We start from the raw sequence: 144,179 nt of genomic DNA on the forward strand, positions 1-144,179 counted from the left end.
ACCGCAGCCTCCGGTCGGCTTTGTTTTCGGCCGTATGCGGTTTCCCGACCGCAGGCAAAAACGTAGTCGACCGGAGGCTGCGGTTCACTCCGGTCGGCTCATAGACATGCATTAAATATGGTTCCCCTATACGGCTGAGTGCGGGCGCCGCGATTAAGCCCCGCCCCCCTCCCAGCCGTATACGGGAACCGTAGTTAACAAAACGTGGTGTGAACCCAGCCTTACTTAGGGTTTCCCAGTCCTCAACACTCCTGAAAATGGTGAGAACATTGCTGTGTTCTTCTTATAGACAGGCAGGTAACTTCCCAGACTGACTTCATGTTGCATTGCTTTTGGTGAAACAGGTTGGGGGAGCATCAGGATAAATAATTTAACAAACTTTACATAAATCAATAGTACAAGAGATGATACCTATTTCCCTCCTCATCAGACATCATCCATTGTGCAGGTATATGCAAGAATATATTTTTCCCACTTCATAGGATGGTGTGGTATGTTTTCCTATACAGGGGTCACTACAAAACAACATCTACTGTACAGCATACTTTTTTTTAAATATACTGTATGCTAAAGCAGTGGATCATGGGCTCAAGTCCTGCCAAACATGTGGGAAATGAGTTCCTGCACTTTTTCCACAGCAAGAACACTGTTTCCATTAGTAGGGCCAGCCCTTGAGAGGAAGTATTGGGTGAATCACCAAACTTTTTTTTTCCCCAGGACTTGACCCTTGAGTAGACCCCAACCCGGTCCTCAAGGCCCACTAACATTCCATTATTATTTATTTTTTTTGTTTTGTTACGCCATTGGAATAAAACTGGGAATAAATCCAATTCTGGACTGTTGGTGGCCTTTAGGATTGGGTTGGGGACCACTGTGCTAAAGTATTCCACTTTATGATATATACTTATATATATATAGAACTACAGAGCTAAATTTTATATTAAAATAAAAAAAAGGATTCTGTATACAGTCTGACGGACTAAAAAGAGCATAAAAACTTACCTACAGTCTGCAAGGCAAACCCAACAATGACCGTGAGGACCAAGGACTTCATGTCGGAATTGTCCTTTCCCAACAAGATAAATAACCCATATGAGAAGACAATATAAACACCTTATTTTATATCAGGGAGGTCACCCATACGATTTGCATAGAGTCATATAATGTATAGATTATCTTTGTTATTATGGTAATTTATGTCATATCTGTAGAGTGTCATGCTGTGTCTATGATTCAAGGTCTAAGGGAAATAAAAGAAAGTTCCTCAATAAAGCATTAGACACAGTAGAGTTACCGGACAAAGTCCCGGGATGCAACCTCTTACTTTACGTCATTTCTTAGGGTCCAGTTGTTTATTGGCAGTTTTTACTCCTAGTTTGGGTGTGATTCTTCTAAATAATGTACAGTAAAGTACCTTGGTTTTCATGATATCATATCTTCTAGCGCATCAGTTTTATTGACCCGTTTAAGACACTGAACTCATGTTAATCTTGTGGAAGCAATGTTCTTTTCTTTTTTTTATTCATTTTTTTTGCAGTTTTTTTTATCATATTTTTATCAGATTACTTTGTGTCATGCTGGTGTCAGTATCACATACTGCAGCTCTCAATAATTTTATATATATATATATATATATATATATATATATATATATATATATATATAGCTAGCAACAGAAGAATGCAGCAGCACACTGCCAGCACAAGGATATAGGTGAAACATGAACATGCAGATAAAACATGGAGAGCTATACAGCTATGGTATAATAGATGCAAATGTGAAACTATGAAATAGTGAGGCACTTAGCTCACAAATTTGTCTCCCCGCCGGCGGTCAAATAGCTTGGACCGTCCCACCGCGATAAGGTGGCCTCATTGGGACGGACCCTACACTGTGAATATGCCACTGTGTGAACAGTTCAGTAAGCATGGCAGGGTCTGGAACATCCAAGACACCTTATATACACACCTGATAGTGGTGGGTGAGGTGCAAGGCCAACATGGAGGTAGCCACTCCACTGTATGTGTAATACAGACAAAGAATCCATATAATATATATAGATAGATAGATATATATATATATATATATATATATATATATATATATATATATATATTGGAAAAGTCTTTAGACCCTTTCACTTTTTCACATTTTGTTATTTTGCTCCTAGTGCTAAAATAAAAAAAATCTATTCTTTCCCCATCCTATTGCACTCAATACCCTATAATAAGAATGGGAAAATAGAAGTTAGCAAAAACTCAAATTTTGCATGTCTCTGGCTCTTCGCATTCCGCTTGATCATCTGAGATATTTCTGCACCTTGGTTGGAGTCACCTGTAGTCAATTTGTTAAATTGGACAGGATTTGGGAAGACACAGCCCTCTCTGGTCTATTCACACGGCGGAGTTCAGCCTCAAATTAAAGCCCATAGACTTCTGTGGTGTCCCGGTACCATATTACATACCGTACCTAGTGTAGAGGTCCCCAAAGTCAGAGTAACTACATTCAGTTAGGGTTCCTCAGGTGGGACAGCCCCTAGTCACTTCTCCTCAGGTCTATCTCTAATGTTAATATGTGTAAATATTTAATAATAATATATATTTTATAATAATGTATAGTACTTACCTTGTTTAGTGTCGCAGGACCTTATGTCATGTGACCATATTAATAACCTCTATGGTATGTTGGAGGACCTTTTGGAGGTCCCTGAGTCACATGTTACCCACAAATCTCTGTAATGGTGATTGATATCAGTATGAACCAATTAGCACTTGTCCATCCCCTGCCCATATAAGGGAGCTGTAGCCAATTATCGCTCTCTTGGGTTGCTGCTCTCATGGATGCCGGACTAGCAGGACGGATCTGCACAACTTTCAAAGACATGCTAGGCCTGAAAACCTACCGGCCTCAGCTGAACCAAAACCGTGAGTTCTAATCTAAACCCTGCTAATGTTAGCGTGACTACTGGACCACAACTAAATCCCCTAAATCCAGTGGAACAGCGCACAATACTTAAAGACTCTAAATGCTAAAGTCCCAACCTTTGTCAATCTCCAAGGAAAGCCGTTGTTATGCATAGAGACTGTACTGTTATTGAAGCTTGCAGAAAATCTTCAGTAAAAGTTAATCCTGTTTCAGAAAACTCGGTTGTGGACAATCTATTATTATCTACCTCCCTATCACTCTTGGGAAGGGCGGCGGTAGGACAAGAATTACTAAGGAGCCCTCACCCTGGCATCACGAATAACAAGGGTTAATAAGCACCCTTTAATTACTGCACAGCTATGCTCCCCACACCCTACATCCCCCAGGCTATCACACTTCTATGGGATTCTGCACTCAAATTCAACCTTCAAGGGGAATTTCAGAAGGTTGAATGGGAGTGTGGAATCCCATAGAAGTCTATGGGCTTTAATTTGAGGTTGAATTCCGCAAGCAGAAATTCCGCCATGTGAATAGACCCTAAGGTTTCACAGCTGACAATGTACACCCTGTTCCAAATTATTATGAAAATGATATTTAACCTCTTAACGACGCAGGACGTATATTTACGTCCTGCGCCGACTCCCGCGATATGAAGCATCACATCGTGTCGGTCCCGGCGCTCATCAACGGCCGGGACCCGTGGCTAATACCACACATCGACGATCGCGGCGATGTGCGGTATTAACCCTTTAGAAGCGGCGGTTAAAACTGACCGCCGCTTCTAAAGTGAAAGTGAAACTACCCCGGCTAGTCAGTCGGGCTGTTTGGGACCGCCGCGGTTAAATCGCGGCGTCCCGAACAGCTTACAGGACACCGGGAGGACCATTACCTGCCTCCTCGGTGTCCGATCGACGAATGACTGCTCCGTGCCTGAGATCCAGGCAGGAGCAGTCAAGCGCCGATAACACTGATCACAGGCGTGTTAATACACGCCAGTGATCAGGATGAGAGATCAGTGTATGCAGTGTTATAGGTCCCTATGGGATAACAATGATCAGTATAAGAGATCAGTGTGTGCAGTGATATAGGTCCCTATGGGTCCTATAACACTGCAAAAAAAAAGTTTAAAAAAAGTGTTAATAAAGGTCATTTAACCCCTTCCCTAATAAAAGTTTGAATCACCCCCCTTTTCCCATAAAAAAAAAATAAAACAGTGTAAATAAAAATAAATAAACATATGTGATATCGCCGCGTGCGTAAATGTCCGAACTATAAAAATATATCATTAATTAAACCGCACGGTCAATGGCGTACGCGCAAAAATATTCCAAAGTCGCAAAAAGCGTATTTTTGGTCACTTTTTCTACCATTAAAAATGAATAAAAAGTGATCAAAAAGTCTGATCAAAACAAAAATCATACCGATAAAAACTTCATATCACGTCGCAAAAAATGAGTCCTAATACCGCCCTGTACGTGGAAAAAAAAAGTTATAGGGGTCAGAAGATGACATTTTTAAACGTATAAATCTTCCTGCATGTAGTTATGACAAAATCAAACCTATATAAGTAGGGGATCATTTTAACCGTATGGACCTACAGAATAATGATAAGGTGTCATTTTTACCGAAATATGCACTGCGTAGAAACGATAGTCCACAAAAGTTACAAAATGGCGTTTTTTCTTCGATTTTGTCGCACAATGATTTTTTTTTACATGCGCAGTGAATTTTTGGGTAAAATTACTAATGTCACTGCAAATTAGAATTGGTGACGCAAAAAATAAGCCATAATATGGATTTTTAGGTGGAAAATTGAAAGGGTTATGATTTTTAAAAGGTAAGGAGGAAAAAACGAAAGTGCAAAAACTGAAAAACCCTGAGTCCTTATGGGGTTAAGTGTCACAAAGATTTAAAGGGGTACTCCGCTGCCTAGTATTTGGAACAAACTGTTCCAAACGCTGGAGCCGGCACCTGGAGCTTGTGACGTCATATCTCTGCCCCCTCATGATGTCACACCCCGCCCCCTCAATGCAAGTTTATGGGAGGGGGCGTGAAGAAGTGCTAATTAGCACGAAACAACCGGTCGTTGCCTCTGAGCCCCCGTCTACCATCCCCTTCTTTTCCAAGAGCCTCGTCTGATGCAGCGATGGACGCGGTGAGTGCAGGATTCATCTCTATCATTTAACACTAAGAAATTATTTTTGCTTATGCTGGAGATTAGGAGCTCTGTTTCAGAAAAACTAAGGAAAAACCGACATAAACTTATAAACAATCGAACCAATAAAGTTAATAAAGCTAAAGGGTCCAATTGATCTTTAATCTGGGAGAAGGAAGAGGTTACAGTAAATTACTGTAGATTTTCTTATGGTAGCATCATGATGATTTCTTGTTATCTGTAAGACATCTATATTATAATCTCCATTTTTCCTGCTCTATGTTGCCTCATACATTCCCATGACCCTTTCCCTTCTTCCTGCAGACTCCATATACTAGAGCAGCACAGAAGGTTCCTGAACACGACCAAACGCATGCAAGGCAGCAGAGCTGGGATCAGAGGTAAAGTCCTTTCCTTTTTAAAGGGGGTATTCCTCCCCTAGACATCTTATCCACTATACAAAGGATAGGAGATAAGATGTCTGATTGTGGGGGTCCGGCCACTAGGATCCCCGCGATCTCTGCTGCAGCACCCCCAGTCATCCAGTGCACGGAGCTGGATGACTAGCGATGCAGCGCCGGAGGCTCGTGACGTCATGGCCACAAACCCCTCATGATGTCAACCCCTTTCTCTCAGTGCAAGTCTAAGGGAGGGGGCATGATGGCCACCACACCCCTCCCATGACGCCCCCTGAGGAAGCTCAAAGGAGCGAAACATATGTAGGGGTTGTGCATATCCCTAAGTAAGACCTGTCATGTCATATGGTATATGGTATTGCTGTGTTAGTCAGATCTATGCCTCCGGTGTACTCTTTATCTTACTTTACTCTATTACCTGTGGCACTCTAGCCCTCTGAAGGACATCTTGTATCTGGACCACTTACCCATATTCTGTTACGGCTTACCTTTAGTATATGCTATCCATGGTGTTACCTTGTTGTGCCATTTCTTTTATGTACTTTTATGTATGTTTAATTTGATTAATAAAGATTTTGTACGCTTCCTATTACTTGTTGTGGATATCTAGTAATCTCTTTTGGTGTATATACCCCTCCCATAGACTTGCATTAAGGGGGCGTGGTGTGACGTCATGAGGGGCCGAGGCCATGACGTCACAAGCCTAGTTCTAGAAGAACGCCGGGTTCTGCAGACAAGATGTCTAGGTGTGGAGGACCACTTTAATTATTACAATAATATCTGTGTCTAAATTGATACATAGGTAGAGAGTGCAGTTTGGACAGATCTGCCATCCTCAGCTTTCTATACACAGTTTACTCCTATTGAGGCTAAAATACATTGAGTGGTGCCGGTTCATGACGTCAGACACCTGGCACCGTTACGTCAACGTCATGGTAAGCAAAATTAGCAGTAGATGGCATCGGGGATAAGGCAGCTAGGAGAGAGAAAGGTGATAAGCCGGGGCATGACAATGATATCCTTAATAAACCGGCAGACAAAGAGAGCTCCATATGGTTATGGACACCCTAGCCTAAAATAAAGACATTTCCCGCCAGCTATCTGATACCGACACCTACATAATCCTCCCTAACAAACCAGTACCTAAAATCAGGACCAAAATATGTGCACTTGTGATGCACCACATCTCCATAGGCACGATAGATAACAAACCAGGTAACTATTTACATCTGTAATTTAAAGGGGTACTCCCGTGGAAAAGTTTTTATATTTTTTATTTTTTTATTTTTTATCAAATGGCGCCAGAAAGTTAAACAGATTTGTAAATTACTTCTATAAAAAAAATCTTAATCCTTCCAGTACTTTTTAGGGGCTGTATACTACAAAAGAAATGCTTTTTCTTTTTAATTTCTCTGATGTCACGACCACAGTGCTCTCTGCTGACATCTCTGTCCATTTTTGGAACTGTCCAGAGCAGGAGAAAATCCCCATAGCAAACATATAGCTGCTCTGGACAGTTCCTAAAATGGACAGCAGAGGTTAGCAGAGAGCACTGTGGTCATGACATCAGAGAAATCCAAAAAGAAAAGCATTTCCTCTGTAGTATACAGATCATAAAATGTATTGGAAGGATTAAGATTTTTTAATAGAAGTCATTTCCAAATCTGTTTAACTTTCCGGCACCAGTTGATTTAAAAAAAAAAAAAAAACGTTTTCCACAGCAGTACCCCTTTAAGTGCTCCCCAAAGTTCACAAGACTTTGAGCAACCCCCCAGGACAACCCATAGTCTCCTCAGTTGACTCAATCGTCAGTCCGCTATCCGTCACACCAGAGAAGGCCCTGCCTCCTCTTATTAGAAAATAGACCTCCTACCTCTTGGACACTACTGGCTTCCTTAGGCAATAGGTGATACGACAGACAAGACGAGTGACAACTGGTTTCCTGCAGAAGCGCAGCTTGGCCATGAGCGCAAATGAGGCATTCTTTGAAGAAAACTTTGTCTATGGACATAGCAGTTTTCAAACGCAGGTAAAATTCTGGCAAATATTCAATGATTAAATAAGCACTGTCATTAAACATGATTTTTAATATTTGTAATTATGCAACCAGAAAAAGGAAAAGTACAGAGATGTATAGTGAGCAATTGACACTGGAAAATACCAAACAAAGTAAATACACTAATGGGTGAAGAGGTGGTATCAAATATTCGGTGCATCACGTGTGAAACCAATTGCAAATCATAATATAGAGGAGAGAGAAAGAATGGAGCACTCACCCAATCACTGTTCTTTGGATTGAGATGATAAAGTAGAGGTCTCGATTCCGTTGACTTCTGCAGGGAGGTGATGGTGGAATTGGGGGAGCTCAGACGCCAGCCACGGTCCGTATAGTGCCAATGGGCGCTTTGTCAGGCTGTACCTTATGTCGTGCGGTAATAACGCAAGTATGAATTATGGTCATTAAAAAATATTAATTATGAAAAATTAAAAATTTCGAAAATTATTAAAAATATCAAAATTATGACCTGGTGAATTGTAGACAAAGCTAATCAATACAATTCACATCTGAGTCCGACTATTTCCTCAGATATTAACAAATTCTTTTTATGAAGGGATGACATTAACGCTTAAGGATGTAGTTTTGTAATATACAATAATACACAGGTATTATAAAAGTATGCAGATTTATTGGTTATCTATATATATAAAACTCAACGTGTGTGTATGTATGTATGTGTGTATATATATGTGTGTGTGTATGTATGTATGTGTGTGTATGTATGTATGTGTGTATGTATATATATATGTGTGTGTATGTATGTGTGTGTATGTATGTATGTATGTATGTGTGTGTGTGTGTACGTATATATATGTGTGTGTGTATGTATGTGTGTGTATGTATGTATGTATGTATGTGTGTGTGTGTGTATGTATGTATATATATGTGTGTATGTATGTATGTATGTATGTGTGTGTGTGTGTGTGCGTATATATATGTGTGTGTGTATGTATGTGTGTGTATGTATGTATGTATGTATGTGTGTGTGTGTATGTATGTATGTGTATATATGTGTGTATTTTCCAGCATCACGTCTAAACGGCTAAAGATATTAACATGAAACTTGGCCACATGTTACTTATATGTCAACAACAAACATAGGATAGGTGATTTAACCCTTACTCACCCCCATTTGCCAGGGGCGGGGTTTATGTTTAAAGTCCCATACAAGTCAATGGGAAATATATGTTACTGCATAACTTCCAAACGGCTGGAGATATTTCGATAATACTTGGTCACATGTTACTTATATATCCACTTAAAATATAGGATAGTTATTTTAACCCTTAACTACCCCCATTTGCGAGGGTCGGGGTTTTTGTCCCATGCAAATCAATGGGAAATGTATGTTCCCACATAACTTCCGTACAGCTGGAGATATTTCAATACCTGGTACACATATTACGGGTCCGGATAGGAGGACGGGATTGGAGGACGAGATAGGAGGTCGAGATAGGAAGTCGGGATAGGAGTACGGGATGGGAGGTCGGGATAGGAGGTCGGGATAGGAGGACGGGATAGGAGGACGGGATAAGAGGTCAGGATAGGAGGTCGGGATAGGAGGTCGAGATAGGAGGTCGAGATAGGAGGATGGGATAGGAGGACAGGATAGGAGGACAGGATAGGAGGACGGGATAGAAGGATGGGATAGATGGACTGGATAGGAGGATGGGATAGGAGGACGGGATAGGAGGATGGGAAAGGAGGTTGAGATAGGAGGACGGGAAAGGAGGTCAAGATAGGAGGACGGGATAGATGGACGGGATAGGAGGACGGGAAAGGAGGTCGAGATAGGAGGACGGGAAAGGAGGTCGAGATAGGAGGACAGGAAAGGAGGACGGGAAAGGAGGACAGAAAAGGAGGACGGGATAGGAGGACGGGATAGGAGGACGGGATAGGAGGTCGGGATAGGAGGTCGGGATATGACAACAATATATGAGGACGGGATATGAAGTCAAAAGCTTCCTCCTTTGTTTATTTTCCTCCCCAACAAGGATTAGGAAGGAAAAACCGGTCAACGACGGGTACTCAGCTAGTAAGATTATAATTCATTTGATATATGCAAATGAATATCAATTAGATATTAGTAAACAGTATAAGATTGCTAGTTGACTACATAAAAGTAGAACAATACATGTGGGTTGTAAGTAACTTGTTAAAATAAACAAAAGCTACCAGGTTAGAATATCATATAAGAAAAAGGTTACATATCACTCTATTCAGAGGAACCTCATGATATTAAGGTGGGCAATATCTAATCATTAGACATCAATATGGAATTTTAAATTCACTCCCCGCCCCCTTCTAACCACTACAAATCACATGACTCCATGGATGGGGAAATCCATCTAAGAATATATACATGGAAGAACTATGATATACTTCCCCCCCATTCTGGACTATTTTCTATACATTATTTTTGGTAAGACATTAAGACAATTAGCAGAGATATATGATCTTGCTCTATATTTTATGAGGAAGAACTTGAAACAAGTTTCCTGTGTGGGAAATATATTTATAACACTTAGCTTGGCGAGTAGGAATTCTATCAATATATCAGCAATTATTTAATGCTTTGATAGATTATGAGTCTTGATTCTTCTGCAGGTAGAATGAAATCTCACAATTTCCTAAAACTATAATCTCAATATCAAGATAATTAATTATTTTATTTTATTAATTTATTCGCCAATCTAAATGATATAATTCCATCCACATTACCCCAATAAGTCTTAATTAAATGGAATTCCATTTTTTTGTCTCTTACCAAAACTTTGTAAGAACCTTACTTCTGCTCTGAGGAACACTGAACGGTCCATCTCATCGTCAGGGACATCCATTGTGTCGGTACCGTGTGATCAGTCCGGCATCTGGAATCTCACACGGCTTTCATGCCTTCCATCTTGTGGATCTCTTTCCTTTGTCTTTGTGTTCTCTACAGCTTTCAGTTAGAGCAGTTCAGACTTCAGTTAGAGCAGTTCAGCCTTCACCATTAGTATCAGCTCCCCCTATCATCTGGTTTGCCAGACTTTTTAATTAGTTAGACACACCCTCCTAAATTGGAATTCCCCAATGAATGTAGGTTGGGCATGTACATATGGTAATGATTATGACATCACTATACTACTCAGAATGCATTGAGCATATCACCCATAATGCCTTTCCTGTGGTGTATTGTCACCTACTCATCCACTAGGGGGTTGCTATTGCATAAGCAATTGGCATCATTACCATTAAGGGTTAACTTGTCAATAATTGGTCTTAAACCAACATTCCACACTTTGAAATATGGAGCACTAGATTATCAAACAGGTCTTACTTTTGACATCTATAAGTAATCAAACCCAGGATTCTCATAGACATAGAGTCTCCAATTAGACATTTTAAATTTATTAGAGAGATAAAGAGTCCCATGTAGGTCTCTTTCACACATGTGAATCTCCCTGTTTGTCCAGTCTTGGTAATTAATTGTTCGTTACAATGCCCTTCACTGGCCCTATACAAAGACTCATTCTTAAAGTCTATCTAAACATTGAGCAATGCTCCTATGAGAATTATATATAAGATAATAGATATATACTGATATCCTTTACAATACTAACAGTGTATGACAATATCATATATCATACAGATTACCTTATATATAGAAAGAACTAATGTTCATTCGGATGAGACATAGTTCTTTCACAGTTTATCTCACCCCCCTTTACTTGGGTGAATTTTAGTAGTGTCGTATAGAGAGTGTAGTAGGGTCCTGAGACCTCCCCCCCCCCCACCATATCGGCGATTGACGCAAATCGCTTATCAATTCAGATCGGCGATTCGCAGCGATTCCGGGCTGATCAAGTCTCTGATGACCCGATAGCCCGGAAAATAGGGATGATCGGAGCTGTCAGAGACAGCACCGATCATCCTAAAGGATAGGAGTGCCACCTCCTCCTATCCCCTGCGAATTATCGATCAAGACTGGATGGCAAATTGCAGGGCAGGGGCGGGGTGAATGTTCATTTCCCCTGCTCTGCCCGCCCCTGGATGTCGGGGCAGAGCAGGGGAAGATGGTGGCGATGTGCAAGGGGCCTGTGGATGCGGCGGGGACCGCCGGCGCCGGTTACCTGGGTTCTGGCGGACCGAGGACCTGGGACAGGAGGCGAACGCTGACAGGAGGCGCAGGCAAGTGGCGGCAGTGGCGGTTTCCCAGATACAGCAGTGAAGATTGCCATAAAGTGGTCTCCAAACTATGGCCCTCCAGATGTTTCAAAACTACAACTCCCAGCATGCCCAGACTGTCCAGCCATGCTGGGAGTTGTAGTTCGGCAGCATCTGTCCCTTCAGATGTTGCCGAACTACAACTCCCAGCATGCCTGGGCAGTCTGGGCATGCTTGGAGTTGAAGTATTGCAACATCTGGAGGACTACAGTTTGGGGACCACTACACAGTGGTCTCCAAACTGTTCTCCTCCAGTTGTTGCATAACTACAACTCCCAACAAGCCCTTCGGCTGTCAGTGAATGCTGGGAGTGATAGTCTTGCAACAACTGGAGGTGCACTGGTTGGGAAACAATGTTTTGTTTCCTAACTCAGTGTTTCCCAACCCGTGCGTCTCCTGCTGTTGCAAAACTATAACTCCCAGCATTCACTGACAGACTATGCATGCTGGCAGTCGTAGTTTTGCAACAGCTGGAGGCACATGAGTTGGGAAACACTGAATTAGGAACAGACAGTGGTGCGGAAACACTGTGGTAGTCTATTACCTAACTCAGTGTTTTCCAATCCGAACCTGTGTGCCTCCAGATGTTGCAAAACTACAACTCCCAGCATGCATGGTCTGTCAGGGCACGCTGGGAGTTGTAGTTTTGCCCCCCCCATGTGAATGTACAGCAAGTTTACTGCTTCAAGTTTGAGATGCGGCAAATTTTCTGCTGCAGCGGGAAACTCCCTGTAAACTCTCTGCCCATGCAAATGAACCCTAAAAACACTACACTAACCCTAAATAAAGAGTAAAACACTAAATATACACTACACCATTACACTGTCGCCGCCCCTCCCCCCCCCAATTAAAATTAAAAACATCTTTACTCTAACATGCTGGTGTTGCCCCATTCTGTTCATTTTCATAAGAGGTAAAAGGAAATAAAGACCCCAAAATTTGTAACACAAATTCTCCCAAGTACAGAAATACCCCGTATGTGGGCGTAAAATGCTCTGCGGGCGCACAACAAGGCTCAGGAGTGAGAGCGCACCATGTACATTTGTGGCCTAAATTGGTGATTTGCACAGGGGTGGCTAATTTTACAGCGGTTCTGACATAAACGCAAAAAAAAAAAATAAATACCCCATTTTGGAAACTACACCTCTCACGGAACGTAACAAGGGGTATAGTGAGCCTTAGCACCCCACAGGTGAATGGACAGCCCATTGTTACAAAGAGCTGTCAAACGCCAGTGGGGTGTTAAGGCTCACTGTACCCCTTGTTACGTTCTTGAGGGGTGTAGTTTCCTAAATAGTATACAATGTGGGGTGTTTTTTGCTGTTCTGGCACCATAGGCGCTTCATTACTGTGACATGCTCCCCAAAAACCATTTCCGCAAAATTCGCTCTCTAAAAAAACCATTGTCGCTCCTTCTCTTCTGAGCCCTCTAGTGCACCCAAAGAGAAATTGGGTTACATATTTTGGGGGCTTTTTCTCCTTTTCCCCTTTGTAAAAATAAACATTATGGGTCTACAAGAACATGTTAGTTTAAAAAAGATTTGCTGCTATTCCTGTGACACGCCTAAAGGGTTAAAAAACTTTCTGAATGTTATTTTGAATATGTTGAGAGGTGCAGTTTTCATAACAAGGTCCATTATGGGGTATTTCTAACATAAAGACCCTAAAATTCACTTCAAAACTGAAAAATTCTAATTTTGAAATTTACTTGGAAAATTGCTGCTAAACTTTGAAGCCCTCTGATGTCTTCCAAAAGTGAAAACCTGTCAACTTTATGATGCAAACATAAAGTAGACATATTGTATATGTGAATCAATATATAATTTATTTGGTATGTCTATTTTCATTACAAGCAGAGAGTTTCAAAGTTACAAAAATGCAACATTTTCAAATTTTTCATGAAATTTGGGAATTTTTCACCAAGAAATGATGCAAGTATCGACGAAAATTTACCACTAACATAAAGTAGAATATGTCATGAAAAAACATTCTCAGAATCAAATTTATAAGTAAAAGCATCTCAGAGTTATTAATGCTTAAAGTGACAGGCGTCAGATTTGCAAAAAATGCTCCCGTCCTTAATGGGCTCCGTCCCCAAGGGGTTAAAGGGGTACTCTGCCCCTGACATCTTATCCCCCATCAAAAGGATAGGGGATAAGAGGTTAGATCGCGGAGGTCCCGCCGCTGGGGACCCCCGGGATCTTGGCTGCAGCACCCACCTGTTGCGGCTTCCGGCAGCGCTGGAGGCTCTCATTCTAACGGCTCCCGACCACGGTTGCCGGAAGCCTCAACAGGTGGGTTCTGCAGCCGAGATCCCGGGGGTCCCCAGCGGCGGGACCCCTGCGATCTGACATCTTATCCCCTATCCTTTCGATAGGGGATAAGATGTCTAGGGGCGGAGTACCCCTTTAAGGGTATATATTTTTGTATCAAATCCTATCTTTTTTTTCTCGCCAGTATATTCTTATTTGCTGTATTTGTATTTATGTTCCCTGATTTTGTATACATATATATTTATGTCCCCTGATTTTGTGTGTATATATATATATATGTGTGTGTGTGTGTGTGTGTGTGTGTGTGTGTGTGAGTGTTTTAGCTGGCAAATCTATGTTTGATAAAAAAAATGGATGAAAATGGATGATGTAATAGAGCAGCAGGAAACGCTAGCAGAATGCTTGGATGTATAGGGAGAGGTATAAGCAGTAGAAAGAGAGAAGTGCTCATGGATGTATAGTGAGAGGTATAAGCAGTAGAGAGAGAAGTGCTCATGGATGTATAAGGAGAGGTATAAGCAGTAGAAAGAGAGAAGTGCTCATGGATGTATAGGGAGAGGTATAAGCAGTAGAGAGAGAAGTGCTCATGGATGTATAAGGAGAGGTATAAGCAGTAGAAAGAGAGAAGTGTTCATGGATGTATAGGGAGAGGTATAAGCAGTAGAAAGAGAGAAGTGCTCATGGATGTATAGGGAGAGGTATAAGCAGTAGAAAGAGAGAAGTGCTCATGCCGCTGTACAGAACACTGATGAGACCTCACTTGTAGTGTTGTGCGCAGTACTGGAGGCCGTATCTCCAGAAGGATATAGATACTCTAGAGCCTGGGTTCTCAACCCGTGGTACACGTACCCCTAGGGGTATGCCAAGGGTTGAGCGGGGGTATGCAAAAGCGCTGTCAAATACCGGCCATACGTTGGCCAGTATTTGACAGCGCATAACCGCGGCAGCTCGCCGTACAGTAGCGCGGCCCGAGCTGCAGCCGCGGCTACTGTAAGTGAGCTGCCTGGTTGCCGGGAGATGTGTGACCTCCCCTGACGTTGTGCGGAGTTGCCGCACAGCTCAGGAGAACGTCACACGTCAGTGCGGCCCCGCCAAATGTGACGCGCTGCATCAAGCAGCAGCAAACAGGGTCCCGCCGGAGGCCAGGTAAAAAGAATAAAAATAACTGTGTGGGCCAGAGGGGGTTGTATTGAACGGAGGGGGGATGTATTGAACAGAGGGGGGGTGTATTGGACGGAGCACAAGGCATTAAGATAGAGGGGGAGAGGGATGGGGAGTAATAAAGCACAAGGCATTAAAATCTAATGCCTTGTGCTTTATTACTCCCCATCCCCCCTTATCCCCCCCTCCTCCATTATCCCTCTCCCCCTCCCTCTTAATGCCTTTTGCTTTATTACTCCTCATCCCCCCTCTGCCATTGTCCCTCTCCCCCCTCCATTTCATGATTAAATGGAGGGGGAGAGGGATAATGGCAGAGGGGGGGGGATGAGGAGTAATAAAGCACAAGGCATTAAGATGGATGGGGAGAGGGATAATGGCGGAGGGGGGGATGAGGAGTAATAAAGCACAAGGCATTAAGATGGATGGGGAGAGGGATAATGGCGGAGGGGGGGATGAGGGGGGATGAGGAGTAATAAAGCACAAGGCATTAAGATGGAGGGGGAAATGGATAACGGCGGAGGGGGGATGTGGAGTGATAAAGCACAAGGCATTAAAATGTAATGCCTTGTGCTTTATTACTCCCCATTTCCCCTCATCCCCCCCCTCCGCCATTATCCTTCTCCCCCTCCATCTTAATGCCTTTTGCTTTATTTGCCCCTCATCCCCCCTCCACCATTATCCCTCTCCCCCTCCATCTTAATACTCTTGCACCATTCCCCCTTCCTCTGATCCCCTTTTGCCATATCGGATAATAATGGCACAAGGGGATTAAGATGGAGGGGGGAAAAATGGCAAAAGGGGATTAATATGGAGAGAGGGGGTTGATTATCCCCTCTCCATCTTAATCCCCTTGTGTTATTATCCCCTCTCCATCTTAATCCCCTTTTGCCATTTTTCCCCCCTCCAATTTAATCCCCTTTTGCTATTATTCCTCCTCCATCTTAATCCCCTTGTGCCATTATTCCCCCTCCATCTTAATCCCCTTTTGCCATTTTCCCCCCTCCATCTTAATCCCCATTTGCCCTCCCCCCCTCCATATTAATCCCCTTGTGCCATTATTATCCGATATGGCAAAAGGGGATCAGAGGAAGGGGGAATGGTCCAAGAGGATCAGAGGGAGTGAGGAATAATGGCACAAGAGATTAAGATGGGGGGGTTGATTCCCCCCCCCCATCTTAATCCCCTTGTGTTATTGTTCCTCATCCATCTTAATCCCCTTGTGTCATTATTCCCCCTCCATCTTTATCCCCTTGTGCTATCATTCCCCCCTCCATCTTAATCCCCCTGTGCCATTATTCCCCCCTCCCTCTGTTCCCCTTTTGCCATGTTGGATAATAATGGCACAATAGGATTAATATGGAGGGGGGGGGTAGTTATCCCCCCTCCATCTTAATTCCCTTGTGTTATTATTCCTCCTCCATCTTAATCCCCTTGTGTTATTATTCCTCCTCCATCTTAATCCCCTTGTGTTATTTTTCCCCCTCCTTCTTAATCCCCTTGTGTTATTATTCCCCCTCCATCTTAATCCCCCTTTGCCATTTCCCCCCTCCATCTTAATTCCCCTTTGCCATTTCCCCCCTCCATCTTAATCCCCCTTTGCCATTTTCCCCCTCCATCTTAATCCCCTTGTGCCATTACTATCCGATATGGCAAAAGGGGATCAGAGGGAGGGGGGAATAATGGTACAAGAGATTAAGATGGAGGGGGGGGGGTTGATTACCCCCCCCCTCAATCTTAATCCCCTTGTGTTATTATTCCTCCTCCATCTTTATCCCCTTGTGCTATTATTCCTCCTCCATCTTAATCCCCCTGTGCCATTATTCCCCCCTCTCTCTGATCCCCTTTTGCCATATTGGATAATAATGGCACAGGGGGATTAAGATGGAGGGGGGAATAATAGCACAGGGGGATTATGAGGGGTGAATAGTGACACAAGGGGATTAAGATGGAGGGGGGATAATAGCACAAGAGGATTAAGATGGAGAGAGGGGGATAGTGGCACAAGGGGATTTAGATGGAGAGGGGGGGTAGTGGCACAAGGGGATTAAAATGGAGGGGGGGGATAATAGCACAAGGGGATTAAGATGGAGGGGGAATGCATTAGTATAAAGGTAAGAACAAGCCTTTTATCCGCGGGTACCCCTCGCTCGCAAGTTCCGTGTGATGGGGTACCCGCGGACATACTACAAAAAAGTTGAGAACCACTGCTCTAGAGAGAGTTCAGAGAAGATACTAAATTAGTACATGGATTGCAGGATGAAACTTACCAGGAAAGGTTAAAGGACCTTAACATGTATAGAAGAAAGAAGAGACAGAGGGGATATGATAGAGACTTTTATATATATATAGACATAGATTTATATTAGAGGGGAAATGTTTCTGCAGTAATATCAGGAAATATTACTTTACTGAGAGAGTAGTGGATGCATGGAATAGCCTTCCTGCAGAAGTGGTCGCTGCAAATTAGACATGTGCAATTCGTTTCGAACGAATACTAAACTTAACGAATTTTCCCATTTTCAGGTGTTCTTTACAGTCCGAATGCACGAAAAAAAAAATCTAATATTTCAGAAAAAGAATACGAATACGAATATACAGTTAACGAATGCATTTGTTAAATAACGTATAACGAATAATGCATGTTAACGAATAACGAATGCATTCGTTATCAGTAAACCGAATGTAAGGAATTAATTTTTTTCATTGGGTTTACCTGAGGAAAACTTGCCTTCCTACACAGAGAAAACGGCAAAAAAAGGTGAAAACAACCAGAATCCTAAGGTAACACCTGCTATTTATTACAAAGGAGGATCAGCAAGTGAAACTAATGTGCATTTCGTTTAGTAACGAATGTTAAATTTAACGAATTTTACAGATATAACGAAAGATCCGAATTAACGAATGCATTCGATGTTATTAACGAATGCATCCGAAAACGAAAACATTTTGAACTTCTATATACATTATTGGGGGTATTTATCAAAGGATTTATGTGTTTTTTCCTGTAACTGTGGCATAATACTTTGGCGCAGTGTCTTTTTGCGCCAAAGTTTGGCGCATTCTCTCCACTGTCATTTTTTAAACTTTCTCAAATTCACACGGTCCTGTGTGTGATTTTACGTTGTTTTTTTTTGGCGCAATTCTCCGCCAAGAAATTTTGTACATGGAAAACACACATAGCAATGTCAGAAAATGTAAAGGCATCAAAATACATTTAAAAAAAAATGTTTTTGTGAAAGCAGCGACGCCTCCAGGGCTGCGCAATATTATCCTGCGACATAGTTGTCTCTGAGGAACCTTCACCCTCCGTTGAGCCAGCATTGGACATGACCGCATAGGGTCAGGAAAGGTAAGCACTAAAGTAACCCAAAAAAAATCTACTCAAGTAAAAAATAAAATCCATTTCACATGGTGGCCATAAACCCCACAAAAGAAAATAACTCCTGTCGCTTGCTGATATACTGCAGGAGGGACTCCGGAATGGCTGCTCTACAGGGTAAAATATGCGTCCTCTGTGGTGGTAAGTTCTGTGTAAAAGGCGCTTTGAACAGCTGATTTCAACATTTTTGCCAAAATTACTAACAATGATAAATTTGGTGCATGTCCACAAAAACCAAAGTGGAAAAAAAAAGGGTAAAAAGAAACTGTCAACAGGCAAAATTGATAAATACCCCCCTATATGTAGATATTATATGTACATATGTGTTGCTGATAATCTACCTTTGATGACCGCTGAGGATATCCTACCTGACGATCTCGCGTCTCTACAGTGACATCTACTGGTCACTGTGAGTTGGTGCGCCGTCATGACTACGGATATGCTTGCGATTCTTTGGCAATACGTACTCTCTGATGGATTTGCGCCCTTTATTTGTCAGGCATGCTGTGCTGTTATGCTCCCTTTGATCTCCTGCTATGTTTACCTTGTTACAATAATGTTGACGCACGATGCACCGGCCAGCCAACAGGGCATGGTGTATGACGTCATCATCTGGCTCCTCCATATGTATTTTAGCTATGAGCTGAGGAAGGCAGATATGCCGAAACGCGTCCCATTCCTATGTCTGTACCTGTATGCATAAACGCTGACAGATTTTTAGAACAGTGGTCAGTGAAAATAAAAAAGGTTATTTTTAATTTGCACAGCCCACTGTTCCAAAAATCTGTCAAACACCAGTGGGTGTAAATGCCCACTGCACCCCTTATTAAATTCTGTGAGGGGTGTAGTTTCCAAAATGGGTTTCCAACATGTGGTGGGGGGGGGTCCACTGTTCTGGCACCATGGGGGGCTTTGTAAACGCACATGGCCCCGACTTCCATTCCCAACAAATTCTCTCTCCAAAAGCCCAATGGCGCTCCTTCTCTTCTGAGCATTGTAGTTCGCCCGCAGAGCACTTTACATCCACACATGGGGTATTTCCATACTCAGAAGAAATGGGGTTGCAAGTTTTGGGAGGCTTTTTTCCTATTACCCCTTGTGAAAATGAAAAATGTGGGGTAACACCAGTACGTCCAACTTAAGCGGAAATTTGTCAAACAGCTGTGGTGTGTAAAGGCTCACTGTACCCCTTGTCACGTTCCTAGAGGGGTGTTGTTTCACAGATAGTGTGCCTGTGGGGCTTCTTTTTGCTGTTCTGGCACCATAGGGGCTTTCTGAATGTGACATGCCCCCAAAAACTATTTCAGAAAAATTCACTCTCCAAAATCCGATTGTCGCTCCATCCCTTCTGAGCCCTCTAGTGCACCCACAGAGCACATGACATACACATATGAGGTATTTCCTTACTCGAGAGAAATTGGGTTACAAATTTTAGGGTGATTTCTTTCCTTTTACCCCTTGTAAAAATTCGAACTTCGAACTTTGAAGCCCTCTGATGTCTTCCAAAAGTAAAAACATGTCAACTTTATGATGCCAACATATAGTAGACATATTGTATTTGCGAATCAATATATAATTTATTTGGAATATCAATTTTCCTTACAAGCAGAGAGCTTCAAAGTAAAAAAAAAATGCTACATTTTAAAAATTTTCAGGAAATTTGGCATTTTTTTTACCAAGAAATTATGCAAGTATCAACATAAATTTACCACTAACATAAAGTAGAATATGTCACGAAAAAACTATCTTGGAATCAGAATGAAAGGTAAAAGAATCCCAGAGTTATTAATGCTTAAAGTGACAGTGGTCAGATGTGCAAAAAATGCTCCTGTACTTCAAGATGAAAATGGGCATGGTACTTGAAGTGGAACTCAGATGGAAACAAGTAGAAAACAAGTAGAAAACAAATGTTTTTAAATCAACAGGAGCCGGAAAGTTAAACAGATTTGTAAATGACTTCTGTTAAAAAATCTTAATCCTTCCACCACTTATCAGCTGCTGTATACTACAGACAAATTTGTGAATTTCTTTTCTGTCTGACCACAGTGCTCTCTGCTGACACCTTTGTCCATGTCAGGAACTGTCCAGATTAGAAACATATCCCCTAGAAAACCTATTCTGCTCTGGACAGTTCCTGACACAGACAGAGGTGTCAGCAGAGAGCACTGTTGTCAGGCTGGAAAAAACTTCACAAATTTCTTTGTAGTATATCGGTAGCATACAGCAGCTGATAAGTACTAGAAGGGTTAAGATTTTTAAATAGAAGTAATTTACAAATCTGTTTAACTTTCTTGCACCAGATGATTTGAAAAAAAAATGTATATATATATATATATATATATATATATATATATATATATATATATACCGTATTTATCGGCGTATAACACGCACTTTTTAGGCTAAAATTTTTAGCCTAAAGTCTATGTGCGTGTTATACGCCGATAACTCCCCAGGAAAGGCAGGGGGAGAGAGGCCGTCGCTGCTCGCTTCTCTCCCCCTGCCTTCCCTGGGGTCTAGAGCCCTACTGCCGGCCCTTCTCACCCCCTGGCTATCGGCGCCGCTGCCCGTTCTGTCCCCCTGACTATCGGTACCGGCGCCGATAGCCAGGGGGAGAGAAGGGGCAGCGGCACCCATTGCCGGCGCCGCTGCCCCGTTGCCTCCCCCCATCCCCGGTGGCATAATTACCTGAGTCGGGTCCGCGCTGCTGCAGGCCTCCGGCGTGCGTCCCCAGCGTCGTTGCTATGCGCTGAACGGCGCGGCGCATGACGTCAGTGCGCCGCGCCGTGCATAGCAACGACGCAGGGGACGCACGTCGGAGGCCTGCAGCAGCGCGGACCCGACTCAGGTAATTATGCCAACGGGGATGGGGGGAGGCAACGGGGCAGCGGCGCCGGCAATGGGTGCCGCTGCCCCTTCTCTCCCCCTGGCTGTCGGCGCCGCTTCTCTCCCCCTGGCTATCGGCGCCGGCACCGATAGTCATGGGGACAGAACGGGCAGCGGTGCCAATAGCCAGGGGGTGAGAAGGGCCGACAGCAGCGCTCTAGACCCCAGGAAAGGCAGGGGGAGAGAAGCGGGCAGCGACGGCCTCTCTCCCCCTGCCTTTCCTGGGGGTATATCGGGGTATACACGCGCGCACACGCACCCTCATTTTACCATGGATATTTGGGTAAAAAACTTTTTTTACCCAAATATCCTTGGTAAAATGAGGGTGCGTGTTATAGGCCGGTGCGTGGTATACCCCGATAAATACGGTGTATATATATATATATATATATATATATATACACACACACACTTCTTTTTAGACAAGTTCCCCTTTAAGGACCAGGCCAATTTTATTTTTGTGTTTTTGTTTTATTCTCTTTTATATTTCCATCTACAGACCCATATAACGGATTGTTTTTTGCGTGAACAATTGTACTTTGTAATGACATCTCTCATTTTACCATTAAATGTACAGCGAACCTAAAAAAAATTTTTTTTAGTGAGGAGATTTAAATGAAAAACACAATTTAGCAAATTTTGGAGGGATTCGTTTTTTTACACTGTACACTTTACGGTAAAAATGACTTGTTTTCTTTATTCTGTGGGTCAATAGAATTAAAATGATACCCATTTTTACATACGTTTCTATTATTGTACTGCTTTTAAAAAATATCAAGCTTTTTGTACAAAATCAGTATGTTTAAAATTGCCCTATTTTGACTACCTGTACTGTTTATCGATACCACATTTGCTTGTATGAAACTTTTAAATTACTTTTTATAAATTTTTTGGGGAATAAAATATGACCAAAAAAGCAGCAATTTGGGCCTTATTTATTTATTTTTTTTTACATTTACGCCATTCATCGTACAGGATCATTAACATTATATTATGTTATTTTGGTCATTTACGCATGCGGCGATACCAACTTTTTGGGAGTAAGATGGGAAAAAGGGACAATTTACAGTTTTTTAACACTTTTTATGTCCCCATAGGAAACTATCTATAGCAATCATTTGATTGGTAATACTGTTGCATAGGCAAATTTATGGAGACATGATTGGAACATTCAGAAGCTTTCAACTGTGCCTGTAATGTAACGTCAATGTTATGTTTTACAACAATGAAGTTGTGAAGATATGGAGACAGCTCTTTGCTTTTACCCATCATGAGATGTGTCTTGTGTGACACTGTTAGGAAAATTAACCCAAAATTGTCCTGTGCTGTAAGCCCAAACAAAAAGTTTTTATCGACCTGGAGAGACAACGATTTTACACAATAAACCAATTCCCTGCTTTATTATTGGAAGTCTTGAGTTTTTATGTGGTCAGATTACATGTAGAGATGTATTTTTTTTAAGTATTTAATTATAATTTTCTTTCAATTTTAAAACAAAAACAGAAATACAAACAGGTCCAGGAGGCCACCACAGTGTGGACCACACCAGAGTAACAGAACGAGCAATTAAGGCAATAGGAAGGGAATTTCCCAATAGCAGCTACGGTATATACAAGGACGACCCCCAACAGACAATGGTATAGAGGAGATTGATGTAATGGTCTTCCCATCCTTATAAAGCTCATTCCAGTTAAAGGGGTACTCCACCCCTAGACATCTTATCCCCTATCCAAAGGATTACATGACTCCACCCCCGTGTGACATCACACCCTGTCCCCTCTATGCAAGTCTATGGGAGGGGGCGTGATGGCCGTCACGCCCCCTCCCATAGACTTGCATTGAGGGGACGGGGCATGACGTCACACGGGGGCGGAGTCATGACATCACGGACTTCTGTTCCCGTGGTCGCGACCCAGACCCTCCAGTGCTTCCGGACAAGAAACAGGTGGGTGCCGCATGCTATACTGCGGGGGTCCCCAGCGGCGGGGATAGCGGATAAGATATCTAGGGGTGGAATACCCCTTTAATGGTGTCTGTCTAAACAAGATTATGTAGTTTAAAGAAGATGTCCAGCAAAAAAGGGGATGGGGATAAGTGTCTGCTCACAGGCGGCGGGGGAGGGGGCACTGCTGGGAACCCCCACAATCTCCCGGACAGGACCCCAACTCAGCCCTGGCTTTGCTGCTGTGATGACATTTTGCACCTAGCACATGAGCTCGTCAAAACACCCCCCCCCCCCCTCCATCATTCAATTCTATGGGAGAGGCGGAGAGGAGTGGAGCCAACACATAAAAAGGTGCAAATCTTTCCGTTACCTTTTTGTCAGTTCCACTCCTGGTTTTGGCTATAAATATTAATCATATACTATGTGAGTAGATAGTGTATGCTTTAGGAATCTATACACTCTTCACTATTAAAACATTTTTGTTGTCTCTTTTTAACCCCTTCAGCAAAAGGAGCGTCCTTGCATCCTGGAATTTAAGGACCAAGGGCGTACACCCCATAGGTCTCACAATTTTTTGGAACAGTGTTTTGAGAAAATGAAAAAATTTATTTTTTAAATGCACAGCCCACTGTCAAAAAACTGTCAAACGCCAGTGGGGTGTAAATGCTCACTGCATCCCTTGTTAGATTCCTGGAGGGGTAAAGTTTCCAAAATATTGCACCTTGTAGGTTTTTTCTTAATTTTTTTTTTTTGCTGTTCTGGCACCAAAGGGGGCTTCCTAAATGTGACATGCCCCCCAAAAAATCATTTCAGCAAAATTTGCTCTTCAATGTCACTCCTTCCCTTCCGAGCCCCCTAGTGCACCCACAGAGAATTTTACATCCACATATGAGGTATTTCCTTACGCAAGAGAAATTGGGTTATAAATTTTGGGAGAATTTTTCACCTTTTACTCATTGTAAAAATGACAAAAATGGGGCTACAAGACATGTTAGTGTAAAAAATTTAGATTTTGAGTTTTCTCCTCCACTTTGCTGCTATTCCTGTGAAACACCTAAAGGGATAAAGGGGTACTCCAGGGAAGTTAAGAAAAATAAAAATGCCCCAAAGCCACCACAATACCTGTTCTGTGTCCCCTGTAGTTATTCATGTGGTTTTTGCAGCTCCTTTGGTCCCTGTTGTCTCCTATATACTTTTTTTCCCCTTGTTTGCAGCACAGACTACAACTCCCAAAAGTCAGTGCAGCTCTGTGTAATGGCTGCCAGCCAATGGCTTTCACTATCTGTGTGCATGTTCACACTGCAGCTCACACACTGTACAGGTCTTTTAATCCTTCCTCCAGCAATAAATCATGTTATGCCTTGAATGGCAGCAGTTAGTGATACATTCTACAGCAATCTTCACTCAGCTTCTCTCGCGGCATAGAGAGAAGAGGGGAGGAGGAGGGGAGCTGTGGCTGTGGTGCTTGTCTATGTGTAAACCCCTCACTGACCTAGCCACCACCCTCCTGTCAAGACACAGTAGTTGGCTGGATGATGTTTTCCTCACACTTCCTGCGTGTAAGTGACAGCTGAAAGAGGAAAACTGCTGTATATAGCTAATGAATGATGTTTAGGCAAATACATAGGTTGGCGAGAGGGAAATGATGGGCTATGGGTTTAGTTCCCTGGAGTACCCCTTAAACAAACTTTTTTGAATGTCATTTTGAATACTTTGAGGGGTTCAGTTTTCAGTGGTTCAGGCCATTATAAGGGATTTCTAACACAAAGACCCTCAACTTCACTTCAAAACTGAACTGGCATCTAGACATGTGCAATTTGTTTCGGACGTAATTTGTTTTTGTCCGAATTGTTCATAATTCGTACGTTCGGATTGATCTGAATGTATGAAATATTTACATCTGAATGAATCCAAATTCGTAACAAAATGAATTGTACATGCCTACGAAATTGTGAAAAACTAATTATATTTTTGTTAAAACAAAATTCATTTTAATTTAGAAGCAATGGACCATTTAATAAAGTGTGTGTGTTTCACTTCTATTTTCAAAATGTTTTGCATTTTTTTAGGTAGTACTACTCCCAGCATGGAACAGACTGTCCCATGATGGGAGTAGTAGTACCTGTACTAATAGACATATCGCCCCGGGTATCAGTCCTGACACCCGATGCGATCGTCCATAATATAGCAGAGATGCGAGCGGCTCTATACAGTGCTCACATCTCTGCTCTGTACTCTGAGTGATGTGAGTAGAACATCACTCATTCATATTTTCCACCCAGAGTGGTGATTGGCCAGATGGTTGCAGCCAATCAGAGCTCTAAAGGAATAAAAGAATGAGTGAGTGGTCAGAGTATAGAGCAAAGATCCAAGCGCAGGGGAAAGCCGTTCTGCATCTCTGCTATAGACAGGATGATCGCAGCGGGTGTCAGTAGTGACATCCGCTGTGATTTGTCCTTAACTGCAAGTACGACTACGCCCAACATGAAGCACACTCTGCTCAATGCTGGGAGCTGTAGTACCTGCATTAATAGACATCGCAGCGAGTGTAACTTCTGACACTCACTGCGATCTGTCTATTAATGCAGGTACCCCAGCTCCCAGCATTGAGCAGAGTGTGCTCCATGTGGGAGTAGTAGTACCTTCTGTTAAGGAAAGATCACAGCGGGTATCACTCCTGACGCCTGCTGTTATCCTCCTGTATAATGTATTGATGCAGCGGCGGCTCTTCTATGGTCCCCTGCACTGACATATATATATATATATATATATATATATATATATACATATTCATATTTCCCACAGAGAACTGTGATTGGCTGGAACCATCTGGCCAATCACAGCTCTCTGCGGGAAATATGAATAGGTGTATATATACATCAGTGCAGGGGACCATAGAAGAGCGGCCGGCCGCATCTATGAATTATACAAGAGGATGGCAACGGGCGACCTGTCAATTAGTACAGGTACTACTACTCCCATCATGGAACAGTGTGTCCATGTTGGGAGTAGTAGTACTACCTAAAAAAAAAAGTAAAATATGAAGAAAAAAAAGTGAAAAACACACACACACACTACATTTTTATTATTGTCGGCTACATCTTTAGGTCCCTACCGCCAACCCCCCCCCCCCCCCCGCATAAATTGATCCCTATTAAAAAATGTACAAAACATTTGTTATAACAAAGATAAATTTCGTTAGATACTATTTTTCCTTCGCTACTGAATCTTTTTTATTTTTGTTTTTTAATGGTACCCTACGAAATTTTATTAAAAAGGGAATCTCCATCTCCAATAACCATAAAACGAATAACGAAAACTAAAATAAAACTAACCACATGCATAACGAATAGATCCAAAATAACAAATTAATCCGAAAGCCGAACAGTTTTCGAATAGAACCGAAAAAAAAAATATATGAATGTATCGGAAAACAGAATAAAACGAATTACTGTATCCCGAAGGTTTAACAGAACCGATAAAATTTTCATCTGAAAAAAAACTAAACTAAACTGAACATAATTTTTGGTTGTGCACAAGTCTACTGGCGTCTGAAAAATTCAGATTTTGAAATTTTCATGAAAAATTGGAAAATTGCTGCTAAACTTTGAAACCCTCTGTTGTCTTCAAAAAGTTAAAACATGTCAACTTTATGATTCAAAGATAAAGTAGACAGATACTTTTTTTTTAAAGTACTCACCGATACCAATCACCGTGACAGGGTTCTCTTTTCAAAATGGAAATTTATTTTTATATATTTTTTTTTGTTTTTATTAGAAGAAGGGCATATATATATATATATATATATATATATATATATATATATATATATATATGTATATATAAATGCAAAATTTTCTAATTTTTCATACATTTTGGAATTTTTCACCAAGAAATGATGCAAGTATCGACAAAAATTTACCACTAACAAAGTAGCATATGTCACAAAAAAAATATCTCTAAATCAAGTTAATAAGTGAAAACATCCCAGAGTTAGTAATGCATGAAGTGACAGAAGTCAGATTTGCAACCAAATGCTCTGGTCCTTATGGTCAAAATGGGCTTCCTCCTTAAGGAGGAATGTTTGCAGCTCATATCAAAATGAAAGGTAACAAATTCCCTTTAACAGCTTAACGACCATGGACGTGTATACACGTCCAGGGCGGATGTACATTCCCCCACCAGGACGTGTACACTCGTCCATGGTTCTCGGTGATGCCAAGTGCACCCACGAGATCGCAGCAGGGTCTCGGCTGTAACACACAGCCGGGACCCTGCTGCACTTCCGGGACTGAAGTAAACTTCAGTCCTGGCAGTTTTAATCCTTATAGCCGCGGTTGGAAGTGACCGCGGCTGTAAGTGTTATGGCAGAGGGAGGGGGCTCCCTCTGTCTTCCCTGCAGCACCCCGCATCGCGATCGCGGGGTGCTGTGTATAATACGCGGTTGGCCGGGGCCTGTCGTGCTGCCGGGAGTGAAGTTCACTTCACTCCCAGCAGTTTAACCCTTACAGCCGCGGTCGGAAGTGACCGCGAGCTGTAAGGAGTTTGACAGAGGGAGGGGGCTCCCTCTGTCTCTCCTGCAGTGCCCCGAAATGATCGCGGGGTGCTGCTTCATACCTGGGCAGCCGGGGCTCCTACAAAGACCCCCAGCTCTGCCCTGGCTATTGCCTGTCAGGACGTGCCAGAGGCTGTTATGCTGCCTGCTGGTGAAAACTAGCAGGCAGCATATAACTTCAATGCTTTGGAATACTAAGTATTCCAAAGCATTAAAAAAAAAGTGTAAAAATAAATTAATGAATTAATAAAAAGTGTTAAAAAAAATAGGTAAATAAAATAAATAAATAAAAAATGTAAAAAAAAGTGTAAAAAATTTAAATAAAAAACATGTTTATTAAATAAATATAATAAAAAAATGCGTAATGTGTGGGATCACAGAGCGGACATCCGCAGCATGTAATATGCTGCGGTTGTCCATTGTATGATCCTACATATTATGCATTTTTGTGTATGATCACAACAATGAGCTCCCTGCTGCGGCTAGGTAGCTTTGCGTATCCACTCATTGCGGCGGATTTCCCGCCAGCAGTCACAAGCGGACATACTGAGCTACCCAGCTGCAGCAGTGATCTCGCATCCGCGGTGTGAAATACTCTGCGGATGCGCTCTGTCTGACCCTTTTTGTCTATAGGAATACTATAGGGGGTGTAGTTTCCAAAATGGGGTCACTTGTGGGGGTTCTGTATGGTTCTGGCAGCTAAAACCCTTTGCAGGCATGAAGTGCAGCCTATAATCCATTCGGCCAAAATTATGCCCTGAAAGCCAAATGGCGCTCCTCTCCTTCTGGGTCCCACCACGCAGCCAAGGAACCAAATATGTCCTAAGCGGGGTATTTCCGAACACGGGAGGAGCAGCTTAATAAAATGTAGGGTGCTTTTTTTTCAATATCAGAAGCGATGTACAAAACATATGTCCCACAAATGATGCATTTGTGGAAAAAAGCAAATTTCGAATTTTTAACACTGACTTTGTAATAATTCCTGCCAAAAAACTATGGCATTAAAATACTCACTGTACCCATTAGTGAATACCTTGAGGGGTCTAGTTTTTAAAATGGGGTCATTTAGAGGGGGGGGGGGGGTTCCTATGGTCTACCACCTTTTAAATTTCTGCAAACCTTGCATAGCACATAAAAAAAGATGTTCTTTTCAAATTTTGAAAATACTGAAAATTTCAAGTGCAATTGTTAGGTTTCTATTTAATTTACAATGTTAATTAAAAAAAAAACTTTAAAAAAAAATCTGAAAGTATAAGTTTCATAAACTATTTGGTCAGAAAGTATAAATATATGCAACCTATAAGTGTTAAAATGGCAAAAAATCTTTTTTTTAAATTTAATTTCATGATTTTTTGCATTGTAAATTACTTCTATTAAAAAATCTTAATCCTTCCTGTACTTATTAGCTGCTGAATACTGCAGAGGAAATTATTTTCTTTTTGGAATGCTCTCTGATGACATCACGAGCACAGTTCTCTCTGCTGATATTATAATAATAATAACGCTTTATTTATTGTTGTCCTTAGTGGGATTTGAACCCAAGTCCCCAGCATTGCAAGGCAGCAGTGCTAACCACTGAGCCACCATGCTGCCCTTAGCATACATCTGCTATGCATGGTTGCTAAAATGGGCAGAGATGTCAGCAGAGAGCACTGTGCTCGTGATGTCATCAGTGTTCCAAAAAGAAAGGAATTTCCTCTGTAGCATCCAGCAGCTAATAAGTACTGGAAGGATTAAGATTTTTTTATAGAAGTAATTTACAAATATGTTTAACTTTCTGCCACCAGTTGATTTAAAAGAAAAAAGGTTTTCACCGGAGTACCCCTTTAAGGGGTTAAAAATATATCCAACCATAACATGAAAAGTGTGCACCATCTGACCTATTGCACACCAGATCACAACACCATTCACTCCTTAAGAAGCTTGTAAGCATTGCTGAACTTGTCAGTGTTTGGGGATCCCCTAGATAGTGCATGAAGCATTAGCCCAGTAGACATGCCATGTCTCCATCCACTCAGGGCACATGTCTCCTGATCAACCACATGGGACTGCTTATATGGAATAGATGCCCTTGGATTACTACTTGTATTGAGATACATCACAGTCATTCTCAGCCCATAAAATTTACGTAGGTCATTTTCTCGATTCGCTACTTTCTACCATTTTAAGCATTTTATACCGTCACATAATATTTTTTGACTGTTTCTACTGAATACAATGCCTTCCATTACGATTCTTCTTATATAACTTGACTTTACTCCATATCAATGGCATGAAGAGTTTCCTTCACCCTTTTTAACTCAATGTCAATTTAATAGCCAAAGGATTTTTTGTGCTTTTTATTAAAAAATAATAATTTAATAGTTTGCATTCATATTTAGAACATTTATATACAATTTTGCTTTAAAATAATTCGGCCCAAAAAGTTTGGTAAAAATAATTATAGATAAGGTGACAGTGACACGATGAACACAAAGCCGACGAATAGTTTTGGCTTTGTCTTAAGCCATATGGTCTGTGCCGTACTCTGTATGGTCCACCACAGTGACAGAGACTAGCCAGAATTTAGAAAATCAGGAAGAAAGATACAGATGGAATTCATCATAAACCGTAGGCCCAAATCATGATATCATGATAGTATGATATCCTAAATAATTAAGCGCAGAATTTGGCGCATATTTGACTTTCTGTCTGCCAATTAGGGACTGAAGTAAATTTCAGCTGTAAGCTCCACCCACTTTTTTTCAAAAAAAGTGGTGAAAAAGTGGCAAATAAAGAGGTTTCACAATTGATATTAAACATTATTGGTTTATTTGTGGCTTCTACATGGCATAAATCACAGAACAAGTTATGCCAATGTATTTCAAACACTTCTGGACATTATTCATCATGACTAAAGGCCAGAAGTAACAGAAACATGTTGGAGTAACCTGTTCTGTGTTTTATGTTGTTCAGTTTCCAGTTTATGTGTGTCTTCTGGATGGCATAAATCACAGGACAAATTATGTCAACATATTTCAAACACTTCCGGATGTCTTGTCATGAATAAAGGCCAGAAGTGAACAAAATGCGTTGCAAAAACCTGTTCTGTGTTTTTTATGCTGTTCAGTCTATTTGTGTCTTCTGGATGTCATAAATGACAGAACAGATTATGCCAACATATCTCAAACACTTCTAGACCTCAGTCATCATGACTTCATGCCAGAAGTGACCGAAACACTTTGGGGTAACCTGTTCTGCGTTTTATGTTGTTCCATTTACAGTTTATTTGAGGTTTCTGGATGGCATAAATCACAAGACAAAATAAGCCAACATATTTCAAACACTTCCAGACCTTAGTAATGTTTAAAGACCAGAAGTGACCGAAACATGTTAGAGTATCCTGCTCTGTGTTTTATGTTCTTTTAGAAAACAAAACTAAACTAAATACATTTTAAAACCTATTGTCATGCACTCCCTACTTGGTGCTGTATCATGGCTGGAGTTGATTCTACATGGTATCAAAAAAGTGACAAATGTCCTAATTGTTTGCACAATTAGAATTAACATTTTAGATTTTTAAACATATTACTATAGGGTTTAAAACACATTCTACATAGTTTTTTTTTTTCAGATGTAGGTAGATCTGGTTGGATTGTCCATCCTCTAATTGTCCAAGAAGTAGAGGAGACAATTATACTGGAAATAAGACCCCAGTGGTGAGGATTCACCAACTTCTAAAGCATCTGATACCATGAACTGCTATTCTTTTCTAGGTCCTTCAGTTCATTGTGATGCGTCTTTGTGTTTTCTTGCTTTATTGAATATTTCTTCCCAAATGGTCCTCGGTAATTTCTTGTTAGTTGTGTTGATATTTTATGCAATAGAGACTTCAGGCCTCTGGATCTCAACCTATGTCAATCAAAAAGAAATATAACATTTATTATTATATTAGAGGAGAAAAAAAACAAGAATGGTAGATAACATGCTACTGCTTTGATGCAAAATATCATTAACCCCTTAAGGACCAGGCCATTTTACACCTTAAGGACCAGAGCATTTTTTGAACATCTGACCACTGTCAGTATAAACATTAATAACTCTGGAATGCTTTTACTTATCATTCTGATTCCGAGATTGTTTTTTCATGACATATTCTACTTTAACATAGTGGTAACATTTTATGGTAACTTGCATCCTTTCTTGGTGAAAAATCCCAAAATTTGATGTAAAAATTTAACATTTTGCATTTTTCTAACTTTGAAGCTCTCTGCTTGTAAGGAAAATGGATATTCAAAATAATTTTTTTTTATTCACAAATACAATATGTCTACTTTATGTTTGCATCATAAAATTGACGTGTTTTTACTTTTGGAAGACATCAGAGGGCTTCAAAGTTCAGCAGCAATTTTCCAAATTTTCACAAAATTTTCAAACTCAATATTTTTCAGGGACCAGTTCAGATTTGAAGTGGATTTGAAGGGTCTTCATATTAGAAATACCCCATAAAAGACCCCATTATAAAAACTACACCCCCCAAAGTATTCAAAATGACATTCAGTAAGTGTGTTAACCCTTTAGGTGTTTCACAGGAATAGCAGCAAAGTGAAGGAGAAAATTCAAAATCTTCAATTTTTACACTCGCATGTTCTTGTAGACCCAATTTTTGAATTTTTGCAAGGGGTAAAAGGAGAAAATTTTTATTTGTGTTTGTAGCCCAATTTCTCTCAAAGTAAGCACATACCTCATATGTCTATGTAAAGTGTTCGGCGGGCGCAGTAGAGGGCTCAGAAGCGAAGGAGTGGCAAGGGGATTTTTTGAACGCACAGGTGTTTCCTAAATTTATTTTCCAGGAATGGATGAAGTGTACTATGGGGGGAAGAAAATTGCAATTTTAGTACTGATATGCCAATTATTTTCCCAGAATGATGACCCAGAGTACAGCCAAAAGTTAAAATGATGCCCGCCCCAAACCCTATACTCTGAATCATCATTCTAGGAAGGGGATGTGTGGGGCCGTCCCTATTCTGTTACCTCAAATGCGCAACCCGCTCAGGTGGGGAGAGAGAGCGCTGCGCATTTGAGGCAGCTGCAAACCTCCAATGCTCTTGACTCTGTATCCCATGACCCATTTTTTAGGGGGAAGAAAAAAAAAAAAGATATTGGGGTATTGGGAAAAAGGTTTTGTTTTTTGGGGGGAGGGGTTTGGTTTAAAATTTGGAAGTCAATGTACCCTGAACTGGTACATTGGAGCCGAATTCTGGGGAATGAAAATTAGGGCAAAGGATGGAAAATGTAGTACTCCATGGAAGTGTGATACTCCCTGAAGCAGCCTATGCAGAGGCCCGGATGATCGGGGCAAGTGTCACATTGGTACGTGGTGTCCTTCCGTCTCCCCTTCTTGTGAGACACTCTGCATTTCTTCTGGGTTCGTCCCATCCTTCCAGTGTTGGGGATCACATCTGGAAAGTGTTGGCCGGGGACGATCCGAGGACCTAAAGTTCCAGAGGTGCTCTGACCCGTTCTTTGGCGGTCACCATAGATGAGGGCCTTTAGAACTACCTCTTGGAACTACAGGTATGTCCCTGTGTTGCCAGCAGTATAAAAGAGTTGTACATGGCAACCTGTACCATGTAGACCGCAACCTTTTTATACCATACACGTGTTTTCCGCATGGCATTATATGGCTTGAGGACTTGATCTGAAAGATCAACTCCCCCCATATACCGATTGTAGTCCAGAATACAATCGGGCTTGAGGACTGGTCCCGCGGTACCTCGCACAGGGACAGGGGTGCTGCCATTCCCATGAATTGTGGTGAGCATAAGGACATCCCTCTTGCTCTTATACCGGACCAACAACAGGTTCTCATGGGAAAAGGCACGGGACTCACCCCGGGGGATAGGAGCATGTAGGGAATGATGGGGCAGAAGGCCTCTTTGATTCTTCCGAACTGTCCCACAAGCGACCGTGGATCTGGCGGCGAGGGATGTGAAGAGAGGGATACTAGTGTAAAAGTTGTCCACGTAAAGGTGGTAACCTTTATCTAGCAATGGGTGCAAAAGGCCCCAAACGATTTTCCCGCTAACACTCAGAGTGGGGGAACAATCTGAGGTTTCAATGCGGGAATCTCATCCCTCATACACCATAAACTTGCAAGTGTACCCGGAGGTACTCTGGCAAAGTTTATACATCTTCACGCCAAACCGCGCCCGCTTGGTAGGGATGTATTGCCGGAAGCTGAGTCTCCCCTTGAAGCTGATGAGAGACTCATCAATAGCGACCTCCCGCCCCGGGACATAGGCCTCCCAAAATCTGGCCCCGAAGTGATTGATGACCGGCCTGATTTTATACAGGCGGTCATACGCAGGATCAGTTTGGGGGGGACATGCCGCATTATCAGCATAATGCAAACATCTCGGAATGGCCTCGAACCGGGAACGTGCCATGGCCATATTGTAGAGCGGGGTCTGGTAAAAGACGTCCCCACTCCAATATTGCCTGACACTGGGTTTTTTAACTATACTCATATGCAGCACGAGGCCCCAAAAGGTCCTCATTTCGGCTGCATCGACTGGAGTCCAGCCGCCGGGTCTAGCTAAAAGTGAGCCCGGGTTAGCGGCGACGAACTGTTGGGCATACAGATTCGTCTGTGTAACCATCAAATTAACAAAGTCGTCACTGAAAAAATGACTGAAAAAGTCCTTTTCAGTGAACCCGGCGATGTTGATTTTGATTCCTGAGTCGCCAACAAACTCAGGAATCACGGGCTCGTGGTCCGCTGGCTGAGTCCAGACAAGTTCTCCGGTACGATGTACCAGTGACCTTGGCAGGGGGGCTTCACTAGTATGAGCGCCAGGGGGACTCATACTAGCATGGGACACAGGGCCAAGGACAGAGGAGGTTTGCGGCGCCGCACGGCGGCGTCTCCGTCGCCTTGGTGGCTCATCATCAGAACTAGATGATAAGGAGGACGATGAAATAAGGAAGGTGGGGTCTTCATCGTCCTCTGAGCCGCTCTCGGTGTCGGAGGCAATTATGTCATATGCCTCCTCCGCCGAAAACACTCTGCGGGCCATTTCCCTACTCTAATGGGGATGGGTGTGTGGGTGTGTGTGTGTGTGTGTGGGGGGGGGGAAACTTTATTGATGTGTGTGGTGTGTTGCGAGACTACCTCCCTAACCCGCCCTAACCCTCCCTAACCTAACCTAACTAAACTAACCCGCCCTAACAGAAAAAAATATAAAATAAAAAGGGGACTTCTAGCGCAAAAAAGCTCTGCTCCAAAAGAAAGCGTTTATCTAATCAGTGGTGTGCGCACTGATTAGCACTTGTGGCGGCAGGGAGCGCAGAAGTCAGTGGGGGGTCCAGCCACTCAGCCCAGAACAGTGGCTGGTGGCTTGTACACAGATCCCCACAAAAAAAAAAAAAAAAAACGCTTTACCCCTGAAAAAAATGCACCCACCTGAACCCCCCAGAAAACGCTAATCAGTGATAAATCACTGACAGCGGTGGGACAGGCTGCACACACAGGTACGGTCCGTCCACACAGTACACGCCTGCTACTGGTGGCACGGACCGCCTATGGGTGCAAAAAAAAAACGCCTTAACCGAAAAGGTGCCTTTACCACAAAAAAAAACGCTGATCAGTGATAAATCACTGACAGCGGTGAGGCACGCCGCACACACAAAGGTAAGGTCCGGCCACACAGTACACGCCTGCTACTGGTGACACGGACCGCCTATGGGTGCAGAAAAACGCTAGAAAACACGAAAAAAAGCACCGGCACCACAAAAAAAAAACGCTGATCAGTACTACGGGACTGATCAGCGGCAGGTGGGCTTTAACAAACGGTGGCGGACCGCTCTTTTATAACTAAGAGGGTCTGCACACACGCTTAGGTGAAAAAAAAAAAAGATCTGCGCCCAAAAAAAACGCTGGAGGCAGACCGCAGCGACCCAGCAGGGCCGGGGTCACGCAGCTAAAGGTGCTACGGACCCACGGACACCCACTGAGGTACGCTGGGGAAAAAAAAAAAATTTTTTTTTAAACCCTAACCTGTCCCTACCTAATCTAAAGCTATCCCTGGGGATTTCTGTGCCAAGGGGCCACAGAAAGGGGGCAAGGGGCACTTTTTTTTTTACTGAGGGGATGGTGGGCAGCACAGGGCTCCGTCCTGCTCGCCAGATCTCTGTGGAATGGCGGGCAGAACGAAGCAACATGCTCCTAGCCCCCACCATCCCCTCCCATTACACTGTGATTGGTGTGGCCACTTGGCCACCCAATCACAACTGTACTGAGGGGGGTGGCCACAATGCCAGTCCCCAGTACAGCACGGATGGTGATTGGTGGTGTATACTACACCACCAGTCACCATCTATATCCGGGTCACAGGGTCACACGTGACCCTGATGACCAGGAACCGCTGCAGAACGCCGGTAAGTAGTTACCGGCGTCCTGCAGCGATCGCAGGTATAGGAGGTCCTCCAGACCTCCTCCTGCACACTGCCAGGATGTCTACTGATTGAAATCAGCAGACATCCGGCTCCGATCCCCGCCCAACGAGCGGCGGGGAACGGAATCGCAGCACATCGCTCGTCTGAATTTACGAGCGATACGCTGCGATCGCCGACATGGGGGGTCATCATGACCCCCCTGGGCGATATGCCGCGATGCCTGCTGAACGATTTCAGCAGGCATCGGGCACCGTTTCCCCTACGGCTAGCGGCGGGGGGCCGGGAATGGACAGGACGTACTCCTACGTCCTCGGTCCTTAAGGACTCGGAAACGGGGGCGTCGGAGTACGTCCGTTGTCCTTAAGGGGTTAATGTTAACATTCAGAAAGGCACACATGAGAAAAACAAAGATTCACATCCACCCAAACAATAACATCTTCACTCTTAAAGGGGTACTACCGTGGAAAACTTTTTTTTTTAATCAACTGTTGCCAGAAAGTTAAACAGATTTGTAAATCACTTCTATTAAAAAATCTTAATCCTTCCAGTACTTTTTAGGGGCTGTATGCTTAAGAGAAATCCAAAAAGAAATGCATTTCCTGTGATGTCCTGACCACAGTGCTCTCTGCTGACTTCTGCTGTCCATTTTAGGAACTGTCCAGAAAAGCATATGTTTGCTATGGGGATTTTCTCCAGTTCCTAAAATGGACAGCAGAGGTCAGCAGAGAGCACTGTGGTCAGGACATCACAGGAAATGCATTTCTTTTTTGGATTTCTCTTTAGTATACAGCCACTAAAAAGTACTAGAAGGATTAAGATTTTTTAATAGAAGTGATTTACAAATCTGTTTAAAGGGGTATTCCGCCCCTAGACATTTTATCCCCTATCCAAAGGATAGGGGATAAGATGTCAGATCGCCGCGCTGCTGGGTACCCCCGCGATCCCCGCTCCGGCACCGCACTATCATTACAGCACAGAGCTAGTTCGCTCTGTGCGTAATGACGGGCGATACAGGGGACGGAGCCGCGTGACGTCATGGCGCCGCCCCTCGTGACATCACGGCCCGTCCCCTTAATGCAAGTCTATGGGAGGGGGCGTGACGACCTCCACGCCCCCTCCCATAGACTTGTATTGAAAGGGGCGGGCCGTGACATCACGAGGGGCAGATCCGTGACGTAACAATGCTCCGGCCCCTGTACCGCCCATCATTACGTGCAGAGAGAACTCGCTCTGTGCTGTAATGATAGCGCGGTGCTGCAGCGGGGATCCCAGAGGTCCCCAGCAGCGGGACCGCGCCGATCTGACATCTTATCCCCTATCCTTTGGATAGGGGATAAAATGTCTAGGGGCGGAATACCCCTTTAACTTTCTGGCACCAGTTGATTTAAAAAAAAAAAGTTTTCCACGGTAGTACCCCTTTAATCCTGAGTTATATCCTGTATTATACTCCAGAGCTGTACTCACTATTCTGCTGGTGAGGTCACTGTGTACATACATTACATTACTTATCCTGTACTGATCCTGAGTTATATCTTGTATTTTACTCCAGAGCTGTACTCACTATTCTGCTGGTGAGGTCACTGTGTACATACATTACATTACTTATCCTGTACTGATCCTGAGTTATATCCTGTATTATACTCCAGAGCTGTACTCACTATTCTGCTGGTGAGGTCACTGTGTACATACATTACATTACTTATCCTGTACTGATCCTGAGTTATATCCTGTATTATACTCCAGAGCTGTACTCACTATTCTGCTGGTGAGGTCACTGAGCACATACATTACATTACTTATCCTGTACTGATCCTGAGTTATATCCTGTATTATCCTCTAGAGCTGTACTCACTATTCTGCTGGGGGGGTCACTGTGTACATACATTACATTACTTATCTTGTACTGATCCTGAGTTATATCCTGTATTATACTCCAGAGCTGTATTCACTATTCTGCTGGTGGGGTCCCTGTGTACATAGGGACCCCCTCCCAGCAGCTATACTACAGAAAAACAGATCAGAAGTACTCATCGTTAATGGTTACTATTTGGTTAGCTCTTTGCCCTTATCAAATGGGTGGGATCCCATTTCCAAAGGTGGGGGCATGAGCACTCAAGGGATGGTAAGTACCCGGGCCCCATACAGGAGATTGCTCTATGGAAGAGCCACTCTGCAATCTTCGCCTCTCCCATAGAGCTATATAAAGGGCGGGGGGGGGTTCTGACCGAGAAGCAAATCAAAGGTCATTTGTAAGCCCAGGCACAGTTAATTCCAAAAACTCACCTTTCAATGCAAATTTTCACAAACCTTGTCCTATCATACCTATCATATAGTTGTCAGGACAATGCTAAGTTTAACAGGACCTTTGGCAAGTATGTAATAGAAGTTGATCCCATAGTAGTGCCCTAGACTAAGCACATAATGTAGTCTAGTCCCCATAGCAGTGTTCCTGATTGAACCTGCAGTATGGCACCCTTTATATTTCAATGCATTTTTGTGTCATGGCGTCATATAATACACACCGTCCTCATCAAATTCTCATTGCGGGGTTGTTTCTTCCATTGTCACGGTTAAACTCGTGTTCTATATACTCGTACTGGTTAACATTGTCCTTTTCAGTGTCCCTAAAAATGGAAAACATAAGGGGTTAACCAAGTAATGAATAATCGTAAAATCATTGTATCATTTTCTGCTATTTTCTCTTTTGTATGTATTAGTTCTTACCTGTTATTTCATATGTGTATTATTATAACCTGCCTCACAGAATAATGATACTCTTACTATATTATTACTACATCTAGTATTACTTAAGTATCATGTTTCCTCTTATGTATGTATTAGTTATTACTTTTAGTATTATATTTGTATTATTGTTGTTCTTTTTATAGTGGTATAATTTTAACTCCTTAAATTGTCAGATCCCAAAACTTTTATATGTTGTTACTGATGAAAATTAAAGACCTTTTGTAATATGGTTGTTTAAAAAAATAGGAATATTAAATACAAAAAACTCTCCTGAAAATCTTACCAATGGGGGTCTCCATACCGACTGGGACACTAACCAGTCCTGCAGCAGCATCAGGCTTGTCCATGAGTCGTGGACAAAAGATGGGTCATGGACAAGGCTGCAGGAGCAGACACACCAATCACCTCACACCACCACCCTCCCACCACACACCAATCCCCTCCCACCACCACAAGGAAATGATGCCCCCCCTCCCACCACACACCAATCACCTCCCACCACCACAAGGGAGGGACACTATTCCTTCCCTGAGAGGATTTCTAACATTGTGAGCTAATGAAAAGAGTGATTGTTATAATAAATATAGGGGATAGAGGCATAAAAATTAGATGTACATGGTCAGGATTAGGTACTGAGTAACATATTAATTCTTTTTTTTGTTTATTTTTTTTGTGGGATCTGACAGGTACAATTTAAAAGGGTACTCCGGCGCTAAGACATCTTATCCCCTATCGATAGGATAGGGCATAAGATTCCTGATCGCGGGGGTCCTGCCGCTGGGGACCCCCATGATCTAGCACGCGGCACCCATTACCATCAGTCCCCGGAGCATGTTCGCTCCGGGTCTGATGACTGGCGATCACGGGGCCGGAGCGTTGTGACGTCACGGCTCCGCCCCCGTGTGACGTCATGCTCAGCCTCCTCAATGCAAGCCCATGGAAACGGGTGTGACAGCTGTCACGCCCCCTCCCGTAGGCTTGCATTGAGGGGGTGGAGCCATGACATCACAATGCTCCGGCCCCGTGATCGCCAGTCATCATACCCGGAGCGAACATGCTCCGGAGACTGATGTTAACGCGGTGCTGCGTGCAAGATCACGGGGATCCCCAGTGGTGGGATCCCCGCAATCAGGCATCTTATCCCCTATCCTTTGGAAAGGGGATAAGATGTCTTAGCGCTGGAGTACCGCTTTAAGGACATGGGGCATAAACGTATGTCCTAGTCCTGCTTCCTTTGTATAAAGCACGTTCCGGAGCTGAGTGTGCTTCATTTCCAGTAGGTCCCGAGTATAAGTAATCAGAACCCACTGCTAATGTCTTTCTAATCACAGAGGGGTCCAATCACTTGTACCCCCACAACCTCCTGCCCGGCCCCTCCCCGTCCCTCCCCATGCACAGAGCAGCCACCTCTCCATGCACAAGGCTGTGTAGACCACCCTACTATCCTGTGGATGGGGCATAAGTTGCAACCTTTAGATGCCCCGATGAATGTTTATTGCAGCATCTAAAACGTGAATAAACGAATGCTGGCTAGCTCAGATTGCTGATCGGAACTACCGCAACAAAGTCTCAGGCTCTCGATCAGCTGAGTACGGGCTGAGGTTCCTTACATTCCTCCGGCTCATCTGATCGACGTTCCTTTATTGCAGGAAGCTTCAGCAGCCGCTAAGAATAATTATTAATAATATGTTACAGCATTGTTCAGTGTATGCAACCGAAAGACTACATATAATATTCTCCTACAGGGACTAAAAAATTGTGAATGTAAAAAAAAGTCAATAATGTAAAAAAAAGTGAATAAATGTGAATAAGCCCCTTCCCTAATTAATGTTTAAATCACCCCCTTTTCCCATTAAAAAAAAAATAATAATAATGTAAACAACAACAAAAAAAACATTAAACATATTTGATCTTTACCACGTTGTATATGTTTTATTTTGTCCAAAGTCTCCTATAGGCATCTATATAGGTCAGTGTTTCCTAACTTGGGTGCCTCCAGTTGTCACAAAACTACAACTCCCAGCATGCCTGGACAGGTCACAGCAGCTACAAGCTGTCGTATATTTCTGTCCTGGTCACAGTGGGATTCTCCCTTAACCCCTTAAGGACCAGGGGTTTTTCCGTTTTTGCATTTTCGTTTTTTGCTCCTTGCCTTTAAAAAATCAAAACTCTTTCAATTTTGCACCTAAAAATCCATATGAGGGCTTATTTTTTGCGCCACCAATTGTACTTTGTAATGACGTCAGTCATTTTGCCCGAAAATCTACGGTGAAACGGAAAAAAAAATCATTGTGCGTCAAAATTGAAAAAAAAAAACGCAGTTTTGTAACTTTTGGGGGCTTCCGTTTCTACGTATTACATTCTTCGGTAAAAATGACATCTTATCTTTATTCTGTAGGTCCATACGATTAAAATGATCCCCTACTTATATAGGTTTGATTTTGTCGGACTTCTGGAAAAAATCATAAATACATGCAGGAAAATTAATACGTTTAAAATTGTCATCTTCTGACCCCTATAACTTTTTTTTTTTTTTTTCCGTGTATGGGGCGGTATGGGGGCTCATTTTTTGCGCCGTCATCTGAAGTTTTTAACGGTACCATTTTTGTATTGATAGGACTTATTGATCGCTTTTTATTCATTTTTAAATGATATAAAAAGTGACCAAAAATGCACTATTTTGGACTTTTGAATTTTTTTGCGCGTACGCCATTGACTGTGCGGTTTAATTAATGATATATTTTTATAATTTGGACATTCCGCACGCGGTGATATCATATATGTTTATTTTTATTTTTATTTACACTGTTTTTTTTAATGGGAAAAGGGGGGTGATTCAAACTTTTAATAGGGGAGGGGTTAAATGATCTTTATTCACTTTTTTTTTCCACTTTTTTTTTGCAGTGTTATAGGTCCCATAGGGACCTATAACACTGCACACACTGATCATTGTTATCCCATAGGGACCTATAACACTGCACACACTGATCTCTTATACTGATCATTATTATCCCATAGGGACCTATAACACTGCACACACTGATCTCTTATACTGATCACTGGTTTCTCATAGGAAACCAGTGATCGATGATTCTGCCGCATGACTGCTCATTCCTGGATCTAAGGCACTGAGCAGTCATTCGGCGATCGGACAGCGAGGAGGCAGGTAGGGGCCCTCCCGCTTTCCTGTAAGCCGTTTGGGATGCGGCGATTTTGCCGCAGCTATCCCGAACAGCCCACTGAGTTAACCGGCAGCTTTTACTTTCACTTTTAGCCGCGCGGCTCAGCTCTGAGCGCGCGGCTGAAGGGTTAATAGCGCGCGGCGCCGCGATCGGCGCTGCGTGCTATTAGCGGCGGGTCCCAGCTTCACTATGACGCCGGGCCCGCCGTGATATGATGCGGGGTTACCGTGTAACCCCGCGTTATATCACGGGAGCAGGACCAAGGACGTACTGGTACGTCCTTGGTCCTTAAGGAGTTAAAGAAGTTGTTAGGGAGAATAACTCTGTATTGTGATGCCATATGGAGGCACCATTAAAGGATAAGTATCATGAAGAAAAACTTATACCCTATCCGAAGAATAGGGGATAAGTTTTAGATCACGGAGGGTTCGAGCACTGCCAACCCCCCACGCCACGCCCTTTATATAGCTCTATGGGAGAGCCAAAGATTGCTGACTGCTTCCTATAGGGTATAAGTTTTTTTTTCATGATACTTATCCTTTAAGAAACATGTTAAGTACCTTAGTAGAATGGATAGTCAGGGACTCCTTCTATCTCTATACAGACTACTATAAACACCGGGGAAGGTTTTAACCCTTTGTCATTCACATCTGAAGCTATTTCTATGTGATTTAATAGTTCTGTAACCTAAAGGTGTTTTCGGGGGTTGGTAGAATAGACTAGACAGTTTACCAAGGATGTGAGACAATAGCTGAGACGTTTCTATGATCATGGTTTCTGCTCCCTTGACCTCCCATCAGTGATGGACTGACAGGTCGGGGACACAGGCACTGCCCGAGGGCCCGGCCTGAGGGGGGCCCGCCACTTCCTGCAACCCAATCGGTGATGTCAGCCAATATCTATGGGTCCCAGCTGCTCATACAAACAGGGACCCACTGTGTATGAAGCACACTGAGCTTCTGAGCGTGCTTCATATAACACTCCTCATTGGTTAAGGATGCTGAGCTATCTGGCGCCAATGTGCATGGGGGGCCCATGATTCTCTATTGCCCGGGGGCCCCACGAGTTGTCAGTCTACCCCTACCTCCCGTTTCTTAGATAAGTAAGGTATTCCTTAGCAGATCTCACCGATTTGTCGTCTTCTTTTTTCTACATAAGAGGAATCCCACAGTGGCAACAATAATTACGAGGACACCAATGGCCGCTCCGATGCCTCCATAAAGTCCTGATTTTAGTATTTTTCCCATGCACCTAGAGCCTGTGTACATGTAGAGATCTGTCCTTGGACAACTGTATGGAGACAAATAGGACATTTAAGCAATTGTATCTTGAACATGATTGGAAAAAAAATTGCCAGTTCTTGAGTTCCAGTCTGGTCAGTAAAGTTGTATGATCTTCCTCTAGGCTTTGTCTCTAGGTACAACCTTGTATAATCTGTGTTCACAACTTTTGATGCCCTCCCGCCAGCTAAGTGAGGTTCTCAAAATTTTGCAATTCAATAAAAGTTGAAGAGCCTACCATGAATTTTTCCTCACTTAGGGTATTTTCTGCCTTTGGATGTTGTTTTTATATCTTCTTAAGGCCTATTGCAGTGGCGGGCAGGGGGATTGTATGATGGGGGGGGGGGGGGCTCTCTCTGGTAAGGCTTCCACCATCATTATTGGAAAAATAAAGTGGTTTTCTCATCTAAATGGAGCCACCATGTTGATCAGCTCATTCTTGGGAAAACCCCAAACCATACAGGCCTTTCCCCTGCAGTGGCCATTATAGAGTAACTTTTGAGGTCATTGTCAAAGAAGCCCCTAGATTTTAAACATTTTACCCTCTCCTAAGAGGATCTGTTTTTCACTACTAATTCCTACCAGGTTGCTAGCGCTGAGAGTGGTCCTGGCAGAGGCGGTGGCTGGCCCAGCCAACCAAGACACAACATTGCAAATCCTCAAGCAGTCAGGCAGAATCCAGTCTGGGCGGAGGTCTAGGTTTGGGGGTTGATGAATTGAGTTGCTATAAACATGGTCAGATAGTGTAAGGATATGTTCACGAAGTGCCTGTTTGACATATGTGCCAAACATATGCACAGGGTCCCATTTATACTACCTTTGTTGGGCTGGTATACGTCAGTATATATATTATTTAATTTTTTTATACTGTCTTTTATTTTAACAAATGGTGAGGGTCTCAGTACATCATGGACCTTCATCAATTGCAATAACTAATATGTCTTGATGACATAATAGTAATCAAGCAGAATCTGTGGCAGGTCTTGCAACCCCCAGAAAACAAATGATTTTGCTGGGGCAAACCTTATCTGGACAGACATTTCCCCTACAGCAGCTGCCTCAGGAGAAATGTAGGCATTACAGTGAAATCTCCCTTAGTGGACACCTCCCAATAGGGGACAACCAGGCTTATGTGCCGGCCCTACCTTGTACACAGGGCTGCCGTCAGGGGGTACAGCCAATACCCCAATAAAGGGCCCAAGCCCACGCTGCACCCCCTGCAGAAGCCCCAGCACAGAAGCAGAAGACTGATGTTTAAACATTGGTCTAATACTTCTGTATGTCCCATGGCCACATCATCCCCCTCCTTCCCTGATCCCTCCCTGCCACTTTATTCCCCTGGGCCAAACAACACCCCCCCCCCTTTATTACCCCCTGTGCCACATTATTTGCTCTTGATTCCCCCCCCCCCTCCCGTGATATTTAATTCCCCCTTTATTGCCCTCTTTGCAAATTCATCACCCCCTCTTTACCACCCCCTGTGCCATTTCTTTCCCCTCTATCCCCCTGTGCCACTTCATAAAGAGGAGGGTGATGAATTTACACAGAGGGGAAATGATGCGGCACAGGGGGTAAGTGGGGGGAATAATTTGGCACAGGGCACAGGGGGAATAAGGTGGCACAGGGCATAAAAGGGGGAATTAAATGATACGGGGAGGGATAAGGGGAGATTAAACAACACTGGGAGATTGTACTGTAATATGTCTTTTTATCATGTTTTATAGGTAATTACACTCTGGAGTGAGTACAGGACGGTATTCAGACATTTAGGAAGAATTTTGAGCCTATTTCCCAATAAGGAACATCTCTCAATAGCGGACACTTTTTTATTCCCAGTGATTGTCCGCCATTGGTAGATTCTACTGTACTAGGTAGCCACTGAGATGAGAAGCTCCTATAGACTTCCCCTACAACGTTCATAACCTAGTAGACTATATGGACTGTATGCTATATGGCCTATAAGCACTGGCCTTATCTAAGATTCAGGTGAGTAACTTGACTAAATACTGACAAAGACCTTTTTAGGAGATCTCACAAATCTACAATGTCTCCTACACACTTACAAGCACTGTGGACCTGTTGTCTGTATCACACATTGACCACCGTTACAGTCTACGTATTTTGTAGATAATGTATCACAATGCGAAATGCAGGCCAGACCTTCAGGTGTAACTATTTGAGTGTAAAAATCTTTAATATCATCACCAAGTTTTCGGTCACAAAAATCTGTTGAGACAAATAACAATTAAAATGTTTAGATCACATCACAAAAGAGCCAGAAAAAGTCCAAAGTCACAGGCGTTGTACCCTTACCAGTATTTGGTATTTCCACTTCTGTAACATTTCCATACTGTGAATCAAAACAAAAACTACTACCTGTGGGAACAAACACAAAAAGAGATGAATTAGTAAGCGGTGGGGTTCTATTTCCAGAACAAATAGCTGACGTCAGATGCCAGTGACTCTGGTCTTCATAGTTGGAGCTGATATTTTCTGACATCTGTATCCACCATTCGGAGTCACTCATTGAAAATGGATTTACACATAAAAATAAATTCTACATGTAAACTTTCTGTCGTTTTTGCTTTATTATTTGAAAAAGTTTCAAAATTGAATCTATTAGAATCTAAATATGTACAACTTTTTGCACAAATTGACAGCAAAGAGGTGCTCCACCAACATTTCAGATTTAAAACTCTTAACCACTTAAGGACTCAGCCCATTTGGGTCTTTACAGTGAGGCTTTCATTAACTAAACTATCCCTAATCCCCCTCCCCATCTGTCCCTGACACCAACCACCTCTATCCCTTTATTAATATGTAAGGAAATCCCCGTTAAAATACCTTGTTTATTCCGTCTTCGGTAGCTCAGTGTTGAGCTCTCTTCGCAGGGCAGGAAGGGGGCGTGGCCCGGCAGGCGCAACGTCATCTGAAGCCTGGCCGGGGCTCGTTTCCGCCCATCTTCCAGTATGCTGCACTCCCTCTCGGGAGCGTGCATAGAGGCATAGATCAGGGCAGGGATGGCAGCCTCTCAGTCCCCTCCTCTCTGTTTCGCTATACACGTGCCATACAGAGAGGAGGAACGTCGGAGGACTGTCGTCTCCCTCTTTGTCTCCAGCATGACAGATAGACTGCAGCACGCATGCTGCAGTGAGAAGAGGCATATGAAGGGTGGAGGGGATATTCAAATTTCGCCGCTGTGCTCGCTCTCTGCCTGTTTCATATACAGGCAGAGAACGAGCTGTGAACGAGCATTTCGGACCACGCTGGACCACGCTGCCCAGCCAGCAGTGGTCCGAACGTGCCCAACGTAAGGGAGGGGGGGGGGGGGGAAGGATTCCTGAGCCATATAGGGTGACACCTAGTGGCCATGTTTTCTAATGTGAAAAAAACAATAAAAATTATATTTGTATTTTAATTAACATATATTAGAAATATATTTATTTTTGCATAATCTTTTTAATAAAAAAAACATTAACTTTAAGGCGAGTACCCATTTATGGACTAAGACAATTTTTATTTTTACGTTTTCGTTTTTCCCTCCTCGCCTTCTAAAAATCATAACTCTTTTATTTTTCACCACAGACTTGTAAGAGGGCTTGCTTTTTGCGCGACCAGTTGTCCTTTGTAATGACATCATTCACTTTACCATAAAATGTACGGCGCAACAAAAAAAAATACTATTTGTGTGGGAAAATTGCTAAGAAAACCGCAATTTTGCTAATTTTGGAAGATTTCGTTTTCATGCTGTATAATTTACGGTAAAATAGACCAGTTTTAGTTATTCTGCGGGTCAATACAATTAAAATGATACCCATGATTACATACTTTTCTATTATTATACGCTTGAAATAAATCTCAAACTTTTTAATCAAATTAGTGCGTTTAAAATCCTTCTATTTTGCTGATTTATAACTTTTTCATTTTTCCGTATAAGCGGCAGTATGAGGGCTAATTTTTTGCGCTGTGATCTGTAATTTTTTTTGATACTACATTTGCATATATAAAACTTGTAATACATTTTTTATCAATTTTATTTGGAATAAAATGTTTTTAAAAAAAGCAGCAATTTTGGACTTTTTTCTTTTTAAGTTCACGACGTTCACCATACGGGATAATTAACATTATATTTTAATAATTTGGATATTTACACACAAGGCGATACCAAATATGTTTATAAAAAATAAATTCTACACTTTTTGGGGATAAAATGGTGAAAAACGAACAATTTACATTTTTATTGGGGGAGGGAATTTTCAAAAAAAATTTTACTTACATTTTTTACTTTTTTTACTTTTATTTTTACACTTTAATAGTCCCCATAGGGGACTATTTATAGCAATCATTTGATTGTTAATACTGTTTAGTGCCATGCATAGGGCAAAGCACTGATCAGTGTTATCCGTCATCTTCTCTGGTCTGCTCGATCTCAGACCAGAGCAGAAGACCTGTGGAAGGCAGCGGAGGCAGGTGAGGGGACCTCGTCTGCCCTTCTGGATGATTGGATTGCCGCTGCAGCACTGCGGGCGATCTGATCATCAATTTTAGTGACTGCACAGCCGCAGATGGCGGGATCTGTATTGATCACAGCATCTGAGGGGTTAATGGCAGACATCCGCGGGTCTCTGGCTGCACGCATGACCCGAGCATCGCTCCGATGCTTGCTGTTGTGTATAAGATGTAAATGTATGTCCTGGTGCGTTAAGTACCACCTAACCAGTACGTACATTTATGTCCTGCATCGTTAAGGGGTTAAAGGGGTACTCCACTGGAAAACAATTTTGTTAAATCAACTGGTGCCAGAAAGTTATACAGATTTGTAAATAAAAAAAATCTAGATCCTTCCAGTACTAATCAGCTGCTGTATACCACAGAGGAAGTTCTTTTCTGTTTTAATTCCTTTCTGTCTGACCACAGTGCTCTCTGCTGCCACCTCTGTCCATTTTAGGAACTGTCCAGAGTAGGAGCAAATGCCCATAGAAAACCTCTCCTGCTTTGGACAGTTCCTGACATGGACAGAGGTGTCAGTAGAGAGCACTGTGGTCAGACAGAAAGGAAATTTAAAAAGAAAAGAACTTCCTGTGGATCATAGAGTAGCTGATATGTACTGGAAGAGTTAAGATTTTTTAATAGAAGTAATTTACAAATCTGTTTAACTTTCTGGCACCAGTTGATTTAAAAAAAAAAATTCCAGCGGAGTACCCCTTTAACCCCTTAAGGACTCAGCCCATTTTGGCCTTAAGGACTTTTACGTTTTCATTTTTTCCTCCTCGCCTTCTAAAAATCATAACTCTTTTATATTTTCATCCACAGACTAGTATGAGGGCTTGTTTTTTGCGCGACTAGTTGTCCTTTGTAATGACATCACTCATTATATCATTAAATGTATGGCGCAACCAAAAAACACTATTTTTGTGGGGAAATTAAAACGAAAAACGCAATTTTGCTAATTTTGGAAGGTTTCGTTTTCACGCCGTACAATTTATGGTAAAAATGACGTGTGTTCTTTATTTTGAGGGTCAATACGATTAAAATGATACCCATTATTACATACTTTTAATATTATTGTTGCGCTTAAAAAAAATCACTAACTTTTTAACCAAATTAGTACGTTTATAATCCCTTTATTTTGATGACCTCTAACTTTTTTATTTTTCCGTATAAGCGGCGGTATGGGGGCTCATTTTTTGAGCCATGATCTGTACTTTTTTTTTATACCACATTTGCATATAAAAAACTTTTAATACATTTTTTATAATTTTTTTTTTATAAAATGTATTAAAAAAGTAGGAATTTTGGACTTTTTTTTTCGTTCACGCCGTTCACCGTGCGGGATATTTAACATTTTATTTTAATAGTTCGGACATTTACGCACGCGGCGATACCAAATATGTCTATAAAAAATGTTTTTTACGCTTTTTGGGGGTAAAATAGGAAAAAACTGACGTTTTACTTTTTTATTGGGGGAGGGGATTTTTCACTTTTTTTTTACTTTTACTTTTACATTTTTTTACATTTTTTTTTACATTTGAATAGTCCCCATAGGGGACTATTCATAGCAATACCATGATTGCTAATACTGATCTGTTCTATGTATAGGACATAGAACAGATCAGTATTATCGGTCATCTCCTGCTCTGGTCTGCTCGATCACAGACCAGAGCAGGAGACGCCGGGAGCCGCACGGAGGAAGGAGAGGGGACCTCCGTGCGGCATTATGAATGATCGGATCCCCGCAGCAGCGCTGCGAGCGATCCGATCATTCATTCAAATCGCGCACTGCCGCAGATGCCGGGATCTGTATTGATCCAGGCACCTGAGGGGTTAATGGCGGACGCCCGCGAGATCGCGGGCGTCGGCCATTGCCGGCGGGTCCCTGGCTGCGATCAGCAGCCGGGATCAGCCGCGCATGACACGGGCATCGCTCCGATGCCCGCGGTTATGCACAGGACGTAAATGTACGTCCTGGTGCGTTAAGTACCACCTCACCAGGACGTACATTTACGTCCTGCATCCTTAAGGGGTTAAGGACCACAGTTTTTTTTATGTTTTTGCACTTTAGTTTTTTCCTCATCACCTTCTAAAAATCATAACGCTTTCAATTTTGCACCTACAGACTCATATGAGGGGTTATTTTTTGCGCTACCAATTGTACTTTGTATTGACATCAATCTTTTTACCCCAAAATTTACCACAAACCCATTAAAAAAATATTTGTGGGGCAAAATATGAAAAAAACACCATTTTGTAACTTTTGGGGGCTTCTGATTCTAGGCAGTGGACTTTTTGGGTAAAAATGATACCAAATATTTATTCTATAGATCCATACAGTTACAGTGATACCCAATTGATATAGGTTTTTCTTTATTTTACTAATTAAAATTACTATTTTAATTAGTAAAATAATTATAATCCTTTGATTACATACACTAAACAATGCTATGCCATAGCATAGCATCTGTGCTCGATTGCTCCAGCCTGTATCTCAGCAACGACGATCGTACAGAGTGAAGCGAGGTAAGGCGCCTCCCGCTGTCCTCTCAGCTGTTCGGGACACCACGATTTCACCGCGGCGGTCCAGAGCAGCTCCACTGAGCTAACCGGCATTGATTTCTCCCGTTTTAGATGCTGCAATCAACTTTAATTACGTCATCTAAAGGGTTAATACCGGACATCAGCTCGATCTGCGATGTCCTGTATTAGCCACGGGTCCTGGTTGCCGATAGGAACCAGGACCCAGAAGATACAAAGCGCGCTCAGCTTCTGAATGCGCTTAACAATACGGGAACCGGCCATGGACTTAAATATACGTCCGTGGGTGTTAAGGGGTTAAGCTAGGATTCCACACAGGTTTTTTTTTGTTTTTTTGGAGCCAAAGCCAGAAGTGTATTCAACTGGGATTGGAAATATAAAGAAAGGACTCCTTCGTACTGGATCCACTTCTGACTCTGGCTCTAAAACTGCAGTGGCAGTATTCCAAAAATTGCCAGAAAAACTGTGTTAAAACCTAGCATTAGACCCTTCTAAGCACTTTGCCACTTTTCTTTTCTCACTTGCAGTGTGCGACATTTGAGGATTTTATTAATCTGAGACAGATTAGAACATGATAATGGGGGGGGGGAGGGGTGTGTGAACCTCTTTAGTAGAGATCAGAGAATTATTTAAAAAGTTTAGGTCGGCTGGTTCACCGAATTTTGGCAAAAATGCTCACCCCTGGCAGGCGTTTGAATATTCATCTCAAGGGTGGGCCGGCGGAAAATATTGATGATGCAGGGGAGCTCAGCTATCCGGCTCCCTGCCTTCTTTGTGCCGAGCAAAGCTATAGGAACGTGTATATAAATAGCCAGAACTCTGCAAGTACTTCACAGATAAATGTGAGAAACTCCTCTTTTTAAAGCTGTTCACTCGTGCTATGACCCAATAAATTAGGTTTAGTGCGGGTGAACAAGCTGTCAGTTTTTTTAGGCATAGTTATAGGGATAATCCAGGAATTTTTTTATTTAACTATTCTACAGGGGCTGTAAAGTTAGTGTAGTTCATAATATAGTGTCTGTACCTGTGTGTGATGGTTTTCTCACAATTCTTCTGTGATTTTCACCCCACTATTTATTTTTACCAGCATACAAAATGACTGTTGTCTCAGATTTTTCCCAGGTTGCAATGCGGCCGAGACCTAACATCACTAGTCAGCTGATGACAGGGAGCCTGTCTGCTTCAATGGGTGGAGGGATCGCTTGGTGGGAGAGAGAGCAATCTGCAAGTAATACAACAGCTGTAGGCACCCTGAGTGAAAACCACAGGTCTTTTGAATGGATGCAGCTCATTTATGTTTCAATGGGTGGGGTGGCTGATGTGTGGGAGGGAGGAAAATGGAATTGTGGGATTTGTAGTAAAAAAAAGAAAACTCAAACAGGAAGTACCAGTTCACAAAAAGCTAGCCACAGTATTATGGTAATCTCACAACATAGTCATTTATCCCAAAGACAAGCGCAGATCCTTCCTAAGCATGTCCATTACTGTCTGCCAGGTACGTACTAAAATCACCTTATGGTGGAGAACCCCTTTAATGTCAAAGTTAGGGCCAAAAAACAGGCTTCGGCAATGGTGACACAAAACCCTCTATGCTCTGCTCTTCCTCAACAATTGGTGGGCTACAAATTAATAAAGAAACTGCTATACTTGAATTTGAGATTCAACAGACTGTGCTCAAATGTGACGCAAAACCCTCTATGCACTGCTTTCTCACAATAATGTGTGCACCAGAGTTTTGCGCATAACCAAACTTTTAGTAGCGTTCAACACGTACGAACCGCTCATCACTACTCTTGAGAAGTTCAAAGGGGTACTACCGTGGAAAACTTTTTTTTTTTTTTTTTTTTAAATCAACTGGTGTCAGAAAGTTAAACAGATTTGTAAATTACTTCTATTTAAAAATCTTAATCCTTCCAGTACTTATTAGCCGCTGAATACTACAGAGGAAATTGTTTTCTTTTTGGAACACAGAGCTCTCTGCTGATATCATGACCACAGAGCTCTCTGCTGACATCACGAGCACAGTGCTCTTTGCCGACATCTTTGTCCATTTTAAGAACTGTAGGAGTAGGAGAAAATCCCCATAGAAAACCTATGCTGCTCTGGACAGTTCCTAAAATGGACAGAGGTGTCAGCAGAGAGCACTGTGACATGATGTCAGCAGAGAGCTCTGTGTTCCAAAAAGAAAACCATTTCCTCTGTAGTATTCAGCAGCTAATAAGTACTGGAAGGATTAAGATTTTTTTTAATAGTAGTAATTTACAAATCTGTTTAACTTTTTGGCACCAGTTGATTTAAAAAAAAAAAAAAGTTTTCCACGGTAGTACCCCTTTAACCCAAATATATCATTGATTTTAACCACAGTGATGAAGACTTTGTTGCTCACCGACATCTGTGCAGTTCTGGAAAGATTCCTTCACCGTATTCACTGTTACAGTGACTTGCTGTAAGATGTTTTTGTATTCTTCCTCCATGGTCATGTCTTCTTTGTATTCAACCTCCACAATCACAAGATGGTCCACAATGATGCTCCCGGCCCTGACATATAAAAAGGATTCAACATTCACAAAGTCGGCTGACCAGTAGCTGACCAATAAAATATAATAGCACAATGGCAATAATAACTGAGAGGATAGCAATGGAGGCTTAACACCTCCATCCATTTCTACATGTATTGGCTCTAGGATCTCCTACCTGATGACAGCTGTAGGTTCTAGGCCCAATGAGACCACAAATGTAAAAACAACAATATTAAAGGGGTTATCCAGGAAAAAACTTTTTTTTATATATATATATATATCAACTGGCTCCAGAAAGTTAAACAGATTTGTAAATTACTTCTATTAAAAAATCTTAATCCTTTCAGTACTTATGAGCTTCTGAAGTTAAGGTAGTTCTTTTCCATCTAAGTAATCTCTGATGACACCTGTCTCGGGAAACGCCCAGTTTAGAAGTAAATCCCCATAGCAAACCTCTTCTAAACTGGGTGGTTCCTGAGACACGTGTCATCAGAGATTACTTAGTGAGAAAAGAACAACCTAAACTTCAGAAGCTCATAAGTACTGAAAGGATTAAGATTTTTTAATAGAAGTAATTTACAAATCTGTTTAACTTTCTGGAGCCAGTTGATATATATATATATAAAAAAAAAAGTTTTTTCCTGGATAACCCCTTTTTTAACCCCTTAACGACGCAGGACGTATATTTACGTCCTGCGCCGGCTCCCGCGATATGAAGCGGGATCGCGCCGCGATCCTGCATCATATCGCGTCGGTCCCGGCGCTCATCAACGGCCGGGACTCGCGGCTAATACCACACATCGCCGATCGCGGGGATGTGCGGTATTAACCCTTTAGAAGCGGCGGTCAAAGCTGACCGCCGCTTCTAAAGTGAAACTGAAAGTATCCCGGCTGCTCAGTCGGGCTGTTCGGGACCGCCGCGGTGAAATCGCGGCGTCCCGAACAGCTGATCGGACACCGGGAGGGCCCTTACCTGCCTCCTCGGTGTCCGATCGATGAATGACTGCTCCGTGCCTAAGATCCAGGCAGGAGCAGTCAAGCGCCGATAATGCTGATCACAGGGTCACGCCAGTGATCAGCATAGGAGATCAGTGTGTGCAGTGTTATAGGTCCCTATGGGATAACAATGATCAGTGCAAGAGATCAGTGTGTGCAGTGTTATAGGTCCCTATGGGATAACAATGATCAGGGTGTGCAGTGTTATAGGTCCCTATGGGATAACAATGATCAGTGTGTGCAGTGTTATAGGTCCCTATGGGATAACAATGATGAGTATAAGAGATCAGTGTGTGCAGTGTTATAGGTCCCTATGGGATAACAATGATGAGTATAAGAGATCAGTGTGTGCAGTGTTATAGGTCCCTATGGGATCTATAACACTGCAAAAAAATGTAAAAGAAAAGTGTTAATAAAGGTCATTTAACCTCTTCCCTAATAAAAGTTTGAATCACCCCCCTTTTCCCATAAAAAAATAAAACAGTGTAAAAAAAATAAAAATAAACATATGTGGTATCGCCGCGTGCGTAAATGTCCGAACTATAAAAATATATCATTACTTAAACCGCACGGTCAATGGCGTACGCGCAAAAAAATTCCAAAGTCCAAAAAAGCGTATTTTGGTCACTTTTTATACCATTAAAAAAATGAATAAAAAGTGATCAAAAAGTCCGATCAAAACAAAAATCATACCGATAAAAACTTCAGATCACGGCGCAAAAAATGAGTCCTCATACCGCCCTGTATGTGGAAAAATAAAAAAGTTATAGGGGTCAGAATATGACATTTTTAAACGTATAAATTTTCCTGCATGTAGTTATGATTTTTTCCAGAAGTGCGACAAAATCAAACCTATATTAGTAGGGGATCATTTTAACCGTATGGACCTACAGAATAATGATAAGGTGTCATTTTTACCGAAATATGCACTGCGTAGAAACGGAAGCTCCCAAAAGTTACAAAATGCGGGTTTTTTTTCGATTTTGTCGCACAATGTTTTTTTTTCCGTTTGGCCGTGCATTTTTGGGTAAAATGACTAATGTCACTGCAAATTAGAATTGACGACACAAAAAATAAGCCATAATATGGATTTTTAGGTGGAAAATTGAAAGGGTTATGATTTTTAAAAGGTAAGGAGGAAAAAACGAAAGTGCAAAAACGGAAAAACCCTGAGTCCTTAAGGGGTTAAACCTTGCCGTCAGACTCTGTGCCCCCGATACTTTGTTCTAGATCTAGAGTATGGTAGAGTATAATTTTGGTCTCATTTGCATGTGCCAAGGTACTTTGAAGGGGTACTCCACTGCCCGAAGCGTTCTGAACGTTTTGTTCCAAACACTGGGTGCGGGCTGCGGGGGTAGTGACATCACGGCCAGGCCCTTCGTGAGTGATGTCACATCACGCCCCCTCAAGGCAAGTCTATGGGAGGGGGCGTGGCAGCTGCCACGCCCCCTCCCATAGACTTGCCTTGAGGGGGCGTGGCGTGACATCACGTAGGGCCTGGCCGTGACGTTACGACCCCCGCAGCCAGCATTCGGAACAAAAAATTCAAAATGCTGGGGCAGTGGAGTACCCCTTTGAAGCGTAGCTTCAGTTTTTTGTTACTTTTCAATATAAGCTGTCTGTGTATACACATGAGGAGGAGCACTATTTCTGGCCATTATATACCTTTTATATGGCTTTTTTTTATTGATTGGAACCTGATGTCTGTGACGTCTCCAATTCCCAAATAGAAGCGGAGAGGATCCTGCAGGACCTCTCTCACAGCAAGGTATTAGGAGTTCTAAGAAAGGAGAAGTAGTGGGGGCTCTGTGTACTCTAGGGGAGACACAGCCTACAATGGGCTTTGTGGGGTGCAGACTAGAGCCCTGCATTGGGATCCCGCGGGACCCAACCCAATACGTGCGGGTGGTCAGGTGCTATTCCTGGGGGCCCCGCAAATCCTGCAAAATCCCGCAGCAGCCTCATTAAAATAAGTTCTCAGAGTCCGGACTCTCAGTTACTCCCAGTCTCCTCAAACCCCCTGCCACACCACCATTTTAGGGAGCCCGTGCCTGCCCTGGAAGATTGTCATTGTCAATACCAAACCACCCTCCGGCTCCATCTTCACCTGCCCGGTAGGTCAGCTGCAGCTGTATAACGTGGCCAGGGTCCGGGCCCGGGGCGGGCTCGTGCTTAAATCCGATTCCACACTACCACCAATGTTGATGCAAGACAAGTAACTGTTCACTCCCAGACCCAAGGCTTCGGCAGTCAGGAGTGCACTGCTATTCACATGGGGTTAAAGGGGTATTCCAGGAAAAAAACTTTTTTTTTATATATATATCAACTGTCTCCAGAAAGTTAAACAGATTTGTAAATTACTTCTATTAAAAAATCTTAATCCTTTCAGTACTTATGAGCTTCTGAAGTTTAGGTTGTTCTTTTCTGTCTAAGTGCTCTCTGATGACACCTGTCTCGGGAACCGCCCAGTTTAGAAGAGGTTTGCTGTGGGGATTTGCTTCTAAACTGGGCGTTTCCCGAGACAGGTGTCATCAGAGATTACTTAGACAGAAAAGAACAACCTTAACTTCAGAAGCTCATAAGTACAGGAAGGATTAAGATTTTTTAATAGAAGTAATTTACAAATCTGTTTAACTTTCTGGAACCAGTTGATATATAAAAAAAAGTTTTTTCCTGGAATACCCCTTTAAGTGCACTGCAGAGCATTGCACCCTAGTGTCTTCTACAGACACTGGGGTGCAATGCTCTGCACATACTCCTATGTGTATAGCAGGACTCTGAGTGCGCACACACTGCTATACACATGGGGGTATGTCCAGAGCATTGCACCCTAGTGTCTGTACTACAGACACTAGGGTGCAATGCTCTGCAGTCTGCAGTGGACATACCCCCTTGTGTATAACAGTGTACAGACTTGGGTGCAATGCTCTGCACAAACCCCCACCTGTATAGGAATGTGTACACTACACACACTGTTATACACATAGGGGGTATGTGCAGAGCATTGCACCTTAGTGTCTTCTACAGACACTAGGGTGCAATGCTCTTTACATACCCCCATGTGTATAGCAGTGTGTACACATTGACACATTGCTATATACATGGTGGTATTTGCAGAGCATTGCACCCCCCCCCCCCCCGACACCTCATAATGGAATGTATAGACATTAGAGTGCAATGCTCTGCACCCCAATGTATAGTACATTCCTATATGAGGGTGCAGAGCATTGTTAGTGTCTATACATTCCTATGTTAGCGGGAGCGGGCAGGATTGGCTCAAACACCCTGCAGGAGCGGCCGGGATTGGTCAAAAAAATCATCGGGAGCGGGATTGAAAAAACAGTCCCATGTAGGGCTCTAGCGCAGACTAGGTGAAAAGTTCCTAAATAAAGACACTTACTTTAATTCCACAATTTCTACATCTTTATAACCGACCAAATCTGAATAGACGTCTTTCATCTGTATAAACAAAGAACAAAAATTATAACTTATGTTACATGAACAAGAAATTGTATGTTAGGCTTAGTCTTTCTGGCTTCTTACCAAATCTTTAAACTCCTTCTCAAATTCTTTGTATTCGTCTGATTGATTGTTCATCAGATTCTCATCAAATTGCCTATTATTGATCTTTAGCTCCACCTTCACACTGGTGTCAACAGTCTTCACTGCAGGAGAAAATATGAGAGCGATGTGGAGGGGATTTAAGTCAATAAAAGTCTTCAAAGTAGTTACACCAGTTGTCTTAAAGGGGTACTCCGGTGAAAACCTTTTTTCTTTTAAATCAACTGGTGGCAGAAAGTTAAACAGATTTGTAAATTACTTCTATTAAAAAATCTTAATCCTTCCTGTACTTATTAGCTGCTGAATACTACAGAGGAAATTCTTTCCTTTTTGGAATTCTCTCTGGTGACATCACGAGCACAGTTCTCTCTGCTGACGTTATTATAATAATAACAACACTTTATTTATTGTTGTTCTTAGTGGGATTTGAACCCAAGTCCCCAGCACTGCAAAGCAGCAGTGCTAACCCCTGAGCCACCATGCTGCCCTTAGCATACATCTGCTATGCATGGTTGCTAAAATGGACAGAGATGTCAGCAGAGAGCACTGTGCTCGTGATGTCATCAGTGTTCCAAAAAGAAAGGAATTTCCTCTGTAGCATTCAGCAGCTAATAAGTACTGGAAGGATTACGATTTTTTAATAGAAGTAATTTACAAATATGTTTAACTTTCTGCCACCAGTTGATTTAAAAGAAAAAAGGTTTTCACCGGAGTACCCCTTTAAAGGGGTACTCCACTGGCCAGCGTTCAGAAGTAAATGTTCCGAACGCTGTTTTTGAGCCGTGGTGGTCGTTCATGCCCCTTGTGACGTCATGGTCACACACCCTCAATGCAAGTCAATGGGAGGGGGCGTGGCATAAGTCACGCCCCCTCCCATAGACTTACATTGAGGGGCGTGGCCATGACATCACAAGGGACGTGGCCGACCCCCACGGCGCAAAAACAGCATTCACTTCCGAACGCTTGCCAGTGGAGTACCCCTTTAAAGACAAGTGACATCTTTATAAAGTGACATCTAAATACATTTTGTAATTCTTGCCTTGTACCTCTAAGGTTATGTTTACAAGGGAAAATGTCCTCGTAGAAAATGTCTGCAGACACTGTAATAAATTTGTACACCGGAAAAATCTGGCCCGGAAATTCTGACAAGTGAACAGTGCAGAATCCAATTGTTATCAATAGGACTCTGCTGCTGCGGAATCTCCATACGGAATTCTGATGCGAAATTCCGCACAGAAATTCCATCATGTGTACATACCCTAATGGTACCAAAACACTTTCTCCATTGGTCTTTATTAGAAATGTATGGATAATTTTTTTTTTCTACAGTGTCTTGTTATCAGTGAGGGCCATTGGACAAGCAATTCTCTGACAGATTTGTTATCAGCCCTTCTCTCCCCTACTGGAGGAACTTCTTAGCTGATTTTTGTTGGCAGCAAAGTTGACATTTGATCTAGTCATCATAAATCAGCTGACTAGTTGGCTCAAGAGATGTGGCAGACTTCTCAAACTAGCAGAACACTGTACAATAGAAACTACACCATTTATTTTAATAAAGACCTATGGAGACATTTTTCACACCATAATAAAATTTGGACCTTTTTTCTTCCCACTACTAATAAAGCAACTTAAAGAGCAAATAAAGCTTTCATAATTCTATTACCGTTCTCTTCAAGGGCTTCTCAGAGTTCTACTGGATTAAAGGAAACTTTTTATGAACATGTTTTAATTAATTCCAACACAACAACTCCAAATCCATAATTTTTATACATGATATTGCAGTTTTTAAGTAACCAAAATCTAATTTTATAAGTAAATATTTCAACTATTTTCCAACCATGATTTTCTTGAAGGAACTTTCCAGCCTTAGACACCATTAATGAATAACTATCAAGGCCGAGGAAGATAAATATTTTTGGCCAGAATACGGTAAGATGGACAGGTCTGTACACTAACTCAACAGAATTATTGTCTTACAACATTGCCACAGCAGATACTAGACTTATGTGGATAGAACGTTGATCCTGGGAATTATTCTGATTGGGGGGGGGAGGGGCTTCCTCTGGATCAACACAGTAGGGTTTTAGGATGAACCTGATGGACTCTTTTTTTTCAACCTTACAAACTATGTTATACTGTCCCACCACTAGACCATCACAAGCTCTTCATAAATACATAGATAACATTGGTCAGATAAATCAAATATAGTCAGGTAGATATGCACTTACCAGGAGGAAGTCTATCTACGATAGTTTCACAAATTGGACCATAGTAAATATCTGGACAAATGCATTTAATTCCATCATATATTCCCCCGTTTAGACATCTATCTGTCAAAAAAAAAAAAAAAAAGAATAGTAAACTGGGAGAATTTAATTATTTGGATAAATGCATAACTGAATTTTTGTTCTAACTTGGGTTACAAAAGCCTATTGGTTGGTGACACACAAGGTTTTCACTACTGCATCAGTCACTTGTTAGCTTTGCTATATAGACTAAGAGCATATGGATGAGCATATGGGGAATTTAGCAACTTTTTGCCACTGCCAATGGGGTGGTGCTTAGTTTGAAGGGGTGGAGCTTTAGATAAGGGAGGTATGACATTGTCATTAGTCGAATTTATATAAAGTTTAGCTGAACTCCAAGCTCCAAACTCTCATAGATTTCTATGCCTGTCGTATGGACACCCTCATATGCGCCAAATTTTATTCAGAGATTTGTGAAAGAGAAAAAACAGAATAGACCAATGCGCATCTAAGCGCAGTTATCCTTTTCCGAAAAAATGCTACGTAAATAGAAATGAAGGTTTGTTCACCTGTAGGTGTTGTACTATGAGCACAACACCATGAATGGCTTGGTTCCACAGTAAGTGGTAAGTCAGAGGAGTACTCCCACACTGGTCCCGTATCCAGCTGGTGGAGGACGGTCTGTTCAATGTGGAGAAGGGAAGGAAAAAATCCTCCCGAGAATGTAGTGCTGCCAGCGGCGCTCTCCTTTGGGTGCTTGGGGGCTATTTAGCAAATAACCGGCAAGAGGCAGACTTAGTATCAAAAATAACAAAACGTTTATTTTCTGAAAGCACACAGCTGAACGACACGTTTCGAGGGTTGGGACCCACTCTTCACCAGGTTTTCACTGACGAATAGGAGGTCCTGCCCCTCAAACGCGTCGTTCACCTGCGTGCTTTCAGAAAATAAATGTTTTGTTATTTTTCTACTAAGTCTGCCTCTTGCCGGCTATTTGCTAAATAGTCCCCAAGCACCCGGAGGAGAGTGCCGCTGACAGCACTTCATTCTCGGGAGGATTTTTTCCTTCCCTTCTCCGAATTTTATTTAGAGGCCACTAGGCCTGTTCGCCTCTTTATCAATCCAGGGCAGCTGATATGGACAAGCTTTTACGTAAGTCTAGCCTATACAAAGGCCGTTCTTAGTAAGGCCCCACCATAATGTCCTCCTGACACTATAATACCAGGAGCTAAAGAAGAGCTGGGTCTGCCGAGAAGAAGTCAGCATTATCTTCTCAATACAGCAATTTTCATTTATTTCTTTATGTAGGTGGTAGTAGTAGCAGCTGCTTCAGCTGTCCCAAGTTATCACTGCCTGCCAGAGGTTGTGCGGTTTCACAGGATTATACAGCTATCCTAGAAAGGGTGAGTCTTGGTTCTTCTCAGGGGGAGAATGAAGAGACAGACAATATGACAGTGAGTGGATTGCTCCTCGACTACCGTCACATAGCATGGTGGAAATGTCTGTCCTAGATGCTCTGTTTCCTCATCTCTGTCTTTTCATTCCCCCCTACAGCTACGCAGAAGGATAGCACTAGCCACGAGGAGGAGTTATGTCAAGGTCAGCCTTTGGAGAGTGTTGCTGAGGTGGTGGAGACGAATGCAGTGGCCGAGCATAGCACTAGTAGAACTGGTGGTGGGGATACTGTAAGGCATCATGTGGATGTGCTGAGGAGGAACAAGGAAGAGAGGAGTGGTGGGGATGATGTTTAACCCCTTAAGGACCCAGCATTTTACACCTTAGGACCCGGCCATTTTTTGCACATCTGACCACTGTCACTTTAAACATTAATAACTCTGGAATGCTTTTAGTTATCATTCTGATTCCGAGATTGTTTTTTCGTGACATATTCTACTTTAACATAGTGGTAAAATTTTGTCCATACTTGCATCCTTTCTTGGTGAAAAATCCCAAAATTTTATGAAAATTTTGAAAGCTCTCTGCTTGTAAGGAAAATGGATATTCCAAAAAAAAATACAAAATGTTATTCACATATACAATATGTCCACTTTATGTTTGCATCATAAAATTGGAAAGTTTTTACTTTTGGAAGACACCAGAGGGCTTCAAAGTTCAGCAGCAATTTTCCAATGTTTCACAAAATTTCCAAACTCAAAATTTTTCAGGGACCAGTTCAGGTTTGAAGTGGATTTGAAGAGTCTTCATCTTAGAAATACCCCACAAATGACCCCATTATAAAAACTACACCCCCAAAGTATTCAAAATGACATTCAGTCAGCTTTTAACCCTTTAGGTGTTTCACAGGAATAGCAGCAAAGTGAAGGAGAAAATTCACAATCTTCATTTTTTACACTCGCATGTTCTTGTAGACCCAATTTTTGAATTTTTACAAGGGGTAAAAGGAGAAAATTTATATTTATATTTGTAGCCCAATTTCTCTCGAGTAAGCACATACCTCATATGTCTATATAAAGTGTTCGGCGGGCACAGTAGAGGGCTCAGAAGCGAAGGAGCGACAAGGGGATTTTGGAGAGTACGTTTTTCTGAAATGGTTTTTGGGGAGCATGTTGCATTTAGGAAGCCCCTATGGTGCCAGAACAGCAAAAACACCCCACAAGGCATACCATTTTGGAAACTAGACCCCTTGAAGAACGTAACAAGGTATAAAGTGAGCCTTAATACCCCACAGGTGTTTCACGACTTTTGCATATGTAAAAAATGTTTAAAAAATATTTCACTAAAATGTGTGTTTCCCCCCCTAATTTCACATTTTTGCAAGGGTTAATAGCAGAAAATACCCCCCAAAATTTGTAACCCCATCTCTTCTGAGTATGGAGGTACCCCATAAGTTGACCTGAAGTGCACTACGGGCAAACTACAATGCTCAGAAGAGAAGGAGTCATATTTGGCTTTTTGAGAGCAAATTTTGCTCGGGGGGCATGTCGCATTTAGGAAGCCCCTATGGTGCCAGGACAGCAAAATAACCCCAACATGGCACACCATTTTGAAATCTAGACCCCTTGAGGAACGTAACAAGGGGTACAGTAAGCATTTATTCCACCACTGGTGTCTATCAGATCTTTGGAACAGTGGGCTGTACAAATTTTTTAATTTGCACAGCCCACTGTTCCAAAGATCTGTCAGACACCAGGGGGGGGTAAATTCTCACTGCACCCCTCATTACATTTCGTGAGGGGTGTAGTTTCCGAAATGGGGTCATATGTGTTTTTTTTTTGCATTTGTCAAAACCGCTGTAACAATCAGCCACCCCTGTGCAAATCACCTCAAATGTCCATGGTGCACTCTCCCTTCTGGGCCTTGTTGTGCGCCCCAGAGCACTTTGCACCCACATATGGGGTATCTCCGTAGTCGGGAGAAATTGCATTACAAATTTTACCTCTTGTCAAAATGAAAAGTATAGGGCAACACCAGCATGTTAGTGTAAATTTTTTTTTTTACCCTAACATGCTGGTGTAGACCCCAGCTTCACCTTTTCATAAGGGGTTAAAGGAGAAAAAGCCCCCTAAAATCTGTTAGGCAATTTCTCCCGAGTACGGCGATACACCATATGTGGCCCTAAACTGTTGCCTTGAAATACGACAGGGCTCCGAAGTGAGAGAGCGCCATGCGCATTTGAGGCCTGATTTAGGGATTTGCATAGGGGTGGACACAGGGGTATTCTACGCCAGCGATTCCCAAACAGGGTGCCTCCAGCTGTTGCTAAACTCCCATCATGTGTACTCAAGTAGAAAACAGACATGGTGAACATCTACAATCTTGCACAATCATCCAATTGCTTCTCAGCATAATTTCAAAAACTATCAGGTTGTTAGTATATACTTTTTGATCAAAAAGTACAAAGCCCACTCGCCACGTCAAGGCCACCTATTCAGAGTAGGTCCCTAACGTCCCTAGCATAAAATGGCGTAGCACTGGGCGGCGACCACCACCGCCGCGACACCAGTGCCCACAGGGGAAACGACCCACTGGCAGAGCGGCCCCAACGCCACTCAAACCAGTCCATTGGTCGCACCCCCCCGCAGACACGGCGCCACGGCAGCAACGGACGCCGCACAGCACCACACCAGTGTGAACAGGATGTTATAGCACACTTACCATGCTCTCCCAGTCAGACTGGGAGGCTGCCAGGAAAGAAAAGGCCCATGTGTAGCTAACTACTACTTATATAGGGTTGGGCTGAGGGGGTGGGGAAGAGTGCAGACAACATGTTCAAACGTTCCCCCTGTGGGCACTGGTGTCGCGGCAGTGGTGGTCGCCGGCCAGTGCTACGCCATTTTATGCTAGGGACGTTAGGGACCCACTCTAAATAGGTGGCCTTGACGTGGCGAGTGGGCTTTGTACTTTTTGATCAGTACGTATATACTAACAACCTGATAGTTTTTGAAATTATGCTGAGAAGCAATTGGATCATTGTGCAAGATTGTAGATGTGCACCATGTCTGTTTTCTACTTGAGTACAAAACTCCCATCATGCTTGGACAGTTAACGGCTGTCCGGCAATACTGGGAGTTGTTGTTTTGCACCAGCTGGAGGCTCCATTTTGGAAACAGTGGCGTACCAGACGTTTTCATTTTTATTGGGGATGGGAGGGGGGCTGTGTAGGGGTATGTGTATATGTAGTGTTTTTTACTATTTATTTTATTTTGTGTTAGTGTAGTGTAGTGTTTTTAGGGTACAGTCACATGGGCGGGGGATTACAGCGAGTTTCCCGCTGTGAGTTTGAGCTGCCGCGCAATATTTGCTGCATCGCAAACTTGCAGCCTGATATCACTGCACATTCACGGGGGGGGGGGGGGGGGGGGGCTCCTGCAGTTGCAAAACTACAACTCCCAGCATGCACAGTCTATCAGTGCATGCTGGTAGTTATAGTTTTGCAACAGCTGGAGGCACACGGGTTGGGAAACACTGAGTTAGGAAACAGACAATGTTTCCCAACCAGTGTGCCTCCAGTTGTTGCAAAACCACAACTCCCAAACCATCTCAGGCATGCTGGAAGTAGTAGTTCGGCAACATCTTTAGAGCCAGATGTTGCCGAACTACAACTCCCAGCATGCTTGGAGTTGTAGTTTTGCAACATCTGGAGGACTACAGTTTGCAGACCACTAATACTGTATAAAATTATATATGTACAGCTGGTATAAGTTATATATCTCCTGTATATAGTGATATGGACCATGCTGGTATAACCTGGGTATATACTGTATATAATGATATATGTACAGCTGGTATAAGTAATATATCTCCTGTATATAGTGATATGGACCATGCTGGTATAACCTAGGTATATACAGTATATAATATATATGTACAGCTGGTATAAGTTATATATCTCCTGTATATAGTGACATGGACCATGCTGGTATAACCTGGGTATATACTGTATGTAACTATATATGTACAGCTGGTATAAGTTATATATCTTCTGTATATAGTGATATGGACCATGCTGGTATAACCTGGGTATATACTGTATATAATTATATATGTACAGCTGGTATAAGTTATATATCTCCTGTATATAGTGATATGGACCATGCTGGTATAACCTGGGTATATACTGTATATAATTATATATGTACAGCAGATATAAGTTATATATCTCCTGTATATAGTGATATGGACCATGCTGGTATAACCTGGGTATATACTGTATATAATATATATGTACAGCTGGTATAAGTTATATATCTCCTGTATATAGTGATATGGACCATGCTGGTATAACCTGGGTATATACTGTATATAATATATATATGTACAGCTGGTATAAGTTATATATCTCCTGTATATAGTGATATGGACCATGCTGGTATAACCTGGGTATATACTGTATATAATTATATATGTACAGCTGGTATAAGTTATGTATCTCCTGTATATAGTGATATGGACCATGCTGGTATAACCTGGGTATATACTGTATATAATTATATATGTACAACTGGTATGTTATATATCTCCTGTATATAGTGATATTGACCATGCTGGTATAACCTGGTATATACTGTATATAATTATATATGTACAGCTGGTATAAATTATATATCTCCTGTATATAGTGATATGGACCATGCTGGTATAACCTGGGTATATACTGTATATAATATATATTTACAGCTGGTATAAGTTATATATCTCCTGTATATAGTGATATGGACTGTGCTGGTATAACCTGGGTATATACAGTATATAATATATATGTACAGCTGGTATAAGTTATATATCTCCTGTATATAGTGATATGGACCATGCTGGTATAACCTGGGTATATACTGTATATTTCCCTCCTGGTAGTATTATAGTGAGGGTAAATGGCTTTTATGCTCCCCATCTTAATGCTTTCCATATAGAATGTCACTTCCGGTCACCTCTGCTCTTGTGTGTGGCTCATCAGTGACTTTCCTAATGTAACTTAAAGGGGTTATCCATGAATTGAAAAACAGACCTCCCTTCTCTCAAAGTTGTGGTTGTGTGATATTACAACTTTGCTCCATTCACTTCAGAGAAACTGAGCTGCAGAACCACACCCAACATAGAGACAGAGAGGGAGCGGTCTTTGAAAGAAATTAGCTCTGTTTTTCTATTCCTGGATAAACCCTTTAAAGGGGTACTCTGGTGGGAAAAAAATATTTTTTAAACGAACTAGTGTCAGAAAGTTGAACAGATTTGTAAATTACTTCTATTTAAAAAAAAATTAACCCTTCCAGTACTTATCATCTGCTGTATACTCCATAGGAAGTTATGTAGTTCTATCCAGTCTGACAACAGTGCTCTTTGCCACCTCTGTCAGTGTCAGGAACTGTCCAGAGCAGGAGAGGTTTGCTATGGGGATATGTCCTGCTTCTGGACAGTTCCTGACATGGACAGAGGTGTCAGCAGAGAGCACTGTGGTCAGACTGGAAAAAAATACACAACTTTCTCTGGAGCATACAGCCGCTTTAGGCTTAAGATTTTAGAATAGAAGTAAATAACAAACTTGCATACCCATTTAATGAGAATCACTGAACACCTTCTGGAGTTACATTGGGAAAGTAAGCACCTTAACCATAATTATGCTTGGAAGGGAAAATGTCACTTTAGGCTTTTTTTTTTTTTAAATCAACTGGTGCCAGAAAGTTAAAAAGATTATTAAATGACTTCTATTAAAAAATCTTAATCCTTCCAGTACTTATTAGCTGCTAAATACTACAGAGGAAATTATTTTCTTTTTGGAACACAGAGCTCTCTGCTGACATCTCTGTCCATTTTAAGAACTGTCCAGAGTAGGAGAAAATCCCCATAGCAAACATATGCTGCTCTGGACAGTTCCTAAAATGGACAGAGATATCATCAGAGAGCACTGTGGTCATGATGTCAGCAGAGAGCTCTGTGTTCCAAAAAGAAAACCATTTCCTCTGTAGTATATAGACCCTAAAAAGTACTGGAAGGATTAAGAATTTTTAATAGAAGTAATTTACAAATCTGTTTAACTTTTTGGCACCAGTTGATTTAAAAAAAAAAAAGTTTTCCACGGCATTATCCCTTTAACAATTTAGATGCATTAAAAAATGTAAAAATAAATCAATTTGGGTAATAAAAACTCTTATTTTCATACTGACTTGTTATTTGATCAGTAGTCAGACCTCTTTCTTTCTTTATTGGCCGTTCATTTGTGGTCACCCCTGAAAAGATGCATAAATTATTGTTAATTCCTTCAGTAGAGATGTCAGCATTTTCTAATGATATTACCAACTATGAAATGTTCTTTTAAAGGGGTACGCTGGTGAAAAACCTTTTTTTTTTTTTTTTAAATCTTGGTGCCAGAAAGTTAAACAGATTTGTAAATTATATCTATTAAAGAATCTTAATCCTTCCTGTACTTATTAGCTGCTTCATCCCCTGGTTGGACTTGATGGACGTATGTCTTTTTTCAACCATACTAACTATGTAACTATGTAACTATGTAACTATGTACTACAGCGGAAATTCTTTTCTTTTTGAAACACAGAACTGTCTGCTGACATCACGAGCACAGTGCTCTCTGCTGACATCTCTGTCCATTTTAGGAACTGTCCAGAACAGCATATATTTGCTATGGGGATTTCCTTTTACCCTGGACAGTTCCTAAAAATGGACAGAGATGTCAGCAGAGAGCACTGTGTTTCAAACGGAAAATAATTTCCACTGTAGTATTCAGCAGCTAATAAGTACACGAAGGATTAAGCTTTTTAATAGAAATAATTTACAAATCTGTTTAACTTTCTGGCACCTGTTGATTTAAAAAAAAAAAAAAAAAGTTTTTCACCGGAGTACCCCTTTAAAGCAGAATTGTTGATACTAATTCCTTATATGAGTTCTTTTTTTTTTCCATTGGTTTTTTAATGGGGATTTTCATTCTATATTGGATTAATACAAGAGTATAGCATTTATTTATGTAAAATAATATAATAATATAACTACTCATATGTACAAGAATATAACTACTGTAATAATGCTCCTATATACAAGAATATAACTACTATAATACTGCCTCCTATATACAAGAATATAACTACTATAATACTGCTCCTATATACAAGAATAGAACTACTATAATACTGCTCCCTATATACAAGAATATAACTACTATAATACTGCTCCTATATACAAGAATAGAACTACTATAATACTGCTCCTATATACAAGAATAGAACTACTATAATACTGCTCTTATATACAAGAATATAACTACTATAATACTGCCTCCTATATACAAGAATATAACTACTATAATACTGCTCCTATATACAAGAATAAAACTACTATAATACTGCTCCTATATACAAGAATATAACTACTATAATACTGCTCCTATATACAAGAATATAACTACTATAATACTGCTCCTATATACAAGAATATAACTACTATAATACTGCTCCTATATACAAGAATATAACTATTATAATACTGCTCCTATATACAAGAATATAACTACTATAATACTGCCCCTATATACAAGAATAGAACTACTATAATACTGCTCCTATATACAAGAATAGAACTACTATAATACTGCTCCTATATACAAGAATATATCTACTATAATACTGCTCCTATATACAAGAATAGAACTACTATAATACTGCTCCTATATACAAGAATAGAACTACTATAATACTGCTCCTATATACAAGAATAGAACTACTATAATACTGCTCCTATATACAAGAATAGAACTACTATAATACTGCTCCTATATACAAGAATAGAACTACTATAATACTGCTCCTATATACAAGAATATAACTACTATAATACTGCTCCTATATAAAAGAATATACCTACTATAATACTGCTCCTATATACAAGAATATAACTACTATAATACTGCTCCCTATGTACAAGAATATAACTACTATAATACTGCTCCTATATACAAGAATATATCTACTATAATACAGCTCCTATATACCAGAATATAACTACTATAATACTGCTTCTATATACAAGAATATAACTACTATAATACTGCCTCCTATATACAAGAATAAAACTACTATAATACTGCTCCTATATACAAGAATATAACTACTATAATACTGCCTCCTATGTATAAGAATATAACTACTATAATACTGCTCCTATATACAAGAATATAACTACTATAATACTGCTCCTATGTACAAGACTATAACTACTATAATACTGCCTCCTATATACAAGAATATAACTACTATAATACTGCTCCTATATACAAGAATATAACTACTATAATACTGCTTGTCACGATGCCGGCTGGCAGGAGGTGGATCCTCTGTGCCAGAGAGGGATTGGCGTGGACCGTGCTAGTGGACCGGTTCTAAGGTACTACTGGTGTTCACCAGAGCCCGCCGCAAAGCGGGATGGTCTTGCTGCGGCGGTAGTAACCAGGTCGTATCCACTAGCAACGGCTCAACCTCTCTGACTGCTGAAGATAGGCGCGGTACAAGGGAGTAGACAAAAGCAAGGTCGGACGTAGCAGAAGGTCGGGGCAGGCAGCAAGGATCGTAGTCAGGGGCAACGGCAGGAGGTCTGGAACACAGGCTAGGAACACACAAGGGAACGCTTTCACTAGGCACAAGGGCAACAAGATCCGGCGAGGGAGTGCAGGGGAAGTGAGGTATACATAGGGAGTGCACAGGTGAAGACACTAATTGGAACCACTGCGCCAATCAGTGGCGCAGTGGCCCTTTAAATCGCAGAGACCCGGCGCGCGCGCGCCCTAGGGAGCGGGGCCGCGCGCGCCGGGACAGGACCGAGGGAGAGCGAGTCAGGTACGGAAGCCGGGGTGCGCATCGCGAGCGGGCGCCACCCGCATCGCGAATCGCATCCCGGCTGGAGGCGGTATCGCAGCGCACCCGGTCAGTGGATCTGACCGGGGCGCTGCCGTAGCGAGGATGTTGCGAGCGCTCCGGGGAGGAGCGGGGACCCGGAGCGCTCGGCGTAACAGTACCCCCCCCCTTGGGTCTCCCCCTCTTCTTAGAGCCTGAGAACATGAGGACCAGACTTTTATCTAGGATATTGTCCTCAGGTTCCCAGGATCTCTCTTCAGGACCACAGCCCTCCCAGTCAACTAAAAAAAAAGTTTTTCCTCTGACCTTTTTGGAGGCCAGTATCTCCTTTACGGAGAAGATGTCCGAAGAACCGGAGACAGGAGTAGGAGAAATAAGTTTGGGAGAGAAACGGTTGATGATGAGTGGTTTAAGAAGAGAGACGTGAAAGGCATTAGGAATACGAAGAGAAGGAGGAAGAAGAAGTTTGTAAGAGACAGGATTAATCTGGGACAAAATTTTGAAAGGACCAAGATAGCGTGGTCCCAATTTGTAACTGGGGACACGGAAGCGGACATATTTAGCGGAGAGCCATACCTTGTCTCCGGGAGAAAAAATGGGGGGAGCTCTTCTTTTCTTATCGGCAAATTTTTTCATGCGAGATGAAGCCTGTAAGAGAGAATTTTGGGTCTCTTTCCATATGGTGGAAAGATCACAAGTTATTTCATCCACAGCGGGCAAACCAGAGGGCAAGGGAGTAGGAAGGGGGGGAAGAGGGTGACGGCCGTACACCACGAAAAATGGGGATTTGGAAGAGGATTCAGAGACTCTGAAGTTGTACGAGAATTCGGCCCATGGTAGAAGATCTGCCCAGTCATCCTGGCGGGAGGAAACAAAATGCCGTAAATAGTCACCCAGGACCTGGTTAATTCTTTCTACTTGCCCATTGGATTGAGGATGATAAGCAGAAGAGAAGTTTAATTTAATCTTGAGTTGTTTACAGAGAGCCCTCCAGAATTTTGACACGAATTGGACGCCTCTATCCGAGACGATCTGCGTGGGCAAACCGTGAAGACGAAAAATGTGTACAAAAAATTGTTTTGCCAACTGAGGCGCTGAAGGAAGACCAGGAAGGGGAATAAAATGTGCCATCTTGGAAAATCGATCAACGACCACCCAAACATTGGTGTTGCCACGGGATGGGGGTAAGTCAGTAATAAAGTCCATACCAATCAGAGACCAAGGCTGTTCGGGGACAGGCAGAGGATGAAGTAGACCAGCAGGCTTCTGGCGAGGAGTCTTATCCCGGGCACAGACAGTACAGGCCCGCACAAAATCAACAACATCCGTCTCCAGAGTCGGCCACCAATAGAAACGAGAGATGAGTTGCAAGGATTTTTTGATGCCCGCATGGCCTGCGAGGTGGGAGGAGTGACCCCATTTGAGGATTCCGAGGCGTTGGCGTGGAGAAACGAAGGTCTTCCCAGGAGGAGTTTGCCTGATGGAGGCTGGAGAAGTGGAGATCAGGCAGTCAGGAGGAATGATGTGTTGCGGAGAGAGCTCTACTTCCGAGGCATCCGAGGAACAAGAGAGAGCATCGGCCCTAATGTTCTTGTCGGCAGGGCGAAAGTGAATTTCAAAATTAAAACGGGCAAAGAACAGAGACCACCTGGCCTGGCGAGGATTCAGCCGTTGGGCAGACTGGAGATAGGAGACATTCTTGTGATCGGTGTAAATGATAACTGGAAATTTTGATCCCTCCAGCAGATGCCTCCATTCCTCAAGTGCTAATTTAATGGCCAGTAGCTCTCGATCCCTGATGGAGTAGTTCCTCTCCGCCGGAGAGAAGGTCCTAGAAAAAAAACCACAAGTAACAGCATGCCCGGAAGAGTTTTTTTGTAGAAGGACCGCTCCAGCTCCCACTGAGGAGGCATCAACCTCCAATAGGAAGGGTTTAGATGGGTCAGGTCTGGAGAGCACGGGAGCAGAAGAAAAGGCAGACTTGAGCCGTTTAAAAGCGTCTTCCGCTTGAGGAGGCCAGGACTTAGGATTGGCATTCTTCTTGGTTAAAGCCACGATAGGAGCCACAATGGTGGAAAAATGTGGAATAAATTGTCTGTAATAATTGGCGAACCCCAAAAAACGTTGGATAGCACGGAGTCCGGAGGGGCGTGGCCAATCTAAGACGGCAGAGAGTTTATCTGGATCCATTTGTAGTCCCTGGCCAGAGACCAAGTATCCTAGGAAAGGAAGAGATTGACATTCAAACAGACATTTCTCCATTTTGGCATAAAGTTGATTGTCTCGAAGTCTCTGAAGAACCATGCGGACATGCTGGCGGTGTTCTTCTAAGTTGGCAGAAAAAATCAGAATATCGTCCAGATACACAACAACACAGGAATATGAGAGATCACGAAAAATTTCATTAACAAAGTCTTGGAAGACGGCAGGGGCGTTGCACAGGCCAAAGGGCATGACCAGATACTCAAAGTGTCCATCTCTAGTGTTAAATGCAGTTTTCCATTCGTCCCCCTCCCTGATGCGGATGAGATTATAAGCACCTCTTAAGTCCAGTTTGGTAAAGATGTGGGCACCTTGGAGGCGATCAAAGAGTTCAGAGATAAGAGGTAGGGGGTAGCGGTTCTTTACCGTGATTTTATTAAGTCCGCGGTAGTCAATGCAAGGACGTAGGGAGCCATCTTTCTTGGACACAAAGAAAAATCCAGCTCCGGCAGGAGAGGAGGATTTGCGAATAAACCCCTTTTTTAAATTTTCCTGGATGTATTCAGACATAGCAAGAGTCTCTGGGGCGGACAGAGGATAAATTCTGCCCCGGGGTGGAGTAGTGCCCGGAAGGAGGTCAATAGGACAGTCATAAGGCCTGTGAGGAGGTAAAGTCTCAGCTTGTTTTTTGCAAAATACGTCAGCATAGTCCATATAGGCCTTAGGGAGACCGGTTACAGGGGGAACCACAGGGTCACGGCAGGGAGTACTGGGAACCGGTTTAAGGCAGTCTTTGAAACAAGAGGTACCCCAGCTCTTGATCTCCCCTGTGGACCAATCAAGGGTAGGGGAATGGCGTTGAAGCCATGGTAGTCCAAGGAGAATTTCGGAAGTGCAATTGGGGAGGACCAAAAACTCAATTTTTTCGTGATGAGGTCCGATGCACATTAGGAGGGGTTCCGTGCGGTAACGCACGGCACAGTCCAATCTTTCATTGTTAACGCAATTGATGTAGAGGGGTCTGGCGAGACTGGTCACTGGGATGTTGAACCTGTTGATGAGAGAGGCCAAAATAAAGTTTCCTGCAGATCCGGAATCCAAGAAGGCCTTAGTGGAGAAGAAGAAGGTAGAGGCAGATATCCGCACAGGCACAGTAAGGTGTGGAGAAGCAGAGTTGACATCAAGGACTGTTTCACCTTTGTGCGGAGTCAGCGTACGTCTTTCCAGGCGGGGAGGGCGGATAGGACAATCCTTCAGGAAGTGTTCGGTACCGGCACAGTACAGGCAGAGATTCTCCATGCGGCGTCGTGTCCTCTCTTGAGGTGTCAGGCGAGACCGGTCAACTTGCATAGCCTCCACGGCGGGAGGCACAGGAACGGATTGCAGAGGACCAGAGGAGAGAGGAGCCGGGGAGAAAAAACGCCTCGTGCGAACAAAGTCCATATCCTGGCAGAGCTCCTGACGCCTTTCGGAAAAACGCATGTCAATGCGAGTGGCTAGATGAATGAGTTCATGTAGGTTAGCAGGAATTTCTCGTGCGGCCAGAACATCTTTAATGTTGCTGGATAGGCCTTTTTTAAAGGTCGCGCAGAGGGCCTCATCATTCCAGGATAATTCGGAAGCAAGAGTACGGAATTGTATGGCGTACTCGCCAACGGAAGAATTACCCTGGACCAGGTTCAGCAGGGCAGTCTCAGCAGAAGAGGCTCGGGCAGGTTCCTCAAAGACACTTCGAATTTCCGAGAAGAAGGAGTGTACGGAGGCAGTGACGGGGTCATTGCGGTCCCAGAGCGGTGTGGCCCATGATAGAGCTTTTCCAGACAGAAGGCTCACTACGAAAGCCACCTTAGACCTTTCAGTAGGAAACTGGTCCGACATCATCTCCAAGTGCAATGGAGTAGACAAAAGCAAGGTCGGACGTAGCAGAAGGTCGGGGCAGGCAGCAAGGATCGTAGTCAGGGGCAACGGCAGGAGGTCTGGAACACAGGCTAGGAACACACAAGGGAACGCTTTCACTAGGCACAAGGGCAACAAGATCCGGCGAGGGAGTGCAGGGGAAGTGAGGTATACATAGGGAGTGCACAGGTGAAGACACTAATTGGAACCACTGCGCCAATCAGTGGCGCAGTGGCCCTTTAAATCGCAGAGACCCGGCGCGCGCGCGCCCTAGAGAGCGGGGCCGCGCGCGCCGGGACAGGACCGAGGGAGAGCGAGTCAGGTACGGAAGCCGGGGTGCGCATTGCGAGCGGGCGCCACCCGCATCGCGAATCGCATCCCGGCTGGAGGCGGTATCGCAGCGCACCCGGTCAGTGGATCTGACCGGGGCGCTGCCGTAGCGAGGATGTTGCGAGCGCTCCGGGGAGGAGCGGGGACCCGGAGCGCTCGGCGTAACACTGCTCCTATATAAAAGAATATAACTACTATAATACTGCTCCTATATACAAGAATATAACTACTATAATACTGCTCCTATATACAAGAATATAACTACTATAATACTGCTCCTATATACAAGAATATAATTACTATAATACTGCTCCTATATACAAGAATATAACTACTATAATACTGTCTCCTATATACAAGAATATAACTACTATAATACTGCTCCTATATACAAGAATATAACTACTATAATACTGCTCCTATATACAAGAATATAACTACTATAATACTGGCTCCTATATACAAGAATATAACTACTATAATACTGCCTCCTATATACAAGAATATAACTACTATAATACTGCTCCTATATACAAGAATATAACTACTATAATACTGCCTCCTATATACAAAAATATAACTACTATAATACTGCTCCTATATACAAGAATATAACTACTATAATACTGCCTCCTATATACAAGAATATAACTACTATAATACTGCTCCTATATACAAGAATATAACTACTATAATACTGCCTCCTATATACATGAATATAACTACTATAATACTGCTCCTATATACAAGAATATAACTACTATAATACTGCTCCTATATACAAGAATATAACTACTATATTACTGCTCCAATATACAAGAATATAACTACTATATTACTGCTCCAATATACAAGAATATAACTACTATAATACTGCCCCCTATATACAAGAATATAACTACTATAATACTGCTCCTATATACAAGAATATAACTACTATATTACTGCTCCAATATACAAGAATATAACTACTATAATACTGCTCCTATATACAAGAATATAACTACTATATTACTGCTCCAATATACAAGAATATAACTACTATGCTGCAAAAGAAATTTAACACTAACTCCAGTTTGTATTTTCTTCCCCATTTGCAGGGATTATAGACACGAGGGATCCCATTGGTAGGACAAGGTTTTGAGGCTCGTCCCCTCTTCTATAAGCTTCTTATGGACTAGTAGATATAGGAGATCACACAGTGCTACTTAGAGTTGCCTATTCTCAGCACTACTGAAAAAGGTGAGCAAACCACTCCATAGGATGGTGTAGTATGTTACTCTATAAACCGGGCACTACAAAACAACATATACTGTACAGCATACATTTCATTTAACATTTCTTCATGCTAAAGCAGTGGTCCCCAATCCAGTCCTCAAGTCCCACCAATATTCTTTTTTTTTTTTTTTTTTTTTTTCAGTTACTCCATTGGAATAAACAGGGAAGAAATCAAATCCTGAACTGTTGGTGGTCTTGAGGACTGGGTTGGCAACCTCTGTGGTGAAGTCTGCCACTTTAAGACAGATACTTTTTTAATATATATATATATATATATATATATATATATATATATATGCAATGGAGACTGTGAAGTCCGCTCTCACTGAACATCCAGGTTGCTCACCTGTGCCCGGGACCGGCCGGTACCGCCTTCGGCCAAAAGTCCAATCAACAAAAGAAGAAGGTCTGGCACGTTAGGTGGTGGATAAAACAAGCTTTCCTTTATTCAGAAATCTTGACACGATTCACATACAGAAAAAGGTCTGACGCATTTCATTTACGTTGAGGCTTAATCGTAGAGTCTACGATTAAGCCTCAACGTAGGTGAAACGCGTCAGCCCTTTTTCTGTATGTGAATCGTGTCAAGATTTGTGAATAAAGGAAAGCTTGTTTTATCCATCACCTAACGTGCCGGACCTTCTTCTTTTGTTGAGATATATATATATATATATATATATATATATATATATATATATACAGAAATAAGAATAAAAAAAGCAAAACTTACCTGCAGCCTGCAAGGCAAACCCAACAATGACTGTGAGGACCAAGGACTTCATGTCGGAATTGTCCTTTCCCAACAAGATAAATAACCCATATGAGAAGACAAGATAAACACCTTATTTTATAGCATGGAGGTCACCCCATACGATTTGCATAGAGTCATATAATGTATAGATTAATTTTGTTATTACTGTTTTACGGCACGTCTGCTGAGTCAACAATTCAAGGTCTAAGGGAAATAAAAGAGAGTTCCTGCTTCATGTATGGTGGGGGTGTGAGGTCAATGAACCCTAGTGAGACTAATCCGTTCTTTACTTTGCGATATCATAGGCTATCCAATACTTTGGGGCACAGAATTTAGGCCTAGATAACATCCCTATGCCAGACACAACAGTGAGTGTGCACTTTTTTAGGGTGGCTAAGACAAATATAGCTTCTCACTGCAAAAGTCTAGACTTACCTACTCTACCAAACTTTTTTTTTTTTTTTTTTTTTTTTTTTAAATCAACTGGTTCCAGAAAGTTATACAGATTTGTAAATTACTTCTATTAAAAAATCTTAATCCTTCAAGTACTTATCAGTCCAGTTCTGCTGTATACTACAGAGGAAGTTCTTTTCATTTTGAATTTCCTTTCTATCTGACCACAGTGCTCTCTGCTGACCCCTCTGTCCATTTTAGGAACTGTCCAGAGTAGGAGCAAATCCCCATAGCAAACATATGCTTCTCTGGACAGTTCCTAAAATGGACAGAGGTGTCTGCAGAGAGCACTGTGATCAGACAGAAAGGAAATTCAAAAAGAAAAGAACTTCCACTGGAGCGTACAGCAGCTGATAATTACTGGAAGGATTAAGATTTTTAAATAGAAGTAATTTACAAATCTGTTTAACTTTCTGGTACCAAGTGATTTAAAAAGAATATATTTTCCAGGGGAGTACCCCTTTAATAAGTATCACACATCTTAAAGGGGTTCTCCACCATAAGGTATTTTAGCACGTACCTGGCAGACAGTAATGAACATGCTTAGAAAGGATCTGCGCTTGTCTTGGGGATAAATGGCTATGTTGTGAGATTACCATAATACTGTGGCTAGCTTTTTATGAACTGCTATTTCCTGTTTGACTTTTCTTTTTTTGACTACAAATCCCATAATTCCCTTTTCCTCGCTCCCACACATCAGCCACCCCACCCATTGAAACATAAATGAGCTGCATCCATTCAAGACCTGTGGTTTTCAATCAGGGTGCCTACAGCTGTTGCATTAGTTGCAGATTGATCTCTCTCCCACCAAGCGATCGCTCCACCCATTGAAGCAGAATGGCTCCCTGTCATCAGATGACTAGTGAGTCAGGTCTCGGCCGCATTGCAACCTGGGAAAAATCTGATACAACAGTCATTTTGTATGCTATTAATAATAAATATTGGAGTGAAAATCACAGAAGAATTGTGAGAAAACAGTCACACACAGGTACATACACTATATTATGAAACTTGCCAGTGGGTGAGATGATTCGGGCACGCAGGAATTGTACTACAGATGATGAGTTCTTGGCGGAGGCTGAATCTATCCGAACACGTTTAAAGGCACGTGGATACCCAGATTGGTCACTTAAGAGAGCCATCAAAATTGCTTTTGACCGCAACAGACAGGAACTTTTGATTAGTTCCCGCAAACCTTAAATGAAAAATAACAGTCCATCCCCGGTTGCCTTTACCACCTCCTACAGCACTGATTTCCCCGCTATCTGTAAAATTATTCACATATACATGGCCATGATTCTAACTGATCCACTATATGGGTGCATTAAAGATGTAGGTTATCGATGTATTCCTAAAAAAGCCCCTACAATAGGCCAAATTGTTTACCCCAGTCTTTTACATTAAAGATGTAGGTTATCGATGTATTCCTAAAAAAGCCCCTACAATAGGCCAAATTGTTTACCCCAGTCTTTTTTCCAGCTTTAGACCCACTCCACCTACCTGGTTGTCCTACCCCGGTTCCTACAGGTGCGGACACAGCCGATGTGTCTGTTGCTCTGTCATGCACGTCACCAGATCTTTCACATCATTTGTCACTAATGCTACTTACACAATCAAACAGTACATCAATTGTAACACCACATATGTGGTGTATCTGGTGTCGTGCATGACCTGTCGAGTACAACACATTGGATGTACAACTAATCCTCTTAAAGTTCGACTGAGGAAACATTTGTCAGACATCCCCCATTTTAACTCTCGAAACACCTCAGCAGTGTCGAAGCATTGTGCTGAATTACACCATGGCAGCTACTCCTCCTTACAATGTGTCGCGATTGAACGTGTCAATTTACCTAAAAGAGGAGGCGATCTAAAACAAAAGCTACTCAATCGAGAAGTTTTTTGGATTCTTAAATTATGTACTCGAGTCCCTTTAGGCATGAATAAACGTCAAGATGTTATCCTACATTATTAAACAAATTTTTGTATGTTTACTTTATGTTCAACCATTTTTCTATATAATTATGAATAGTGACATATTTATCCTTATATGTTCACTCTATATTTCATCATTTTTTTTTTATTGATTATGAATAGTAAATTACATATATAAGCCTTAATTCATATGTGATACATCTTCCGTTTACTCCTGTGACATCACCGGTTCTTGAACATGTTGGCAATTTTGTTTATTTGTTTTCTTATTATTTTTTAATTGTAACTCTAAGTTTTTCTTTCCTATGTCCTTCCTTATCTGGATCATATGTTACACATATATTTTGTTCTTTAATTATCTATGCATTTATTTCTATTTGCTTATACCATATTATATCTATGTGTAAGGGGTTAATCCCTGCCCGGTCACATGATCTGTGATCGACCTGAATTGCTCCCCACCTATATAAACCCGCATGTACTATGCAAAAATTGTATGACTAAGAGCGCATTCATCGCTTGAAACGCGTTACTTGTATCCTCCTTGTCTTATGGATTAAAATCTTTTTATCTGCATCAAGCTGGATCCATCTCTCTTTGTTCTTCTGATTAGCTGGTGCCGTCCAGCACCTGGATTCGTGCTCTGCTGTCCGAGGCGGGGTGAGCTGGTCTTCATCTTATCTGCACTATATTATGAACAACACTAGCTTAACCGACCCTGTAGCATAGTCAAATTAAAAAAAAATCCTGGAATACCCCTTTAACTGCTTGATTCAGCTAACTGCTATATTCATCATTGCCTACCTCAGTTTACATCTACCTGGTCAAAATGGTTCGAGTTTAACCTGTTAAGGACATAGGGAATACAGGTACGCCCTGGTGTTCTGGTACTTAAAGGGGCACTCAGCCCCTAGACATCTTATCCCCTATCCAAAGGGTTGGACCCCCTGTGATCTCTGGGCCATCACCACAACGTTCTGAACATGGAAGCTTAGGGCTTCTGTGTTCATGACGTTACGCCACATTCATAGACCTGAATGGAGGGGGTGTGACGGCTGTGTACTAGCCTTGATGTACTTGCCAGTAGCTCAGTGGAACTCATCAAAATTATGTGATGTGATTGCAGGTATTCGGTGAGCTAAATTGGTAGAGCAGGGCCCTGTTACCCGCCTCCTGTGGCCAATCACTGATTCGCTGATGTATCCTTGCTTAGCCAGGGTTAGATCTATGGATCACCGATCACACTGTGTAATGCTATGCCCTATGGGGACTTGAAAAGTGTAAAATTAAACATAGAAAAATGTTTGTAAATTTATATAAAACCCCCTCCCCTAATAAAAAATTTACATATTTGGTATGGCTGCGTGCGTAATTGTCTAAACTATTAAAACATAATCTTTATGATTCCGCATGATAAACGCTGTGAACATAAAAAAATACCAAACACCAAAAATACTGATTTTTAATCACATCATTTATCAGAAAAATAGTGACAAAAAGCAATCAAAAAGTCTCATCAAAACAAAAATGGTAACAGATCACGGCGCAAAAAATGAGCCTTCATACATCCCCATATATGGAAAAATAAAAAGTTATAGGGGTCAGAAAAGAACCGTTTTATGCATATCAATTTTGTTAAAAAAAAGTTAGCATTTTTTTTTTTTTACAGTAGTACAGTAATAGAAAAACTATATAAATTGGGTATTGCTTTAAGGGGTAGTCTACTGCCCCAGCGTCCAGAACGTTTAGTTCAGAACACTGGGTGCGGGGGTCGTGACGTCACGGCCACGCCCCTCATGACTTTATACCCTCTCAATGCAAGTCTATGGGAGGGGGCGTGAAGACCGTCACGCCCCCTCCCATAGACTTGCATTGTTGCAGTGAGGGGGTGTGGTGTGATGTCACTACCCCCGCAGCCCATACTCAGCATTTGGAACTAAATGTTCCGGACACTGGGGCAGTGGAGTACCCTTTTAATCACATTGACCTACAGAATAAAGATAACGGATTATTTTTACCATAAAGCGCACTGCGTAAAACCACCAAGAAAATTGGATAGAAAGACAACTTCCTTATGGAAATCCCAAGTGTGGTCAATGCAATACGTGTAATTATTTTTCCGATGTGAAGCAAGTCCGCCTTGGTACGCATACTATTAATATTAGTAACTTTATCACGTGCAAAACAAAATATGTAGTTTATGCTTCAATTTGTACATGCGGACAATATTACATTGGATAAACTATAAGACCTCTCCATATGCGAATCCGCGAACACTTCAGATCCTTACAAACAGGACGGGGATGTCCGCGAGTGACCGATCATATGAAGACGGTCCATGACAACAAAAAAGAAGATTGATGCTTTCTAGGACTTGCAGTTGTGAAAATTCAAGCGGGTGGAGGGGATAGGCACAAACAATTATTGCAGAAAGAAACTGAACTAATACTTAGGACAGATGCGTTGGGACCGCTTGGTCTGAACGAGCATGGAGACCTGAGCGTCTTTGCTCACTAACAGCTGTAGCATGATTAACACCTTCCTTTACTGAGTGGCGGATGGCAATGCTCGGGGAAGGTTAGTGATTATATATTTTTATCCAAGGTAACAATTGGACGGATTATTTAGTACGGTAAAGAAGAAACTGAATAATGCTGCACTCACCAGCGGGGTGGCAAACGACTGAAGGTTTTCGCGCAAGCTAGCGCTTCTTCCGGCTAGCTTGTGCGAAAACCTCCGGTCGTTTGCCTCTGAGCGCACACAGTCTGCAGTCCGGTGTCCCCGATGAATTCCACGAGAGGAGCTTAGAGTCTATAGCTAGCGGTGAGTGCAGGATTATTCAGCTTCTTCTTTACCGTACTTTTGCTGATATCTACCCATTCTACACGTCCTAGCACCTCCGACGCAGGCTCACTTGTATCTTAACCGGATGACTACTGTATTGCTAGCACTCTCGCATCATTAATATTTGATCCACACTACATGGGCAGTGCCATCGGTTCCCTTCTCACCTACATTGGACTGATTATGTGTACTGCTCGAGGATCCTAGGTGTGGCTGGAGAGGAAGCAGCAGTGCCGACGATATGCTGTCTCTTGAGTAAAAAACCAAACTCCCCAAAATTTTCTAAATGTGCAGTCTTCTTATAAATTTCCGCCCACAAATAAAAAAATTTTGGTTTTGTGGTACATTTTATGGTAAAATGAAAGGTGTCATTACAAAATACAATTGGTTGCTCAAGAAACAAGCCTTCATATGGGTCTGTAGGTGGAAAAAGAAAAGATTTATGGATTTTAAAAGGAGAGGAGGAAAAAAAGGAAAATGCAAATTGGCTGTGTCCTTAAGGTGACGTTAGTACTTGTCAGAAGCTGCTGTTTTCTTTTTGTGAAATGGCTATTTCCTGTTGGAGTTCCCTCCAACTACAAGCCCCAGGATTCATTGTTTGTAGTGATCCAATGTTTCAGGCCACACTGCAACCTGGGAAAACCTTGTATGCTGTTAAAAATAAAGATTGGGGTGAAGATCACATAAGAATTGTGCGACCACCATCACACACAGGTACAGACACGTTATTATGAACTACACTTACTTGATAGCCTATGCAGCATAGTCAAATAAAAATAAATCCTAGAAAATCCCTTTAAGGCCAAAATGCGATTGATGTTATCTCTCTGCAGGAGTGGATAGTATCAGTCTCTGTTTATGCATTAATAGGCACTTGTTTAGCTCTATCCTCCCCACATTGTCACGATTCGGCTTACAGGTTGTGGATCCACTGTGTCAGCGAGGGATTGGCGTGGACCGTGCTAGTGGACTGGTTCTAAGAGGCTACTGGTGTTCACCAGAGCCCGCCGCAAAGCGGGATGGTCTTGCTGCGGCAGTAGCAACCAGGTCATATCCACTAGCAACGGCTCAACCTCGCTGACTGCTGAGAAGGCGTGGGACAGAAGGACTAGGCAGAGGCAAGGTCAGACGTAGCAGAAGGTCGGGGTAGGCAGCAAGGTTCGTAGTCAATATGGATAGCAGGAGATCAGGTAACACAGGCTTGGACAACACTAAACGCTTTCACTGGCACAAGGCAACAAGATCCGGCAAGGGAGTGCAGGGGAAGTGATGTGATATAGCCAGGGAGCAGGTGGAAGCCAATTAAGCTAATTGGGCCAGGCACCAATCATTGGTGCACTGGCCCTTTAAGTCTCAGAGAGCTGGCGCGCGCGCGCCCTAGAGAGCGGAGCCGCGCGCGCCAGAACATGACAGCAGGGGACCGGGACGGGTAAGTGACTTGGGATGCGATTCGCAAGCGGGCGCGTCCCGCTGTGCGAATCGCATCCCCGACGGCCATGTCAGTGCAGCGCTCCCGGTCAGCGGGACTGACCGGGGCGCTGCAGGGAGAGAGACGCCGTGAGCGCTCCGGGGAGGAGCAGGGACCCGGAGCGCTCGGCGTAACAGTACCCCCCCCCCCCCCTTAGGTCTCCCCCTTTCTTTGTCCGGTAACTGCTTTCCATGGGATGAGGACACCGGGAGTGATTGAAGGGTTTCCTCAACGGCAGGCCGTACAGCAGGAGTGGGAATGGGGAGGGAGGGCAGAGGGTGAAGCTTGGCACGGGGCAGGGTGACACCAGGACGGGGGCCATGAGGAGGCACTGAGGCTTGCCTGACGGGACTGGGAGGGGGGGGAGAGGCATTTCTTGTGGCAAGCAGAGTCCCAGTTCTTGATCTCCCCGGTGGTCCAGTCAAGGGTGGGAGAATGAAGCTGGAGCCATGGCAGACCGAGGAGGACCTCAGAGGTGCAGTTGGGAAGGACGAAAAATTCAATCCTTTCGTGGTGGGGTCCAATGCACATTAAGAGGGGTTTTGTGCGGTAACGCACGGTGCAATCCAATCTAACTCCGTTGACCGCGGAAATGTAGAGCGGCTTGACGAGACGGGTCACCAGGATGCAGAATTTATTCACCAAAGAATCCAAAATGAAATTCCCAGAGGCACCAGAGTCCAAGCAGGCCACGGCTGAGAGGGAGGAGTTGGCTGAAGGAGAAATCCGCACGGGCACCGTGAGACGTGGAGAAGCAGACTTTGAACCAAGAGACGCCACACCCACGTGAGCTGGGTGCGTGCGTGCGTTTCCCAGACGAGGAGGACGAATAGGGCAATCCACCAAGAAATGCTCGGTACTGGCTCAGTATAGACAAAGATTTTCTTCCCTACGGCGATTCCTCTCTTCCTGGGTCAGGCGAGACCGATCCACTTGCATGGCCTCCTCGGCGGGAGGCCCAGGCGTAGATTGCAAAGGATACTGTGGGAGAGGTGCCCAGAGATCTAAGTCTTTTTCCTGGCGGAGCTCCTGATGTCTCTCAGAAAAACGCATGTCAATGCGGGTGGCCAAATGGATAAGTTCTTGCAGGTTGGCAGGAATCTCTCGTGCGGCCAGCACATCCTTGATGCTACTGGATAGGCCTTTTTTAAAGGTCGCGCAGAGAGCCTCGTTATTCCATGATAATTCGAAAGCAAGAGTACGAAATTGGATGGCGTACTCGCCCACTGAAGAATTACCCTGGACCAGGTTCAGCAGGGCAGTCTCGGCAGAAGCAGCTCGGGCTGGTTCCTCGAAGACACTACGGACCTCAGCGAAGAAGGACTGGACTGTGGCTGTGGCAGGATCATTGCGGTCCCAGAGCGGTGTGGCCCAAGACAAGGCCTTTCCTGAAAGAAGGCTCACTACGAACGCCACCTTAGACCGTTCTGTAGGAAACAAGTCCGACAACATCTCCATATGCAAGGAACATTGAGACAAAAATCCACGGCAGAGTCTAGAGTCCCCATCAAATTTGTCCGGCAGGGACAAGCGGAGGCTAGGAGCGGCCAATCGCTGCGGAGGAGATGCAGGAGCTGGCGGAGGAGATGGTTGCTGCTGTAGCAGAGGCAGAAGTTGCTGTAACGTGGCGGTCAACTGCGACAGCTGCTGTCCTTGTTGGGCAATCTGCTGTGATTGCTGAGCGACCACCGTGGTCAGGTCAGCGAGACTTGGCAGCGGCACCTCAGCGGGATCCATGGCCGGATCTACTGTCACGATTCGGCTTACAGGTTGTGGATCCACTGTGTCAGCGAGGGATTGGCGTGGACCGTGCCGGTGGACCGGTTCTAAGTGGCTACTGGTGTTCACCAGAGCCCGCCGCAAAGCGGGATGGTCTTGCTGCGGCAGTAGCAACCAGGTCGTATCCACTAGCAACGGCTCAACCTCGCTGACTGCTGAGAAGGCGTGGGACAGAAGGACTAGGCAGAGGCAAGGTCAGACGTAGCAGAAGGTTGGGGCAGGCGGCAAGGTTCGTAGTCAATATGGATAGCAGGAGATCAGGTAACACAGGCTTGGACAACACTAAACGCTTTCACTGGCACAAGGCAACAAGATCCGGCAAGGGAGTGCAGGGGAAGTGATGTGATATAGCCAGGGAGCAGGTGGAAGCCAATTAAGCTAATTGGGCCAGGCACCAATCATTGGTGCACTGGCCCTTTAAGTCTCAGAGAGCTGGCGCGCGCGCGCCCTAGAGAGCGGAGCCGCGCGCGCCAGCACATGACAGCAGGGGACCGGGACGGGTAAGTGACTTGGGATGCGATTCGCGAGCGGGCGCGTCCCGCTGTGCGAATCGCATCCCCGACGGCCATGTCAGTGCAGCGCTCCCGGTCAGCGGGACTGACCGGGGCGCTGCAGGGAGAGAAACGCCGTGAGCGCTCCGGGGAGGAGTGGGGACCCGGAGCGCTCGGCGTAACACACATATTGTATTTTCCCATCTCTTCTGTGATCCCTATGCATTCCGGCCTGCCTCCTCTTTCTCTTTTCTTCTCTTTCCTTATTCCCTTCTTCTCTTTGCACCAGAATTCTGTCTCATTGGAACAGAATTCTGTCTGCGCCAGAAATGAAAAACCCGTGAAACTCTTCATTTTACTGAGAAAACCGAAAATGTGGTGGATTTGAGCTGAGGAAAACCCCACAGATCAGAGCATGTGTAAAGAAAGCAAAATGTAGAGAAACCTTAGTAAATACCTTGGTAAATCAGGGTCAATGTACAGTATATAGGACTTCCGGTACCTTACTCCACAAGCTCCACTCTGCATCTCCTGGTGAATGTGTCAGTCAGGCTGACAAGCCACACCCTCTCCACATTCCATGCCCCATCTTGAAAAGACACGCCAACCCTTTAAGCCCCACTCCTTTTATTTTCAGCTAACAATATCTTTACCACAAAGCAGCCCCACCTGAGGATGGGATATGAGGATTAAAAATGAGCATTAGATATGGGGACGGGATATGGGGACGGGATATGAGGACGGGATATGAGGAAAGGATATGAGGTCGGAATATCAGGAGGGGATTTTTTGGTAAGGAAATGAGGAGGGGATATGGGGTCAGGATTTAAGGATGGGATATGAGGACAAAAGCTTCCTCCCCCGCAAGGATAAGGTAGGAAAAACCAGGCAGCGCCTGGTACTCAGCTAGTATCTATATACACAGTGGTTCCTCAACATATGATGGTAATTCGTTCCAAATGAACCATTGTTTGTTTAAACCATCGTATGTTGAGGGGTCCGTGCAATGTTAAATATAGGAAGGTATACTCACCTGTCCCCGCCGCTCCGGACCATCACCGCTGCCCTAGATGTAGCCGTCCATCGCTGTTGCCACGTCCCCATGGTGTCCCCGCCGCTCCAGACTGTCTCCACTGCCCGGGATCATCGTTCCTTATCACCGTCATCACGTCACTACGCACGCCGCTCCTATTGGATGACGGGACGTCGTATGCGGCGACGTGATGACGACGATGGAGAGCGACGGCAATGTAGGGGATCCCGAAGAGAACGGTACGGAGCGCCGGGGACAGGGGAGTGATCATCACCGGACCACACAGGGCACCTTAAACAGCTATCCGGCGGCAGCTGAAGCAGTCTGCGCTGCCGGATAGCCGTTTATGCGATGGCCCCGACATACAAAAGCATTGTATGTTGATGCTGCCTTCAACATGCGATGGCCTCTGAGAGGCCATCGTATGTTGAATTTATCGTATGTCGGGGCCATTGTAGGTTGGGGGGCACTGAACTCAATGGGGGACATGTATCATTATTTGTGTATGGTAGAAGCATTTTACCCCTTTTCCCGAATTCTAAATTATGTGCAGAAGCGCTAAATTTATCAATCAAGTGCAATGAGCTTCATAAATTGCGGGTAAATATAGTAATCGCCTCAATCCACTCTTTGGAAAATAGAATCAATGATTTAGAGCATCTTGCTACGTTAAGTCCAAGATGGCTTATATTTGCGCAAAAAAAACAGCTCTTGCGGCAAAATTTTTGGTGTAAAAAAAAAGTATGCAGTTAATAAATCCATGTGTACTATAGATGTCACTCCAAGGTACCCTGATTCAGCCACATCTGGAGGACATGCTCTACCAAAACGTGCGCAAAAAAATTGCGGAAAAAAAGGGCTTGCGCAAAATTTTGCGCAAAAAAATACACACAAAACAGGGGTAAAATCTTTGATACATGTCCCCCAATGTGTGTATGTATGTATGTGTGTGTGTATGTGTATGTATGTATGTATGTGTGTGTGTATGTATGTGTGGTGTGTGTATGTATGTGTGTGTGTGTGTATGCATGTGTGTATGTATGTGTGGTGTATGTATGTATGTGTGTGTATGCTTGTATGTGTATGTATGTATGTGTGTGTGTATGTATGTGTGGTGTGTGTATGTATGTGTGTGTGTGTATGCTTGTATGTGTATGTATGGATGTGTGTGTGTATGTGTGTGTGTGTGTATGTGTGTGTGTGTATGCATGTGTGTATGTATGTATGTTGCAGCATTACTTCCAAATGACTAAAGATATTAACTTGGGACACATGTTACTTATAAGTCAACAACGAACATAGGATAGGTAATTTAACTCTTACTCACCCCCATTTGCCAGGGCGGGGTATTTGTTTAAAGTCCCATACATGTCTATGGGAAATATATGTTACTGTATAACTTCCAAACACCTGGTATTTCGATAATACTTGGTCACATGTTACTTATATGTCCACTGAAGATGAGCGAAGTTACAGTGATTCAATTTGTCTCGGCTCGGCAGTTGATGACTTTATCCTGCATAAATTAGTTCAGCTTTCTGGTGCTCCAGTGGGCTGGAAAAGGTGGATACAGTCCTAGGAGAGAGTCTCCAGCCCACCGGAGCACCTGAAAGCTGAACTCCTTTATGCAGGATAAAGTCATCAACTGCCGAGCTGAGAAGTTTGCGACAAATCGAATCACTGTAAATTCACTCACCTCTAATATCTACTAACAATATAGGATAGTTAATTTAACTCTAACCTACCCTCATTAGCGAGGGTCGGGTTTTTTGTTTAAAATCCAATACAAATCTATGGGAAATGTATGTTTCAGCATAACTTCCGTATCGATGGAGATGTTTCGCTAATACTTGGTCACATGTTACTAATATGTCAAATAAAAATATATAATAGTTAAATTAACCCTAACCTACCCCCTTACGTGAAGGATGTTTATTTTTTTCTGTCTTAAGTCCTATGCAAATATATAGGACTTCCAGTACCTTACTCCACAAGCTTTACTCTACATCTCCTGGTGAGTTCATTATTCCGGCCACACACCTCCTGCATGACGCACCCTATGTCGCAAAGCCCCATCCACCATTTAAGCCACACCTCCTTTTATTTTCTACCCTTTTTGTGAATTGGTCCAGCTTGCAAGTCACACCAACTTCTACAAACCCAACTCAGCCCTACCTGAGGACGGGATATGAGGTCGGGATATGAGGACGGCATATGAGGTCGGGATATGAGGTCGGGATATGAGGTCGGGATATGAGGTCGGGATATGAGGTCGGGATATGAGGACGGCATATGAGGTCGGGATATGAGGTTGGGATATGAGGTCGGGATATGAGGACGGGATATGAGGTCGGGATATGAGGTCGGGATATGAGGTCGGGATATGAGGTTGGGATATGAGGCCGGGATATAAGGACGGGATATGAGGTTGGGATATAAGGATGGATATGAGGTTGGGATATAAGGATGGATATGAGGTTGGGATATGAGGTTGGGATATGAGGCCGGGATATGAGGACGGGATATGAGGTTGGGATATGAGGTTAGGATATAAGGATGGATATGAGGTTGGGATATAAGGATGGATATGAGGTTGGGATATGAGGACAGCATATGAGGAAAGTGATATGAGGACGGGATATGAGGGAATAGATATGAGGACAAGATATGAGGTCGGGTTATGAGAACGGGATTTGAGGATGGGATATGAAGACAACTACTTCCCCCTATGCTGCTTTTCCTCCCCCACAAGGATTAGGTAGGAAAAACAGGGCAGCGCTGGGTACTCAGCTAATATATATATATAGGCCAGAAGAAGTGCACAGTGCATGAAATTACCGGTAATAGCCTCTGAGCGCTATGCATCACCTGCTACCGAGATCCACCGGTACCTCTACTTAGGAGCGTCGAGTCGTCAACCCAGCGGTGAGTGCGGATATCTTTTTTGATGTTTCTATTTACCATACAACTGATACATCTATCCTTTCATTTATCCCAGCACCACCGACGACTCTATTTGAGTTTGATGTCCACCACCGCAACGCTATCCTAGTCCTCCAGTGATTTAACCCTTGCATTGCCTTTTCATTAGTAGTGCCACCTTTTGACTGCTGTGCACACACACACACACACACACACACACACATATATATATATATATATATATATATATATATATATATATATATATATATGTCTATTACTATATACTCACCTGCATATCTATGTACTAAGCCTGCATTATACTATACAATACCACGCACCTGTGCATCTCGTCTCTTTTGTGATTTCATAAAATATAACAAAGTTCCCCAATATCGCATTAGACACAAAGGGGGAGATTTATCAAAACCTGTCCAGAGGAAAACTTGCTGAGTTGCTCATAGCAACCAATCAGATCGCTGCTTTCATTTCGCAAAAAAGGTCTCTGCAAAATGAAAGCAGCGATCTGATTGGTTGCAATGAGCAACTCAGCAACTTTCCCTCTGGACAGGTTTTGATAAATCTCCCCCCCAATAAACCTACCGGACAGGATCCTTGTGTCATTTCTTAGGGTCCAGTTTTTTATAGAGAATTTTTTTTCTCCTAGTTTGGCCGTGATTTTTCTAAATAATATACAGAAAACTACCTTGTTTTTTTTTCTTATCGCATCTTATACTGCATCAGTTTTATTGAACTGTTTGAAGTGAATATTAATCTTAAGGAGACAATGTACTTTACATTTTCAGTTTTTTTCTGTAGCTGTACAAAGTCTTATTTTTATCAGATTACTTTTTGTCATGCTGGCGTAAATATGACATACTGTAGCTCTCAATAATCATATATATATATATATATATATATATATATATATATATATATATATATATACAGTGACCCCCCACCCCCCGACCTACGATGGCCCTGACATACGATCATTTCAACATACGATGGCCTCTCAGAGGCAGCATCAACATACGATGCTTTTGTATGTCGGGGCCATCGCATAAACGGCTATCCGGCAGCGCAGACTTCTTCAGTTGCCACCATATAGCTGTTTACGGTGCCCCATGTGGTCCGCTGACGATCACTTACCTGTCCTCGGGGCTCCGGCGCGTCCTCTTCGGGATCCCCTGCATCGTCGGCGCTCTCTATTGTCGTCATCACGTCGCTGCGCACGCCGTCCCGTCATCCAATAGGAGTGGCGTGCGTAGCGACGTGATGGCGGCGACGGAGAGCGAGGATGCCGGGGAAGCAGAGGCCTTGCCGGATCGTCGGGGACACCTCGGGGACACGGCGGCAGCGATGGAAGGCGACATCCAGGGCAGCGGTGACGAGCGGTGACGGTCCGGAGTGGCGGGGACACGTGAGTACAACCTCCAATACCAGTGGTCTTCAACATGCGGACCTCCAGATGTTGCAAAACTACAACTCCCAGCATGCCCGGACAGCCGTTGGCTGTCCGGGCATGCTGGGTTTTGTAGTTTTGCAACATCTCCAATTCTATTTTGCAGTGACTTTAGTAATTTTACCAAAAAATCCACGGCGAAACGGAAAAAAAATTCATTGTGTGACAAAATTGAAGAAAAAATTTAATTTTGTAATTTTTGGGGGCTTCCGTTTCTATGCAGTGCATATTTCGGTAAAAATGACACCTTCTCATTATTCTGTAGGTCCATACAGTTAAAATGATCCCCTACTTATATAGGTTGGATTTTGTCGCACTTCTGGAAAAAATCATAACTACATGCAGGAAAATGTATACCTTAAAAATTGTCATCTTCTGACCCCTATAACTTTTTTATTTTTCCGCGTACAGGGCGGTATGAGGACTCATTTTTTGCGCCGTGGTCTGAAGTTTTTATCGGTACCATTTTTGTATTGATTGGACTTTTTGATCGCTTTTTATTCATTTTTTCATGATATAAAAAGTGACCAAAAATACGCTATTGTGGAACCATTGACCGTGCGGTTTAATTAACAATATATTTTTATACTTCGGACATTTCCGCACGCGGCGATACCACATATGTTTATTTTTATTTTCACAGTTTTTTTTTTTATTTATGGGAAAAGGGGGGTGATTCAAACTTTTATTAGGGAAGGGGTTAAATGACCTTTGCTAACTTTTTCTTTTTTTTTCACTTTTTTTGCAGTGTTATAGCTCCCATAGGGACCTATAACACTGCACACACTGATCTCCTATGCTGATCCCTGCAAAGCCATAGCTTTGCATGGATCAGCGTTCTAGGGGCTCGATTGCTGAAGCCTGTAGCTCAGGATTGGAGCAATCAAACGCCGATCAGACGCGATGGAGCAAGGTAAGGGGGTCTCCGCTCGCGTCCTAGCTGATCGGGACATCGTGATTTTATCGTGATAGTCCCGATCAGCCCGACTGAGCTGCCGGGAAGCTTTTACTTTGGACGCGGCGATCAACTTTGATCACCGCGTCTGAAGGGTTAATAAGGGTTAATGCCGTGCGATATTAGCCCAGGGTTCCGGCTATTATTACTAGCCGAGACCGACCCAGTATGATGCGAGGTCACGGCGTGACCCCATTTCAAATACCGGGACTGGGCGCAGGGCATACAGGTACGCCCTGTGTCCTTAAGAGGTTAACCCCTTAACGACGCAGGACGTATATTTACGTCCTGCGCCGACTCCCGCGATATGAAGCGTGATCGAGCCGCGATCCTGCATCATATCGCGTCGGTCCCGGCGCTCATCAACGGCCGGGACCCGCGGCTAATACCACACATCGCCGATCGCGGCGATGTGCGGTATTAACCCATTAGAAGCGGCGGTCAAAGCTGACCGCCGCTTCTAAAGTGAAACTGAAAGTGACCCGGCTGCTCAGTCGGGCTGTTCGGGACCGCCGCAGTGAAATCGCGGCGGCCCGAACAGCTGACCGGACACCGGGAGGGCCCTTACCTGCCTCCTCGGTGTCCGATCAACGAATGACTGCTCCGTGCCTGAGATCCAGACAGGAGCAGTCAAGCGCCGATAATGCTGATCACAGGCGTGTTAATACACGCCAGTGATCAGCATAGGAGATCAGTGTGTGCAGTGTTATAGGTCCATATGGGATAACAATGATCAGTGTGTGCAGTGTTATAGGTCCCTATGGGATAACAATGATCAGTATAAGAGATCAGTGTGTGCAGTGTTATAGGTCCCTATGGGATAACAATGATCAGTGTGTGCAGTGTTATAGGTCCCTATGGGATAACAATGATCAGTGTGTGCAGTGTTATAGGTCCCTATGGGACTTATAACACTGCAAAAAAATGTAAAAAAAAAGTGTTAATAAAGGTAATTTAACCCCTTCCCTAATAAAAGTTTGAATCACCCCCCTTTTCCCATAAAAAAAATAAAACAGTGTAAAATAAAAAAATTAATAAACATATGTGGTATCGCCGCATGCGTAAATGTCTGAACTACAAAAATATATCATTAATTAAACCGCTCGGTCAATGGCGTACGCGCAAAAAAATTCCAAAGTCCAAAAAAGCGTATTTTGGTCACTTTTTATACCATTAAAAAAATGAATAAAAAGTGATGAAAAAGTCCGATCAAAACAAAAATCATACCGATAAAAACTTCAGATCACGGCGCAAAAAATGATTCCTCATACCGCCCTGTACGTGGAAAAATAAAAAAGTTATAGGGGTCAGAAGAAGACATTTTTAAATGTATAAATTTTCCTGCATGTAGTTATGATTTTTTCCAGAAGTGCGACAAAATCAAACCTATATAAGTAGGGGATCATTTTAACCGTATGGACCTACAGAATAATGATAAGGTGTAATTTTTACCGAAATATGCACTGCGTAGAAACGGAAGCCCCCAAAAGTTACAAAATGGCGTTTTTTTTTTCGATTTTGTCGCACAATGATTTTTTTTTCTGTTTCGCCGTGCATTTTTGGGTAAAATGACTAATGTCACTGCAAAGTAGAATTGGTGACGCAAAAAATAAGCCATAATATGGATTTTTAGGTGGAAAATTGAAAGGGTTATGATTTTTAAAAGGTAAGGAGGAAAAAACGAAAGTGCAAAAACGGAAAAACCCTGAGTCCTTAAGGGGTTAAAGTACATCTGTCACATAACTTAACTCTATAAAACTGCCCTCCCAGCCTAGCAGGGGTTAATGCTGCCAATGAGGATTAAAGTGTACAGGTAGTGATCACTCCACAGAGGATCACTGCGTCTCTCTGACACCATGCAATGCTGCAAAAACCTTTTTTTTTTTACATGATAAAGCCACAACATAGCATAAAAAAGATATGGTTAGCATGGGGAAACTAACCCCTGTTGGGCTGCAAGGGCAGTTTTATAGTGTGAAGTTATGTGACCGATGCATGTAAGCCTTGTTTACACTGGCCCATCATTATTATGATATGCTTATATGTGAGAAATTATGACAATTATTAATTGATGTAAGTTAAGGAAAAATCTGCAATATATAAAAAACTTAACCACTGAACTGGACCAACCGCGGGGTCTGATTGTGTGGCAGGGTTATATTTAGAGGGTACAGTGTGTGGCAGTAATATATTTAGAGGGTACAGTGTGTGGCAGTATTATGTCCAGAGGGTATAGTGTGCGGCAGGGTTATATATAGAGTGTACAGCGGCAGTATTATATTTAGAGGGTACAGTGTGTAGCAGTATTATATTTAGAGTGTACAGTGTGTGGCAGTATTATATTTAGAAGGTACAGTGTGTGGCAGTATTATATTTAGAGGGTACAATGTGTGGCAGTAATATATTTAGAGGGTACAGTGTGTGGCAGTATTATATCCAGAGGGTACAGTGTGTGGCAGGGTTATATTTAGAGTGTACAGTGGCAGTATTATATTTAGAAGGTACAGTGTGTGGCAGTATTATATTTAGAGGGTACGTTGTGTGGTAGTATTATATTTAGAGGGTACAGTGGCAGTATTATATTTAGAGGGTACAGTGTGTGGCAGTATTATATTTAGAGGGTACAGTGTGTGGCAGTATTATATTTAGAGGGTACAGTGTGTGGTAGTATTATATTTAGAGGGTACAGTGGCAGTATTATATTTAGAGGGTGCAGTGTGTGGCAGTATTATATTTAGAGGGTACAGTGGCAGTATTATATTTAGGTATAGTGTCTGGCAGTATAAATGGGGCACAGTGTGTATCATTAGTATATTCAGGGGGTACGGTGTGTGGCAGTATTATTATATTCAGAGGGTACAGTGTGTGGCAGAATTATTATATTCAGAGGGTACAGTGTGTGGCAGTATTATATTCATGGGGTCCAGTATGTGGCAGTATTAAATTCAGGGGGTACAGTATTTGGCAGCGTTATAATGATTATTGTTTTGATATAGAGGATGAGGATCTGCCAATAAAGTGAGAAACCAATGATGTCCGGGCTTCAGACTCTGCAAAGAGTAGATATAGCTGGAAGAAGACCTGGTGCCTGGACCAACAGAGAAGACGTCCCTCAGGTCATTGATATTGTGTATTCTTCGCATCAGAGCTGTAGTCACTTGTAATTTCTGCATTGATGATGAGTGAAGTTCTGCCCCAATTTGTGGCCCTCCAACTGTTGCAAAATTACAACTCCCATAGGGGGAGATTTTTCAAAACCCGTCCAGAGGAAAAGCTGCTGAGTTGCCCATAGCAACCAATCAGATCGCTTCTTTCAGTTTTAACAAGGCCTCTAAAAAAATGAAAGAAGCGATCTGATTGGTTGCTATGGGCAACTCAGCAACTTTTCCTCTGGACGGGTTTCGATAAATCTCGCCTATAATGCCTGAGACTCTCCAGATATGATGGAAGTTGTAGCTTAGCAATAGCTGGAGAGCCACTTGAACCGAGGTGATCAGTGGGTGTCCCAGCAGTTGGACCACCACAAAAAAAATTGTCTGCTTATTTTAAAATGCCCGGCCTATTTTTGGTCACAGTGCGGCCCTGGCACAGGGGGGTAGGGGGGCCCAGGGCAATTTTTTGCATCGGGGCCCTGTGGTCTCTAGCTACGCCCCTGTCTGCAGGTAATAACAGACATCGGAGCTAGCTCCGATGTCCCTCATTAAAATGGTTAAATGCCATGATCAATAGCGATCATGGCATATAAACATTAAATGGCGGTAATCCCTGGCTTCTAGGGGACCCATCTGCAGCTCAGCGATGTAATCGCGGGCTGCAGATGTGTTGCTGGGGGAAAATGGAGACTTACTCATCCTACCTGATTCTCCATGGACCGGCAATTGCTTAAAGAGTACCTGTCATCAAAAAAACTTTGGATGTATTGTGTATTAATGTATGCCTAACAAATTCCTAATTGCATTTTTAAAAGATTTTTTATTTCTATGTTTATTTTCTGTTTGAAAAACTCACCACTAGGGGTCTCATTACATGTTCCGGCCACTAGTCTCTTATACCGGGTGAGCCATTTATATGGATACACCTTAATAAAATGGGAATGGCTGGTGATATTAACTTCCTGTTTGTGGCACATTAGTATATGTGAGGGGGGAAACTTTTCAAGATGGGTGGTGACAATGGCGGACATTTTTAAGTCGGCCATTTTGAATCCAACCTTAGTTTTTTCAATAGGAAGAGGGTCATGTGACACATCAAACTTATTGGGAATTTCACAAGAAAAACAATGATGTGCTTGGTTTTAACGGAACTTTATTCTTTCATGAGTTATTTACAAGTTTCTGACCACTTATAAAATGTGTTCAATGTGCTGCCCATTGTGCTGGATTGTCAATGCCACCCTCTTCTCTATATACTACTATATACTAATATATACACCGCAGGATAAATGCTAGCACAGGCTTCCAGTATCCGGATACACTGCTATATACTACTATATACACCGCAGGAGAAATGCTAGCACAGGATTCCAGTATCCGTATACACTGCTATATACTACTATATACACTGCAGGAGAAATGCTAGCACAGGCTTCCAGTATCCGTATACACTGCTATATACTACTATATACACCGCAGGAGAAATGCTAGCACAGGCTTCCAGTATCCGTATACACCGCTATATACTACTATATACAACACAGGAGAAATGCTAGCACAGGCTTCCAGTATCCATATACACTGCTATATACTACTATATACACCGCAGGAGAAATGCTAGCACAGGCTTCCAGTATCCGTAGTTTCAGGTGCTGCACATCTCGTATCTTCACAGCATAGACAATTGCCTTCAGATGACACCAAAGAAAAAAGTTTAAGGGGGTCAGATCGGGAGACCTTGGGGGCCATTCAACTGGCCCACGATGACCAGTCCACTTTCCAGGAAACTGTTCATCTAGAAATGCTCGGACCTGACACCCATAATGTGGTGGTCACCATCTTGCTGGAAAAACTCAGGGAACGTGCAGCTTCAGTGCATAAAGAGGGAAACACATCATTATGTAGCAATTTCACATATCCAGTGGCCTTGAGGTTTCCATTGATGAAGAATGGCCCCACTATCTTTGTACCCCATATACCAAACCATACCATCAATTTTTGTGTTCCAACAGTCTTGGAGGGATCTATCCAATGTGGGTTAGTGTCAGACCAATAGCGGTGGTTTTGTTTGTTAACTTCACCATTCACATAAAAGTTTCCTCATCACTGAACAAAATCTTCTGCGTAAACTGAGGGTCCGGTTCCAATTGTTGTTTTGCCCATTCTGCAGCACCTGAAACTACGGATACTGGAAGCCTGTGCTAGCATTTCTCCTGCGGTGTATATAGTAGTATATAGCAGTGTATACGGATACTGGAAGCCTGTGCTAGCATTTCTCCTGCGGTGTATATAGTAGTATATAGCAGTGTATACGGATACTGGAAGCCTGTGCTAGCATTTCTCCTGCGGTGTATATAGTAGTATATAGCAGTGTATACGGATACTGGAAGCCTGTGCTAGCATTTCTCCTGCGGTGTATATAGCAGTGTATACGGATACTGGAAGCCTGTGCTAGCATTTCCCCTGCGGTGTATATAGTAGTATATAGCGGTGTATACGGATACTGGAAGCCTGTGCTCGCATTTCTCCTGCAGTGTATATAGTAGTATATAGCAGTGTATACGGATACTGGAAGCCTGTGCTAGCATTTCTCCTGCGGTGTATATAGTAGTATATAGCAGTGTATACGGATACTGGAAGCCTGTGCTAGCATTTCTCCTGCGGTGTATATAGTAGTATATAGCAGTGTATACGGATACTGGAAGCCTGTGCTAGCATTTCTCCTGCGGTGTATATAGTAGTATATAGCAGTGTATACGGATACTGGAAGCCTGTGCTAGCATTTCTCCTGCGGTGTATATAGTAGTATATAGCAGTGTATACGGATACTGGAAGCCTGTGCTAGCATTTCTCCTGCGGTGTATATAGCAGTGTATACGGATACTGGAAGCCTGTGCTAGCATTTCCCCTGCGGTGTATATAGTAGTATATAGCGGTGTATACGGATACTGGAAGCCTGTGCTCGCATTTCTCCTGCAGTGTATATAGTAGTATATAGCAGTGTATACGGATACTGGAAGCCTGTGCTAGCATTTCTCCTGCGATGTATATAGTAGTATATAGCAGTGTATACGGATACTGGAAGCCTGTGCTAGCATTTCTCCTGCGGTGTATATAGTAGTATATAGCTGTGTATATGGATACTGGAATCCTGTGCTAGCATTTCTCCTGCGGTGTATATAGTAGTATATAGCAGTGTATACGGATACTGGAAGCCTGTGCTAGCATTTCTCCTGCGGTGTATATAGTAGTATATAGCAGTGTATACGGATACTGGAACCCTGTGCTAGCCTTTCTCCTGCGGTGTATATAGTAGTATATAGCAGTGTATACGGATACTGGAAGCCTGTGCTAGCCTTTCTCCTGCGGTGTATATAGTAGTATATAGCAGTATACAGAGAAGAGGGTTGCATTGACAATCCAACACAATGGGCAGCACATTGAACACATTTTATAAGTGGTCAGAAACTTGTAAATAACTCATGAAAGAATAAAGTTACGTTAAAACCAAGCACATCATTGTTTTTCTTGTGAAATTCCCAATAAGTTTGATGTGTCACATGACCCTCTTCCTATTGAAAAAACTAAAGTTGGATTCAAAATGGCCAACTTCAAAATGGCCACCATGGTCACCACCCATCTTGAAAAGTTTCCCCCCTCACATATACTAATGTGCCACAAACAGGAAGTTAATATCACCAACCATTCCCATTTTATTAAGGCGTATCCATATAAATGGCCCACCCTGTACTTTTGCACCAGCTGGAGGCAGACTGGTTGGAAAACCTTCAGTTAGGTTCTGTTACCTAACTCAGTATGTTCCAACCAGTGTGCCTCCAGCTGTTGCTAAACTACAACTCCCTGCATGTACTGATGGCCAAAGGGAATGCTGGGAGATGTAGTTATGCAGCAGCTGGAGGTACGCAACTACAACCGCGTGGTGGATGGGGGGACACATTTTGATCAAAAAGTGCGCTGAGAGCCTCCATTTTTTGACCTAGAGTGCTGTTGCAACTTTCTTGTTTGTACGCAACTACAACTCCCTGCATGGCGAGACAACCTTTTGCTGTTTGACATTGCTGGGATTTATAGTTTTGCAAGATTTAGAGGGCCACGGTTTAGAAACCACTGCACAGTGATCTCCAAACTGTGGCCCTCCAGATGTTGCAAAACTACAAATCCCAGCATGCACAGACAGCAAACTGCTGTGTGGGCATGCTGGGAGTTGTAGTTTTACAAGATCTAGAGGGCCACAGTTTAGAGACCACTGCACAGTGATCTCCAAACTGTAGCCCTCCAGTTGTTGCAAAGCTACAAATCCCAGCATGCCCACACAACAGTTTGCTGTGTGGGCATGCTTGGATTTGTAGTTTTGCAACATCTGGAGGGCTACAGTTGAGAGACCACTGTATAGTGGTTTCCAAACTGTAGCCCTCCAGATGTTGCTAGGCAACTCACCGACTTCCGAAGGATCGCTGCACACCGCACCAGGGGGGAGAGAGGATCGCAGCCACCCGCCCCCGCTGATCGCCGGTAAAGGACCTCGGCCGCCGCCGGTCACAGGACAGTTCCCCCGTTCTTCCCAGATTACCATGGGTGGGCAGAACGGGGAAACTGAACTTTAACCCCCCGCCCCCAATCTACTATTGGTTGGTAGCTTCTGACCCGCCAATAGCAGGGATCGGAGGGGTGGCACCCCTGCCACCTAACTACTATCCCTTCAGGGGGAGCGAGGGTGTCTTGGACACCCCCAATCCCCCTTACTTTCTGGCTCACTGGAGACCCGTATGACCCGGAATCGCTGCTGATCGCCAGTCTCAGGACCCCGCTGGGCGATATGCTTGGATGGCTGCTGTCAGATAACAGATGCCATCCCGGCCCGATCACCGTGTCCGGAGACGTGGCGATCCCAGAACACCGCACCGTAAATGTACGGCGCTGTGTGCTAAGATGTGCTAAGCAGCGGCGTACATTTATGGCGCATGTCCTTAAGGGGTTAAACATATGGGGGGGGGGGGAGATTCGTGAAAACCTGTGTAGGGGAAGAGTGGTGCAGTTGCCCATAGCAACTAATCAGATTGCTTCTTCATTTTTAATGAGGCCTCTGAAATATGAAAGAAGCGATCTGATTGGTTGTTATGGGCAACTGGGCAACTTTTCCTCTGGACAGGTTTTGATAAATCAAATGGTGCTAAAGTTTTAGATTGTGGCTTATCATGTATTCTACATCAATAAGGAGGGCGGTTATTCTCAATTGAGTTAGGGAGTTATCAATACAAATAATCTGCGCTCAGAAGTACAGATATAAAGATATCTAACATAGAGACTACTGTAAAGAAGAAGCAAAGGAAAAATATACATGATACAGTGGACAGAATTTTAAAACACTTTTGCCACCTAGTGGTTCTAATGAGCACAATCTATTATTGTAATAGTACAGTGACCCCCCGACCTACGATGGCCCCAACATATGATCATTTCAACATACGCTGCTTTTGTATGTCGGGGCCATCGCATAAACGGCTATCCGGCAGCGCAGACTTCTTCAGCTGCCACCGGATAGCCGTTTATGCTGCCCTATGTGGTCCGCTGACGATCACTTACCTGTCCTCGGGGCCCCGGCGCGTCCTATTCAGGAACCCCTGCATCGTCGGCGTTCTTCATCGTCGTCTTCACGTCGCTACGCACGCCATCAAGTCATCCAATAGGAGCGGCATGCGTAGCGACGTGATGGCGGCAACGGAGATCGAGGATGCCGGGGAAGCAGAGGCCTTGCCGGAGCTTCGGGGACACCCCGGGGACGTGGCGACAGCGATGGAGGGCAACATCCAGGGCAGCGGTGACGGTCCGGAGTGGCGGGAACAGGTGAGTATAACCTCCAATATCAGTGGTTTTCAACCTACGGACCTCCAGATTTTGCAAAACTACAACTCCCAGCATGCCCAGACAGCCGTTGGCTGTCCGGGCATGCTGGGTGTTGTAGTTTTGCAACATCTGGAGGTCCGCAGGTTGTAGACCACTGTCCTATACTTTACATTGCACGGATCCCTCAACAAACGATGGTCCATTTGGAATGGATTACCATCGTATGTTGAGGGACCACTGTAGTGGGAATAAAGGTTAAAGGGGTATTCCAGGCAAAACCTTTTTTTTAGATATCAACTGGTTCCGGAAAGTTAAACAGATTTGTAAATTACTTCTATTAAAAAATCTTAATCCTTCCAATAGTTATTAGCTTCTGAAGTTTTCTGTCTAACTGCTCAATGATAATGTCATGTCCCAGGAGCTGTGCATGATGGGAGAATATCCCCATAGGAACTGCACAACTCCCGGGACGTGAGTCATCAGAAAGCAGTTAGACAGAAAAAAAACAACTCAACTTCAGAAGCTAATAACTATTGCAAGGATTAAGATTTTTTAATTGAAGTAATTTACAAATCTGTTTAACTTTCCGGAGCCAGTTGATATATAAAAAAGAGTTTTTAAGTTTTATTATTTCTTTTGGGGCATCTTGAGTTTAGAGAATTCCCTGAGGGTCATGTCCCTAAAGATGTGCTGATTCATAAGTTTGCCCTGAGACTTCCAGGGGATTTGTGGTGTCCTGTGTAATTTTGGCTCAGAAAATCATACAGCCATTATTAGAGTGGATTCACATATTTTATGTCACAGACAAGTCCAGCATTAAGTTCGCAAGTCAAACATGGAGGGTTAGAGGAATATTAATTTGGATTTTACCTTTTACAATGCACAAGGTGAACCTGTACCAAGTTCCAACACAGCCCCCCCCCCCCCCTTATAACAGGGACTACACACAGAATTACCACCCCCTTATTCCTCATGTGCTTTGTGTGTGCTAATACTGAATTTGGTTCCATCCAGAACTTGTTCTTGCTCCCCTCCCCCCTCTTGTTTTTCCACAGTTGGTCTTACCTACAGTTGCTGGGCAGATTTGTTTCAGAGGTACAGTTGCTGGGCAGATTTTCCAAAGCAGCTGCTGATGATTGGTTGTTTGGAAAAGAGCGGGAACGCAGCTGTAAATTTAACATCATTCTGTTTGATTGTGGCCAGTCAGGCAGCAGTGCTTGAAGGAAGAAGAAGCCTGTTACCTGTGATATCTGTCTAAGGAGAATGGGATCGGGGCCTGGAGCTGTTTAGAATGTGTCTGCTTACAGGAGATGACTGCTCCTGTGTTGTGCTGTAGAGAAGATGACTGCTCCTGTGTTGGGCTGTAGAGGACATGGCTGCTCCTGTGTTGGGCTGTAGAGGAGATGAATGCTCCTGTGTTTGGCTGTAGAGGAGATGACTGCTCCTGTGTTTGGCTGTAGAGGAGATGGCTGCTCCTGTGTTGGGCTGTAAAGGAGATGGCTGCTCCTGTGTTTGGCTGTAGAGGAGATGACTGCTCCTGTGTTTGGCTGTAGAGGAGATGGCTGCTCCTGTGTTGGGCTGTAAAGGAGATGGCTGCTCCTGTGTTGGGCTGTAGAGGAGATGCTTCTCCTGTGTTGGGATGTAGAGAAGATGGCTGCTTCTGTGTTGGGCTGTAGAGAAGATGACTGCTCCTGTGTTGGGCTGTAGAGGAGATGAATGCTCCTGTGTTGGGCTGTAGAGGAGATGGCTGCTCTTGTGTTGGGCTGTAGAGGAGATGACTGCTCCTGTGTTGGGCTGTAGAGGAGATGGCTGCTCCTGTGTTGGGCTGTAGAAGAAATGAATGCTCCTGTGTTGGGGCTATAGAGGAGATGGCTGCTCCAGTGTTGGGCTGTAGAGGAGATGGCTGCTCCTGTGTTGGGCTGTAGAGGCGATGGCTGCTCCTGTGTTGGGCTGTAAAGGAGATGGCTGCTCCTGTGTTGGGCTGTAGAGGAGATGGCTGCTACTGTGTTGGGCTGTAGAGGAGATTGCTGCTCCTGAGTTGGGCTGTAGAGGAGATGGCTGCTACTGTGTTGGGCTGTAGAGGAAATGGCTGCTCCTGTGTTGGGCTGCAGAGGAGATTACTGCTCCTGTATTGGGCTGTATTGGGCTGTAGAGGAGATGGCTGCTCCTGTGTTGGGCTGTAGAGGAGATGGCTGCTCCTGTGTTGGGCTGTAGAGGAGATGGCTGCTCCTGTGTTGGGCTGTAGAGGCGATGGCTGCTCCTGTGTTGGACTGTAAAGGAGATGGCTGCTCCTGTGTTGGGCTGTAGAGGAGATGGCTGCTACTGTGTTGGGCTGTAGAGGAGATTGCTGCTCCTGAGTTGGGCTGTAGAGGAGATGGCTGCTACTGTGTTGGGCTGTAGAGGAAATGGCTGCTCCTGTGTTGGGCTGCAGAGGAGATTACTGCTCCTGTATTGGGCTGTATTGGGCTGTAGAGGAGATGGCTGCTCCTGTGTTGGGCTGTAGAGGAGATGGCTGCTCCTGTGTTGGGCTGTAGAGGAGATGGCTGCTCCTGTGTTGGGCTGTAGAGGAGATGGCTGCTACTGTGTTGGGCTGTAGAGGACATTGCTGCTCCTGTGTTGGGCTGTAGAGGAGATGGCTACTACTTTGTTAGGCTGTAGAGAAGATGGCTGCTACTGTGTTAGGCTGTAGAGAAACTGCTGTGTGAAGCTTCCAGACAGTGTTATCTCTGAGGTGCCATCTTTATGGAGGAGCTGCTGGGGGGGGGGGGCTTATCAGGTGTGCTTAGGGGCTGGAGGAGAAGCGAGACTCTGGCATTGCATGCAACAATCCGTTCTGAAAGAAGAGGAGATGGGTCCTTCTACAAAGGTAGTCTGTCATATCTTTCCGCCCAAGGAGTAAGGGGCCAGAAAAAGAGTGTCCAGTGAGGCTCAGGAGGATCACTGGGGCTGTCAGAGGAGGCCAAGTAATATGAGGCACAAGTGCAAAAATGCTAACAGTTTGCAACTTTTCCTGCCCCCTTAAGGAGCTCCTCTGGACAAAGCAGGAGTCATTCCCACAGACACAGCAGGAGGAAACTACCACAGCTAGAAGCCAGTGGAAAACCTCAAAGGACATAGGACTTCAGGGACCAGCTTTGGGTGAGACATCTGTGTCTATGCAATTTTTCTCCATGTACACTACCATTCATTTGAATGGGTCAGCTGGCAGTATTGCAAACCTATATATATATAAAGTGCTGGCGCATACAATGAATAAATACATTTATTTAAAAAATTATATACTTTTATTTAGAATGTAGAATAAATATGTTACTTGCAACAAAAGTAGATGTAGCATGGTCATGTGGGATAAAAATGGCCAGATCAATCTGTGAATGAAATGAATGAAAAAAAAAATTTTCATGAAAATTTTTTGAAAAACTATCTGATTTATTATTATTATTTATTTTTTATTATTATTATTTATTATTTATTATTATTATTTCATGCTTGAAAATGGCGGCGTGAGGCTGCTGAAATGTAGCACTTATCTTGTAACACTGGGAATGGAATAAACCACCTTCTCTTTTTTTGGATAAACTCCTGTGTGCTGTGGAATCATTGGATGTTATATCTGATTTATTAGTTCTGCAGGAAATAAGTAATGGGAGGACCCACCTAAAGTGTTAAAGTGTTGAGTTTAATTCTCAGTTCAGTGAATAAAGTTCCTAATGCATTAGAGCAATGATTGGTTGGCGTGGTTGCCTATGGTAACAGAAATATTGAAAATTTGTTAACCTGTATTTTCGATCGTCAAACACAGTGTCAATCTATGGTTAACAATGAGATCATACCCTTGTTTCAGCAGCAATGGAAAGTGTACTGTAGAGAGTTACCACTAGCAACGGTGTATAGATTGTAACCAGTATAAGGCAGAGCAGTCCTATAAAAGAAAATAGGTAGCCGAGGTAAGGTGCGATGTAGTTCTATTTTTTTTCCACCTAATGCTATGACCTGTAAGGGTTGAAAAGTACCTTTAGCTGTAATTATTTTTGCATGCAATGAGGTTCCGTTGTCCGTGGTTCCTGGAGGTTTGTGTAAGTAATCCACGTGTCCGGTGGTCAGGGTTCGGGGAGATAAACGTGAGGTAGCCCCGGCCGGTGGCGCCTCTAACTTATCTCTACCCGGGATGAAAAAGAAAGTTGATCAGCTAATCTTACCCAGTGACATCACTACGGAGTTGTTTGGGGTCCAAAAAGCTAACTGACGCGTTTCGGAGACTTCCGGTCTCCTTCGTCTGAGATGGTTGAATGCTCCGGAACCGTTCTATATATGCTGATCAACCGGTTAACCCTTCACAGACAGGTAAGTGTTAAAAAAAATCATTATTTCCTTTGGTTTTCTGTATTGTTTTAATCTTCCAGGAATCCAAAAATCTCAAAGTCACTATTTAATCCATGTGGGGTCCCGGTGTTAAGATTAAACATCCATCTAGCTTCTGCTCTTGACATTTGACATATATAATTCCCCCCTCTCCAATTGGGGGTAATGATTTCTAGTCCAAAAAATTGAGTATTAGTGGTTGTGGAATTATGTTTGATTTTAAAATGATGAGACAATGGGTGTCCTTCATAGCCACGTTTGATGTTATATAGGTGCTCGGTGATTCTTTGCTTCATAATTTTGAATGGTTTGTATAGAGGTTGTAGCTGTCATATTAGTGCAACCTGCACAATTTTTGCAAGGGAAGAAACCTTTGGAAAGTGATGTTACAGCAGTTGCTGTAATTAATTGAGTTTGTTTGATAGATTTTGTTACCTGACATTGTTTTACTGTAGGGGCTATGAGATTTTTTATTTTTTTTGAAAATAAAGGAGGGTTTTAGGGGCAATTTTACACCTATGATTTTATCTTCCTGCAACAAACTCCAATGTTTTTTTATTATACGTTTGATTAAATTACTTTGGTTGGAGTAGGTGGTAATGACTGGTATGTTATATTGTTTCTGGGCATCATTCTGTTTAGTATCTTGTTTTTGTTCCCTTTTGTTTAGTAAAGTGCATTTATTTACCCCCTTTATTTTTTGATTGATCATGTCCATTTTTTTATCATCATAGCCCCTATTCACAAATTTTTCTTTCAGTAGGTTAGCTTCCTGTTCATAGTACTCCATCTTGCTGCAGTTTCGCCTCAATCTGATAAACTGACTGCGAGGGATATTTTCAAGCCATATAGGTAAGTGGCAGCTGAATTTGAGGATAAAGCTATTGCAATCAGTCGGTTTACAATATGTATTTGTCTGTATCCTGACATTTTCAATGTATATGGTTAAATCTAAAAAGTTAATAGATGTGGTACTGTACTCCGCTGTGAATTTTAAAAAATAATCATTTTTATTAATACTATCTAAAAATATATTTAAAAGCTCCTCTCCTCCACTCCATATAAAAACCACGTCGTCGATAAAACGCTTCCAGAGGACCAAATTCGCACCGAGCTGACTGTGGGGGTGTACAGTCTCGGCCTCCCAACACCCCACATATAAGTTTGAATAGCTGGGTGTGAATTTGGTCCCCACCGCTGTACCCCAGAGCTGTACATAAAAATCCTCCTCGTAATTGAAATAGTTATGTTCCAATATAAATAATATACATTCCCCTATAAAAGTGACTTGTTCTTCAGTGAGGTAGTCTTCTTTTCGCAAAAAAACTTTCTGCTGATTCTCTCCCTTTTTGGTGTTGAATTACAGTGTAAAAAGATGACACATCTAAGGTGCCTAGAATATAATGTGGCTTCCACTCTACTGTACTCAGAATTTCCAAAATTTGTGTGGTGTCCTTCATGTAGGCTGGAATTTTAACCACATTTTTCTGTAAATAGGTATCCACATAGTGAGACAGGTTTGCGGTCATACAATTTATACCCGAGACTATAGGTCTCCCAGGTGGATTGTTTTCATCTTTATGGATTTTGGGTATATAGTAAAACACCGGTATTTTGGGGTTTTCTACCATTAGATAATCTGCTTCCTTTTTATTTAAATATCCTATTTGCAAACCTTTTGATAATAGTGATCTAAGTTCTTTTTTATATATTTCAGTTGGATTATGTTTCAGTTTTTTATAAGCCTGGGTATCCCCCAAAAGTCGGTTGCACTCCTTGGGATATTGAGTGTAATCTAATACCACTATGCCCCCCACCTTGTCTGCTGGACGTATAATTATATTTTTGTTATCTTGTAAATGTCTGATTGATGCTTCCTCTTTCTGACTTAGGTTTCTAGGTAAATATTTATTTTTGGTGATTTTGCGCACATCTTTAACCTCTTAAGGACCCAGCCATTTTACACCTTAGGACCCGGCCATTTTTTGCACATCTGACCATTGTCACTTTAAACATTAATAACTCTGGAATGCTTTTAGTTATCATTCTGATTCCGAGATAGTTTTTTCGTGACATATTCTACTTTAACATAGTGGTAACATTTTTTGGTAACTTGCATCCTTTCTTGGTGAAAAATCCCAAAATTTTATGAAAAATTTGAAAATGTAGCATTTTTCTAACTTTGAAGCTCTCTGCTTGTAAGGAAAATGGATATTCCAAATATTTTTTTTAATTCACATATACAATATGTCCACTTTATGTTTGCATCATAAAATTGACGTGTTTTTACTTTTGAAAGACATTAGAGGGCTGCAAAGTTCAGCAGCAATTTTCCAAATTTTCACAAAATTTCCAAACTCACTATTTTTCAGGGACCAGTTCAGGTTTGAAGTGGATTTGAAGGGTCTACATCTTAGAAATACCCCACAAATGACCCCATTATAAAAACTGCACCCCTCAAAGTATTCAAAATGATATTCAGTCAGCCTTTTAACCCTTTAGGTGTTTCACAGGAATAGCAGCAAAGTGAAGGAGAAAATTCACAATCTTCATTTTTTACACTTGTATGTTCTTATAGACCCAATTTTTGAATTTTTACAAGAGGTAAAAGAAGAAAATGTATACTTATATTTGTAGCCCAATTTCTCTCGAGTGAGCACATACCTCATATGTCTATGTAAAGTGTTCGGCGGGCGTAGTAGAGGACTCAGAAGCGAAGGAGCGACAAGGGGATTTTGGAGAGTATGTTTTTCTGAAATGGTTTTTGGGGGGCATGTTGCATTTAGGAAGCCCCTATGGTGCCAGAACAGCAAAAAAAAACACATGCTGTACCATTTTGGAAACTAGACCCCTTGAGCAATGTAACGAGGAATTAAGTGAGCCTTAATACCCCACATGTGTTTCACGACTTTTGCATATGTAAAAAAAATAAAATAAAATTTCACTAAAATGTGTGTTTCCCCCCAAATTTCACATTTTTGCAAGGGTTAATAGCAGAAAATACCCCCCAAAATTTGTAACCCCATCTCTTCTGAGTATGGAGGTACCCCATAAGTTGACCAGAAGTGCACTACGGGCGAACTACAATGCTCAGAAGAGAAGGAGTCATATTTGGCTTTTTGAGAGCAAATTTTGCTCGGGGGGCATGTCGCATTTAGGAAGCCCCTATGGTGCCAGGACAGCAAAATAACCCCATGGCATACCATTTTGGAAACTAGACCCCTTGAGGAACATAACAAGGGGTACAGTGAGCATTTACCCCCACTGGTGTCTGTCAGATCTTTGGAACAGTGGGCTGTATGACATTTTTAATTTGCACAGCCCACTGTTCCAAAGATCTGTCAGACACCAGTGGGGTGTAAATTCTCACTGCACCCCTCATTACATTCTTTGAGGGGTGTAGTTTCCGAAATGGGGTCACATGTGGTTTTTTTTTTTTTGGGGTTTGTCAAAACCGCTGTAACAATCAGCCACCCCTGTGCAAATAACCTCAAATGTAAATGGTGCACTCTCCCTTCTGGGCCTTGTTGTGCACCCCCAGAGCACTTTGCGCCCACATATGGGGTATCTCCGTAGTCGGGAGAAATTGCATTACAAATTTTGGGGGGCTTTTTTCCCTTTTACCTCTTGTCAAAATGAAAAGTATAGGGCAACACCAGCATGTTAGTGTAAAAAAATTTTTTTTTTACACTAACATGCTGGTGTAGACTCCAACTTCACCTTTTCATAAGGGGTGAAAGGAGAAAAAGTCCCCCAAAGTTTGTTAGGCAATTTCTCCCGAGTACGGCCCCGAGTACGATACCCTATATGTGGCCCTAAACTGTTGCTTTGAAATACGACAGGGCTCCAAAGTGAGAGAGCACCATGCGCATTTGAGGCCTGAATTAGGGATTTGCATAGGGGGGGACATAGGGGTATTCTACGCCAGTGATTCCCAAACAGGGTGCCTCCAGCTGTTGCAAAACTCCCAGCATGCTTGGACAGTCAACGGCTGTCCAGCAATACTGTGAGTTGTTTTGCAACAGCTGGAGGCTCCATTTTGGAAACAGTGGCGTACCAGACTTTTTTCATTTTTATTGGGGAGGGGGGCTGTGTAGGGGTATATGTATATGTAGTGTTTTTTACTTTTTATTTCATTTTGTGTTAGTGTAGTGTAGTGTAGTGTTTTTAGGGTACAGTCAAACGGGCGGGGGATTACAGCGAGTTTCCCGCTGCGAGTTTGAGCTGCCGCAAAAAATTTGCTGCATCGCAAACTTGCAGCCTGATACTCACTGTAAGCCCCCTGCCCATGTGAATGTACCCTGTACATTCACAGGGGGGGAACCTCCAGCTGTTGCAAAACTACAACTCCCAGCATGCACAGTCTATCAGTGCATGCTGGTAGTTATAATTTTGCAACAGCTGGAGGCACACGGGTTGGGAAACACTGAGTTAGGAAACAGACAATGTTTTCCAACCAGTGTGCCTCCAGTTGTTGCAAAACTACAACTCCCAAGCATTCTCAGGCATGCTGGAAGTAGTAGTTCGGCAACATCTTTAGAGCCAGATGTTGTCGAACTACAACTCCCAGCATGCTTGGAGTTGTAGTTTTACAACACCTGGAGGACTACAGTTTGCAGACCACTAATACAGGGGTACCCATTCTGTGCCCTTCCAGATGTTGCAAAACTACAACTCCCAGTATGCCAAAATTGTCCAGGCATGCTGGGAGTTGTAGTTCTGCAACATCTGAAGGGCCAGATGTTACAGAACTACAACTCCCAGCATGCCTGGACAGTAAGGGCATGCTGAGGATGTGTAGTTTTGCAACATCTGGAAGGGCACAGTGGTCTCCAAACTGTGGACCTCCAGATGTTGCATAACTGCAACTCCCAGCATGCCCAGACGCCAAGGGCCCCAGCACTCCCCCGTCCCCCGCCGCGTCCTCCGGTCTTCCTCCCGTCCTCTACGGACTTCCAGGGGCCAGGCAGGGCGGGAGGAAGTAACCGCCCCCCCCCCCCCTGCGATTGGTCAGTTAGCTAACCGACGGATCGCAGGGGATAGGAGGAGGTGGCAGGCTTGCCACCTCGCTCCTATACTCCAGCTTGGTCCTGGCTGTCTGTGACAACCGGGATTATGCAAAATTACCGGGCGGTCGGATCCCAGAGACCCGATCAGCCCGGTATCGCCGCAGATCACAGGGGCGATTTCCCTCGCGATTTGCGGCAACAAATCCCCCCTCGTCGTTTGCCCTGGATGTCTGCTGAAGCATTTCAGCAGGCATCCGCTTCCGATCTCTGCCCGGCGCGCGGCAGGGACCGGAAAACGCCAGGACATATGGATACACTCTGGGTCCTTAAGGCCCAGGGTGTGAGGGCGTATCCATACGCCCTGGGTCCTTAAGAGGTTAATCACCATCATTTCAAAGGTGGGAAGTGCTCGAGAATATTCCTGTTGAGGAAAGAATTTAGAATTTTTCTTTAAGTCGGTGTGTTGATATATAGAGTGGGGGAGGTCAGTGTCTCTAATAGGGTTTTTGATGAAGAATTTCTTCAGTATAAGTTTGCGCATACATTTTTTAAAATCAATGTATACGTCAAATTTGTTGAGATCACTGGTTGGCGCAAGTTTAAAGCCTTTTGTGACCAGATTTTCTTCCTCCTTAGAAAACACATAAGAACTTAAATTGAATATTTTCTGGTCCCCACTGTGATTTTTTATTGATGTTGAATTGTTCTTTTTTTTTGGTGCGTTTCCCACCTCTTTTTCCTCTCTTGCGGGTTGTACGCCCCTTTTTTGAAAAAAAAGCATGATTCACAGTTTTTATTCTTTTCGATGTTGGGGTTTCCTAAGTATTTCCTTTCTTGTGTGGGTTTTGTTTTTTGTTATTCTCAGATCTCAAATGGTGAGATTTACCTTATTGCTACAGTAAGAGTTTCTATGGATTCCTGATCATGGTTTTCTAACGGAGAAAACCTATTGCCCAATGTCACTGAATGTGTGCTATATGGCGTGGTTGCCTATGGTAACAGAAATATAGAAAATTTGTTAACCTGTATTTTCGATCGTCAAACACAGTGTCAATCTATGGTTAACAATGAGATCATACCCTTGTTTCAGCAGCAATGGAAAGTGTACTGTAGAGAGTTACCACTAGCAACGGTGTATAGATTGTAACCAGTATAAGGCAGAGCAGTCCTATAAAAGAAAATAGGTAGCCGAGGTAAGGTGCGATGTAGTTCTATTTTTTTTCCACCTAATGCTATGACCTGTAAGGGTTGAAAAGTACCTTTAGCTGTAATTATTTTTGCATGCGATGAGGTTCCGTTGTCCGTGGTTCCTGGAGGTTCGCGTAAGTAATCCACGTGTCCGGTGGTCAGGGTTCGGGGAGATAAACGTGAGGTAGCCCCGGCCGGTGGAGCCTCTAACTTATCTCTACCTGGGATGAAAAAGAAAGTTGATCAGCTGATCTTACCCAGTGATGTCACTACGGGGTTTGTTTGAGGTCCAAAAAGCTATCTGACGCGTTTCGGAGACTTCCGGTCTCCTTCGTCTGAGATGGTTGAATCAACCTGTTAACCCTTCACAGACAGGTAAGTGTTAAAAAACATTCTTTGATTCCTTTGGTTTTCTGTATTGTTTTAATCTTCCAGGAATCTAAAAATCTCAAAGTCACTGTTTAATCCATGTGGGGTCCCGGTGTTAAGATTAAACATCCATCTAGCTTCTGCTCTTGACATTTGACATGTATAATTCCCCCCTCTCCAATTGGTGGTAATGATTTCTAGTCCAAAAAATTGAGTATTAGTGGTTGTGAATTATGTTTGATTTTAAAATGATGAGACAATATTATTGCAAACCTGACACTATTGCAGACTGTCTGTCGCTATATAAATAAAATTATTTTTATTAATGGTAGCTTAACAACAAGCGTGTGAACGTACCCGAAAAGAGGTTCTACCATTAGGTTATCATTTATCTAGTATGGTTACAGAAGAAATATGGAAAAATTGCTTTGTGGATTTATTATCTTTGTTACTTTCTGTAAAAAAAAATTGTTAAATCTAAATCTGAAAAGAGAAGATAAGGGTGAGGAGGAAAGGAAGTGTCCTCACTCCATATTAAATTGGATACAAGCCTTTTGTACATACAGCGCTATATGGTAATTTTGGACATATGGCATGGTTTCATTACGATGAGATGTTTAGACAAATGTTATCTAGTCACCCCAATATGGATTGGAGCCCCAAAGGTGTTGACCTTTGGCTTAATTTAATGACACCTCAACATAATGTTGATTCTAAACAGAACGTTAGTGCTTATGGTATTTTTCTCAAAGGGTTTTGTTTTGTTAAGTGAGGGACATTATAAGAGAGAGAATTTTTTTTTTTGGCTGGTTCATGGACGTTTGTTAACATGTGCTGGGGCAGGGCGGGCCCTACCATGGGACCCGGTGGGACCATTGGTCCCAGACGGCACTTTGCTGCCCCTTTTTTTTGTGCCACCTAGGTCCATGGTCGGGCCGGCCCTGCCGCTACACCATCGCTGCTCACTGATCTAAAGTGGCCCCGGTGCCAGTGCAGCCCGAGCTGCTCAATAGCGCAGTGGGCACTTTAAGACAGTGAGCCTTCGGCCGGCCTGGGTCTGACGAGGGACGTTGTTCAAGTGACGTTCCTCTGCAGACCAGCACAGGAGGACGTCAGTGATGTCACTCGTAAGGCCGCCGCTTGAGAAAAGAAGCACTGCGTAGGCCAGGTGTGTGTCTCTGTGTGTGTCTCTGTGTGTATCTCTGTGTGTGTCTGTGTGTTGGGTGGGGGTGGGGGAACTATGCTACCTAATGTGGGGGGAGGAGGGGAGTTGGGGGTTAATGAAATGGCATAGGGGGAGGTGGGGGTGGAGGTTAAGGAAATGGCACAGGGGGAACTGCCTTGGAGTGCCCTTGCTATGATAATCATATTAGAGTTTGTAAGTTCTAAAATACCCCAGCCCCTAAGATGCTGAGTTTGTGCCGCTATAAAATACAGCCATGGGTTGGGGAGAGCGAGCCCTCCATCATGCTTCTGGCTCTGTAAATATTCTAGTTTTACAGCGCCAGAAACATGATGGAGGGCTCGCTCTCCCCAACCCATGGCTGTATTTTATAGCGGCACAAACTCAGCATCTTAGGGGCTGGGGTATTTTAGAACTTACAAACTCTAATATGATTATCATAGCAAGGGCACTCCAAGGCAGTGACTTTCTTGCAGCCTTGAAGAAGAACGATTTCAAGATGAAAACGAATCCTTCCCTCCCAACCTTTAATCTAATTCACAAAATTTGGACTAAAATAAAACAAATTAGGGGGGTTGGTAAAATTAATGCATAAACCCCACTATGGGATAACTTATTGCTCCCAGAATTTTCTAAATTGAAAGGATTTGTCACTTGGAGTAGATTGGGGATGATATGGGTAAAAGATCTTTTAAAATATTTTTTAACTTTTTAAGATACATTTTGTTCCGCTGATATTCAAGAGGATTTCCAGGTCCCCGCTGAAGCATTTTTTCAGTACCTTAAGCTGTAACATGCGTTTTTAGCCCAACAAAAATATCTTCCTATAGTAGCAACTAGGGACCTAGTTTTGGATTTAATAATAAAATCTGAAAAACAGAGGGGGTTTATTTCTAGAATATATCAATTATTAGGTGGAAAGATTTCTACAAATATGACTCCAGCATTTCATAAATGTCAACTGGAAGCGAATGTTAGCGGGGATGAATGGAAAATATTCCAACCCAGGCTCTTGAAGAAGGGGCTAGATTAACTCAATTATATATTTTGTATAGGTCGCATAGGACTCCTGCCCTTCTCTTTAAGATTGGTTATCGAAAGGACTCAAAATGCCCGCGGTGTTTAGAAGATACAGCAGACATTATACATATCTTATGGGATTGTGTATATATTCAGATTTATTGGAAATTAATAATAGAGTATGTCAGGGAGGTATGGGATATTACTATACCCATGGAATTAAAAACGTGTATACTGGGATGCTCGGATAGCATTACTGGGTCAGCTCACATTAAAATTGCTCTGGGTAGACTATTATATAATGCCAGGAAATTAATAGCTCAATTTTGGAAAGACCCGAATCCCCCAACTATGACTTATTTTATTAAAAAGATGGAGAAGATAGTGGCTTGGGAAAGGGGTATAGCAGATACATTTGACTTAATTTGGAAGAACTGGATAAACAGAGATTGAGGTGGACTTTGGAGCCTTTTTTTTTTTTTTTGCCCTCTCTTTCTTTTCTCTTGTAAACCTAATACACATATATAATAACAGAAGGGGGGATTGAAATGGCACAGAGGGGATCCGAGGGGGGAATTGAAATGGTACAGAAGGGGGGGGGGGATTGGGAATTGAAATGGCAAAGGGGGGATTGGCAATGGAGAGCACTGAAAAAAATGTCTAACATGTTTGTCCCGCAGATTCTGAAGAGATGAAATTTTGGCTGGAAGAAGACATCATGGCGGTCTGAGACAGATAAAGAAGAAAAGGAAAGAGGGCGACGAGGATCAGAAAAGATGTAAGGCTTTTAAGGTAATACTTGCTCCTTGTTTATTGGTATCAGTTGGTAAATATTTAGGTATACAGTATTATCATGTGTAAGAAAACTGTCACGCATATGTTAACTATATATATGTGTGTGTGTGTGCGCGCACGTGTGTTTGTCCGGGGGCGGGGGGGGGGATCATTGGGCTGCATTTCATTCTTGGACCCAGGCAGCACAATGTCTTGGGCCAGCCCTGGATGCGGGACCGGCTCAGGATCAAATTTTATGTATTGTTTGATTTGCACCTAAGGTTGGGGTTTAGTATTGGGTTGGGTTGTGAGTTAAAAGGGGAGAGGGTTTTTTTTTTATCAGATTTTAATATATACAGAAAATCCTGGGTTGGTTCATGGACATTTGTTAACATGTACTGGGGGCATGGAATGTGGGACCAGTTCAGGATCACATGGTATGTTTTGTTGGGTTGGGGTTTAGGATTAGGTTGGGTGGTTGGATAAAAGGGTGAAGGGGGTTTCTATGTGACTTTGATATGTACAGAAAATTCTGGGCTGGTTCATAGATGTACGTTAACATGTACTGGGGGCATGGGATACAGGACCAGCTCAGGACCCCAAAAAATAGTGTTATTTAGTTTGCCTTGGTTTGCGTATTATTCATTCTGGTATTAGATTTCACAAAATTGATTCATTTTTTGATATTGCACCTGGGCCAGGGAGTTTACATTTAATAATAATGTATATAGTTTATTAATATGTTATGGTTATTATCCCCTGAAAGATGCAGCATTTTTTATTTTGCACTTTTGTTTTTTCCTCCTCGCCTTTAAAAAGCCATAACACTTTTAATTTTCTACCTACTGTTAAATACTTATACCGGTCATAATTTATGACACGGTCACCATTGGAGGAATATATGAGTTACTTGAGTTAAGTAAAACAAATACATTTATTATAAGCTTATAGACATCATAGCAGACAGAATAAAACAAGAAATAACAGTCTTTGCATAAGTGTTACAATAAGTACAATAGGAAGTGAAGGCATGTCTTTAGGATTGTCTCACCAACTGAGGTTTGTGTGAGCTGGAGCCATCTTGGGAAGTCCTAAAGTAGACATCTTCAACATCCTTCATCAGCCTGGTATGGTCTGGTCTGGCTTGGCCCCGCCTTCCTTCCTACTTGGATAGCTTGGCTTCCTTCATTAGTCTTGCTTCCTTCATTAACCCCTTAAGAACCAGGGTTTTTTCCGTTTATGCACTTTCGTTTTTTCCTCCTTGCCTTTAAAAAATCATAACCCTTTCAATTTTGCACCTAAAAATCCATATGATGGCTTATTTTTTGCGCCACCAATTCTTATTTGTAATGACATCAGTCATTTTACCCAAAAATCTACGGTGAAACGGAAAAAAAATCATTGTGAGACAAAATAGGAAAAAAAAAAACGCCATTTTGTAACTTTTGGGGGCTTCTGTTTCTACGCAGTACATTTTTGGGTAAAAATGACACCTTATCTTTATTCTGTAGGTCCATACGATTAAAATGATACCCTACTTATATAGGTTGGATTTTGTCGTACTTCTGAAAAAAATCATAACTACATGCAGGAAAATGTATACGTTTAAAATTGTCATCTTCTGACCCCTATAACTATTTTATTTTTCCGCATATGGCTCGGTATGAGGGCTCATTTTTTTGCGCCGTGATCTGAAGTTTTTAGCGGTACACTTTTTGTATTGATCGGATTTGTTGATCACTTTTTATTCATTTTTTCATGATATAAAAAGTGACCAAAAATACACTATTTTGGACTTTGGAATTTTTTTGCGCGTACGCCATTGATCGTGCGGTTTAATTAAAGGGGTACTCCGCCCCTAGACATCTTATCACCTATGCAAAAGATAGGGGATAAGATGTCAGATCGCCGGGGTCGATGCATCATTACGTCACGGCTCAACCCCTCGTGACGTCACGGCCCGCCCCCGTCAATACAAGTCTATGGGAGGGGGCGCGGCGGTCGTCACGCCCCCTGCCATAGACTTGCATTAAGGGGAGGGGCCGTGATGTAATGAGGGGCGGGGCCAAGACGTCACACTGCTCCAGCCCCTGTATCGCCCGTCATTACTCACAGAGTGAACTCGCTCTGTGCAGTAATGATGGCGGGGTGCCGCAGCGGCGATCCCCGGGGTCCCCAGCGGCGGGACCGCAGCGATCTAACATCTTATCCCCTATCCTTTGGATAGGGGATATGATGCCAGGGGCGGAGTACCCCTTTAACAATATATTTTTATAATTCGGAAATTTCCGCACGCGGCGATATCGCATATGTTTATTTTTATTTTTATTTACACTGTTTTATTTTTTTTAAATGGGAAAAGGGGGGTGATTCAAACTTTTAATAGGGGAGGTGTTAAATGATCTTTATTCACTTTTTTTTCACTTTTTTTTTGCAGTGTTAAAGCTCCCATAGGGACCTATAACACTGCACACACTGATCGCACACACTGATCTTTTACATTGATCACTGGTTTCTCATAGGAAACCAGTGATCTATGATTCTGCCGCTTGACTGCTCATGCCTTGATCTCAGGCACTGAGCAGTCATTCGGTGATCGGACACCAGGAGGCAAGGTAGGGGCCCTCCTCGTGTCTAACAGCTGTTCGGGACGCCGCGGCGAACCCGAACAGCTCCCTGAGCTAACCGGCATGGTTTCACTTTCACCTTAGAGGTACCGCGATCAATGACACGCGCTATTAGTCACGGGTCCCGGCCCGACCCGCTATGGCCCCGATTTATAGAAAGGGAAAGGACTCCGTACGTACCGGTACGTCCTTGGTCCTTAAGGGGTTAATGATGCTGCCTCCTTGTATTTCAGACTCTTATATACCATAACTATGGGTGTATACATTAGGTCATGGTTAACTTGTAATCTGATTGGACATTTCTCACGCTTATATATGGTAGTCCTTTAAGTCCTCTACGTTACTACGTGACTATTCTCAAATAGTATATACTGAAATATCTCTTGCCTCAGCGATTCTATCTAAAGGTTCAGCTGTCCAAGGTTTAACTCTTCTAAATGTCAAGTCAGCCATCTTGTTTCACAGAATACAATACCCTGCATGAGTTACAATTGTATATAAAAAATACATATCCTAAGATTTCATGTCTCATAAGATTTTACCCCTACAGACCTATAAGAGGGCTTGTTTTTTGCATCACCAATTGTACTTTGCAATGACAATACTTAAAGAGTATCTGTCATCAACAAAAACTTTTAATATGTTGTTCATAATCATTAATGAAGAGATATTGTAATATATCTTCATTAAAAAATATTAATATTTATACCAGTTTTTTCATTTTATACTTTTGGCCACTAGGGGTCACTCTTCTATGCCTGGTCTGTAGGCAGCTTCCTATGCTTTTCATAGTAAGTGTACAGCTTTTAGGACTAATGCTGAAAGGGTTCTGGTCCTTCCACCGGAAGTTCAGTGCTCTCAGCTCAGGACTCGCTCCCAGCCTGTGAGCTGAGAGCACTGAACTTCCGGTGGAAGGACCAGAACCCTTTCAGCATTAGTCCTAAAAGCTGTACACTTACTATGAAAAGCATAGGAAGCTGCCTACAGACCAGGCATAGAAGAGAGACCCCTAGTGGCCAAAAGTATAAAATGAAAAAACTGGTATAAATATTAATATTTTTTAATGAAGATATATTACAATATCTCTTCATTAATGATTATGAACAACATATTAAAAGTTTTTGTTGATGACAGGTACTCTTTAAGTTACCACCAAATCTACAGTAAAACAAACAAAAAATTGTGTATGACAAAATAAAATAAAAAAACACCATTCTGCAAATTTTATGGGCTTCCATTTCTATGCAGTGCATTTTTCAGTAAAAATGGCATGTTTTATGTATTCTGTAGGTCCATACAATTACAATGATACCCAATTCATATAGGTTTTGTTTTACTTTACTACTTTTATAAAAATGTATAACTTTTTTAATTAGTTTGCTTCAAATTTTCCTCTTCTGACTCCTATAATTCTTATTTTTCATATATTTTTTGCACTATGATCTGTATTTTTATCTGTACAATTACTATTTTGCGGATTAATTAACACTATATTTTAATAGTCTGGACATTTATGCACACGGCTATGCCACATACAGTATGTTTATGTTTATTTTTGTTTACAGCTGATCAGGATCCCGAGAGTTTGTCGTGGGGGTCCTGATCAGCCCGCTGAGCTAGCTGGGAACAGAATTATCTGTATTTAATCCCTGCAATCAACTTTGATTGCGGCATCTAAAGGGTTAATTCCGGACATCAGCCCGATCGGTGATATCCGACTGTTGCGGTGGGTCCCGGTTGCTGATGGCAACTGGAACGCACCGAGTATGAAGTGCACTCAGCTGCTGAGTACTCTTCATACAGCAGGAGCAGGCACAGGAAGTACATATACGTCCTGTGTCCGTAAGGTGTTAAAGGGGGAGGGGAAAAAAGTTGTAAATATTGTATATAGTTTTGCTTGTGTGAAAGAATGGGAGTGGGGATGGCTCAGTGTTTCATTTTATGCTATGGTGTCATGGTGTCAATAGTGAGTACAGCTCTGGAGTATAATACAGGATATAACTCAGGATCAGTACAGGATAAGTTATGTAATGTATGTACACAGTGACCTCACCAGCAGAATAGTGAGTACAGCTCTGGAGTATAATACAGGATATAACTCAGGATCAGTACAGGATAAGTAATGTAATGTATGTACACAGTGACCTCACCAGCAGAATAGTGAGTACAGCTCTGGAGTATAATACAGGATATAACTCAGGATCAGTACAGGATAAGTAATGTAATGTATGTACACAGTGACCTCACCAGCAGAATAGTGAGTACAGCTCTGGAGTATAATACAGGATATAACTCAGGATCAGTACAGGATAAGTAATGTAATGTATGTACACAGTGACCTCACCAGCAGAATAGTGAGTACAGCTCTGGAGTATAATACAGGATATAACTCAGGATCAGTACAGGATAAGTAATGTAATGTATGTACACAGTGACCCCACCAGCAGAATAGTGAGTACAGCTCTGGAGTATAATACAGGATATAACTCAGGATAAGTACAGGATAAGTAATGTAATGTATGTACACAGTGACCTCACCAGCAGAATAGTGAGTGCAGCTCTGGAGATATGCGATATATAACTGTGGATCAGTAAAGGATAAGTATGTAGTAGTGCACAGTATCAATATTTTTCTACTCATCATTTTTTAGGTTATGGAAAACCCATTAACACTTACAATGGTGTGTTTATTATTTCTGTTCTGTCACCTATCTGATGTTGTTTGCAGCTCATATCATAAATAAGGAGGTGACAGATTCATTTTAAAAAATGACTCCAACCATAACATGAACAAGCGTGGATCATCTGGCCTATTGCACACTAGGTCACCACACCATTTACTTCTTATGAGGCTTCCAAGTATTGCTCAATGTTTGGAGATCCAATAGACAGTGAATGGAGCAGTAACCGGTAGGCATGCTGCGGCTCCATTTACTCGGAGGACATTTGACCTCCATTCTTGTGATCAGTTTGAGTCTCACCAGTTTGCCCCATCTGATCCACTAGTTATCCCCTATCCTGTGAATAAGGGATAACCATTATTCTTGGAATAATCCTTTTAAATATTAAAGTATGTTTCTAAACTAGAGACACCCTGCAAAAGCCCCTTACAACAATTATTCACTTTACAAATTTGCGACACTCACCGCTCCTGGGAATAACCTCAGTTGGAGAATCCTGCATTGAAGGACCTAGTGGATTTGGTACAGTAAAAAGAGATTTTCACAGAATATATCATCTCAATATGGATGAGAATTTCCCAAGAAACCCACAACAGAAGATCTTGGTGCCCAATCTCATTTTCCTAATATTTATTTTTCCTTTCCTAACAATATAATACCTGAGGACCTCAACGCATCTGAGAACCTACCCTGTATGTAAGGGTCACCTAATCAGCCACATGGACGGCCCATATGGAATAGATGCTCTTTGGAAGGATTGGTGTTTTACCAACTACTAGTCATACAGAGAATGTGTATTGTGATAACTCATTTGAGAGTCTAGCATTGACGAGATATGTCACGGTCATTCTCATGCAACATGTTTATTATCAGCCCATAACATTTATGTAGGTTATTGTCTTGTTCACTGTTTTCTACCATTTTATGCATTTTTATACCATCACATAATATTTTTTCATTGCTTCTATTGAATGGCATGCCTTCAGTCACGATTCTTCTTATATAACTTGACTGTGCTCCATATCCTTCACCCTTTTAAGTCAAGCTTAATTAAAAAAACAAAGCAATTTTTTTTATTAACAATAATAATTTAATAATTAACATTTATATTTAGAACACTATATACAATTTAGCTTTAAATAAGGTGACAATAACACGATGAACACAAAGTCGCCGAATACTTTTGGCTTTGTCTTAACGCATATGGGCTTTGTCTTAATGCATCCTCAGTATGGTCCACCACAGTGAGAGAGAATATCCAGTATTCTTGAGTCGGGAAGAAAGAAACGGAATTCATTATAAACTGGAATTTTATGATCAGAGTATGATGCCCTTAAATGTATTAAGAGGTCAAGGCTTATTTGTGCCAAATAGGGTCTAAAGTAGATTTCAGCTGTTAGCCCCATCTACTTTTCGGAAAAGTTGCGTGAGTTGTGCAAAAGTGATAAAAGGAAATAAGGAGGTCCCACAATAGGTTTTAAAATGTTTTAGTTTATTTGTGGCTTGTACATGGCATAAATCACAGAACAAATTATGCCAAACACTTCTAGACCTTAGTCTTCATGGCTAAAGGTCAGAAGTGATAAAAAAAAAGTGTTGGATTAAACTGCTCTGTGTTTTATGTTGTTCAGTTTACAGTTTATTTGTGTCTTCTGGATGGCATAAATCAGAGGACAAATTATGTCAACATATTTCAAACACTTCCGGACCTAAATTATGACCAAAGGCCAGAAGCGACCAAAACGTGTTGAGTAAACCTGCTCTGTGTTTTATGTTGTTCAGTTTACAGTTTTCCTGAGCCTTCTGGATGGCATAAATCACATCACAGATTATGCCAACATATTTCAAACACTTCTAGACCTTAGTCATCATAACTAAAGGCCAGAAGTGACCAAAATGTGTTGGAGTAACCTGTTCAGTTTATTTGTGGTTTCAGGATGGCATAAATAACTAGACAAATTATACCAACATATTTCAAACACTTCCAGACCTTAGTCATGACTAAAGCCCGGAAATTACCAAAACGCATTGGAGTAGCCTGCTCTGTGTTTTACTCCGTTCAGAAACCACAAATAAACTAAATATGTTTCAATACCTATTGTGGAAGCATTGGAACCTCCATTTTCTTTTTGCTGCCGGTGTTATCCTACACCCCCATGCACTCTCTACTGAGTTGTTTCTAAATTGTATCACAAAAGTGACAAATGTCCAAATTGTTTTCACAAAATGAGCCATATTCAAAAATGTTAGACTTTTACACACATTATAGGGTTTTATACATTTTCCAAACAGTTTTTCAGTTGTAGGTAGATCTGGTTGGATTGTCCATCCTTTAATTGGCAAAGAAGTAGAGAAGACAGTTGTGGCTTTACTAATTTCTAAGGCATCTGATACCACAACCTGCTATTGTTTTCTAGGTCCTCCAGTTCATGGTGATGCGTATTTGGGTTTTCTTGCTTTATTGAACCATTCTTCCCAAATGGTCCTCTGTAATTTCTTGTTAGTTGTGTTGATATATTATGCAATAGAGACTTCAGGCCTCTGGATTTTAATCTACGTCAATCAAATAGAAATATAACATTTATTACATTGGAGAAGAACAAACAAGAATGGTTGAAGACATTTCTACTGCTTTGATGCAAACATATATGGCTGTAGCTAATAGAATGTTGCTCTGAGTTATTATTGCTAAAATCTACTACATTAATAATAGGTTGGGATAGAAGAATAACATGAAAAATGGACAAGTACCTCAACCGTTGTGTCTACATTTTCCAGTCTAGGCCTGAACTTCTCCTTTTTGGACTGACTGCTTCCAGATGATCCTGAAGAGTTAAGAAAAGAATAGCGAGAATTGTGTCGGGTTTATAACCGACAAGAAAATAATTCAGGGACTGGTAAGTAGTGGAGCTCCATGACGGAGATCACTGGTTTGGGTGTCTGACCAATTCCAGTAACGCCCCAAAATGGTCAGTAACTCGCCTTTCAATGCAACCTTGTCCTAGTGTATAGTTGGCAGAAGGATACCAAGTTCAACAGGACCTTTGTCAATGTAATAGAAGTTGATCCCATAGAAATGCCCTAGACTAAACATACTGTATAATATAGTCTACTATCCCCGTAGTGGTGTCCCAGATTGAACCCGTAGTATTGCCCCCTTTATATCCCAATACATTGCTGTGTGATAAAAAGGAAATAAAAAAGAAAGAGGACAGCGCCTCGTGTAATCCTGCGAGTGAGAGGAGGGGGTGACCGTCTGTATATGGACTATCACCTGTATCTCCTCTTGGTAGTTTGCATATCACCCCGATTCAGAGGGGTACCAAGAAACTGCAGGCCGAAGGAGTGTTTTCTGGATACCATATGAAATGGTCCAGAGAAAGGCATATAGATTCAAGGAAAAAAACAAACAAACTTGGCACTGTTCCAGTGAGGCGAAAAATCCGTACTTATTCCAATAAAACCATATTTATTGAACACAAGTTTTACAGGCACATCAAAGGCAAGACATGTTTCGGGTCTCTACGTACCCTTTATCAATTGCAGATGCAATTTACATTTGCAATTGATAAAGGGTACGTAGAGACCCGAAGCGCGTCTTGCCTTTGATGTGCCTGTAAAACTTGTGTTCAATAAATATGGTTTTACTGGAATAAGTACGGATTTTTCGCCTCACTGGAACAGCGCCAAGTTTGGAGTTCTTTTTCCTTGAAACTATATTGCTGTGTGATGGCTTTGTATTATACACACCGTCCTCAATATAGTCTCCCTGCGAGCCCAGGTTGGTTATTCCACGGTCAGCATTCCATTCTTGTTCTATGTCCTCGTACCATAAATCATTGTCATCACTGCTGTACGTATCCCTAAAAATGGAAAATATCACATATTATATTGTTAATATATCTATTATTATTAGTTAATTATAATATTTTCTCTAATGTGTAAGTTCTTACCAATAAATATTTTATATTTGTATTATTAAAACCTGCCCCACAAAACAATGTTACTCCTATTAAATTATTAATACATCTATTATTATTTAATTATAATATTCTCTTATGTATGCATTAGTTCTTACTTTTAGTTATTTTATATTTGTATTATTATGGGTTTTTATAGTGTTTTTTATTTTTTATTTTAATTTTTTTGCAATATTCATTAATGGAGTTTTATTGCTGAATATAACAATTTTTTTCAATACATCCCAATTTTTTTGCATATATCTTATTATCATGTATATTATTATAATAATAATATTATTGTTATTATTATGTATTGCATATAGATTATCATTATAATGTATCTAGTGGTATTATTATTAATAATAAGAAGAATAAGAATACATTTTCTTATTATTTTAAATCGGCTGGAGAGTAAATGGGCATGGAATCACTAATTTACGATGTACCAAAATGCCAAGTTAGTTGATCTCCCCCAGTGTGAATACACTCTTAGGCTGGGTTCACACAAAGTGTTTTGGTGAACATTTTAAACCAAATTTAGGAAACATTGTCATGTTTCTCTGTGTTGGTTCAGTAGATGCATGTGGCGGAAAATACTGACCAAAATATTTTGTGTACTGTACACTACAATATCATGGCTCTGTGCAACCTCCGATGCAAAAATATTGCTCCCATAGAAATCTACAATGCTTTACTTTACTGTGTACTTCTATGAGAACACAACATGTATGGCATCTTATAGTACATGGCATTACAGAGAGATTCTCTCTTAAAGGTGTTGCTTCTTGACAGAATATATCTGTACTGTGACACCATATGGATGTATTAGTCAGAAACATGTTATACGCCTTAGTAGATTAGAGTGACAGGGGCCTCTATACAGACTACTATAACACTGGGGGAGGTTTTCACCTTTTGTGGTCAACGTCTATAGCTATTCCTATTTGGTTTAATAGTCCTTTATCCTAAATAAGTTTTACCATCTTGAGAAGTTATTCCCAATACACAGGATAGGGTTCGTTCTCTGGGGACTGCGCGTTCTCCTAAATGGGGACCCCAGACTCCCTCTACATTGGATCCTTCGGACGTGCAGGTGCACTGATTCTCTATGGAAGCTGCCGGAAGCAGACTAATGCTGTTTATGCCGTTCTCAGAGAATAAATCTACTGGGAACCCAAGGTCACCATTCTTTATATCACAGGTGGCCTGGGAAGTTAGACCTCCTGCAATCAGCTAGATCTAGAAGGTGTAGAATTGATAGAAAAAATTTGGGAATTAATAGTCCACTAAGGATGTGAGACAATAGCTGAGACTTTTCTACAATCATGGCTTCTGCCCTCTTGACTTGAACAGTAGGTCTCCATGACATTTCTTAGATAAGTAAGGTATTCCTTAGCAGATCTCACCAATTTGTCTTCTTCTTTGATTTGAATAAGAGGAATGCCACAGTGGCAACAATAATTGCGAGGACACCAATGGCTGCTCCGATGCCTCCATAGAGCCCCGACTTTAGTATTTTTCCTGTGCACCTAGAGCCTCTGTACATGTAGAGATCTGTCCTTGGACAACTGTATGGAGACAAATAGGACATGTAAGCAATCGAATTTGGAACCTGTGAATACTAGATCTAACTATGTGAACAAATTGCCAATTCTTGAGTTCCAATCTGGTCAGTAATGTTGTATGAATCTTACTATAAGCTTTGTCTTTAAGTACAACATAATATATGTATAATTTGTGTTAACAACTTTTGATACCCTCCCATCAGCTAAGCGAGGTCCTCAAAATTTTTGCAAATCAATAAAGGTTAAGGCCTTGCCATGAATTTTACTTCATTTAAGGAGTTTTCTGCCATAGGCCTGAGTCACTATATCTTAATAAGGCCTACTGCAATACTTAAAGGTGAGTAAGGGGGTTGTCTTCGGTTAGTTGTTTAGAATTTTGAGATTGACCCCTGTAAGCAAAAGTAATGAGCACCACTACTTGGGTTAGTTGGGTTATTTCTAGTAAGATTTGCACTATCATTATTGGAAAATTAAGTAAAGTGTTTTTTGTCAACTGAATGGAACCACCACGAGTATCAGCTGATTTTCGGATGAAATCCTAATCAGACAGGCATTTCCCCCGCAGTGGCCACTAAAGGAGAATTGTACAGTAGTATTACATGACAGTCAATGGGTGTGAACCCAGTGTGCCACATTGTCAAAGAAGCCCCTAGATTTTGAACCTTTGAAGTCTGTGTGCAGGTCTAGGTTTTTGGCTGATGAATTGAGTTGCTATAGTGCCTAATTGACATATGTGCCAAACATATCCATAGGGTCATCTCTTTTTTTTTTCTGTCTTTGGGAGGGCCTCGGTGCATTTTGGACCTCCGTCAATTGCGAAAACTGATATGTCTTGATGAAACATCAGAAGTTGAGCAGAATCTGTGCCATGTGTTGCTCCTGCAACCCCCAGCAAACAAATTATTTTGTTGGGGCAAACCTTATCCGGACGGCTATTTCCCCTACCGCAGCTGCCACGGTAAAAAAATGAAGGTACTACTAGGTAGCCACTCAGATGAGAAGCTATTAATAACTCCCTCTATGACTTTCATGTGACCTAATAGACTATATTAACTAGCTTTTAAGCCTGCATTAATCATAAGTAAAATTCTGATGAGTAGCGTGAATAAAGACAAACCAAGACCTTTTTAGGAGATCTCACAAGTCTAGAATGTCTCCTACTCACTTACAAGCACTGTACACCTGTCTGGTTCTGTATCACACATTGACCACTGTTACAGTCTACGTATTTTTTAGATGATTGATCGCAGTGTGAAATGCAGGTCAGACCTTCAGATGTGATTGTTTGAGTGTAAAAATCTTTAAGATCATCACCAAGTTTTTGGTCACAAAAATCTGTTGAGACAAATAACAATTAAAAAGTTTAGATCACATCCCAAAAGAGCCAAAAAAAAGTCCAAAGTCGCAGGCGTTTTACCCTTACCAGTATTTGGTATTTCCACTTCTGTAACATTTCCATACTGTGAATCAAAACAAAATGTACTATTGCTATCTGTGGGAACAAACACAAAAAGAGTTTAGTAAACAATGGCATTCTATTGGCAGAACAGATAGTTGTCACTAGATACCAGTGACTGGTTTTTGTAGTTGAATCTCTTTATGACGCCTGAATCCACCATTCAGTGTTGCATATTGAAGAATGATTTACACATGGAAATACTACACCGAATCCTACACCTAAGCTTCCTCCATCTTTGGCTTTATTACTTGAAAAAGTTTCAAAGTTTCATCTATTAGAATCTTAATTTGTCCAACATTATGCACAGGTTGACAGCAAAGAGGTGCTCCACCAAAATTTCTGATTTACTTTTATTCATCTGAGACATATTAGGACTCCATAAAAAGATAGATTGGGGTTGGGGGGGGGGGGGGGGTGAACCTCTTAATCACTTAAAGAGTACCTGTCATCATCTAAACTTTCCCTGATCCCCCTTCCCATCTGTCCCCTTCTCTAACTATGCCTATCTCTGTGTTTATTGAGGTTTAAAACGCTGTGGAAATACCTTTTTTTATCCCTCTTCATTAGCTCACGAACACTGTCTTTCTGAGGGGTGGAAGGAGGCGGGTCCCGGCAGGCATGATGTCACATGAAGCCTGGCTGGGACTCTGCTTCTGCCAGTCTTCCTGTATGCTGCTGTCCCTCTGCAGCAGTGTTTCCCAACCAGGGCACCTCCAGCTGTTGCAAAACTACAACTCCCAGCATGCCCAGACAGTTGTAGTTTTGCAACAGCTGGAGGCACCCTGGTTGGGAAACACTGCTCTGCAGTGTGCATACAGACTAAGTACAGGGTAGGGACAGAAGCCTGTCTCTCTCTCTCTCCTGTGTCTCTCTGCACTAAAAAGTCAATGCTGAGAACCAGGGGCAGTGGGAGCAATTACAGAGGCAGTGATTAAGATGAATGTCGGGGGGGGGGGGGGGGGGCACAGAGCAGGGAGTGCAGTGAGATAATACAATGTATAAGATAACGTGTGGTGAGGGGCAGGGAGAACACAGAGCAGGGGGGAGGGGGAGGGGGAGGTGACTGGCTGTTATATGAGAGGCATGTGCAGGCTTGTAGCTCACAGGCTGGGAGCGAGTCCTGAGCTGAGAGCACTGAACTTCCGGTGGAAGGACCAGAGCCCTTCAGCATTAGTCCTAAAAGCTGTACACTTACTATGAAAAGCATAGGAAGCTGCTTGCAGACCAGGCATAGAAGAGTGACCCCTTGTGGCCAAAAGTATAAAATAAAAAAACTGGTATAAATATTAATATTTTTTAATGAAGATATATTACAATATCTCTTCATTAATGATTATGAACACATATTAAAAGTTTTTGTTGATGGCAGGTGCTCTTTAAGGACTCAGTCCATTTTGGCCTTAAAGGGGTACTCTGCTGCTCAGCATTTGGAAAAAAAACTGTTTGTTCCAAATGCTGAGCAGCAGAATACCCCTTTAACCCCTTAAGGACCCAGCCCATTTTCACCTTAAGGACCCGGGCATTTTTTGTACATCTGACCACTGTCACTTTAAGTATTTATAACTCTGGGATACTTTTACTTTTCATTCTGATTCCGAGATAGTTTTATCGTGACATATTCTACTTTATGTTAGTGTTAAATTTTCGTCGATACTTGCATCATTTCTTGGTGAAAAATTCCAAAATTTGATGAAAAATTTGAAAATTTAGCATTTTGTTTAATTTCTGACGCTCTCTGCTTGTAAAGAAATCAGACATACCAAATAAATTCTATATTGATTTCCATATACAATATGTCTACTTTATGTTGGCATCATAAAGTTGACATGTTTTTACTTTTTGGAAGACATCAAAGGGCTTCAAAGTTCAGCAGCAATTTTTTCTAATTTTTCAAAAAAATTTCAAAATCTGAATTTTTAAGGGACCAGTTCAGTTTTGAAGTGGATTTGAGGGGCCTTCATATTAGAAATACCCCATAAATGACCCCTTTATAAAAATTGCACCCCTCAAAGTATTCAAAATGACATTCAGTAAGTGTGTTAACACTTTGTGTTTCACAGGAATAGCAGCAAAGTGAAGCAGAAAATTCAAAATCTTCATTTTTTTACACTGGCATGTTCTTGTAGACCCAGTTTTTGAATTTTTCAAGGGGTAAAAGAAGAGAAATCACCCTAAAATTTGTAAGCAAATTTCTCTCGAGTAAGGAAATGTGGATGAAAGTGCTCTGTGGGTGCACTAGAGGGCTCAGAAGGGAAGGACCTTCCCCTCAAGGAACGTAACAAGGGGTACAGTTAGCCTAATGGCTTTTCATTAAAGTTGGATGTGTAAATAATTTTTTTTTCACAAAAATAAATTTTTTCCCCCAAACTTTACATTTTTACAAGGGGCAATAGGAGAAAATGTCCCCCAAAATTTGTAACCCCATTTCTTCTGAGTATGGAAATTCCCCATGCGTGGACATCAAGTGCACTGTGGGCGCACTACAATGCTCTGAAGAGAAGGAGTTACATTTGGCTTTTGGAAAGAGAATTTTGATGAAATGGTTTTTGGGGGGGCATGTCCCATTTAGGAATCCCCTATGGTGCCAGAACAGCAGTAAACCAGCCACATGGCACACTATTTTGGAAACTACGGTACACCCTTCAAGGAATGTAACAAGGGGTACAGTGAGCCTTAACACCTCATAGGTGTTTCACGACTTTTCGTTAAAGTCAGATGTGTAAATGAAATGTTTTTTTCACTAAAATGCAGTTTTTTTCCCCAAATTTTAAATTTTTACAAGGGGTAAAAGGAGGAAATGCCCCAAAATTATGCAACTCATGTGTGGACATCAAGTGCTCTGCTGGCGGACTACAATGCTCAGTAGAGAAGGAGTGCCATTGAGCTTTTGGTGAGAGAATTTGGTTGGAATCGAAATCATGGGCCTTGTGCGTTCACAAAGCCCCCCCGTGGTGCCAGAACAGTGGACCCCCCCCACAAGTGACCCCATTTTGGAAACTACACCCCTCACAGAATTTATTAAGGGGTGCAGTGAGCATTTACACTCCACTGGCGTTTGACAGATTTTTAGAACAGTGGGCTGTGCAAATGAAAAATAAAATGTTTCATTTTCACGGACCACTGTTCCAAAGATCTGTCAGACACCTGTGGGGCATAAATGCTCACTGCACCCTTATTAAATTTTGTGAGGGGTTTAGTTTCCAAAATGGGGTCACATGTGGGGAAGTCCACTGTTCTGGCACCATGGGGGGCTTTGTAAACACACAAGACCCCTGACTTTGATTCCAACCAAATTCTCTCTCCAAAAGCTCAATGGCACTCCTTCTCTACTGAGCATTGTAGTTCGCCCGCAGAGCACTTTACATCCACATATGGGGTATGTTCTTACTCAGAAGAAATGGGGTTACGAATTTTGGGGGTCTGTTTGACTATTTTCCCTTGTGAAAATGAAAAATTTAGGGTAACACCAGTATTTTAGTTAAAAAAATAGTTTTTTTCATTTTTCCGTCCAACTTTAACGAAAATTTTTCAAACACCTGTGGGGGTGTGGGGGTGTGTGGCTTAAGGCTTACTATACCCCTTGTTACATTCCGTGAGGGGTGTACTTTCCAAAATAGGGTCACATGTGGGTAAAAATGTGCAAAAATCAAGGGAACCTTTAAAACTCAATTTTATTTGTTGTTCTAAAAAATCCTTCACCCTTGGTGGGATATAAAAGTCAATATTTTACAGCCAGCATGTATTTGCTCCTTTGTGCAGTGTGTCCATTACTTGCACTTTCTGTAAACGTTGAAGACCATCGGGTCACACAGGGCCTCTTGTTAGTGTTTTATGAGATGCATGTGTCACGTTCAGACTGATGTGCTAATATGTCTGTCACAGTGTGCATATTTTATCAGAGTGCTACTATTGATGGTGCAAATGTCCCATTGCTGAGCTTCCTGTGTGTGAGATACTCTCATCTACGGGCAATTTTGTGAGCAGGAGAGTGGTATGACTCAATAGTATATCACTGGATGTGAATGTGGAGTACAGATATATGTGTATATATATATATATATATATATATATATATATATATATATATATATATATATTGCACATCATTTGGTTATATTGCACATTCCTTGTCATGTATATATTGCACAGTCCGCTATTATATTGCACATATAGTCCCATAGATATTGCACACGTTTATGCACTGTGACAGATTTAGTATTATTGCACATATAAAATTGCACTTAGCTTTTGTAGCTTGGCTGAGAAGTAATAGTCCATATTTTTGTGGACTGTTCACATGATGAGAGTGCCGATCCTACGCGTTTCCTCAAGTCAGATTCCTCAGGGATTAGTTAGCATCTCTTCATCTTTGCGGATTTCATAATTGTATGTGCAGCTCTGATGCCGGCTGTACAATTTGCTATTGCATGGTGGATTTTTATGTGAATAACTCCTCCCCTTCATCCGTCATGTGACCTGATAAGCCCAATCAGTGGCCAAGAAGTCAGCTTCACTGCTGAGGCACTAACTTCGATTAGGCTATTACTCTCAGGTGGATGCAGGTTGGATGTCTTCCCTACGTCACTCAGGTAAGCTATTCAAGCCTCGTTCTGAGCTCCGTTTCTAAGTTGATCTATGTCAGGCTTGCGTTCCAAGTTGATGTCCTACTACCGCATTCTTTTTAACTCTCACCATCCCGGTTATTTTTCTGTTCTCCCGATAGGTTGGTATTGTTACTGTTTGTTCCATTTTGTAATTTAAGAAGCGGTGCTTCTTTTATTCAGAAGAAGGATGTATTTTCAGTCACTAAGTGATGTATGCATACTTTTTCTTTTATTTATTATATTATTTATTTGTTTATTTGTATTTAGTTGTTTTCTTGAATGCATTATGTGCATTTGTGTTTAGTTGTTTTCTTGAATGCATTATGTGCATTTGGGTCTCGGCAGTACTACAATCATCTTGTCACTCTATGAAGCATGCATAAGAGATGAAGTAATTTATGCCAAAAGGCTTTATAGATTCCAACGTATAAGTCCAGAAAGCTTCTCTCTGGCGGAGACCTTTGTCCCAGTCGCCTCCTCTCTTCAATGGAGTTTTAACCTTAATGATTTGGGCTTTAAGATCTTTAACGTCACTATTATGATGCATAGAAAAGTGAATAGCCACCGGTGTGTCCCTCCTGTTGATAATGTCACCTACATGCTCTTGTAGGCGTTTTTTGAAAGGTCTGTAGGTTTTTCCTACATAATTGTAGGGACGTGAGCAGAAAAGTAGGTATACTGCTCCCCGTGTATCACAAGTTGCAAATTGTTGGATGCTATATTGTTTTTTCGTTGTAGCACTCGTAAAATTTTGTCCCTTCACATAGCGACATATCGTGCATTTATTACAGGGAAACATTCCTTTCGGTTTTTCCGTGAGCCAACTTTCTTAAAAAAGTACTGTTTATCAGTTTATCTCGGAGATTCTCACCATGTTTGTATGTTATTCGTGGTGTTGCAGGAACAATTTCTTGCAGTGTGGCATCCATATGTAAAATGCCCCAGTATTTTTCAAGAATGTTACGGACCTCTACTGCCTTGCTGTCAAACATGCCTATTATTCTAGATACATTGTTTGTCTGATCTTCATTTTTTGGGATGAGAAGTTGTGATCTTGGTGTCATTAGGGCTGTTACGGCGAGCGCTCCGTGTTCCCGCTCCTCCCCGGAGCGCTCGCAGCGTTCTCCTGTTCGCAGCGCCCCGGTCAGACCCGCTGACCGGGAGCGCTGCGATAATGTCCCGAGCCGTGATGCGATCCGCGATGTGGGACGCGCCTGCTCGCGATTCGCATCCCGGCCCACTTACCCGTCCCGGTCCCCGGCTGTCATGTTCTGGCGCGCGCGGCTCCGCTCTCTGAGGCGCGCGCGCCAGCTCTCTAAGATTTAAAGGGCCAGTGCACCAGTGATTGGTGCCTGGCCCAATCAGTCTAATTAGCTTCCACCTGCTCCCTGGCTATATTACCTCACTTCCCCTGCACTTCCTTGCTGGATCTTGTTGCCTCTGTGCCTTGAGAAAGTGGTCCTTGTGTATTCCAAACCAGTGTTCCTGACCTCTTGCCGTTGCCCCTGACTACGATCCTTGCTGCCTGCCCTGACCTTCTGCTACGTCCGACCTTGCTCTTGCCTCATTCCTTGTACCACGCCTATCTCAGCAGTCAGAGAGGTTGAGCCGTTGCCGGTGGATACGACCTGGTTGCTACCGCCGCTGCAAGTCCATCCCGCTTTGCGGCGGGCTCTGGCGAATACCAGTAGCAACTTAGAACCGGTCCACGCCAATCCCTCTCTGACACAGAGGATCCACCTCCAGCCTGCCGAATCCCAACAGTAGATCCGGCCATGGATCCCGCTGAGGTGCCGCAGCCAAGTCTCGCTGACATATTCACGGTGGTCGCCCAGCAATTCCGACTGATCACCCAACAAGGTCACCAGCTGTCGCACTTGACCGCCATGCTACAGCAACTTCAGTCACAGCTACAGCAACAACCATTTCCTCCACCGCTCTGGGCACCTCTCTCACAGTATCCTTTGCAATCTACCCCTGTGCCTCCCGCCGAGGAGGCTATGCAAGTGGATCGGTCTCGCCTGACCCATGAAGAGAGGACTCGCCGCAGAGATAAAAATTTATGTCTGTACTGCGCTAGTACCGAACATTTCTTGGTGGATTGCCCTATTCGTCCTCCACGTCTGGGAAACGCACGCACGCACCCAGCTCACGTGGGAGTGGCGTCTCTTGGTCTGAAGTCTGCTTCTCCACGTCTCACTGTGCCCGTACGGATTTCTCCTTCTACCAACTCCTTCTCAGCTGTGGCCTTCTTGGACTCTGGTTCTGTGGGAAATTTTTTTCCCACTCTGGTTCTGTGGAAAATTTTGTTAATAAGTTCAACATCCCTGTGACCCGTCTCGCCAAGCCGCTCTACATTTCCTCGATCAACGGAGTAATATTGGACTGCACTGTGCGTTACCGCACAGAATCCCTGCTCATGAGCATTGGACTGCATCTCGAAAAAATTTAACTTTTTGTTTTGCCCAACTGCACCTCTGAAGTCCTTCTCGGTCTGCCATGGCACCAACGCCACTCTCCTACCCTTGACTGGACCACCGGGGAGATCAAGAGCTGGGGTGCTTCTTGCCACAAAAAATGCCTCACGTCTGCTCCCAGTCCCGTCAGTCAAACCTCAGTGTCTCCTCCTTTACCTGGTCTCCCCAAGGCCTATCAGGACTATGCTGTGTCTCCTCCTCATAGCCCCCATCCTGGTAACACTCTGCCCCGTGCCAAGCTTCACCCTCTCCCCCCCCTCCCCACTCCCACGCCTTCTGGTTTGCCTGCTGTTGATGAGGTTTCCTGGGACTTCTCCACCATCGGGAAAGAGACTCAAAAATCCCTCATACAGGCCTCACCCCGGATGAAGAAGCATGCCGACAAAAAAAGAAGAACTCCTCCTGTCTTTGTTCCTGGAGACAAATTGTGGCTCTCCGCCAAGTATATCCGCTTCCGTGTCCCCAGTTATAAACTGGGACCACGTTATCTTGGACCCTTTAAAATCAAGTGCCAAATCAATCCTGTCTCCTACAAACTCCTTCTTCCCCCTTCTCTCCGTATTCCCAATGCTTTTCATGTCTCTCTCCTTAAACCGCTTATCCTTAACCGCTTCTCTCCCAAGGTTATTGCTCCTACTCCTGTCTCCGGGTCCTCAGATGTCCTCTCGGTTAAAGAAATTCTCGCGTCTAAGACGCTCAGAGGTGAAAGAATTTTTCTTGTAGATTGGGAGAATTGCGGTCCTGAGGAGAGGTCATGGGTATCCGAGGATAACATTCTCGACAAGGACCTAATTCACAAATTTTCAGGTTCCAAAAAGGAGGGGGAGACCCAAGGGGGGGGTACTGTTACGCCGAGCGCTCCGGGTTCCCGCTCCTCCCCGGAGCTCTCGCAGCGTTCTCCTGTTCGCAGCGCCCCGGTCAGACCCGCTGACCGGGAGCGCTGCGATAATGTCCCTAGCAGTGATGCGATCCACGGTGCGGGATGCGCCCGCTCGCGATTCGCATCCCGACCCACTTACCCGTCCCAGTCCCCGGCTGTCATGTTCTGGCGCGCGCGGCTCCACTCTCTAGTGCGCGCGCGCGCCAGCTCTCTAACATTTAAAGGGCCAGTGCACCAGTGATTGGTGCCTGGCCCAATCAGTCTAATTAGCTTCCACCTGCTCCCTGGCTATATTACCTCACTTCCCCTGCACTTCCTTGCCGGATCTTGTTGCCTATGTGCCTTGAGAAAGCATTCCTTGTGTATTCCAAACCAGTGTTCCTGACCTCTTGCCGTTGCCCCTGACTACGATCCTTGCTTCCTGCCCTGACCTTCTGCTACGTCCGACCTTGCTCTTGCCTCATTCCTTGTACCACGCCTATCTCAGCAGTTAGAGAGGTTGAGCCGTTGCCGGTGGATACGACCTGGTTGCTACCGCCGCTGCAAGTCCATCCCGCTTTGCGGCGGGCTCTGGCGAATACCAGTAGCAACTTAGAACCGGTCCACAGGCACGGTCCACGCCAATCCCTCTCTGACACAGAGGATCCACCTCCAGCCTGCCGAATCCCAACAAGGGCTCTATGGTACGCTAGTTTTAATACATTACTAGCTGAGTACCCGGCGTTGCCCGGTTTTTCCTTCCTAATCCTTGTTGGGGAGGAAAATAAACAAAGGAGGAAGATTTTGACTTCATTTCCCGTCCTCATATATTGTTGCCATATCCCGACCTCCTATCCCGACCTACTATCCCGTCCTCCTATCCCGTCCTCCTTTCCCGTCCTCATATCTCGACCTCCTTTCCCGTCCTCCTATCTCGACCTCCTTTCCCGTTCTCCTTTCCCGTCCTCCTATTCCGTCCTCCCATCCCGTCCTCCTATCCCATCCTCCTTTCCCGTCCTCCTTTCCCGTCCTCATATCTCGACCTCCTTTCCCGTCCTCCTTTTCCGTCCTCCTATCCGTCCTCCTATCCAGTCCATCTATCCCATCCTCCTATCCCATCCTCCTGTCCCGACCTCCTATTCCGACCTCCTATTCTGACCTCCTATCCCAACCTCCTATCACGACCTCCTATCCTGTCCTCCTATCACGACCTCCTATCCCGTCCTCCTATCACGACCTCCTATCACGACCTCCTATCACGACCTCCTATCTCGACCTCCTATCCCATCCTCCTATCACAACCTCCTATCCCGTCCTCATATCTCGACCTCCTATCCCGTCCTCCTATCTCGGCCTCCTATCCCGTCCTCCTATCCCGACCTCCTTTCCCAACCTCCTTTCCGTCCTCCTTTCTCGTCCTCCTATCCTGTCCTCCTTTCCCGTCCTCCTTTCCCGTCCTCCTTTCCCGTCCTCCTTTCCCGTCCTCCTATCCAGTCCTCCTTTCCCGTCCTCCTTTCCCGTCCTCCTATCCCGTCCTCCTTTCCCGACCTCCTTTCCCGTCCTCCTTTCCCGTCCTCCTTTCTCGTCCTCCTATCTCGTCCTCCTATCCCGACCTCCTATCCCGACCTCCTATCCCGACCTCATATCCCGGTCCTCCTATCCCGGTCCTCCTATCCCGTCCTCCTATCCCGTGCTCTTATCCCGTCCTCCTATCCCGACCTCCTATGTCGACCTCCTATCCTGACCCGTAATATGTGTACTAGTCATTGAAATATCTCCAGCCGTACGGAAGTTATGTGGGAACATACATTTCCCATTGATTTGCATGGGACTTTAAACAAAAACCCCGACCCTCACAAATGGGGTAGTTAAGGGTTAAATTAACTATCCTATATTTTAAGTGGACATATAAGTAACATGTGACCAAGTATTATCAAAATATCTCAAGCCGTTTGGAAGTTATGCAGTAACAAATATTTCCCCTTGACTTGTATGGGACTTTAAAAATAAACCCCGCCCCTGGCAAATGGGGTTGAGTAAGGGTTAAATCACCTATCCTATGTTTGTTGTTGACATATAAGTAACATGTGTGCCAAGTTTCATGTTAATATCTTCAGCCGTTTGGACGTGATGCTGGAACATACACACATACATACATACATACATACATACATACACACACACGTTGACTTTTATATATATATAGATTTGGATAGCCTCTGCTTCTCAATCTTGCCCTCAATTCTCCAGCTTTTGTCTGAAATTCCTCCACGGAGGAACAGTTTCTCCATATTCGGAGGTATTGGCCCGTAGGAATTCCCTGCTTTAGTGGGGCAGTGTCTTTTTGGTGTACTGTTGTGTGTACATTCCTCTCCTCACCAATCCAAATTTTAAGATCAAGGAATTCTAACATGCTGGGACTAATATTACTTGTAAATCTAAGTCCCAACTCATTTCGATTTAGTATTCCTACAAATTCCTCAAAATGTTCTTTGGTTGATGCTCATATGATCAAGATGTCATCTATATATCTAAGCCACATAGTTATGTGGCTAGTCCAAGACGACATCTCATCACTAAGCACCACTTGGTCCTCCCACCAGCTGAGGTACAGATTTGCGTAACTGGGGGCGCAAGGGCTCCCCATCGCTGTACCTCGGGGTATTTTTTTGCGTATATGTCAGAACCACTGTAAAATCATCCACCCCTGTGCAAATCACCAATTTAGGCCTCAAATGTGCATGGTGCACTCTCACTCCTGAGCCTTGTTGTTTGTCCGCAGAGCATTTTATGCCCACATATGGGGTATTTCCGTACTCAGGAGAAATTGCGTTACAAATTTTGGGGGTCTTTTTTTCCCTTTACCTCTTGTGAAAATAAAAAGTATGGGGAAACACCAGCAGTTAGTGTAACATTTAAACATTTTTTACACTAACAGGCTGGTGTAGACCCCAACTTTTCCTTTTCATAAGGAGTAAAAGGAGAAAAAGCCACCAAAAATTTGTAATGCAATTGCTCCGAGTACGGATATACCCCATATGTGGCCCTAAACTGTTTCCTTGAAATATGACAGGGCTCCGAAGTGAGAGAGCACCATACCCATTTGAGGACTAAATTAGGGATTGCATAGACTTGGACATAGGGGTATTCTATGCCAGTGATTCCAAAACAGGGTGTCTCCAGCTGTTGCTAAACTCCCAGCATGCCTGGACAGTCAGTGGCTGTCCGGAAATGCTGGGAGTTGTTGTTTTGCAACAGCTGGAGGCTCCATTTTGTAAACACTGCCGTATGATACGTTTTTCATTTTTATTGGCGGGGACAGTGTAAGGGGTGTATATGTAGTGTTTTACCCTTTATTATGTGTAAGTGTAGTGTAGAGTTTTTAGGGTACATTCACACATGAGGGGGTTTACGGTGAGTTCCCTGCTAGGAGGTTACGCTGCGGCGGAAAATTGTCGCAGCTCAAACTCGAAGCAGGAAACTCACTGTAAACCCACCCGTGTGAATGTACCCTGTATATTCACATGGGGGGGGGGGGGGGCAAACCACCAGCTATTGCAAAACTACAACTCCCAGCATGCACTGACAGACCATGCATGCTGGGAGTTGTACTTTTGCAACAACTGGAGGCACGCTGGTTGGAAAACCTTCAGTTAGGTTCTGTTACCTAACTCAGTATTTTCCAACCAGTGTGCCTCCAGCTGTTGCAAAACTACAACTCCCAGCATTTACTGATCGCCAAAGGGCATGCTGGGAGATGTAGTTATGCAACAGCTGGAGGTATGCAACTACAACTCCCAGCATGGTGAGACAGCCGTTTGCTTTTCGTGCATGCTGGGAGTTGTAGTTTTGCAAGATTTAGAGGGCCACGGCTTAGAAACAACTGCACAATGATCTCCAAACTGTAGCCCTTCAGATGTTGCAAAACTACAAATCCCAGCATGTCCAGACAGCAAACTGCTGTGTGGGCATACTGGGAGTTGTAGTTTTGCTAGATCTAGAGGGCCACAGTTTAGAGATCATTGCACAGTGATCTCCAAACTGTAGCCCTCCAGCTGTTGCAGAATGCCGCATCAGGGACAGGATCGCCGATCACCGCTGGTAAGGGACCTCCACCGCCGCCGCCAGTCACACTACAGTTCTGAACATTAACCCCCCCCGATCTGCTATTGGTCGGTCGCTTCTAACCAACCAATTGCAGGGATAGGAGGGGTGGCGCCACCTCACTCCTATCCCTTCAGGGGGATCGAGGGTGTCTTGGACATCCCCGATCCCCCTTATTTTCCATATGACCTGGAATCGCTGCAAATCGCCGGTCTGAATTGGCACGCGATTTGCGGCGATCGCCTACATGGGAGGGTTTTCAGGACCCCCCTAGGGGTTTGCACACCATGCCTGCTGAACAATTTCAGCAGGCATCCCAGTTCGGTCCCTGGGTGCTTAAGTGTCAGGGTGTACCTCTACGCCCTGGGTCCTTAAAGGACAACTGCAGCAGTATAGGGGATAAGTGTTTGATTGCGGGGGGTCCGACAGCTGGGACCCACGCGATCTCCCTAATGGGGCGCCCCCATTAGCGCTCATTGTTAGTGCTAAGGCGCGTAGCGTCGACCTAGAGGTCGACGGTGACGCCCCGTCTCCTCACCATCCCCATACAGTTCTATGGGGGAGACGGGGAGGCACGAACCCTGCCTCCCCGCCTCTCCCATAGAGATGTATGGAGGAGGCGTGCCGGCCGCGTACAGGAGATCACAGGGGGTCCCAGCGGTCGGACCCCCCGCGATCAAACACTTATGCCCTATCCTGTGGATAGGGGATAAGTGTTAATCACGCTGCAGATGTCCTTTAAGTGGTTTAGGACTGGGGCAATTTTCGTTTTTGCACCTTCGTTTTTTCCTTCTCCCATTCTAAAAATCATAACACTTTCAACTTTGCACCTACAGACCCATATAAGGGCTTGTTTTTTGCATCACAGATTGTACTTTGTAATGACATCAATCATTTCTGTCACGATGCCGGCTGGCAGGTAGTGGATCCTCTGTGCCAGAGAGGGATTGGCGTGGACCGTGCTAGTGGATCGGTTCTAAGTCACTACTGGTTTTCACCAGAGCCCGCCGCAAAGCGGGATGGTCTTGCTGCGGCGGTAGTGACCAGGTCGTATCCACTAGCAACGGCTCAACCTCTCTGACTGCTGAAGATAGGCGCGGTACAAGGGAGTAGACAGAAGCAAGGTCGGACGTAGCAGAAGGTCGGGGCAGGCAGCAAGGATCGTAGTCGGGGGCAACGGCAGGAGGTCTGGAACACAGGCTAGGAACACACAAGGAAACGCTTTCACTGGCACAATGGCAACAAGATCCGGCGAGGGAGTGAAGGGGAAGTGAGGTATAAATAGGGAGTGCACAGGTGAACACACTAATTGGAACCACTGCGCCAATCAGCGGCGCAGTGGCCCTTTAAATCGCAGAGACCCGGCGCGCGCGCGCCCTAGGGAGCGGGGCCGCGCGCGCCGGGACAGGACAGACGGAGAGCGAATCAGGTACGGGAGCCGGGATGCGCATCGCGAGCGGGCGCTACCCGCATCGCGAATCGCATCCCGGCTGGAGACGGTATCGCAGCGCACCGGGTCAGTGGAGCTGCCCGGAGCGCTGCGGTAGCGAGAGAGAAGCGAGCGCTCCGGGGAGGAGCGGGGACCCGGAGCGCTCGGCGTAACAGTACCCCCCCCCTTGGGTCTCCCCCTCTTCTTAGAGCCTGAGAACCTGAGGAGCAGACTTTTGTCTAGGATGTTGTCCTCAGGTTCCCAGGATCTCTCTTCAGGTCCACAGCCCTCCCAATCCACCAAAAAGAACTTTTTTCCTCTGACCGTCTTGGAGGCCAGTATCTCTTTCACTGAGAAGACGTCAGAAGAACCGGAGACAGGAGTGGGAGAAACTAATTTGGGAGAGAAACGGTTGATGATGAGTGGTTTAAGAAGAGAGACATGAAAGGCATTAGGAATACGGAGAGAAGGAGGAAGAAGAAGTTTGTAAGAGACAGGATTAATTTGGCACCAGACTTTGAAGGGACCAAGATAGCGTGGACCCAGTTTGTAACTGGGGACACGAAAGCGGACATATTTAGCGGAGAGCCATACCTTGTCTCCGGGAGCAAAAATGGGGGGAGCTCTTCTTTTCTTATCGGCAAACTTTTTCATGCGAGATGAAGCCTGTAAAAGAGAAACTTGGGTCTCTTTCCATATGGTGGAAAGATCACGAGTCACTTCATCTACCGCGGGCAAACCAGAGGGCAAGGGAGTAGGGAGGGGGGGAAGAGGGTGACGGCCGTACACCACGAAAAATGGGGATTTGGAGGAAGATTCAGAGACTCTAAAGTTATACGAGAATTCGGCCCATGGTAGAAGATCTGCCCAATCATCCTGGCGGGAGGAAACAAAATGTCGTAAATAATCACCCAAGACCTGGTTAATTCTTTCTACTTGTCCATTGGATTGAGGATGATATGCAGAAGAAAAGTTTAATTTAATCTTGAGTTGTTTACAGAGAGCCCTCCAGAATTTTGACACGAATTGGACGCCTCTATCCGAGACTATTTGTGTGGGCAACCCGTGAAGACGAAAAATGTGTACAAAAAATTGTTTAGCCAACTGAGGCGCTGAAGGAAGACCAGGAAGAGGGATGAAATGTGCCATCTTGGAGAATCGATCAACGACCACCCAAACAACAGTGTTGCCACAGGATGGGGGTAGGTCTGTAATAAAATCCATACCAATCAGAGACCAAGGCTGTTCGGGGACAGGCAGAGGATGAAGAAAACCAGCGGGCTTCTGGCGAGGAGTCTTATCCCGAGCACAGACAGTGCAGGCTCGCACAAAGTCCACGACATCCGTCTCCAGAGTCGGCCACCAATAGAAGCGAGAGATGAGTTGCACAGATTTCTTGATGCCTGTATGACCTGCGAGATGGGAGGAGTGACCCCATTTGAGGATTCCGAGGCGTTGGCGTGGAGAGACGAAGGACTTTCCTGGAGGAGTTTGCCTGATGGAGGCTGGAGAAGTGGAGATCAGGCAGTCAGGAGGAATGATGTGTTGCGGAGAGAGTTCAACTTCCGAGGCATCCGAGGAACGAGAGAGAGCATCGGCCCTAATGTTCTTATCGGCAGGCCGAAAGTGAATTTCAAAATTAAATCGGGCAAAGAACAGAGACCACCTGGCCTGGCGAGGATTCAGCCGTTGGGCAGACTGGAGATAGGAGAGGTTCTTGTGATCGGTGTAAATAATAACAGGAAATCTTGATCCCTCCAGCAGATGCCTCCATTCCTCAAGTGCTAATTTAATGGCTAGAAGCTCTCGATCCCCGATGGAGTAGTTCCTCTCCGCCGGAGAGAAGGTCCTAGAAAAAAAACCACAAGTAACAGCATGCCCGGAAGAATTTTTTTGTAGAAGGACCGCTCCAGCTCCTACAGAGGAGGCATCAACCTCCAATAGGAAGGGTTTAGATGGGTCAGGTCTGGAGAGCACGGGAGCCGAAGAAAAGGCAGACTTGAGCCGTTTAAAGGCGTCTTCCGCTTGAGGAGGCCAAGACTTGGGATTGGCATTTTTTTTGGTTAAAGCCACGATAGGGGCCACAACGGTAGAAAAATGTGGAATAAATTGCCTGTAATAATTGGCGAACCCCAAAAAACGTTGGATAGCACGGAGTCCGGAGGGGCGTGGCCAATCTAAGACGGCAGAGAGTTTGTCTGGATCCATTTGTAGTCCCTGGCCAGAGACCAAGTATCCTAGGAAAGGAAGAGATTGGCATTCAAACAGACATTTCTCTATCTTGGCATAAAGTTGATTGTCACGAAGTCTCTGAAGAACCATACGGACATGCTGGCGGTGTTCTTCTAGATTGGCAGAAAAAATCAGGATATCGTCCAGATATACAACAACACAGGAGTATAAGAGATCACGAAAAATTTCATTAACAAAGTCTTGGAAGACGGCAGGGGCGTTGCACAGGCCAAAGGGCATGACCAGATACTCAAAGTGTCCATCTCTAGTGTTAAATGCCGTTTTCCATTCATCCCCCTCTCTGATGCGGATGAGATTATAAGCACCTCTTAAGTCCAGTTTGGTAAAGATGTGGGCACCTTGGAGGCGATCAAAGAGTTCAGAGATGAGGGGTAGAGGGTAGCGGTTCTTTATCGTGATTTTATTAAGACCGCGGTAGTCAATGCAAGGGCGTAGAGAGCCATCTTTTTTGGACACAAAGAAAAATCCGGCTCCGGCAGGAGAGGAGGATTTACGGATAAAGCCTTTTTTTAAATTTTCCTGGATGTACTCCGACATAGCAAGAGTCTCTGGGGCGGACAGAGGATAGATTCTGCCCCGGGGTGGAGTAGTGCCCGGGAGGAGGTCAATAGGACAATCATAAGGCCTGTGAGGAGGTAGAGTCTCAGCTTGTTTTTTGCAAAAAACATCCGCAAAGTCCATATAGGCCTTAGGGAGACCGGTTACAGGGGGAACCACAGAGTCACGGCAAGGGGTACTGGGAACCGGTTTTAGGCAGTCCTTGAAACAAGAGGGCCCCCAACTCTTGATCTCCCCAGTGGACCAATCCAGGGTTGGGGAATGGAGTTGAAGCCAGGGTAGTCCAAGGAGGATTTCGGAAGTGCAATTGGGGAGGACCAAAAATTCAATCTTCTCGTGATGAGGTCCGATGCACATTAGAAGGGGCTCCGTGCGGAAACGTATGGTACAATCCAATCTTTCATTGTTTACACAATTGATGTAGAGGGGTCTGGCGAGACTGGTCACTGGGATGTTGAACCTGTTGACGAGAGAGGCCAAAATAAAATTTCCTGCAGATCCGGAATCCAAGAAGGCCATAGTAGAGAAGGAGAAGGCAGAGGCAGATATCCGCACAGGCACAGTAAGACGTGGAGAAGCAGAGTAGACATCAAGGACTGTCTCACTT

The 144,179-nt window shown here is 43.1% G+C and overlaps 2 protein-coding genes across 2 annotated transcripts; both read right to left on the bottom strand.

Moving 5' to 3' along the window:
• Window positions 1-30,302: 30,302 nt before the first annotated feature.
• Window positions 30,303-90,068, bottom strand: LOC130367654 (mucin-3B-like). Its single transcript, XM_056570210.1, has 11 exons — window positions 89,994-90,068; window positions 67,577-67,639; window positions 59,940-60,041; window positions 57,694-57,815; window positions 57,551-57,609; window positions 53,022-53,173; window positions 45,917-45,979; window positions 45,667-45,829; window positions 43,452-43,613; window positions 38,919-39,020; window positions 30,303-31,851 (listed from the first exon to the last, which is right to left on the bottom strand). The coding sequence occupies exons 4-10, from the start codon at window positions 57,745-57,747 to the stop codon at window positions 38,927-38,929; spliced, it is 747 nt and encodes a 248-aa protein (XP_056426185.1). The 5' UTR covers window positions 57,748-57,815; window positions 59,940-60,041; window positions 67,577-67,639; window positions 89,994-90,068; the 3' UTR covers window positions 30,303-31,851; window positions 38,919-38,926.
• Window positions 90,069-122,459: 32,391 nt separating this feature from the next.
• LOC130367655 (mucin-17-like) lies at window positions 122,460-127,147 on the bottom strand. Its single transcript, XM_056570211.1, has 5 exons — window positions 126,999-127,147; window positions 125,671-125,832; window positions 124,053-124,165; window positions 123,054-123,127; window positions 122,460-122,855 (listed from the first exon to the last, which is right to left on the bottom strand). The coding sequence occupies exons 2-5, from the start codon at window positions 125,808-125,810 to the stop codon at window positions 122,820-122,822; spliced, it is 363 nt and encodes a 120-aa protein (XP_056426186.1). The 5' UTR covers window positions 125,811-125,832; window positions 126,999-127,147; the 3' UTR covers window positions 122,460-122,819.
• Window positions 127,148-144,179: the final 17,032 nt, after the last annotated feature.

Source organism: Hyla sarda, chromosome 4 (genome assembly GCF_029499605.1).
Source record: "Hyla sarda isolate aHylSar1 chromosome 4, aHylSar1.hap1, whole genome shotgun sequence".
NCBI classification, from domain to species: Eukaryota; Metazoa; Chordata; class Amphibia; order Anura; family Hylidae; genus Hyla; species Hyla sarda.

Coding starts and splice junctions, on each gene's coding strand:
- LOC130367654 (XM_056570210.1), bottom strand. CDS start 57,747: ATGAACAATCAATCAGACGAATACAAAGAATTTGAGAAGGAGTTTAAA. Junction 45,830..45,916: donor AGTGGAAATACCAAATACTG/GTAAGGGTACAA, acceptor TTGTCTCAACAG/ATTTTTGTGACCGAAAACTT. Junction 39,021..43,451: donor AAAAAGAAGACGACAAATCG/GTGAGATCTGCT, acceptor TTCCATTTTTAG/GGACACTGAAAAGGACAATG.
- LOC130367655 (XM_056570211.1), bottom strand. CDS start 125,810: ATGTACAGAGGCTCTAGGTGCACAGGAAAAATACTAAAGTCGGGGCTC. Junction 124,166..125,670: donor TCAAAGAAGAAGACAAATTG/GTGAGATCTGCT, acceptor TTCCATTTTTAG/GGATACGTACAGCAGTGATG. Junction 123,128..124,052: donor GGGAGACTATATTGAGGACG/GTGTGTATAATA, acceptor TTAACTCTTCAG/GATCATCTGGAAGCAGTCAG.